The 129,225-nt window shown below is 37.5% G+C and overlaps 1 protein-coding gene across 2 annotated transcripts; it reads right to left on the bottom strand.

The window, feature by feature from the left end:
- Nucleotides 1–27,496: 27,496 nt before the first annotated feature.
- On the bottom strand, nt 27,497–128,612 carry TASP1 (taspase 1). 2 transcript variants are annotated; one of them, XM_067292701.1, is made up of 14 exons: nt 128,582–128,612; nt 124,286–124,503; nt 122,366–122,433; nt 120,758–120,826; nt 112,984–113,104; nt 111,567–111,651; nt 105,234–105,313; nt 93,950–94,056; nt 85,662–85,781; nt 84,647–84,725; nt 60,367–60,477; nt 47,182–47,292; nt 41,505–41,578; nt 27,497–28,976 (listed from the first exon to the last, which is right to left on the bottom strand). In XM_067292701.1, the coding sequence occupies exons 2-14, from the start codon at nt 124,428–124,430 to the stop codon at nt 28,884–28,886; spliced, it is 1,263 nt and encodes a 420-aa protein (XP_067148802.1). In that variant the 5' UTR covers nt 124,431–124,503; nt 128,582–128,612; the 3' UTR covers nt 27,497–28,883. The 2 variants fall into 2 exon arrangements, with proteins under 2 accessions (XP_067148802.1, XP_013815579.1); XM_013960125.2 differs by lacking the exon at nt 128,582–128,612 and adding an exon at nt 128,160–128,186.
- Between the last annotated feature and the right edge of the window lie 613 nt (nt 128,613–129,225).

Raw genomic sequence — 129,225 nt, 5'->3', positions numbered from 1 at the left:
TAACTATACCCATATAGTAAAGCTCGTACAACTCCTTTCTGGGAGCATTCTTCCACCACTGGCATAATTTCCAGACAAAATGGGGAAGAAGCTGCAGACTTTCTATGAGCACAGCCTTGCTCATGTGAGCAGTGTTAAAAACAAAAACAATAATCAGCCAGTGTTTCTCATAACCAATACATTCAGTCCATACATGCCTTCAGGTGGGACAGGTGGCTCAGGCAGCAGTATCGTAACCATTTGCAGTAGTCTGCAGTGCTCCCAGTGCTCAGCACATTAATATACCACACTGCAAATCTACTCTAAGTCCAGCTCGGGAGTCTCAGTTACTTCAAATATTCATGAGTTTAATTCCACCACAGCCTTAAAGCGGGGAAATTAATATTATCCTCCTTATCTTCACTCATTTATTATCCTCACAGTGTTTAGGGAAAATCATGGTGTCAAGAGAAACCAACCTGGCCAAAGTCGGACAGAAAGGACTATGGCAAAACTGGAAACTGACTCCTTACCACTTTTCTTATAGAACCCTGTCTTTCCTCTGAAGGTATAAGCAGTACTATGGAAGATCATTGGAACATGCATGTTTTTAATGCTGATATTTTCTCTGATTTCAGTGGTGTGTCTCATTTCCACCATCAGTTTAGACAGACACTGAGAAGCAATCAGGTTGTGCGAGATACAAGCCCATGTATGCATTAAATACTCTCTGCGCCTCAAAGCAGCACCTGTATAAATCAACTGAACCTTGAACAGTGCAAAAATCAGCATGTAAACAGTCTGCGAAGACATTTATTGTAGGAGCCTCTCAAGAATGCACCCGATCGCGGAGCGGCTTGATGATATGCAGTCCCTGCATCCAGGAGAGCTTTGTTCTCTGCGGGACCAAACCTCAGCTTTCATTTCATTAAATGTAATCGTAGAAGCCAAAAAAGATGACTCACAAAGACAGTTGTGTAAGCATGCATAGGATGAAAGCACCAAGAACACACATTTTCTTCACAGACATTTCCCTGGGTCTATCGAAGCCCTCCTGTGCAGCTGGCTCTGTCGCAATGCAGCACGGCCTGCCATGATCTACTTGCTCCCCATGACGGCTTAAAATCATCTCCATTATTCTGCCTTTGCTCCCGCCTCGAGGGTTTCCACCCTGCAGACGATAGCTCCTTGGACATTATAGACAGAACCTCTGAAAGGCACCCTAGGGTCATGTGTGCTTTGCTCGCCTGAGTCCAGACAGTCCCTCTTCCTTGACCCCCTGCCTCCACGCAGCTGCGTGCATTGCCTCTCGCCTGCCAGCACTTGCATTCACACTGCTCTTAATTCAGGAATTCAATTCAGGAAGCTGATCCAGCTGAAATCCTCAGCAAGGAAAAAAAAAAGTTTCCAACCAGAATGCAAGCACTGCCTTTGAAAACAAAAACCTTCTAATTTGTTAAAAAAAAACAACAACAAAAAGAAATCAACTGAAGAATTTTCAAAAAAAAATCTCCTTTTAAGTTGAAAAAAGTGCCACAAAATTACTGACCTTGTAACACCAAAGGAGATTGGTCTTTACCAAAGAGACATCAGACTATATGGAATTCATCATTGGTTTACTGCTTTCAGTTGGCAAAGTTACTGCGTGACCTACTTTAATTCATTGTCTTGAAACTTGACTACCATTTCATGTTCAATCCCAAAGCCTGTAAAAGGAGGTGAAGAAAAATGCAGGCACTATATCCAAACCCCTGTGTCGAGAAGCCATCCACTTTTCGTAGCTACAAAAGGAATCACTACAGCAGTCGCTGACTGTAGCAGAGGACACCAGGCTGCAGCAGATCTTCAAAAGGAGTCTAGTCCATCCTCCTGCCTTAAAGCATGTCAAACACAGCATTTCTGGCAGAGATTTGGTCCACATATTTTTAGAAGCTTCTGCTAGTGGAGGTTTTGCTCCACACCTGAGCAAACCATCTCCATCACCAGGAGACTTTGGCTGAGTCTTCTGCTTTGGAGGCAGCACACCCTTCTCTGCTGACAGGGGACACGGAGAGCAACGTGTTTCCTCCCTCCTTGCAGCCCTCTTTTATGTAACTGCAGATTGCCACTGCATCAAGCCCTTATTCGTGTCTCTCCTAGACTTTCATCTTCTCACTTGCATTCTGCTGACTCCCTCATTTCTTCTCATTTTCCTTAAAATGTGGTGCCCACCCCCAGGCATGCAACACATGCATGCACTGTTGAGCCAGATCCTTCGTCCCACCACCATAGCAGTTCGTACCTGCTGGCACGATCTTTCCTGCTGTGCTCATATGTGGGCACAGCAGCACAGCACTGACCACACTCATGTTTACAGTAACTCCGACACGATGCTCCTCACCCTGCATTTGTGTGGCTGATCATTTCTGCACAAACACACACTTTGTGTTTTGTCTGCAGTCCTACAGCTACCCGCTGTGCACACCAGCCCCAAATTCCTTAATTTGGTTACTGGTTACTACAATGTTTACTACTGACTGCTGTTTACTACTGACTGCTACTACTACTACTGCCAACTTGCCCCTTTGAAAACTTTGAGTAAATAGGTGTATGCTTCTGTTTTTTTATTATTTTCATACCCTCAAATTATATAGGCTGCCACATCCAAAATGAAAATTCAGTAACAACACTATACAGCTCCATCACTAATCTAAAGTTTTTTTCTCTCTTTCCCAGGTGAGAAGCTGAAAAAAACTCTGCTGGCACCACCAGAAGTTTAACACTGCAAAAGAACAGAATGCGACCTAGTGGTTACAGAAACCCAGAGATTTGGCAATAGCACCTTGATGTTTTAATTAAAAATCTTTGATTGGTTTAGAGGTGTTTTTTATGTGGGAGAGAAATTGATTATATCTACCTATATGCATTTATAGCAGTTTAATCTTCTTAGAGTTTTCATTTTTTTCTTTGATTTGATAAGATGGTGGCCCTTTAATAAGTTGAAGTATTCAGATACTTATGACAATCTGGCACTCGAATTGTTTACTTTAGCATTGCAGATTGCACAAGAGACATGAAAGGTTTCAGCGTAGCTGGAAAGTCACTTTTGATGAAATCACACATAGCTCCAGGGGCTGCATTCTTTAGAATTTGTGCATACTGATGATATGTGTCTTCAGATACATTTTGGCAACCTTGTGCCATTTTCAGAAATCCATCTGGGATTCAGGAACAAAGCAAACACACAAGAACATGAGGAAGGCAGAACTGGCACAGCTACCAGCTGGAATTTCTTTAAGGAAGCTAAGTAGCATGTTCATTTTGCTGGCAAAAAAAGATAGGAAAATGACTGTTCCTGTTCTCAATGAACTTTGCGATATTGTTAAGTTCTTCAGACAACATATAATTCATGACAAAATTGTGGCAGAATTCCTTTGCACTTATCCATTGTGTGGCTCTCCCCTGAAACACAGATCTCTGCATTCATTTCATATATGAAAAAATTGCACAGATGAACAATGGCTCTAACTTTAGAGAAGAAAAATCAGGTTGCTTCAACCCTGCCAAAATTTACTATGACTCTACTGGCTGCATAGAGTTTTCTTGAAGAAAAGCAAAACAAAACAAAACAACCCACGCAGATTCCAAGATGTGATATGGATTGGCAGGTGGCTTCTTAGGAGACTTTGCCAGGTGATGCTTTCAGGTTTGCAACTTGACCCCTAAAGCAGACTACAGAAATGCTATGACTGCTTGGCAGTGCATGTGGGCATCAACCACGCAGCGGGAGCAGGAGCCCCATGCACGACACCTCCTCCAAGGCTGCCGCTGCTGGTAGCACCACACGGAGGTGGGACGATGGAATGTGCTTTAACTTTGACCACCAGCACCAGCCTAAACCAGCTTCATCAGTGCCAGTGTACACGTGAATTGCAGCAGCCAAGGATTTAGCCCAGGATTACCAAGTGTAATTAATATCAATCCCAGCCTTGCATTTCTATTGGAAAAGAGCAGTGAATCATTGAAGCGGAGGCTTGCAGAGGAAATCCTTGGCCACAACAAAAAGATTTTGTGCTTTATCTCCCTCCTCTAAAGTATTTTACCAGACAGACAGAGGATTTTCCTCACAGTGACAACAATAACTACATTCATTGAAGAAAAATATGTGGAACAGGAAGACCTGCATTCCTTGTGTGAAAAATAAGAGCAGTCTGTGCCAGCTGCATTTTTCAAGAACAACTCATCCACATGAAGAAATGGCTGCTACAGTACTGTCAGGATCCATGAGGTCTATGGTAATGCACTACGTAACTGACAGACAGGGAAACTAAAGAAATGTGGCCTGGTCTTTGTTTCTTCCAAAGTTTCCATTATTATTAAGCTTCTTTGACTCACATTGGAATGACTCATGTCTTCCCTGCTCCTTGCTCCCACTACTTTGTATTGCAATTGCACTTTATTTCTAATAGTACGAATCCAAAACATTAGTTATTTGTGTTGAAGAGACCCCCCCCAAAATACATCTCAAGGTCTTGGGCTCTTCAGGGCAAGGATCAAAAAAGCTTGTCCTGCAATCATTTATGCACACACTTAACTTCCTATGTAGGTCCTAAATGACCTAAGCTTATGAAGTGATACAGGTTAAACACAATTCTGTAGTCTTGACAGCAATACAATATCTACTGTATTCTATTATGAATTATTACTATTTTTGAAAGAGAACTCAGGGAGAAAAGAACTGAGAATATTTTCTAACCTTTTCTTAAAGGGGAAAAAAGTGACAAAGATACCAGCCTCACATATTAAGTAAGGAAGTGCTCACATTTTACCTGGTTAGGAAGTTAAAAAGCAAGAATGACAAGTTTCCCACCTTCTACTTGACCATCGTAATTTCAGAGAAGAGACACGTAGATGCTTCCTGGGTGCAGCCATTCCCAAACTTTCAGAAGTCTTCCTGTTTCTTGTGGTATAGGCATGAACTTTGCTCAAATTGCCATAAACTCCCTATAATGACACTGTATCATTTAAATGAGAGTGCCATGACATCCTCCTCCTTCGTTTACATTGCACAGGACCCCAAGATATGTAGGGCAAAAATCAAAGGCAGAATAGAGCTGTTAGTGTATGAACTGGAACTAACAATTTTGGAAAATAATTCAGGAGCTGCAGAACAGCGAGGCGTTTGTTCATCAAGGCTGAGCACATCAGTTCCACTGTTCCTCATGCTCCCGAGCACTGGGCTCACTTCTCCACATTAGTCCAGCAAAGCAGAAGAGGGTATTCAGCACAGTTCAAAAAAGCAGAGACCGAGCTGTGCCAGTCTCTTAATATAAAAACACTCAGCTCCCTCTCACCCATTAAAATGAATGAAGAGCAAGACATGTTTGGATAAACATCAGCCAAAAGAAACCTTGGAGGTAGTTGGAAGACTACTGCTTCATACAATATAGACCATGTTTCCAAATACAAATATTACCCTTGGCAAAGACGGTCCTTTGCTTCATGAGTTATGTTGCATTTTTTGTTATGTTTAAGTTTGTGCAAGAGGTATAAATAGCTGGGCTGGTATTAAATGAGCTTTTCATTTTCTGCAAAATATCGAAATGGTCCCAACTCATGGAACAAACACACACTTTATTCTTGTGCCTGAGTTTTTGTTGCTAATTACAGAAAGTACCATGTAACTGAAAAACAATGTTCAAGAGGCAGGCATGAAAAATACAGCTTTCCTATATGAAGTCCTTTTCAGAAAGCTGTCTGGAGAATAACATCTGGTTCACCATATAATTTACATGCGTGCATACATATCTATTTACCTCACAGGATAGTAATTAGTTTCCGCTTGCAATACTGTAGGACATGAAAAGCATCATGTACAAGCTGAGGAAGAGTGCACAAGACAAAGGTACCTAGCTTTGGTCATTGGTCTTAATTGCCCTGACTGCCTGCTATGCCACTCTGGTGCACCACAAGAGAGGTGTGGGATTTCCACACATAACTCCTTCGTGTGCCATCAAGGCAGAACAGAGGCAGAATGGTTGGACTGCACACCTAGCTTGGGTCACAAACTGCCCAAAGCAGTGTTAATAGGCAGTCCTGATTAAGGACTTAGAGATGAGACTATTCTTTCTACCACATACAACTAGTCCCCCTATACAGACACAAAACAGAGCGACCATCCCTGCCTCGCAATCTGATTATAAGATATTACAAGCAACAATCCGGACGTCCAGAAAGCCACAATAAACCTGTTAACTTTGACAGTAGTACACTTGAGTTTGGAGAGGAAGTTTTTCTTCAGTGAGATGATGCAAGCTGCTTTAGGTGCTTATTCAACCCAAACTCAACACAATGAAATAGCAATCACCAGAACACCCTGTAGACCAGATGGCACTTTTATTTCTTTTGAGGTAAATCTGGGTTTACATAAGTATGAGAGCCCAGTAGTGCCCTAACTAGCCTTATTCCAAGCTAGAAAGGGTCCAGCCATGGCCAAGACATAACAGTGCTTTTGTGTGAGCATGATCATAATTTCTGTCTAGTTTAACCTATTCATATCTGAATGAATAAGCAAGTTACTTTTAAAGATGGATACAATTTGAACTATCCAACAGTGATGCAACACTAAATGACTGTCTTTGACAAACCACAGTCAAGAGTTCAAATACACAGTTAGTTTATCTTCCAAAGGACTTCCAAGTTCAAACAACATAAACGGCTGTCTATTCCCATTGAAAGTCAATATTTACCTTACATTAAAAAAAAAAAAAGTATTTTAAAAGTGTTACAAGACCACCATATCAATAGAACAGACATCAACTGAAAATATAGAACTGAAATTCATCCTTCTGAAGCCCTGCAGTTCCATAGCAAATACATACCTTATACTATTTATTTACAGAAAGAAAGGGGCAGGGGATGCACACAAAATCCTACACTAAATCAAAGAGCTTTTGCTTTTGAATTGAAGCAACAAATGCCTACAGTGGAAAGACAATTCTTTAACATGCTCCACACAATCCTTCCGTCCATCCTTCTAACTTCAGCATCAACAGAAGAACCAGAAAAGTCTGGCCAGTCTGAGTAAAAATGCTCCAGATCTTTGAGACTTGAATGCTGGACATATTGCTCAAGGGGACAGAAGGAAAGACATTAGGTCAGATGCCACAAATTACCAGGAACTGGAGAAATGGGACACCTTTCAGCAATAGGTCTTTTACAGTAAAGCCCCAATCAAAATGTAGCTGCTTAGCTAAGTACAAAATTAAATTAAAAAATTTTTTTTCTCCCCTTATTCCTCACACTTTTGCTGATAGCCAGAGTCTGTCATCAGAAGCAGATGAGTAGTAGGGCTTATAAATAGCTTGTTCACTGTTCTGCTGGTTACTTCCCCTTGTACCAATGTAAGGAAAAATATTGACCACCACTGATACAGTGGCTGATGGAAGAGAATAAGAAGGGCTTTTAAAAACCTCACAGAAATGCTAGTAATTTTAGCTCCTGACACCACTGTATGGGAGTTGTTGAGCATTTCAGGAAGTGTCTGACCGGTAATAACTATCCTATGACAGTGTGGCCAATCTTAATTGACAGGCCTCCATGCATCTTGTAATCAAAGTTTCTTGACCTCACTTTGAGTTCACATCTTTGGCTGTGAGAAATTGCCTGTTTTTCAGCCAGCATGATAATCCCCAGAAAACATACTTAGAAAGAGTTGAGTTAGCCTTACCCAGCTTTGTACTCATTTTACATGAAAACAGCAACTTCCAAAACAAAGGTGTGGGAGAAAGAAAACACTCTGTAAATTAGAGAAGAATCATACTCTGCGTATGCTTACTGTTGTTCCCCATTTGGAAAACCTTATATTTTTAACACTGCTCAATTAGTACAGGGTGGTGAGCTGTAAGCTGTCATTAGAGGTTGCCAAATGAGCCAATGTCTCTTGTGTAAGTAAGTAAATAGGGGTATAAGAGTGTTGAACAAACAAAAAAACAGAGCTTGCAGGGGTGTCTTTTGGCTTCCAGAGTAGCATTGGTCAGCAGAGTGGGAGTTGAAAGAAACTTATTTTCTACCTGCTTTTGCACCAGACATCAGTACTATTTCAGCAGGGGTGCCTCAGTTCCCTATGCAGACTAGTGAGATTGGTTCAGTTACCTGTTTCATCACGGTTAAACACACTGAAAGATGATCCTGCTGCTAGAATAGTCTCTTGCAGTAATATCCAAGAAACACAACAAGAAGGAAACTCAGCCTCCAGATGAATTATTCTAGTTAGTGAAACTCCTATATATTTCAGGCAAACACTGGTCCACGCAAAGTTGAGAGTCATATAAGCAAAGCTCAGGTGAGTAAGCAGACAACCAACCAGAGCAGGAGAGAAGAAGAAACATACAGGAGTTTTAGCTGTGGTCAGATAGTGGGGGGAAGGGGTCCTCATGTTATAAGAGGTGACATTTGGGTATGTGACCAATAGATATTAAAAATATATTAGCAAGTTTGCTGATGATACAAAACTGGGAGCCAAAACTGGCTGATACCCCAGAGGGCTGTGCTGCCATTCAGAGGGACCTCCACAGGCTGGAGAGACAGGCAGAGGGGAACCTCATGAAGTTCAACACAGGCAAGTGCAGGGTCCTGCACCTGGGGAAGAATAACCCCATGCACCAGTCCAGGCTGGGGGCTGACCTGATGGAAAGCAGCTCTGCAGAGAAGGACCTGGGAGTGCTAGTGGACACCAGGTTAAGCATGAGCCAGCAATGTGCCCTTGTGACCAAGAAGGCCAATGGTGTCCTGGGCTGCATTAGGAGCAGCATTGCCAGCAGGTTGAGGGAGGTAATTCTCCCCCTTACTCAGCCCTGGTGAGGCTGCATCTGGAGTAGTGGGTCCAGTTCTGGGCTCTGCAGTGCAAGAGAGACACAGAGCTACTGGAGTGAGCCCAGCAAAGGACCACTAAGATGATGAAGGGACTGGAGCATCTCTCATATCAGGAAAGGCTGAAAGAGCTGGGACAGTTCAGCCTGGAGAAGAGAAGGCTCAGGGGGGGATCTTATCGATGTGTATAAACATCTGAAGGGAGGGTGCAAAGAGGGCAGGGCCAGGCTCTTCTCAGTGGTCCAGGAAGGTCCATCTGACTCTAAGGAGAAACTTTTTTACTGTGAGGGTGACTGAGCACTGGAGCAGGTTGCCCAGAGAGGTTGTAGAGTTTCCATCCTTGGAGATATTAAAAGGCTGTCTGGACACAGTCCTGGGCAGCCCATTCTAGGTCACCCTGCTTGAGCAGAGGGATTGGACTAGATGATTGCTGAAGGTCCTTTCCAACCTCAACTATTTCATGCATGTGACATCAACAGGCAGGGTACCCCCCTGTTGATGTCACCTCTTATCACTGTTCTTGACCATTACCCTGCAGTCATATTTGGTCCTTTCCAGGTCTGCCCTGGTAGTATCATTAGTGCCCACTTGCAAGAGCAGCAGGGGGTAGTATTCAGAGGGCCCAGCCAGTCTTGGCAGCCTCTCCTCAACACCCTGAATGCTAGACCCCAGCAAGCATCAAACCTCCTTTGACAGCAAGGGAGGTCAGCAGATAGAGACCTCTGCTCTCTGCAGCAAGGGGTTTCCCACTACTAATACTCACCCTTTCCACTCACCCAGCTCCAGAAGCTGCAGAGTCTCAGAGAGGATCCAGTCAATACCTTTCTCATGCTGCTCTGCCTGCTGACCTCCTCCCACAAAGCTCCTTGACCTGGCAGCACGCTTCCTGCAGGCAGAGAGACCATCAGCCCCAGCGAGAGGCCCCAGACACTCCCTGTAGCCTGAGACCTGTGAAGCTGTGTCTCCTCCTTCTGAAGCTCCACCTAAGTTGAAGCCTCTGGTGCTGCCAGGACAGTCACTCCAATGGCTGTGATATGTGGTGTATAGCTGAGGACAGAAGTCAATGGTATTGATATCAAGAGGTATCAATGCCTACCATGATCAAAATTAATCTCAAAACTGATAAGTATGCCTCAATAAGTATTAGTCCCTATAGATAGGCACCAATACCTTTCAATCTCAACAGGCAGTTACACCTATTGGTCTCTAGACTGTTTTTGATATTGGTATCAACATTGATGCTTATCGATTTCCATATATATTGATAGATAATGATATCAGTAGGTATTAATACCTATAAGTAATTATGGATATTGATACCTATTGATAGGCATTGATACTTTTCAATCTCAACATCTATATGTATATATACATGTATATATGTGAATGTATACATATATAGGTATTTATATACATACATGTTCATGATATCAGCGGTTTAGAAGCAAACACACGTATACGTTTAGTATGGTCAATTCGTGGGTTCAAGACTATGAATGTGGGGATGACAGTTCTGCCAGCATAGGTAACAGGGTGGATTACAGGTGTGCGAGTTTTTCCTAGCAGATTTGGAAAGAGTGAGGGTACAAGGACAGCAAAAGCTTGCAGGAGTATGGGTTGGGTGGTCTGGATTGTTACGACTTGTTTAAAAAATTATTTTTCTTTTTTTTTTTAAATAGTGTAATTGTTTTACTTGTGCAAACTGTACAAGTTCCTGGCCAGCCCATGCACACTGACTTCAAATACCCAATCCTCAATGAAGCCCTGGAAGGCTAAATGAAAACCAGACTTGCAACACCTGCTGGATGGTGGCCATCACCAGCTGAGCTCAGATAAACTTCCCAGCACTTGTACACAGAAACAAAAATACCCAGTCCTCCCTCATTCCCCTCCTCCAAACTGCCCACAAAAGCCTACCAGAATTTCTTCTAAAAGTAAAATCTTACTCAAGCACAAAGAGGGGGGAAAAAGATGCTTAAGAAAGTACACAACACTATGATGTATACAGTCTTGACAAGTACTTGTTTCTGTGTGGGCAGTAGGACAGCTCAGCCAGGGGTATGTTCCTTGCTGGTCTCTGGGCACTCTTACAGCTGTATTTATGGTAGCTGAGTCTGCTGAAAAATTCACCCCAAAAGCTTTCCCATTCATGTAGCCTTCCCCACCTTTTTGCCTGATCTTCACCCCAAATCTGAAAAGGTCAACTTACTTTTAAGTTTGGTCACAAGCTCTCCTTGACTGAGATAGTTCTGTTAAGAAAGAGAAACCTTAAATATTGAATTCTGAATATTTTAATTTTATGTTCACTATGGAGTGAAGAGAGAATATTAAAGCTTTCTCTTTCTTCTCACTTTTTTAAGTATAAAAGCATTATTACATCAAACATCTGTCAAAAGAAATACTGCTTTCATTAGCATATTGTTACCATAAAATCTCTCTTAATGACCTACAGAACGTCTTACTGTGATTCTTATATGGCTGCAAGGGCAAAGAATATAAGAGATGTACAGGAATTTTTTTTAAGTCATGATCTAAAAGCAGAAATAAAGTAACAAACTATACATCCTCTAATGAAATTCTCACCACTGCACCCTACTCTAAGAGACTCATGCCTCAGAAGATGGACTACTGTGAGATTTTTCCCCCCCTGAATGAGGCAGCCACTTCTCCATGTAAAATAAATAGGCTCCTTCTAGCACAAAGTGGATCCTCAGGCAAGAACTGGATATAGGACTTGTGTTCCCTCCTGTTTGCAGAGGCTGTAGCCTTTCGGAGGTGAGATGTTTACTTTCCATGGGGAGGAAGTTTCCCACCCCGCATGCAGACATTCATCAGGCCATCAGGCTGCGTAAGCAACAGCCCTGCAGGCCATTGTGCACCTCCTGTGTCTTTGGCACCCCTCATGACTGTTGCAAATTACGCACAACCCGAGGATGATTTGGAGGTTTTGCCTGGTGCAACTGTGAAATAGTTTACTGCATAGCTCTGCTGACTGGCCCAGGCGGGCATGGGCTTTGCCACACAGCAAGGAGTCCAGTTTGGAAGGAGTTTCACTGCATGACTCAAAGGCATCATTCAAACAAAATTAAACACTCACCCTCTCTATCTTCCTGAAAACTCTTCATGCTTCTGCACCAGGGACACGCTTTCATTTAGGTAACCCAGGTTTCGCTTCTTGTCAATAAGCTCCCAAAGGTTTTGTGTTTCACAGAGGAAGCTGGTGCAATTAAAATACAGGAGCTGTACAGCCAAGTGATGGGTGGGTGGGTGTTGCCCCCTGGGGACACCTGATAGCCCCTCACGTTTCCTGCTCTTTTCTCCATCCCATGAGGGCACGCAGCTCCATACTTCAACATGTTCACGAGTTAGTGACATTTCTACGGGAAAGCCTACAAAGCAATAGGCAGCCATGGTTTAGCTGGTGAGGAAGTAATGATTTATAATAACATTTGAAACAGGTCATTAAATATGACCTCCTCATTGCAAGCTCCATGCTGAGCAAGAAATTTTCTTGTAAAAGATTTACCAGTGAGCTTTTCATACACCTGCCTAGTAGCTTTTCCATAACCAGTCAGACTCGCTCACAGTTCCCAAGCCCCTTGTAGTGTTTTTTCTTCAAAATGTGAAGACATTTTAACACTGCTGAAAATTGGTTTGAGCAGCTAAGCAAAAAGGCAGGAATTGGGGGTTGTTTGTTTTGATTTACTCTAGAAGCAAACAAAGGACACAAATGACAAGAGTTTCTCTGATCTGGACTTCACTTGATTAGAAATACATGTCCAAAGCTTCTGAAGTGGAAGCAACTCAGTTTTAGTTTTCCTCATCTACAAGATGCTCCATTAAATTCATCTCCTCATTCTTCTCAAGTTGCCAGCACAGCCCCATCCAAGTACTTTCTAGAAATACACCCATTGATCTGGCTGACGTTTGTCTCCTCACATTTCCCAGGTTCTTTTAGAAGTGTTAGTCCTGATCCATATAGCCACAGCCACCTCCAGCTGCAGAAGAGCAGAGGATCCTGCAGGAGGCTAGAAATTACACAGCAGCATTAGCCAGCTGTAAAACCATCCAGCAAACCCCCTGCAGTTAAAACATCAGGAAGTAGAACACCTTCCACATCGGAGAGGCTGTGGTGAGGACCAGGGCAAGCGACTTCCCTGGTCCCCTCCTTTCCTTTGATTCTCAGAAGTCCTGCTCCAACAGAGACAAAATCATTAGGCTGCCACCTTAGTAAGTACTGATGAGTCTGCTGTTGTGTATTGCCAAACTCAGGATTGCTCCAGTGCTGTGACAACTGATATCTGGAAAAAAAGAGTTTGCTCTTTGGGAATTCGTTTCCCTTCTACGTCATTTTTTCTCTCTGACCATTGTTAAACAATCTGAATCTCTAACTCCCCTCTGCCACAGGGGTGATATTGTTCTTCTCCTAACTTTCTTCTGTAGGGTCAGCAGATTGCTGATGCTGCAGGGTGGGCCCTGTGCCTGCATGGACGGCCTCCAGCTTTAGTGGCAGCATCACGTCCATGATGCTCTAACACTTCTGAGGAGCAAGCCGCACAAGGCAGATTTCTGCTGAGGCTGGCCTTCCTCATGGGGTGTTGGGAATTGTGACTGAGGCTGTCTGAAATGAAGCAATGCAAGCCACACTAAAGAATAAGAACAGGGCTCCCCCAGTGGGTTTGCGCTCGCAAGGAAACCTCAGGTGCAGATGGCTTCTCCTCCTCTGGAATAAACCTTCTCTAAAATTGTCCATATTTTGCATATCAAGGTAGAGACACTCTTCCTGTACCAGTGAACAGAGAGCTCTTTCAACCTTTTTGTCCCCAGTCATCCTGTCAAACTCTGGCCAATAAAAGAGAAGAAGTTTAGCACAGTGAAGATAAACAGCATATCTCCTCCATGTACCAGTTTTTGAAGGCTGAGGTCCATACCATGCAGGATACCAGCGTCACTGCTCTTATTTTGGACCCTAAGCATTCCTCTCAGTACCTGCTGCCAGTGGGTCCCACTTATGCCCATGGAGAGCCATCGCTCCCCTGCTGCAGTTCCCTTAATCCCTCGGATATTCTGCTTCTGTGTGACTGGGCTGTATTAACAAAGTCTCACAACAGCGAGACATGACTATAATCAGCTGGAATTTGCAGAAGAGAAAAAGAAGCTTTAGGTTTTTTGGCTAGGTGAAAAAGTAAGTTCATCTGTACATCATTTAGTAATGCTATGAGCATTTGAAAGGCCAATAACTCTAATTCTATTTTGGTGATGAGCATGATATTCATACTATGATAGGAAGCTATCTAAGTATTTAGGTGTTTTAAAAAATTATCCATAAAGTATAACTCAGCAGTTTGGTTTCTCAGTCAACAGAAGGAGGTATTTCTGAAGATAAAGAAATAGTTTAGAAACTTCATGAGTTATTATTAGTTTTTTGTATTCCACTTTTTCCATTGTAAAGCCTACATCATAAATAAGTTTTACTTAAGCCTGTTTTAGAGGCACTTACAGTTTTACAACATCATATAGACCAATCCAAACTCTTGATTAAGTCAATGGAAGCAATCTATTTTGAGTTATGTGAGCTCTGGGACAGTCCATATCCTCCAAAGGACAAATAAAACTGGAGATAAGCAAACAAACTACACAGTTCTGTTTTGCTTTGTTTTTAAAGTATCATTTTTTTTATCTGTGTAACTAGAACTGTTCCTTCACAAATGAGGCTAGATCATATTACATGCTGCATCTGATAGCACAAAAAACAAAATATTTGCATTTATTTATTTAGTAGAGTTCCTTTGCCTTTTCACCTTTTATGAAGGCAGAAAGAAAGCCTCTGTCAAAAATCAGAAAATTAACTCTCATCATAAAGAGATGTCAGATGTCCCTTAGGGAAGAGGACTTTTAAAGAACAAAGAATAAGCATGTACAAAAAGTACAGCCTCATTCTTGCTTTAGGAGCAAGCCACAAATGAAAGGTATCAATACCGAAGCATCCAATATTTGATATCAAATACCGGATATTCTCTAAGCCTGTTCATGCCTACACCAAAACAGCAGCTGGAATAAGACAACATTTTCAAGAAGGTAGATAATTATTTCTTTGAAGCAGAACCTAGCATAAACTGTACAAGGGAAAAGTATTTGCTTGTAAGCATGTTTGTAATCTTAATTTTTTTTACTGGGTCCAAAACAGAATAGTTATAGGCAACTGAAGCTGCCATTGTTGATGCCAACCTTATTCATGAGTAATGAAAGCCATGCTGCTACTCAAATACAGCTACAAATTTGAGCCCAAGACATCAGGGAAATGACTGAATTTACTGGTGCTCAGTATTAGGCTCTCATTCAGGCTTTGCCCAGAACTTTAGATAAATATCTCTAAAGTTGATCCAAACTCAAATGATACACAATTGTGTCACAAATAAAAAAGTAGTCTCCTTTTTTTTCTTAAAAAAAAGAAGTTTGTATTGAATTCTAACCTCCCCATGAAATATAGTATTTGCAAAGAACACTTTACCATCAGCATTTCCCATGCTTTGTAGCTAGCCAAGCTCCTTTATGAAGCCAGGTAAGGAGGCAGCCCTGCTTTCCACACAGGGAACATGCACAGCTGTCCCAGATCTTTTTTAACACGCCAAGCAGAACATAAAGGCCTTATTCTGAAGCTGCATTCCAGCATCCCAGGAGAGAAAACATAACCAGTCTTTATGCACTAAGGCACAGCAGACATGCTCTGCCCAGCTCGTACATAAGCCTTGCTTGCACCTTCACACACAAGCACACTTGTGACAGAGAGGCAGGAAGGGAATACAGAGTAGCAAGATGTGATGTTACCAGATGACTCAGTTCCAAATATTGAAAGCTTGTCAAAATGGCTGTGTCACTGTCTGTGGTACCCCCCTGTGGCCAGGTCGGATATAGCAATCGCTGTGCTGCCCAAGGCACTTCATCCTTAGTGATATCCTTGCCGCCTATGACACTTCTTCCTCTATACCAATACCCTTGCTGCCCATGACACTTCATCCATAGCAGTCTCTGTGCTGCCCATGACACTTCTTCATCCGTAGCAATCTCCATGTTGCCCATTGCACTATAGCAATCTCCCTGCCACCTGCAGCACTTCTTCATGCATAACAATCTCCACGCCACCCATAGTGCTTCATCTGTAGCAATATCCTTGCCACCCATGACACTTCATCCATAGCAACCTCCATGTCAGGTGCAGCACTTCTTGATCCATAGCAATATCCTTGCCACCCATGACTCTTCTTCATTCATAGCAATCTCCATGCTGCCTGAGACACTTCTCCATCCACAGCAATCTCCATGCCATGCACGGCTCTTCTTTATCCCTAGCAATCTCCATGCCACCAGCAGCACATCACCACCATGGTTTCTGAGCACTTCCCTCAGAGGAGCACAGAGCTTCCCTCACACTGTAGGGCCCCTGGAGTTACCCACCAGGGCCAGACCTTTGCCAGTGCAGGCCACAGCAGCCCTTGGCTCCTCTGCTTCGCACTGGAGATGGCTCACTGGAACCGGGGCTGCCCTTGCTGCCAGCTCCCAGTCTGGCAGACCAGTAGGGACAGGTTCTGCCTGTCCTAGCATCTCCCTGGCTGCTCCAGCAGCTCCTCTCCAGCCCTCCCTGCACAGTGGGCAGGGCCCACAGGCCCTCCTCAGCTGCCCCACAAGGCTGTGGCAGCTGTTTCCAAGGAGTCACTTTCTCACAGGTAGGGTAAATGAGCAAAACCCCTATTAGCCCTTTGCAGGTTGCTCCTGCCTGCACACAGTATGGCAAGTCTGTGCTGTGAAACAAGAGGGAGCTATATGAGGACACAAGATACCTTGGATTTCCCTTGCAGTTTCTGCCCAGATGTGAGCAGCAGGGCATGCAGTGCACTCAACAGACACTTGGCACTTCCAGCTTTGAAGAACCCTGAAGACATTGGTGAGCTCTGGGGTGGGAGAGATTTAGCCAGTGGTCTTCAGAAGAGGGCAGCTGGTGCACCAAGACCCATGCCAAATGCATCACTTCTCTTCATAGTCCAAGTAGAAAGTCTCATTGCTCTTATTGCTGCTTCTGGATTTTGTGGGGGGATTTTTAATGTTTTTTTTTTTTAGTATGGCAACATGATGCCAACAGAGGGAGCTGTTCAGAAAATAGATCACTCACTTTGGCACAGCAGTGAGGCAAGCAGAGGAAAAGCATGTAATTTTAATTATTAAACAAAATGAAAGATGAATCATCTCCAGTCAGGAGACATTGTCTATTTACTATACTAAAGTGAAAAATAAGTCTGTCAGCAAAGCTATATCCCAGAACAGGGGAATCCCAGGGTTTCTCCTTCTCTGCGTGTAAGAATGTTCTGTCCCAGAAAAGAAGAGCAAACCAGTTCCCTTCAACAGCACTTTAAGCACAGTAGGTTGGAGTATCACAGGCTGTATTAACACTGTTGTCAGTGCGACTGTGCCTAAGAAGTACCACTGTTGGGTTACCCCACCCTATCCCAAAGGTGCCCATGACACTTCCCGACTAACCAGCTACATTCATAACGTGCTCAGCACATGGCACATTTCAGCATGAGACCAAATCTCAAACCTCCATCTCACTGATGATACAAAACTGGGAGCCAAAACTGGCTGATACCCCAGAGGGCTGTGCTGCCATTCAGAGGGACCTCCACAGGCTGGAGAGACAGGCAGAGGGGAACCTCATGAAGTTCAACACAGGCAAGTGCAGGGTCCTGCACCTGGGGAAGAATAACCCCATGCACCAGTCCAGGCTGGGGGCTGACCTGATGGAAAGCAGCTCTGCAGAGAAGGACCTGGGAGTGCTAGTGGACACCAGGTTAAGCATGAGCCAGCAATGTGCCCTTGTGACCAAGAAGGCCAATGGTGTCCTGGGCTGCATTAGGAGCAGCATTGCCAGCAGGTTGAGGGAGGTAATTCTCCCCCTTACTCAGCCCTGGTGAGGCTGCATCTGGAGTAGTGGGTCCAGTTCTGGGCTCTGCAGTGCAAGAGAGACACAGAGCTACTGGAGTGAGCCCAGCAAAGGACCACTAAGATGATGAAGGGACTGGAGCATCTCTCATATCAGGAAAGGCTGAAAGAGCTGGGACAGTTCAGCCTGGAGAAGAGAAGGCTCAGGGGGGGATCTTATCGATGTGTATAAACATCTGAAGGGAGGGTGCAAAGAGGGCAGGGCCAGGCTCTTCTCAGTGGTCCAGGAAGGTCCATCTGACTCTAAGGAGAAACTTTTTTACTGTGAGGGTGACTGAGCACTGGAGCAGGTTGCCCAGAGAGGTTGTAGAGTTTCCATCCTTGGAGATATTAAAAGGCTGTCTGGACACAGTCCTGGGCAGCCCATTCTAGGTCACCCTGCTTGAGCAGAGGGATTGGACTAGATGATTGCTGAAGGTCCTTTCCAACCTCATCAGTAGTAGAGCCAAGATTATCTCTGAATTGCAAAAGCACTGAATAACCAAAAGTATTGAATGGCCAGAGGGAAGAAGTGGATGCCCCAAGAATAAGAAGGTAGAGAGACGTGCAGACTTTAAGGACACTTGAAGTTGTGTTTTTTTGAAAATTAGGCTCTACATGCTTTAGTTTCTTGATAGCAGGGTAGAAGGTGCCTGATACGAATATGTAAGAATGGCTTACTGAGATTTCTAAGTGGGCAGAAGTGGTCTAATTAAGATGAGGTTTTATGTTCAAGTTAGGGCAGAGGTTCACAAGAGCCAGGATTTACTACTGGATTATGGAAGTTCCATGTGCAAATCCTAAGTACTTACAGATATGGTTATGGTTACAGGGTAGGGTAGAGCACTGAAAATATATAAATGAAGGACTAGAATTTGAACTAGGCTGAAGACAATAAAATGGATTTACTTTAGTGGTTGAAAGCCCACTCCATTTCCTCAAACAGATGCACTTGGGTGCCACATACCTGCAGGATTAGTCTGTATCTACCACCTTATCTGGGCTTGTCATCTCTACAGAAATGAAAGAGTCTTCATTTTACATGAGTTTACACGACTTTAGAGATACTTAAAGTGAAAATAAGTTTTATACTAGCAAGACAAAAAAATTACATCTTAATTTCAAAACTGAAAACAAATACAAAAGAAAATGATTAAAAGGAGAGAACAGCATTAGATCGTACCTGAACTTCAAAATCTGTCTGCATCACGATTTGGTCAACACGACAATTCAGTTACCTTCTGTCCCTTGCATATTGCTTTTAACAGCAAACCTCATCCTTGGTTTCTGTTTGTCATTTGTAGTTGGGGGTTCCTTATTTTTGAGTTCTCTTCTAATTTAGGTAACTTTTTTATGTTGACCAAGATTCTTGACACTTATGTGAGAATAACTCCTCTTTGATAGGTAAAAAAGGACACTCAAAATTGTATGTTTCCTATCCATTCTTCTTCCTTTTCTCTGAGGAATCAACTGGATTGCAGTTCTAAACTTCAGTTGTAATATTTTGCAAATCATATATCATAAGGCATTTTCTACTGTGCCATGGCACTGTTTGTCTTTTGGTTTGCTAATTTTCTTTCATAGAAACTACATGACATGTTAATACAATAAACATGCATTATGAAACAATTTCCCTCCTCTCCTCAAACACAGTACTAGTTTCAAAGGCCATCATGTCATAGTGTTGACCAATAATTACCTCAAACCTCAGCATGCTTTTATCTCCCTAGAGGCATTCACAGCCTTTTGAAAGGACTAGCCTCCAAACTTTAGAAACTATTTCTTCATCATATTGACAACTGCACATAACTAGACTTTATTCCTGTAAAATTAAACACAATGATATTTTATAACTGTGTCAAATTTTCCTCAAAAAAATTCACCATGCATTGTAGAAGTTACTTCCAAAGACGGATTGGAACAGAATAAGAGCAATATAAAAAAAGAATAATCACAGTGAGCACAATGAGGGTGCAGTTTCATTTTATACCAAATCTGATTTAACTGCGGGCATCAGCCAAAAGGGGTTATCCCATTCTCTCCCTTCTTCTTTCAGCCATGTGCTCCCATGTTTCCTTTATGTTAGATCTAACAATCATGCAGCTGCAGGGCTCAAAAATTTGGTTTGCTGATCCAAGAGAAAACTAACCTACCACAAAAAGAATTTTCTCTCTGCAAAATTTTACTTTCGGATTTAGTCTTGAAGATAGTTCTAGGTGCAATTGTGATTCATACAAGAGACAAGAGAGCTTGCTTTTAGCCACGGAAGGTAAAGAAGTATCATTTTTCAAATATCGACAATTTGAATTCAACTTTATATTTAATCTCCTTTGGTCTATGGGCAGCGTGCCCCAGAGAGTTCTGATATGGTATCATAGTATCTAGCTGTACAGGTAGAAGGATACAGTAAGCATTTTAAAGAAACCATTCTAAAAATTTTAGCAATCCAAAATTCATGCTAACATTTGTACTACACAACATAGTGTATCCCATATAATTTAAATACATATATTCAAAGTGAAACAATAGCTGTATAAATAAATCATCACCTTCAGGAAAATTATTTAAATTATAAAGATATGTTGATAGTCCTTGGCTAGTGCAGAGCTCATTTTAGAACAAAATCAAAGCCTGTTTTCATCAAATTATTTCCACAAAATATTATTTAGTTTGAATCTTCCATTTGAATCTTCAGTCCCTTTCTATCCCCTAGATATTTCTGAAAGTAAGCTAGTCAGTACCAATGCACAATAGAGAACTCACCATTTTGAGTGACACACTCCTTGAAATGTCTTATTCAAACAGAAATCATACCACTGTAATACTATAGAATCAACCAAGTCTCCAGTACCTTTTCTTGTAAATCCGAAAATAACTGTTAGTCATCAAAACATCTTGCACAATCTATTTCAGAAGTCTCCACTGTTGACTTTAAGGGACTAGTAATGTTTGACTCTCTTAAGATAAATACCTTAAACAGTGATGTGCTGACTCCACTGAACCTGATGGCTGAGCTCCCAGCAATTTCAGTATCTCACTTGAAACATTTGCCTTGATACAATGCTTTCTGAAAACTGCATTTTCATTACCTTGAAAGACTTTTTGTTTTGGAAAGATCAGTTCAGTAGTCTTTTTCTCTATGTGTATGTGCATATTTATACCAGTGTAAATTAGGATAATAAATTGGGTAACTTTAGTCTAAAAGATCTATTACAATGTACTCTAGCTAATAGGCTGCAAGAGGGATCTTGAGATAACTTATGGGGGCTCCTACTCTGCCAGTCCCCCTGGAAGTCTGGTGGAAGGGAGCACACCTGGGTAGCTTGCCCAGTACCAGCCACGCATATGTACTGGTGCAGTCTAACACCTACAACACCTATCGTTCTTAGAAGACTCTTACACACTACAGTGTGAGAACTGACACTGTAACTTCACAGCTATCTTGTCCCCAGCTGATCATAACAGAGCAGGTTGGAGCCCACCAGCCTTGCTGCTATTACAGCCCTCAATGCCAGCACAGGCACACCTGGAGTGCTTCACAAACACAGCTCTCGGTTGGAGCTGGTTAGAGCCATGTGCTCGAGCCTCTCAGTTGCTGTTTAAGAAGCAAGGAAAAGCAGCTGGTTCAAGCTGTTTCTAGTCTGGTTCCCGAAGGAAACCTTGCTTACACACTCATGGTGTCCACCTGTACAGTTTTTAGAATTTCTGAGTCCACTGACCAACTTCTGCAAACCTGAAGAGGTTTAGAGATCTGAAAGGTACTCAGTTCCTACAGGAGGCTTGCACGACATACAGCCTGGGGGATAAGGCAGACCTTGAAGCCAGAAGGCAAGAGGTAGGAGCTATTCACCCAGTCAACACACACGTACACTGTCTGCTGTGCAACAGATGTGTGTGGACACAGGAGACACAAGAGCTGGCTAATGGTGGAGACAGAGGAGATGGGGTGGCAACGCTTCGGTGCTGGGATAGGGAATGCAGGAAGGAGAGCTGGATATTACCTTGCACTACCGGGAACTTGCTACTGAAGAAGTGTAGGACATTAACAACTTAAAAGTATTGCATGGTGGTCGCACAAGAGACTTCTGAGGCAACCAAGGGTATTGTGGTTAAGACACAAAGCCACAGGAAAGCAGACTTCACCGTATCTATTGCTCATGTGTTTGCTAACGTATTTTATTTAGTTTGTTAGACACACAGAAGTGGGTAACAAGGCAGACATTTATGATGTTCAAATCACCGTTAAGTGATCCTGAACATCTTTAAGGGACTTATTCCCTAGGATACGTGGAAGATAAATGCTGAGTCACTCTAGGACCTTACACAATGCAACTCACTGACGAAGCCCTCCTACACTGTGGCTTGAACGATCAATAGCATGGCTGTTAGAGCAGCACAACCTACTACAACAATTCCTGTAAAAGATGAGCAGAAGGAAACAGGTATGTTTTTATTAATCAGTAGTGCTATCTTCAGACCCACTTCAGGAGTCCTTTACCGTGAGCTATCAGTGATGTGCGCTTCCATGGAAAAACTTGACACAATTTCCTGCAATCCATAGGCTCTCAGCATCTCTGGGATTTTGATCCTTAGCTCAGGTTTGGACTTGACTGAATTTCTTGGTGGATCTGGACTCGGAAATGAGGCAATGACACTTTTGTAACTCACCTGCAAACCTTCTACCAAAGCATCTGCTGTGTCTGTCTCCTTCCTAAATGCTGGAGAAATTCTATTTTTGGCCTGACTTTCAAGTGCACAGCTTAGTAAACCAAAATTGGTCTTTCACATAAAAATCCTGGCCAGGTAGAAGATAACACTTTATATTCCTTTTGTCTCTTCAAACATTCCTTGGAAGATAAGCTTTATTCATACTGTAAATTATACACCAATTCTTAGCCAGATTTCTTTGAAGTTCTTCCAAAAATTTCTTTCTTTCTATTCTTTCCTTACAGACCATTTGGTTTCACCTCTACCCGCTCTACTTTGATAGAGATTCTCCCTTGATAGAAATTTTCTTTGTTTACTCTGCTTTCTAAAAGGAGCCTTTATTTCCTTACCTAGACACATTATAAACTTTCCCTTCAACTCTCCCATTCCCTTCTAGGCCTCCACCTGCCAATCAAGCTGACCTAAAAACCAGATTATTTCCTCAGTTATATTTTACTTTGAAAAGTGCCTCTCTACTGAATTAGAGGATGGGATTGCAGCCCTCTACATAGGTTCAAATACTGTTAGACAAACCTTTTGGGAGTCAAGAGACCTTTTCCAAACAGGGCTGCATATAGACTGTAGATGGTGTCCATTTGTTTTCAAACATAACAGCAAGAAAGCTTTCCATATATTTCAGTGAATTTCAACAAGTTAATCCTACTAGCACCAAATAACTAGATCTCTTAACTTATTTTGTTGACTCAAGATAAATGACTAGTGACCAGAAGAAACAGAAATTATGGTGAAAATCAAGTTTTAATTTTTTTTAATATGTATGTACATACACACACTTTTACACCATATTCCAATAGAGATTCACAAATAAAATGTTTTCACTACTTAGGCTTATAAAAATTTATGAACTGATGCCAGTTTTCTGCTTTATTTATTACTTACACTGGAGATGATCTGATAAATTGAGAAGTGGTATATATGACGTGAGTATATCTAAACAAAAGTGAACAGTTAATATGTACACCTCAAAACTCAACTGCATAAATGCTGATTGCCTGTTTTCTGTATTTGACAGTAATGACTGAAAACATTAAGAATTACTGAAGCCTTTTTCTCCTGCAAAACAGAACATACACAAGGTGCTTTCAAGAACCCCTAATCACACACACTCCCCCCAACTATAGAAACTATAGTTTGGAAAAGCTTTGGGGTATGGTTAAGAACTTGAAAAAAAGTTGCATAAAGAGTAACCTATTTGGACATTACAGCAGTTAATCTAGAAATTGGAACACTAGGAGCATATTGGAAACAACTCCCTAGTTTGACAAATGAATTCCATAGTGCCTGGGGATATTTACCTTACGCTAAGTTTCTTTTTCTACATTGTCTGTAACCACTGCTGTCAAGCTGCTGCCAATTGCTACTCCTGAGAAAGCACAGTGTTGTGACTAAACCCTAGGCATCTTTTAACTGGCTTTCTTCACTGTGGTTAAAGCTATGCAGCTATTCTCCCCTCCTAAAGTAACAATTCCAGTCATTTTTCCTTATAGTAGCTCTATATTTGGCCACAATGAACCACCTTTGGCTTGGCTTTAGCTTTCCTAGGTACTGTAAATATTGAATCCTTCCTTCTTTTGTAGACTTTACCAGCAAATGGTATTTTTTGCTCAACTCCTGCATGGGTATCCTTGGGGCCTTTCTGGCAAACCTCTGCAGTTTAATCGTATCCTTGAAAAAATCAAGAAACTATGTAAGTTACAAAATATAAAGAAGATTAAATAGCAAAGTTTGGCATACTCTACTGCTGCCTTTAAGCAGTTTATAAAGCCATATGCTCAGGCTATATGCATTTTTTGATTCTTTTTTAACTGGGAAATCTATACCTACAAAGTATATTCACCCTGTTAAAAGGCAGAGTTCTGCAACATTTCACAATCTGAAGGTTTTCCTCATTGCTGAAAGGTGATAGAAGCACCTTTTTCAAAAATGAAGGTTTAGAGGGGAAAAAAAGACAAAAAAAAAAAGTGGATCTCAGGATTACACTCTTACAGTGTATTACATACTGGCTACCTGTAAGGCCTTTATATTGTATTAAACCTGCTGCCACTGATTCCTCAGCATGTTGAGAATGGACTGTTTCATGTTGATAGAGAACACTCATCTCTGCTCCACAATTTCCCATCATTAATTCTGCATCATTTTGCTCAAAACTGAGGTATAAAAATTGTCTGACCGTACCATTATTACGCTCCACTGTGAAATATTGCACCTGTTTCACCTATAATACCATACTAAACAAAAGTTTTGGCTTCCCTTTCTACTATTACTCAGTCTTAACCTACATTTTAGGTAACAATAGCAGTTAACACAGCCTTGCTAATCCCCCCTGGATTTACTACCAGCTTTGCTTCCTCTTATGCTGCTTTCACAACATCTCCCGTATTGTCCTCTATGTGTAGAATGGCTTCAGTTTGAGTAAGTCAGGCCACCACTTCCTCCTCAAACTACTCATATTTCACAGTGTTTCCAGAGGTTAATTCACAAGCAGAGGAGCATTCCCTTTGGCCCTACAGAATACAGAGAACACAATTCTAAACTTTAAAGTATAACAAGCCTTCTCTGTGACTTGCTCAACTGCAGACCTCTAAAGTCACTCCTTTCAGAGCATACTTTTAAGGTAAAGGAACAAAGGAAGACAGGAAAGCGGCTCTAAGTTTCCTGCTACAACTGCCTGGCATACTCTGCTGTGTGCTAGCACAGTCTCCCCTTTCATAACATGCCTGCACAGAATGCAGCTTCCACTGTCTAGAGAGAATAATTTTCTCATCTTAAAAAAAAATTAAAAAATCATTCTGTGATTTAGCTTGGTTTCAGTCTTTCTCTGATGATTTCACCTACACCTCACCCACAAAAGCAGGTGTTTCATCAATTACAGATTACATATACACATAATTATATATAATTATGACTAGTATAGACCATTAATTATAGATTAAAATATTTTCTCCAAGAGATATATTATTTACTGTTAATGTTACATATTCTGAAGACTAGAAAAAGTATTTATTTGCCCATTTTTCAGAGAAGGACACAAGTATATAAAATGTGAAACTTGTAATACAAGACAAGAGGTGGAAATACAGACTATATTAAACTGCATGGACATGTGCAGTACTCCAACATGATTTTACAATATTATAAAATGTTAGCAGTGAAATATACTGTGGCAGAAGACTGGCTACACTGTCACCAACCTGTCTGCTACAAAATAACCTAGGCCATGTAATTATGTGTTTGAGTATAAAATCAACAGCATCCAAATTGTTCGTATTTGTATGCGTTTCATCTGGTTGCCCTTCCTTTACAGTTTTAGCCAGCTCTTGCTGTCAACTGTATAATTTCTTCTCAGACAGTATCAACTCACGCCAGGGGAAAAGGTTACTCATCATGTACAGGAGTTTACAGCTCCCTTCATTGCAAAGCATATCCATCTTCACCACTTTTGCTAAGCCCCTCAAGCCCAAAATAGAACCTGTAGCAGAATTAGACCCACCATTAAAGCAGTGTAAGATTTTTCGTTGGCTTAAGGGGGAGTATGATGATGGGAAGTTGTGATCTGCCAGTCTACATTACTGCTAGTGCAGAAATTCATGTATGCCAACACCATGTTCTTCTCAGAAGTACCCTAGGTAGAAGGTCAACTCTGTACTTCATTTGTGCTCTGTACCTTGCTTGTGATTCTCAGGACAATAAAGTAGTAAAGCTCCTTTTCTTTTTTTCCCCCACCCAGACAGGAGGAGGAGAAGTTGGACAATTAAAAGAGACACTGATCAAGTTCAAAAAGATGCAAAAAGCTTGGCTTCTTTAGGAAGCTATTTAGCAAGTAATTGAGCAGAGTATTATATAGACATGGAAACAAAGTAAAAGCAAAACACAGGATTTACTGTTTTATAATATAATGCAATATAAAAGTCATTTTGAGATAGTGTGGAAAGAATCCTATGCTGGAATCCAAATCTCCAAAAGGAGAGATTAAGCAAGGAAGAAGGAAAATTAAGGGAAAGGTGGGGGGAAGAAGCAAATCACCAATTAACACATCTTGCAGGCCATTCTGCCATGCTTATTCCATGAAAGAGTGAACTTATGCCAGTGTTTCTATGAAGCTTACACTGAAAAGCACTTTTAGAATGAAAGTAAGCTAACACTGTTATTTTAGGTTTTCAAAAAACAATGCCATTTTCAAATACTGGTATCTACAAACCCATTACCTTCAATTTTCTGAAGCACTCATGCAATCATTTAATGCTGTATGAAAGAGCAACTTTAATGATTCCGACAACTCGGCTTCTTTGTTAGATTTCTTAAGCATTGTACTCTGTACAGTCAAGTCCTGAGCTACTGTCAATCACTACAGTTCTCCTTCACTTCATCAGACCAGATTCTGGGTATAGCTGCTAAGGATCCTGCCTGATAACTGAACACAAACTATTTTAGACAGATGTTTTCTACTCTTTTTTGTTCTGCATCCTGAAAAGCCACTGTTATTGTTATCTACAGAAATTTATAGAAATATCTTTGATCACAGAACTGTCTTCAAACAAAAATTTTATCCTGAACACATCTCAAAACAAAAAAGGAATCTGGAAGTCTCCCATTGACTGCTCTGGCGTATCTAAGTTACAAAATTAATACTTTTTTAAAAAGACTATTTAAATGCTGAAGCTAGATTAAGATTTTAAGTGACCTTTCCTACTTAATCTATTTTTTAAAAAAGCACTGCAGTGTTATACAGCCTCCAAACTTCTAAGAACAGAAATTAAGCAAACTGCTATTTCAGATAATAACAGTACAAACTCAGCCCATACTTCAAAAAAATTCAAATGACTTCTGTACAGCTGCACAAGTCTTGGCTAGAAAATTTTTCTTTCAACATACAAGCTTGTACTGATGTCACAATTTGGAAAAAAAAAAAAACACACAAAGAAGACAACATCTTAATGTATGCTGTAACATAACAGTGAAAATGAACTCAGGATTTTAAAAAAATTTATTAAGATTTTTATCCATGGAAAATTGGTACTACAGCCAATGTAACCGTTTAATCAGTCAAGTATGTCTGTTATAAGCAGGCACAACATTACAAAAAAGGCAAGTACAATGCCCAGTTAAGTGAATACAGTCTGAATATCTATTCATCCACTACTTCTGAAAACAGAATTATCAAATATCCACCAGGAAAAAAGATGAACTATTTTAGTTTCTCTTTGGCATACTTATCAGAACAATGGATTAATTACAAAAGTCTTCTATTGCTGCCAATGTTGTGAAGAAAAAAAAGCACTGAATGGAAGATCGTATGTCCGAACACACTTTTAGGACTCAGGTGATCTAACATATCAGAACTGGTGACAAAAGACAGTTCAACTGCCAGTGTTTTACAAGGCAGAGAAGGATTACATTGTTTTATAATGCAGTTTTGTTGAAGGTATAAAAAGAATTACAGTAAATTTATGCACAGTACATATATATTACACACAGTTATATAAATACCCATGCTGTAGCTGGACTTTAGGAAGTTGCTTTATCAATAAGAAAGCTACTATCAGACCTCCCAACATCCATTTAATACACATTGCACTTCGCATCCAGTAATATGTTCATTTCTGTACCTCTCTCTTAAAAATAGATTTAAAACAGAAGCAAGGAATAATATCGAATCTTTCCATAAACATTTTCTTATTTACATTGTAATATTCCATTATACATAAAGACTACGTTACAATACATTATCTTCATATAGCTTTTTGTAATACATACAGCTTGAAGCTATTAACATCTTAGTTTGGGAACAGAGATATGACCTATAAGACTATTTAAAACAATTCTAGCTTTAATTTTGCTCTAGTTTGTTTCACTGAAACCATTCTTTGACAAAAAAAATTCCCCCTTATTGGGAGACAAAAAAGCAACCCATGTTTAAACCACCACTGTATTTCCTTAAACCATTGAGAAACTTAGAAACCATAATCATTTTTGCATAATTATATAGCCACTTCAAAGGCCTGTTACTTTTAAATTTAGAACATGAATGATAATTGCGACCACATCTTCAAATTAATTTTTTACAACCTTCAGATATTTTTCAAAAATAAAACAATGAATGCATAATCATTAACTATACATGATCTTTGCACAACTGGGAAGAGTTCCTATTTTATTGGGGAAAAAATGAACGTGCACACTCCCCCATTCACAGAGTGAGAACATAAACTACAGCAGCACTTGTCTCATGGTGCACATGGTTGCAATACGGGATATAAAACAAAGCAGAAATTCCAACATCTGTTAAAACACAAAAGGACTTATTGTACAAAAAGTCATTCACATTCTCTACAATGAAGCAAGGAATCAGCTGTTCAACTCTCTGGGCTTTCCAGACGGCAAACTCCTCCTTCTATTGCCACAGACTGTCCTGCCACGGCCCCGGGAGGAAGTCTTGAAATGTGAGTCTGTGGCAAAATTGAGAGTATTATCAAGTGAGAAGAGAGGCAAAATTATACAGGACACAAAGCAAGCTTGCAAGTATTGAACAATTAAGCTGGTCCACTACAGAAGTCTGAGAGTAAATTACAAAGCAACTTGAAAAGCTGCAAACGACTGGAAATCTTTTATTTTGTGCGCGTTAATGTTTAACACATGAAGAGAAGGGCCATGACAGATGTGTAGAAAAGATAAACTGGATGACCCAGTTCACTGAAACTAGATTAAAGGGATACTCAGTGTGAAAACAAAATCAAAATAACTGCAGAATTGCATGGTATATAAGGCCTGTCCATTAGAGAGATTCAAAAAAGTTTAGTACTCCAAACAGAAATATATACCCTGTAGAAACCCTACACAGAATAAAATACTTGACAGAGATGAACTTGCACCTTAAAGCATAAGGCAACCACTATGATGAGAATGCAAAGAAGAAATTTTGCTACATAGAATACCTAGTTGTCAACTTAAAAAATCCAAAGGTTTCCACTAAGGTATTTGTTGCCAACTGCCAAATAAATGGATACAAACAGCAACTGTATTTCTCTTAATAGGCTTCTTTTCCATGGAGGACTGAGCTGTAAAAAGTAATTTTTAAAAGCAAGCATTTGAGATGGCTCTGCAATATTTAAACCAGAAAATAAAAGCACGTGTGTGTGTGCATGCACACACATAGAAGTTCAGCTTGTTACTCTATTATACTCAGTGAAATAAAAAATCTGCAAAGAAATCCTTTATATTCTGTGGTATATTTAGTTACTGCTGGGCAGAAGCATTCACATATTAAAAGATATTTTGGCTTACTGTTAAAAGTAATGATTAAACTATCTTTTTTCCCTACATGCAGCATTTTTATACTGTGAAAGCTACTTATGTTTTCTTCTACACTGTTGATATGGAAATACTGCAGCGCCATTTACAGATACATTGACTGTTTTCATATAAAGCCAAGTGGCTAAAGCAGTGTTTAAACAGAACAACAAAAGGAGTGAGAAGCAAGTTTCCACAAACTGTTTCCAACTTTCAGAGCTGTTGAGTGGACTCTGGCAAAACTTTAAAAAGCTTTAAGGCTACTCTAAAATGCAATAGGGCTGATAGCTGCATTTCCAAGGCCTTAAGGCAGAAAGTGTCCGTGGCAGGGAATCACTAGCTCCAAGCTACACTCCAGCCACTCCTCCCACTGAAACAGGATGCTGTCCTTCACTCCCCCCACTAGTTACACACTTCATCAAGTGACTCATTAATGCTTAGACAATTTAATGATTAAACAATTATTAAATTAGAAACCAGGAGTGACTCCTACTATGATATAGAACTCACAACAGTTAAGTTGCCGGCATGAAAAAATTACAGCTTCCTCTAAGTGCAGCCAACTACATATTTAAGTTTTTGCATGTACATTATCCTATTTGTAAGATTTAAGTGCTGTAAAATGTATATCTTGCAATGAGTTGTGACAAAAACTGTGGATGTAAAAGTTCAGTAAGAATAGCTTGTACTAATTGAACAGAAAGTTATTTGATGCTGTAACAACAATTCACTGCATCGCACAGGCATTTTATATTTCAGAGAGACAGCTTCTTTTAATTCCTTTCTTGATAAGGGTATCCTTGTGTCTGCTCTTAGGTGGTCTTGTTTTCAGTTGAATTACAGAATGAAATTTAATTAAAAGCATTTAAAGGTTTTCATTCTACTGGTAGAACTTTGATCTTTAGCATTCCTGCTTGATATATGAACATCTTCCTACTTTTAGAACAATTTTGGTTACAATTGTGACTGACCACTTCAAGAAGAAAAGATTCCTTTCAAATCTGTTACAGTTTCTCTCAAATGTAGCTGACAATTTTTGGAGCTGTTATTTCATAGGTTTAAAAAAAAAAGAGAGAGAGAGAAACAAGTGGAAGGGTATTTTTGATTTTTAAGACCAGAAGTCCCAAGATATTTTTCCAGGCCTACGAAAAATTTGAAATGAAAAGTGGGATGGAATGACAGTGTAAAAGCATTGTTCAAAGGGCACAGTAACAACCTTTTCTCAATGGAAGAATGCCACTGACTGTTTAGTGAGATACCACAATCAAAGCAAATCAGTCTAATCTGAATCAGGCATCATTTATAAGCAGGATCAGTCAGGCTGAGTTATTAGCAGACCACAGTAGCAATACAATAAAAAGCACCGAAGCCCAAAGATTCCGCTTAGTAGCACAAGAGAGGAAACTTGTTACCAAAACCGAAGAAATCTTAGAACTATCATGATTAGCATGAATCTTATAATAAAATTTTTCATTATAACTACAACAGACCTGATTTGTGTAAATTAGTTTTCTGGCCCAAGTTATGAATTAACTTTTTACATAAGTTTGACTTATCCAACAACCAAGCAAAGTTAAATGCCTAGCACATCCTCAAATAATTGCAGGAGCAAAATATAAGGTGCTATTGAATCCACATTAAACTTAAAAACTGTTATTTTAAACACTAATTAAATATAATATCCTAATAAGATCTTGAGCAAGGAATGGAAAAAAAAATACAAGGAGGGGGTGAGGAGCTAGTCAAATATTTGTAATTTAAGCATAGCTTACTTGGCTATCTATCTATCTATGTATATCATATACACATTTATACATATATAAATAGTATGCAGATATACAAAGTATGCAGTATGAATACTTCTTTCAAAGAGCAAATACTGTTGCTGTTTTACATTGACTACTTGATATTACTTTCAGCAATAAGTGCCTTGTGTAGAACAAACCCCAGACAGATATATTTCAAATATCTGTTACATAACAGGTAATATGAAAAGATAAAATTGCCATGCCTTCAGATAAATTCCCAAGTGAATTCTTATGTCATCCTTATTCTTAGCCATAAGAATGAATTCTAGTAATTAATAAGAAAGAACATTTTCGGTTTTTAAATGCAACCACAGAACTTATTTGTACAGTTTGTTACATTTTTATATCTCAACATCACATTTTACATTAAGTCTAGATTGTTCAGTAGATTAGGTTTAGATTGAAAAAAATGAAAAACAAACAAGCAAAAAAGAACAACACTGGATGGCTTTTAATTGAATTTGATTAGTCCGTCAGCTTTACAAGTTGAATGGACCCACATATGGGGGAAATCATGCCTAGCAGCACAAAAACAGGAAAAGAAAAAAATTTCTTGAATTAATCATTCACTCAGTTCCATGGAACTTTTTGGCAAACTTTATACTTGGGCAAATTTTGTTCTTTTGGGGCAAACTGTATACTAAGTAAAGATAGATTGGGAATGACTGGGATGTTCAGATATCCTTAAAAATAAATTTTACCCATTCAGTCCCAAATACTGTCCCTGAAAAAATTTTGATTTGCTTTACTTTCCCAGAGAAATATGAAGTTGGTAAGGGCCCAGTAGAAGCACTGATCCTGATAGAATGGACTATGAAACAACCTCGTAACCCCAGATCTCTGCCTGTACATGAGAGGAGAAATCTCATGCCCAGTCTACAAGAGCAAAAAGATAAATGCTACAAGAAATACTTGATTTTTTTTTCTTTTTTTTTCCCTCTCTCCTTAAAAGCACAACCAAGTTAACCATCCCTCAGACACTGGTTCTTGCTCTATGTACCTGTCACCAGAAAGAAGCCCCAACCCTCCTTTCCCCCCTAACCAAATCAAAACCACACAACGACCCTACGCTACAGACATTGCCCATGCAGTCTCTTATGTGCCCTGGAAAGTTCCCCACCACCCTGCAAGTCCAAAACTAATAGGTCACGCTGCCCTGAAATAAGTGTTAACTACTACAGTGAAAACATATGATTTCATCTTTTCATCAGCTACATTTGATCAATTTTTTAAGCTACACATTTTCAGTATTACCTTCTTTTTAATATTTCAGGTTGTGCCAAGACTTACTTTATTTCATGTCTCATAGATAAAGATTCCCAAACAACGTTGAGGTAAACTAATAGCACGTATGAAGAACAACTTTTTTTTCCCCCCAGTCTGTAAAGAGCTAGCCTCCTCATTTTATTCATATAAGAACGTCACGAAAGCTTCGGGGTTTTTTTATTAAAAGCATAAATACAGTGTACAATGAATACCGTGTTTAAGCCAAAAGACAGACAGCGCTGCATGAGGAAATTGAAGTCAATCAACCACTGCCAAGAGGACAGAGTACAACTACCAGATGGCAGCACATTCAGTTCTTAAGCAAATCTAGGGAGTAATTCATGTGTTTCGGGTTTTTTTATTATTATTATTATTATTATTACATGCTCAAGATGTGCCTTGGACAGAATAATTTATAAAACAAACTTTTTCCATTCATTACACTATTGAGATGAAATATAATGAAACGGAGACAAAGGACATCATGTACTTAATTAAATTTGCTTTCTAGCACCTTACTTCTTAAAGAAAAAAGTACCATACACATATATTCTTTGTAAATTTGATATCACTCAGAAGCATACAAACTTTCTAGCTGGGTACATGCTCCCACCATAAGAACCATCTGTCCAACTATTCTCAACCTCTTTTCCAGGCAGCAATAGTCTGTTCTGGCAGCAATAGCCATCCTCTGCTGATCCCTCTCCTGGGAAGCTCTCCTCCATCACAGCTTTAATGAACACATGCCATAAGACAGGAGAAGGTGCCCCACAAAACAGCAGCAACTAGAGGCAGGCTTCTGCTATCGGAATAATTTACTCGACATGCAATTCACTTTTGGAGGAACTTTCAAAAAAAGAGAGGTGCCAGACTGATTGCCCTTGTGAGCAAAGGGCAGATGTGCACATGGAGCATATCCAGCTCACAGGCAGGGAGAATAAGGATTCTCAATACAAGTTTTTCAAAAAGCCAACAGTTTTCCAAGCTCAAATCCATTCTGTGGGTTAAATAAATTATTAAACACTACTTCTACATCTAAAAACAATAGTATAATGCATCAGAAAGAATCAAATTTTAAGAAAGTTGGAAACTAAAGCATTTTAATATAAATCATTCATACACATATTTAGGCACTCTAGAACAATGCACCAACCAATCATTTATTCAGCTCTCTACTCCAGGCTTTTGTAGGGGTATTCTAAAATACTGTCACATATTTTAAAATGTGATTTTTACTGTTCTGACTTGCAGATGTTAAGTCAGGTAGTCGCATTTACATTCATTTACCTAGATAAGCAATCTCATCTACTCTGTTCTATTCTAAGGTGTGGTAGTCAAATATGAGGAAAGTTCCAGAACTTTTGGTTTTATACAAGAACTCAGCCCAAAAACTTGAACTTGTTTTCCCATCTCAGAGCCCATAATTTCTGTGAAGATCTATGAGTCAAATATTTTAACTGGTATCTCAGCACCGAAGGTTATTTCCAAGTAGTATAAATACTATATTTTTTATGAGAGAACTCGACTGTATGCACAGAGTTCTTTCCAAGTAAGAATTTCTGAATGATTCCCCAATCTCCAGACAAGAGTGCAGATTAAAAAAAAAAAAAAAAAAAGTATGTGACATATACTTTTCCTGTCTCATGAACTTAAAAAGAGTGTCTCTGCAGTCTGAAATGAACAACTAAGTTATTTGACTTAGTGTTGCTGTTAACTAAAATGACTTAGTAAGTTTTTCCACTAATTTTCAAATTTTAGAATTAAGATCCTTCCAAGACATATTTCTTCACCCAATGAGCAACTGGATAGTTGCCCTTCTCCTGACAAGGGATTTTCAAAAACCTTTTTACTTACAAGGTGAAATACGAGAGCTTATTACCAGAAAACCCAACAATGATCACTGTAATCAGCGTTTGTCATATATATTACTTTAGACATAGAGGAAAGTAATTTTGCTATATTTTACAGTTAGTAAAGTCTATTAAAATCTGATTACAATACCTAACATCTCAACAGGAAGAGTGAATTGTAAAAGGCCTCACTGTCCACTATGTTTCTTAAAACTGGAAAATGAAATTTGTTTTGAAAGATAGTTTCTGTTTGCATCCACAGCACTTGGTGTAGACTGCAGTTGTCATTAATGGATGTCTCCAAACACAGCAATATGCAATACAACATGCTCCACTACTGTTTCCCCATATCCTGCAAAGCAACCTGAATTTGGTTCATTAAAAAATGGAAAGAATGGTATATTGAGTTTGCAATATTAAAACCTGCCATAAGATAAAGCTTAGTAATTCATGTTGTACGAACAGATCACAGGACCTGCCATAGAGACTTAAAATGGCAACTAAATCTGGACTGTATTCAATATTATAACTAGACTTTTAGAAATGATGGTTGTTTAGGTCATCTAGCTATTAGAAAAACTAAAATCTATAAAGCTGAACTACAACAATATCTCAAAAGGATTTGTTTTCTTGGGTTAGCAACACTTTAAACACACATTCCATTACTTTCCTGTTTAAAACAGTTTAGAAGTGCACTATTGATTTGGAAACTGCTTTTTTTTTTAAATCACATTTGATGAAAAAAATGTTACAGTTTCCAGGAGAAAAACTGTTATGAAACTAATTTCAATCTTTTACTGTAGTAAGTACTAAAGGAAAAGACGGCTAATTATGGTGAATTTTATTTACAACAGAAATCTTTAAAAAAAATTTCAGTTTAAGTTATAAATATATTTAGTACAACACTTGATATGTAAGAGTTGATCATTGGGTACAATAGCACTAATTCGCATCTAGTAAATATACTATGATACCTTTTTTTTTTAAGCACTGCTTCATAGTACACACATCTCTATAGAATTATGCCAGATTTATAAATGTACTAAGGCAACAAATATACATTAATTTAAATTGGAATTAAGCAGCTAAATACCTTGCAAAACCTTGTTGTAAAGCAAAAAGGACTTTGTCAGGGTTAAAAATAAATTATATCAAATAAAAAATTATTTTCTGGGGATCCCCACTTTAATTTAGTATTTGCTACAAGTTGCCATAATTGATACTTCACATTCCTGCCCCCATCCTAACTCAAACATGCAGTTACAACATACCACAAGTACGTCCTGCAGGTTCCCAATGGTTTTCATTTCTGTATTGCAGACTCGGTTGTTGCTGTTGGTGGGTTGTTTGGGGGGATTTTGCTTTTTATAACTTATTTTGTTTCAGCTTCATATTACATATGATAAAGAATACAGCATCCATGGAAGACAACATCAAACAAAAGACCAGAAACTGTGTGAACAACTGCAATGTCCAAGTACTTAACTGAGAGCACTAAAACAACAACTCAAACAAGCAGACTGTTTTCTCCCTACCAGTCTTTACCCAGCCTCCTCAAAAGCATATTTTTAAAACAAAATAAATAAATCTGCTGAGGAATACATGGAAGAGTGAAGCTGGTTATAAAAGCAGGAAGAACTAAGTTTTAATTGAGGTCATAAACTAAGTGGAGGAAAATTGCCAGCAGAAGTAAGAACCGTGAACTGTCTATCCAGAAATCTATTAGTGACTAAACTGGGCACAGTCAACATAACTTAGTAATAATTTAACTATTTTATTTTGGGAAAATATATATGCAAGTAAATCAAGAAAGCTGTACCAGGTACAACCAGAATATGTGTATGCTCACAAGTTAGCCTATGCAACTGCATTATATTTCCCTAAGTATACAGGAATTACATAGTAAATGTGAAAATACTGCCTTCATAAGAACCATACTGTGCTGAAAAATTATTTCAAATACATACAGATAATGCAGGACCAAAAATGCACAGTATTGATACTGAGTTTTGATTTTTTCACTTGGAAGGAAGCAATCAGACTTCAAAAACTACTGAAAACACACCTATTTTTACGGAAAAACATTATTCACCATCAACAATTCTATGTCACTAAGTTAATAGCAGGAACTTGGAGATTCAGGAAAAAAGAAGTCGTATGGCATGTCCTGCCAACTTATATTCAGTGCATAAAATCAGGGGCAAGGAGCGAGCAAATACTCTGCAGACACTGCTAGTGCTAAAAGGGCTCCAGCTTGAATGATCATGCACAGATACACAATGCTGAACAGGCACAAAAGCAACACTTCTCAAAGGAGGATTGCCTCTGTCCTTAGCCAGACCATTCAAGAGGTACAGTTCACACGTACACTCACACTGCAGGTGTACATTGCACTGTCATTTGAAAATGGAACTTCTCCTTTTAGCGCCTCAGAGGGGAAAAGCAGACAGGAAACAAGGAGATACGAGCACTAGGTAATTCAGAGGAGTCAAGTCACTTGTAACCTACCTGCTAACCTTTCCTTCCAGCTCTCCATCTACACCTAAAATCATAGTATGGGTGAATTCAAGGAGTCAGCTTTCCCCCTCCCAAATCATGTGGCAGAAGGTCTCAAAGCCCCTCATGCAAACTGACACTGTGAAACTTCCCTACCAAAATTCACACCAACCCACAAGAGCTCAAACATTGTACACCACCTGTGAAAGTATGGATGGAACTCCAGGAAGCTATACCACAGTTATCAGGATGGAGATCTTTTCCCAACAGTAACAACAAAATTACTTAGGCTCTCAAGGTGTGACCTAATCACAACAGGAGGCTCTGCTGTGTCCAGAGAAAATGGAGGCACCCTATGAACCATAATAGACATTCAGAAGATCTTAACACAGCTAAGAAACCTGGGCTCCTTCAGCTCAGGCAAATAGTTCAAGAAAATTGGAATTGATTAATTGAAAGTAGTCAAAATATCTTCAAACAGGGCAGAGCTCTGGTAACAGACTGACCTTCCTAGTTGATGATCTTAGCTAAGATCAGCTGCTGGATCTGTTATGGATCCATAAACAACATCTGGAAGGCTATTCTGTACCTCAGAAAAAGAAGAAAGTTTGGGCAGGAAATCTAAAAGGGCTAAGAACTTACCAAAGATCTTGGATTTGTATCACGTAATTTATGAGTCAACATCACAGTGAGACAAAGTAATAAACATACTTCCTCAGTTCATTAAGACATTTAACTTTCCAGTCCTTCAATCTAGAAAACTTAACCTTTGCTGACACAGCAGTTACCACTACAAGAGGAGAAGGATGAGTGCAGAGTAAGTCCAAAGAGCAATATTTTCTATTGATTTTCACAGCTGTAGGCAGAAACTTCCACAGAAGACTAGAATATTTAACAACTTCCCTACTGGCTAGAAATGCTTGCATGTCAGACTATGTGACAATTGCACCATCATATAGAAGGTAATGCAAGAGCTTGCTTCAGGGGATCTTGGGGGGGTCCATTCACCCTCCTAAAAAACAGGCCTAATGTTGAAACAATGTAGACTAGATACCTTTCTAGAAAGTATACTTTAAATCAAACAATTATTAGTCACAGTGCAAAACTGTCCTATGGCTCTTGCTGGCTCAGCCATTTTCTGCATTTAGGCTGGCAAGTGAGCTTTTGGGCAGTCTAATCTGGAGGTAAATGGCAGGCTGTAGAACCCAGTCTTCTCGCAGTGTCTCCTAAATCTGTATGAAATAAACCCTCATTGCAAGGCTGATTCCAAATCAGTACTTGGAGAGCTCACAGTACAAAAAGCCAGAAGCACCAGTAGGTCAGATGTACATACCATTTCAAGTCTCTGGTCCCACTTTCCTGTTTCCCTTTTCTTTTCTTTTTTTTTTTCAATGAGATGCTGATAGCTAATTCGTTGAATATGTTTCCACCTCTCAAGCATGCAGTTTTTCCAGGCAAGCTAGTGTCCAACTTGTAAGAGTCTAAGTGCGTGCCTTGTAAGAAAGGCCTCCAATATCGCCACAATCTCAGTGTGGGATTCAGGACCACCATTCACTATGTCCTATTTTGAAATGCATTAACCTCCAAAACACAAAGAATCACACTAAGATTATAAAGCAGGATCTTTTTGCACTTAGTGTGCATCTCTTTTTATAATTATGGTTCTAATATTAGAATGGTCTAATTCACAATACTACACACTTCAAAAGCTTCTCACTTTCTAGAAATCTTGCTGCAAATATATCTGCTATTTTCTTGCTTATTAATATTAACCAGCCCAAAATCAGCCACTGTGACAATCCCCTGGTTTAAGAATAAAACTTGAGTCCTGAACTGGTGAAAGAAACAAAAATTGAAACTCTTTACCAACCCAGAAGGAATAGGAAAACAAGATGCTTCCCTATAAGCTGCCTGACCATTTTGCTATATATGGCACCCATGTACAAGTGATATTTTATATTTTATGAATTCTTATACAATTATTCTTTCATGGCAAGTACTCAAAATTAACTCAAAACTGTTACTCTGAGGGTTGCTTTTTTTTTTTTTTTTTTGCTTGCAATACATTGTGTTCTATTTCAAGCCCAGTTTTCCATCTATAACTGAGCCCTAGTTGTAACAGAATAAAATTCCAGCTTTTATGACAGAAGACTTTTTTTGATCAATAGAAGTCAGCAGCAAAAGCATTTGTGGTTTTTCTCTGGAAAGCATTTGTGGCCACAGACTCAAAGGAGGAAGAAAGGGAGGAGGATTAACTCTTCAATGAAGGTCAAAAACATAATTTAAAAGTGAACCAAGTGGAGCAGCTGTTTCTGTCAGCGCAATCAAGATTACCAGCTGGAGAATTTACCAGCAGTAAGAAAACAATGTACACCAGATGTCAAATGTTGCAACCGTGAGTAGGAAAACATCTCTGGGCATGGCACTGTCATGCTAGTACTCATTACCAGACAGATTTCATATTTAGCATTTATTTATTAATTAGAGAGACACTATCAGAAAGAAACAATAATATTTCCTTAGAAACAGCTTTTGAGCCTTACCATACAAGCCAGAGGCAGGTGTACACGTTATAATCATTTAACATTTCACATTTTAATAATTCTCCCTATTTCACTGGAAACACAACATAATGAATTTTAAATTAACTAATGAAGATTAAAACATCTGCAGCAGAGCTTGCTATAGTTTCACTCAGGTCAATCTGAGCTTTTAGTCTGACTTTGGATCCTTTTCTAATAAAATCTAAATTAAATATTAAAAAAAAAAAGTAATAACACACCCTATTCCACAAATAATTAACTAGAAAGAACTTTCCATATGCCATGAAAGAGCACATCACTAATACCTCTACCAGCACTTCTTTTGCCAGCTGCTTTTTATCCTCCTCCTCCTTCTGAGGCATTCTTGTCTTTTTTTCTATCCATATTCACTCCTCAGATGAACTCAACAATTCCCAGTGCTTGGCCAGCATGTTATTCCGGTTTCAGTGTGTAAAATTATCTGATGTTGATTTCTTTCTTCTGTACATTTTCACTTATCTCACACACACCCTCTTTTATATTTGCCTCTCAAATGAAATCCAGCCAAAAAAAAAATAAAAACCACAAACCAAACCAAAACCCAAATCCTTCGCTTTCTTTTTCAGTCCTCTATCCCTCCCACTGCTAATGACTGAAACTTCTTTCTCAGTTGAGACACAAGCAGCCATTTCTGGAGACAGTCAGCAAATCCAGGTCCTCACCAAATTCTTTCCCTTTTCAGGCTTTAAAATTCACCCTTCTATAAATTCTACCATCAAAACACTGGAAGTCTTCATTACTCTTATCTGCCAGTATAAACTTCCTGGTTGTCATCTCCTCCTGTAGTCCATGCAAAGTATTCCTGTAAATCCCTCCTTCCCATTATTTTAACCTTATCAGTGAACCTTCCTCTTAATTAGTTCTTTCCCCATTTTTGTCACTTTCTGCAACAAGTTCTGACTGTTCACTCTCAGTCTTGAATATCCACAGCTATACATTTATAAATGTCTACAGAAATTATTCTCTGCTTGCATTTCAGCTTCTCCCATAATCTCTCATTCTTATTGTCCAAACACCTTCCCTGAATGCAACAGTTGCTACATCACAATACCTGCTTTTTTCTCCCTTCAGTGCTATACTCCTGAGAACAGATGGTTCCTCTCCTCCTTTTCAGTTAATCGCTACTATTTGATGTTAAGGATTTTTTCCAGTTTCCACTGCTAAACTTAGTTTTAACATTAAATTATTTCTCTCATTCCCCAAAAAATTTTAATTAAACCCCAAGAAAATGAAAACATGGATGTCAATATCCAATTTGTTTGTCATAGATGCTGTTCTAGGAACTACCCCAAAGTTTTTGTTTTATATCCTCTCCTTTCTTCCTTGTTAATGCAACTGCTTTATCCAAAAGAAGATATATCCACAGAGAAATACTATCACCCTAAATGGCCAATATAACTTAATCAAGCTGGATAAAGTTGACAGTAACTGTCAGGGAAGGCAGCAGAAATACATTTGTGTGTGGCACCTTTTCCTGATATATTACATATATTAGTGTAGGTTTATTAACTGCTACAATTGAAAAAATAGACAAGGCATTAGAAATGCTCTATCAATAGGTACAATTAATGGCTTATGCACTTTTTCCCTTCTCTTAAAAACAGGCATTTCAATATATATTACATCCTTATATATCCTTAGCTTCTGCACTAATTCTCCTGTATTACAACCTATTCAGGGCTTACCTTAGCTTTGCCATCCTGTGCAGACATATATCCTACACACATGCTCTCTGTTGTATGGCTCCACAGAAATTCCACTATAAAGAAAAATGTAACAAGTCACAAATAAATGCATTTGTTTCCAGTATAAGATGCAGTTTAACAAGATTGGAATCTTGAGAAACAACTTAAACTTGGCTTAAAATATAGTTTGGGAAAGAAAAAAAACCCCAAGAAGATCTTATAAGACTTAAGAAGAATTACTCACTAGCATAAATTAACCTCAAAAAGAAACAGTTATCAAACAATCAACAAATTTTTCCTGTACTGTTTGCAGTCACATACTGCAAAATTATTACTCAGAAAGTGAAAGTTACTTTAGTGATATTGAACCTTCAAGACGAGAAATATATAAACTGCAATTATAGCTAAAACGTAGAGCAGACATTTAAAGCAGAGGCCTTTTCCACCCATAAAGTAGAAGCATAAAGGAGAAGCAGATACAATCAGTATTTGCTTGCCTTGAACCCAGACATAAGCACACTACAATAGCATAACCACAGACTGTGTATAAGCCTGCTGTAACATTGTAACACTACCTACAGTATAACCAGTCACAAGCAATTTGTCACACAGCTAAATAAATATATATGTTATACATAAACACAATGGGGCAAAGGAAGATTTGTGGTATAGCTGCACAAATGGGGTAGAGGAAAACATACAGAAGTAGTAAAATCTGTAAGGTAAGACCCAAAGACCCAGAGCAGGCAGGAAAGAGGTCTGATAAAACCAAAATAATCCTGCAGAAGAAGCAGGAGAGTTATCTGATGGATCTAGAAAAATCCTGCACAATAAGCAAGAGAGATGTCTGGAAAAAACAGAGCAAGTCCTGATCCCAAAAATACGATAAATTACGTCAAGAGCAGATGTAATATCCCCCTTTCTTCTGGGGAGCAGAGGAGGAGCATGGAGCATGATTATTGCTAGCTATTAAAAGAAATACAGCAAAAAACTAAATTACGTAATTATTTCTCTGAACACATTTCATCAAATTTTATTTTTATATATATATATATTCCTGCAATAAAGACAGTTAGTTATTCTATATACAGCCAGACTCCTTCAGGACTACATAATTTATCTTCAGTCAAAATTACACAAATACTACATATGTTAAGTTATACTTTAACTCACTATATGCTATAAGACAGGAAATTTATGTGCTACATAAAAAAGAGCCTTTAAAAATAGCTATGCTGTAAGAATCTTACTTCAGTGGAAAGAAAACCAAAATCAACAGAAGACAAATAGTCTTTACTTAGAAATTCAATCAATGATATTCCATCAAATCGATGTACTGGGGTACTACATCACTAACATCACAATTATTCAATTCCTGAATGTAAAAATTGTAAATCAAACTTGCAGCATTCTCCGTATGCTTAGCAATCCCATTCCCTGACTCAGGAGTCAGCATCATCTATTGGACAGCCTTGGCTTTCAAACAGTTGAAAGAAAACACTAAGGTCAAAGGCTCCTAGAGGCAGTCAACTTCAAAAATATTCAGTCATCAATAAGCTAAACAGCATGAAATGCTCTCAATCCCACCTGTAGCAGCTTTTAAAGAAGAGTTATTGAAGTACTAACTCCAAAAATGTAACATACAAAAGATATTTCTATATCATTTTCCCATCCAAGCCTTCCAAAATCCCTGAGTCGTCCATCACTATTACCCTAGAACCATCAACAGAGGTGTAAGGATTCATGTCTCAAATCTCTAGTTCTTTGTAGCAAAATGAAAGAAACACTACAAAGATGATGTACTGCTCTAGCATAAGAAGAAAGGCATCTTTAGGCAAATTTAAAAAAATCATCTTTCTTTTACAGCTTGGCTCAACCAGATATGTGGTAGCTATAAAAGGCTGGAGGGGAACTATGGATCTACTCACAGCACATCACAAGGGATTCAAATTCTGTAGTAAGACTTCAATGAGTTATTATGTTCAGTTACAAATCAAAGTAGTGTAGCATGAAAACTCCTCCTCTGACACTTTACCATTTCAATGTAACTATCCTTTTCCTATCCAGGACTGACCATCACTTCAGGGAAGATCTTGGTAGTCTCGTTTTAGAATACACGTCACTCCCAACAACTTGCACAGGAACTATTTGTGGAGCAAGACATGAAACATCATGAATATTTAAATGTAGTCCTTTCCAGTAAAAGGCTTGCATAAAAAAAGTAATGGATAGTTTATACTAGCCTATATTTTATTTAGGCAGACTACTTAAAAACAAACAAACAAACAAAAAATCCTCTCCCACTCCACTTCCCACAGAAGACAATAGTGCGTTTCTACAGTTCTATTTTAAGAATTTTATCTTTCAAAACAATTTGTAGTTCATATTTGTGACAGGAAAAAAAGTAGGTAAAATAGTTTAATAAATAATAATAATAAATAGTTTAATTATAAAAATGTTCAAAAGGTAGCTAAATACTGATCTTGTCATCTTTAAGAGCTCCTATCTCCATAGTTACTTTAATCCAATCCATCTGATATGCCCTCAGAAATGTAGTATACTGTATAATAGAGACAACAGTATTAATATTTTTCCAAATGCCTAGTGCTAATAGAATTGTTTGGAATGTTAACCTAAAAAAACCCAAATTTTTCTTTATAAATTGTGATAAGATGCATTTTTTCCTTACTGTTTAATTAAAAGCATCATGCTTTGCATAAAAATATTTCTCACAACTCTTTGTTCTTTTTATGAGTAAAATAGCAATAATTTGCTTTCCTTGCTCCCTAATACAACAGGATTAACACATCTAGTTCTCTCTTCACCAAGAGGTGAAAATATTTTCCAAGTTAATGACAAGCCAATTTTCCAAAATTAAAGAATCTTAAATTTCTCAAGTGACCAGAATATGAATACCAAGAAGGTATAATGAGACATTAAAGCTAATTACTATAATAGGAAAATAATTTCTATTACAAAATAGGATACAGAAACAGAGCCTTACCAGCTAGATTTCTTTTAGATTTAATGTTTGCTATATATATGGAATATACCTAACAGATGATTTATTGTAATACATACATACTAATACATATTATTATATGTATTAGTAACTTTAAAATATTTTAAGTATTTTTAACTGTCAGTTCTGGTCTTTATATCATAACATTAAAGATTCCTAAAAACGTGTAATAATAGTGTTTATCTTGCATGAATTTATTGCAATAATTTCTTTGAAAATTATCCTATCAAACTTTTAATAAATACCTTAGAAAGAAACACATTACCTGACTTATTTGAAAGGTGTTTAACGCTCTTAGAAACACTTGTTCTATTCCTGAATTTCTTCTCTTATTCACATCACTTCCTAAGGAGTTTGACTTTCAGCACTCACAAATATTTTAGCACCTTTGAGTGCCAGATTTTTCTCAGGACTTTTTACATTTCATTTTACTGTACTTCAAATGATGCTCACAAGACAGAAACAGGATATAGCCTAACAGACATGAACACCTGAGGAGAATAAAGCTCAATCAACAAATAAAACTGATTCTAAAAATTAAACCCAAGGAATTTGATGGAAGAAACAAAGATGCCTTTGATCACAAAAATGCTACCACATGGTAGCAAAGATGCTACCAAAGAAAAGGGGGCAAACTGCCATAGTGCAGAGAAGTAGCAAAGACGTTTTCCTTTTTAAATGTTAGAGATGTAGGAAACAGGTATCTATTTTTGCCTAACCACAGCAGAGTCTTCTCTTCAACTGTGCTAGCCCCACATGTTATTAAGAGAATTTTAATAATAAAAAGTGTTTTCCTTCAGTTAGTATAGTCACAGTCTAGGTACTAAGTCCACTGTTTGTCACACATGGGAAGCATTAGTAAATCTCTATGAGGAGAATCCTAATTTTGTTAGGTCTTTATCATCATGTTTCATGCTACATGAAACCATTATGGAAGAGATACTGATCAAAAGCATAAAGCCCACATAAACTTGGATTGCTAGGTATAGAAACATTAATTTTATTAACTATATTAAGCAAAATTATTGGCTAGAGTAAATCACATGGTGGGGGAGGAATCAGACTCAAGTTGACAAACACAAAGTAGTACATGAAATTTAAAGATAATGCAAGCCAGCCAGGTGTAATATGGGAACAAAACCAAAAGATAACATATACCTTATCATGTGCAACTGTAATAATTTCACCCTAACCTCCTGGAAGTGACTGAACAGACAGGAATAAATACTGGAGTTTGTGTGGGTTAACTGATCATTAAGAATATATCTACTGGCTCATCTTTAGCACTCACTCAGCCTGCTACTCTAGGCTGGCTGTAAGCAGGCAAACTCTGATGACATAATGCTAGGATTTACTGGGACAAAAGCAGTAATGAATTAAGAAAAGATGAGATGTCTCTCTAAATAATAGCTCATAAATTCAAAAAAAATTATACAATTCAAGAATTACCAGGTAAAATTCTATAACCTGCCTTAATACACAGTCAAATTAGGTGATCAAATTTGCCATGTCAGATCTGAAAAAGATATGAAATCTACTACAAGTTAAATTAAAAGTTCATATGTCAAATCCATAATGTTGTTGGCAGCTATTCATGAAGCACTAGAGGAAACAATAATAGAACAGAGGCTTATACAAAGAAACAACATTTCTTACTGGCAGCATATAGAATTATATACATAATTCAGTTTCATGCAACCCAATAAATAAGCAGATAGCATTGACCAGACATGTATGACCACATCTGAAGAGCCCCACAGAAAAGGACATGGTACAAGTGGAATGTCAAAATAATTCACATGTCCCCAATCCTAATTCCCTGCCTTCAAAGAGAAGGGCTGTATTTCTACCCACCTCTGCTAGCAGCCTACAGAGCTCAGTTTCCTCACTGCTTGTCTACTAAGAAAAAACACATGCCAGTTTACTATAATATGCTTGTTCTGCTGTAAATCAATGAGGCTGATGATTACTTTTTTTTTCCTAGGACACAGACAGTGCTGAAGGGCTGTAAATCTCAAACCCTTTTTAACCGGTTAGCTATAGAGTTGAAAAGCTTTTTTTTTGGTGGTCTCAATATAAAGAAGTACTCTTGTGCATATATGCAAATAGAAACTGCAGCTTATCTGAACAGGTTTTCCTGGGCATAACAAAAATAACTTCTAACCATAAAACTACTTACTCTTCAAATTTCAAGTCTATCCCCCAAATATTCGCATTTTGTCCCTCAAAAATGAGGAACAAAAAACTTTAGATAGCATTTTGACACATAAACTCCTGAAAAGCAGTAAACAGTTGTATGCATTTTTCTTAGCTAAAAATGTGATTGTTTGTATGAAGAACATAACCCTCCCATCCCTCCCCACAAACAACCATTATTTCTACATCACGTTTTCAGAAAGATTCCACACATCCCTCCATATCACATTTCTGCTCAGAAATAGCAACTTAGAAGGAACGGTCTTTCCATAGTTTTAACAAACGAGGCTAATATTATTAGTTCACTTTCTAAAGTTTTATCATTTCAAACCTTTTAAATTTCTTTTTATTCTCTCCATGGCTTTTGAACAATGGTAAACACATACATACAATTTTTATTTCATCTTCTGCTTTGAGCTAGCATTTAGCCTAAAATAAAAATACATAAAAAATTCCTACCTAGTAAAGTTGGCTTTTCTTGTGATGAGTCAGGCTCTGCTGCACATCTGCACGACCGAAGAACTATCACACCTCCAAGTACACCATCTTCATTGGCTAGAAAAGGTGAACCTGGGAAAAATTATTAGAGACAGTTATTTGAAAAAAGAATAGTTTTGGGGGTATTTTTCTTATTTCACTTTCCTACCCTTCCCCTCTTGTCACTAAGGGTTGAAAAGACTGCCAGGTCATTTACAAAAATGTCAGCTTTACTTCCTTACTGTTTCTAATAAGTAATTTTCTAAAGAGATTTCATGGTTCATGAAAACTTAGACTTTCATTGTATAATTGGCAAAGATAACACTGAAAATTGCCAAGACAGCTTTAAAATGGAAGCTTGAATATTCATTATTTTATTCAAAATAGAAAGGAAAACACCAAACTAAAGCAGTAAAAATATTTAAACATAATGAGTGACGTAATGAGCTTTGCTCATCACTTTGTGATCACCTTCACATCTTCTCTAGGAAAATAATGCAAAGCTCTGAATTAGAAAAATTTTAGAAGCACATGACATGAACCTTCTGTGCTTCTATTGCTTTATTTCTGTGGACAACAGATATCTGAACATCTCAGACTTGAAACTCAGAATTCAGTCTGGATTTTAGCATGACTCAAATTCTCAGAACATTAATATCAGATCAAATATCGCTCACACAGTAGAAAATGGCAAAACCTGGCCAGATGGAATCATATGCACTCCGATCTGAGACTGCTCTAAGGAGATCTAGCAAACCTCAACAGGCCACACACTGGTGAAGCCCCCCCTTCCGAAACAGACAGTAGATAACCTGTATCAACATCATCCTTCAGGCAAACCAGTCTAATGCAGATTAGAATTTTTCGTGAAATTTTGCTTTAGCACAGACAGTTCAAGTGAAAATAAAGTACTTTTTTCATGCAATATTCACAGCAGTCTGTGACATTTAATAAAAATATTTGGAAATTAAATTTGTGAGTACATAACCATTTGTTATTGGATCAAGGAAGATATAATCATGAAAAGGGGACTGTCAAGTTAAAAAGAACAAGTGGCTCTTAATATTTATTTCTTCTGTATTATAATTAATATAAAGATGGTCACATATGGAAAAAATTAAGTAAATTTGGGTCACTTTAACAGTTTGCTTGTTTTTCCCAATGAGCGCTTTGTATAGAGAATGAGCAAACTGATATGACAGTCTTCCTTGCTGTTTTATGAATATTAACAGAAAAGCCAAAACACATCCTACTTCTTAAAAGTGGTTTTCTATCATTAATTTAAGACATATGATATAAAAAGTCTTCTACCAGAAGTTGGAAAATTTTTAAAGTTAGCTGAATCAAATCTAAGCATTCTTTTTCTGGTTTGTAATTGAAATGAGATTCCTATAGTCTTAAATATGGAAAGAATGGTATGATTTAAATATGACTTAAAATGTCTTGAGCCACAAAATTAAGTCTTGCACTTAAGTCCAAGTATATCCTAGCTGCACATTTGTAACAAAATGTAATTTAAAACTGAATATACAATTACAACAAGCATTTCATATATTTCTTTTCAATTATTTTCTTTTAAATAAATTAATACACTACACCTAACACACAGACACTGTGAAAGGCATTAATAGCCACAAGAAGTTTAAGGCATATTTACAGTACAGTCCCCCAAGAAGATTCCTTTGATCAGCCCACAGCTATTCCCATGATTCAAATTACTCCTTTAATACAAATTGTCACAACTAACAATAAAACTAACTTCAAGCCTTACTGTAAGAAAACTGCAAGTATACCACATTCTCTCTGAAGGTAAGAGCAGTCATGTTCAGAAGTGAAGCAAGGTGGTCGGTCATTACAATAGAAATCCATATTGCAGGAAGATTAGAAATGTAGCATGCTTAATAAACAATATTATCTTATTTGACCTAATACAAACAAAGATATCATCATTTAGGCACTATTTACTTTGCCCAAGAACTCTTACTAGGTGTTGATCACACCTGTTGTGTTACCACTCATCTACTGCAACCAAAGCCCTGTTAACCTAGAATACAGCCAATCATAACATACTAGATAATAAAATAGGAAAATAGGTACTATAGAAACAGAAATGCCAGGCTTGGGAAGTTGGAAAGTTTTACCATTCAAACCATTAGTTTTCTACTTCAGTCCTTCCAAGATGTTAAGTGTGTCTTTTGTACTTTTACTGCCTTAACCAAATGCCAGTTAAGTGTGAGTTCTGGTTTCCACGAGCAACTGAACAAAAAAAAAGTGTTTTCCTCAGTAGGAGACAGGCATCCTTTAATCTTTATTTCAGAAACTTAGGTCCTTAACCTGAACTTGGTCTGCAGACCTTATCTTATACTGAATTGCATAAATTATCCAGGCTACAAGCTATGCTATGGTGAAAAATCATTGTAGATAGACAAAAATGTTTTGTTTTTTTCTAAGCAGTATTTCTTCTCCTCTTTCTAGGGCTTGTTAATAATCATTTTATTGTTCTGACAAAAATACTAATAATCTCATAAATGAGAATGGTTAAAAACATTCTAATTCATAAGAACACAGCAAACAAACCATATTTGAGGCAGACAGCATATTTTAGGCCATACTCAAACACTAAGATTGTATTAATGTGCATAAAAACAGATAGCAACTACTGGATTATAGACTTCATGCCATTAACTTCTGGTTCAAGAAATGCTTATGTGGCCTTAATCATTTATTTTTTAGAGGTTTTCTTCCTTCTACACTCAGGAAAGAGTGCATGAAAGAAAAGTCTGTAAATAAACCAGTCACAAATCTCTTCATTTTCCTAATATTTTTGTCAACTATGTCTCACCAACAACTGACCAAATTTTCAGTAACCACAGTAACTTGCACATGCTATGCTGTCTCTATCTAAGCTTAAAGAGAGGATGTAGCTGTATACTTCTTGTGCTAAGAGAATGGCAAAACATTTAATGTTACATTTTTATTAAACTCCTTTCATTTTTAGAGCGATTTCTTTGCAGGAAATTAACTTGAATCCTTAGGCAGAGTTATAACACATTCTTCGATGCGATATACTTATCCTACACATGGGGGGGGGGAAGGGAAGAAATATTACATACTTCTTTTTCTAGAAAAGCCTGCCATAATCCCTAACTGTTTCCATTAGGTTGGCATTCCCCTATACTACTCTGATATGGTAACTTTGGCCCTTTGGTTTTCCTGGCCAGTTTGTGTCCAGAAACATTATTCGTCTATTTTTCAGGTTTAAAAGAGGAAGGAAAAACAAACAAAATATGTGTTATTTTCAGTCAAATTCAGAATGAGAAAACTAATCACTCAGATTATGTCCTTTATGAGCCTTTTAAAAAAAAGTTTTAAAAATAATTTAAAAACTGAGCTTCAAGCACAAAAGAGAAATTCTTAAGCTTACAATTTAATCCAAAGAGATGTACTACCTATACATGCACAACTAAGACCATGAAAACCCAAATTCTGCAAATATTTACAGCGTTTTGTACTTTAAATACATTTTCAGTCATATTGCCTTAAATATACACAACTGTTTGCTGAACCAAATTACTTCTTTAATGATTACGTTCTGTGGAAGCTTCACTACCAGTCTGCAAGATCCAAAGGCTTTGAATTCTGTGCTAAACACTCAATACCTAGAAAATTAACTGTATTAATTCAGCCTCTACTGAAACAAATTGTCACTCTAATGTCATTTCAACTAATTCAAAAACAGGATTAATTTAGTAGCAGTGTGCATAATAAAAGCATGGAAAAGTATACTTTTATCTTTAGCAGTCATAAAACACACCAGATAAGCAAAGCAGATTAGCGTCCTTGAGAATAACACAAGTTTGGCCCATCAGTTTGTTTGCTTGTTTTTAACTTATTGCAATAATGCACAGAACCCCAAACTAGAACAGGCCCTACCATACCAACTTTGTAAGGATCAAACATAACTGTAGCACTGGGCTGATACAGAAACAAGTAACACGGCTTAGAGTAACTAGCAGTGGTGGCAGTCTAAATGGTGGCAGTCAAAAACAGTTGCTTACAATAGTAGTACTACAGTCACTACAGTAAATTCAGAGACTGTTTCTCTTCCCTTAAAAATCAGCCTCTAAACCAAATCAAATACACGTTAAATGGCACATTCTTTAAAACAAGAGAAAGCTTTTTATTCACCCAATTAAAGCAATTAAAAAAATTAAAAGAGGGATTCTGATTTTTTAATGTTTTTTTTAAAACAAAGATTTGTCTGTCTATACCGAATTATTACTGGGGATTACAGTTATGCTAAAGAATGTATTTTAACACAGAATACAGGGTAAACAAATAGTTCTGTATTAAGCAGAATACTAGACAGCTGAATAGTATGCATTCATTATTAAACCTGTCAAAATAAAGGCACAAAAAATATTATGCTTCATTTCTAAACTAAATCCATGCAACGTACACAGGACCTCATTTGAGTATTCTCAAAATCTTGTGAATTCAAAGGTTAGGAATATATTTCATTAAATTTGTTCTAAAAATCCTTTTGTTATAGACAAGCCATCAAGAAGAAGGAAGAGTAGTACAGACTTCTATACAAAAATAACAATGTAAGTATTGGCATTTTTTCATATACATTATATTTAATTAGTATTCAAATGGAAAGAGAAAGGTGTACCTGAAATTTTGCTATGTATATTGAAGTCATATGGTTTCTCATTAGGAAAAGGAAAAAATAATTTGGCTCCCCTGCTCCTGCATCATTTCTGCATGCTCTGTCTTCTTAAAAGTGATCTTGCTATACAATTAAGAATTCAGTAAAAATTAAAATACACCTTCTAGTTGAAAATATATTTTTACTGCAATAAAATATAATTGCCAGACAAATCTTTGAGCTAACAGCTTGCTAATGACAAAAGTACAAAAACCTGGGCTTTTAATAATACTAGTTTAAGTCTCAGGAAACTCATTGTTCCTCCCTATTTACATAATATGGAAGAATCTGGCACGAAAAAAGCCAAACCTGAAGAACTACGGCATTAGCTAATCACGTTAGCACTGACTGTTGGTCCACACCAGGGAGAAGGGGGAGAAAAAAAAATCCCAAAGCTTTCAGTTTTAGTCCTCACCCCTCTCTAGTAACAAAGATTGTGTTTTACGAAACAAATTTGCTTTACAAACACATTTCCCTCTGTTATTGCTATCTGACATGTGGAAAGTATCATCAAGTTTTTATTTATGTATTTTGTACCTTATTAATCTATAATAATGGTGTCTTAAAAATAAGCAAACAGATCTTCCTGGCAATGCCACGTTCACTGATCTGATTGAATTCTGCAAGAGCAGCCATAACTGAGCACCACAACTCAGTTTCAGCCTCAGAGCAGGGACAGAGCATACAAATTTCACAAATGTTAAGGCAAATATTTGCCTCAAAATTCAGCCTTGTTCTGGAGGAACTTCACCTAAAGGAAAGAACAATTTTTGTTCTACATCTCTTCCAAGTTAAACTGCTCCCACAATTAAGATACCTTCCTCTAGAGCATGGGAGCATTACACATTGCTCATTTCTGATTCCCGTACTTTCTTCATTTGTAGCTACTGGATGGATCCAGCCTAGCACAGATTTGATACTAAACTGTAAAAGAAGTGTTTTATTTACACTTAAACAGCTAAAGGACTAACCAGCTGTTCATCAGATGTTTCACATTCATACTCTTCCAAAGCAGAGAAACCATTACCAGCTTCATTGTTTATATTCATTTTCAAAGTCTTCAGAACTTTGGTCTAAACATTTACTGTGGAGTGGTGTAAGCAATTAAGTGATTTACCAACTCCCAGCTTTAACAAAGTGCAACTAAACAGTCATAAATCTTTTTATGCTGTATTATGAGTGAAATTCATATCTTTTCTGTTCAATAATCTGTAGTTCACCAACGCCACTGAACTTTGTCAGCTTTCGTACAGAACACGTTTAAAGTGAAGCTGTTTGCCACACTCTGCTTCTGCTATGAATCAGGCTAAACTTCAAGCTAACATTTTAAATAAACATTAAAGGAATATATAAGCAATAAAAGAAGCCTGATTTTAATGTCATGCAACATTATTTGTTAATGTCTAAGCACAAGTGTCTGAAACCAGAGATCTTTATATTTTATGATAAATAAATGATTTGAAACATCTGTTCAGAGTAAGGTTGACTTTTAAAGAAGCTGTAAGAAAAACACCTGTACTTTCAAGCTTTACAGATAAAATTTTAAGAAATTAAACAACTGAGGACAGTGCTGCCCCCAAAAAACCCCAATGTTCTTGTAAAGAGAAGCACAGGCAGGACCTAGACACCCTGGTACAATATCAACATACTGTGTTATTTTTTCAGTTGGTTTTAAATCTACAAATAATGAAGAGGCCTGTTCAACTCTGTCTACCACTAAATACAAACTTTTGAAAACTTAAACAGGATGAAATAATGGTTTTATCAAATTCTTTCTTAAAGTAGATGAAATATATTCTGTGAAACTTCAGGATGACTTCATTCTTTTCTCAACTCTCTGTGTCCCAGAGAGAAGAGAGAATAATGCTTCCATAGCATGGTTCCCCCACCATCAAACCACCAAGGACATTACAAAACTTAGAGTTATACAGCACCTCAGCAGAGAAAGTAACAAACTGCGTAATGGCAGTCACTGGCAGTCTTAAAGCTGTTTAAGTATGAGGCCGCCAACCAGCATAACCCATAACTAGGAATTTCATGTTCTATGATTCCTAATTGTCCAGACTCCTTCTCCCAAGGTATTTGGCACGATATTTCTATAAGAGAATATTGCAGTTTTATCATTCTGTTACAAGCTATCCTTTTGCAACAATCTGCAGAAAGTGAAACCTCAGCTGAGGAAGTTACACAAAATTTGCTTTTCTTTCAAATGTCATAAAGAATAACTAAATAGCAGGAAATTTTCATTTGAGCTACGGGTTAAGTTACACTTGAAATGTTCAAAAAACATGGTTAAGTCTTTGCATTTGGCAAATTGCTAATAGCTACTATATTTCATGCTATTGACACAAAAATAATTACAAACAAAGAATTCCCACACAAATGTGTTTTAAGAACAACAAATATATTTGCTAGACTTATGTTTGCTAGTTTTTGATAGAAGCCAGAATAATACTTTGCTTATGGTGTTTTGTACTATGATCAATGAACTAATAACAAAGCACATTTCACATCTACTGTACAGAATAGATAGCCTTATGACTATGAGCTTGAATAAAAATATTTTTTCTAAGTTTGATTAGTAACTGTAAACAATATGACCATTAACACTATGAATATACTTTTAACCAGCATTCGTAAGAAAGAAAAATGGATTTCAAACATGACCGCCTATATGGTAAGCTATAAAAATTTTTTCTTTTTTCCCAAAGGTGCAAGACTTATATGTATGTATATTTATGCCCATGCACTTGTAGGTATGTGTGTAACACATGGTACTATAGAGACAGACAAATGGCTGTAAAGTTATTTCTGTGTAGCTTCTCACACACAGAGAAGGTACGTTAGCAAAAGAAAGGACAAAGAAATGCAATTTGCATTTTCAGCAATGTAATACAACTGATACTCTTGCACCATTCTTTCCTCCCAGCAAAGTTTTTTCTGGCACAGAATAACATCACCTTTTGGCTATATAAATTCCTAAGAATTAGAGTTAAACAGGTTCTTCATTTCAGAGTTTTAGGTCATTTTAGGCCAATCTTCCTCAAATTACAATATTTCTTGAAAATTAAGATCCTTCATGTACCCAATATCATACTCAAGGGACACAGGAAGCAGGGTTTGAGTGATTTCCTTCTACATTGGTTTCCTAGGGAAATTAAACTCCTGCAACTGCATTATCTGTCCACTAGGCAGGCTTCTCATCCCAGATAACCTTTTTAACCTATTGGCTGAACAACAATGTAGGGGGGAGGTTCAAAAATATCTAGACTCCTGCTTATTCTGTGAGAATTAGTAACTGGGTAGAGAAGAAAAATCCAACTTATTAAACCCACTGAAGGAAAGCAGGTAGCACACAGTTGTTACACATACTATCGGAAGCAGACAGCCGATCAATCAGCACACACTTCCTGGCAAGCCATGTAGGGCATAAATAGCATCGCAACACCGTTGTATCACAGCACTTGTCCAGTGTGACAGGACTCACTGGAGAAAGCCTGAGGCTTCTCAAGACATCTGTCTTCACAACGTTGGTATACAAGTCATTGCATGCTTCAGCATTTCTCTTTGCAATGATCATCCATGAACAACATTAGACCAAATAACTCATCTTAGCAGACTCTACTTCCAAAATCAGGTGGGTACGTCCCAGGAACTATAAAATATTTTTGGAACTACTCTCTCAACTACTGCCACATCTCTGAGAGGACAATATCATAACAAAATGCTAAGCAAAAAAAAAAAAAAAAAAAGGAAATAAGGAAATTAGGTCTTGAATATCTTCTTCACTGAGAGACTATCCATTGCTCTCTTCGATTCACTTTCTGGAAGAATCTAAATCTTGCAGGAACTTAAGACCTTGGGTTCAGCTTGAACCTGCCTTTAAATTTAGTTTTGTTTTCTACTGATTTCCCCAAAACTAACAGAAAATGGTTTTCTAGTAACAATAAGCAACAGCAGACCTTGTTCATATGTGAATTGAAGTACAATTGAAAAAAAAAAACAAAAACAGAATAGACAGAGATGTTAAAACATTTTTCTTCTAAAGGACAGAATATCAGATTCTGTCCATGTCTTTCAGATCCTTATTTTTAATACTTTATAAGAAATTTTAAACTACAATTCAAAACATGGCCATTGTTAATAGCCTAGATTTCCCGCCAGTGAGATGACTCAAACATTTACTCTAAGTCTACATTCCACAAACTTGGCCACATTTCAAAGGAACGATGAGCAGCAAAAATCCTCTGTTCTTTTGTATGAAAGGTGCTTGTGTTTACCAAATATCATTCTTGCACTGTGTACCAAGTCTTCAGCATTCTTCTTCTAAAGATATTAATCCCAATTTGCAGAAAGTCTAAATTTAATTTCTCTCACCTCCAGTTCAACCACCAATTGTGCATTATCCACAATAAATTGACTCTCAGAAAGAATGAGAAAAGCACATCTGCCATTAGTTTGTTCATCACCTGCTGTTTAAATAGCTCTCACTGTTTAAGCCAGGCATTCCTTAGCAGGAAGGATTTCCATGGCTCTGTGGAGACGTGAAGAGTTCTGTAAACACGAAGCACCAATCTCATGGCAAAAGCCATCAAAATCAGATGTTCACCCCTCCAATACAAGTAAGTCACACTTTGACTTCTGAGTAACCATTCAAGCTCTCCTTCATTAAAAATATTTTTTTTTGGCTTGGTCTATTCTAATTCTAGCAAAAATTTAACATGATCAAATTTAAGAAAGAGTATCAAGGAAATAATCCATACCATCAGCAAGCAGGCTGCTAGCCTGTGTTATCCAGTTGCTTCACAATGGCAAGAAGTCCTGCATTATACCATACATCCTAAGATATCAACTAACACATCAACTTTTATGAAAATTCACAGAAAAAAGCTACTTAGTATAAGCCTAACAGTGTAAGGCATTTTTCAACTCTTTGCTTATATTAGCAAGAATTAACTTTGCATTCTGTCTTCAGAATTTCCACGATCTCCCAAAATTACATTACTGGCTATAAAACTTTCTGGTAGCAAGTCACATGTAAACAGCAAGATTTATCTGGACTTTGAGGTTTCCTCAACCAGTCTTCATTCAAGGGCAACTGAGGACAAACTAGAGTTTATTCTTTCTAATCAAGACACAGAATTTAAGAAGTCCATTTACACAAAAAGGTGGGTGTATCTTTCCTCTTCCTTCACCACTGCCCCAAAGTACTACTGTGAGAAGGTAATAAATATTTCAACTGTTAGATATGAAAAACCTGCAGTAGTAAGTTTTTAAAAATATGAGTAAGATCCATCACTAACTAAAAAGTGAAATTATAAAAGGGAATTATAAAACAAATTTCTTCATATTTTCTTAACATTAAAACAACCATTTTGATACTCTCTCATCTCTTTTCACTTCTGTCTTTGCAAGTTTTGAAAGATCTTTAATGATTTCCAGTTTTCTCACTTATCCTCCACTGTCCTGCAATTGATAATTCCAGGTATAACACAAAAAGTTTAGCAATATTCAATATGTTCTTAAGTCCAATGCAAGCATTTTAAGTAAAGAAAACAAATTTTATATATATATATATACACACACACACACATATATATATATATGCCATATACTAGCAGCTAACATTTAAAATTAAAACATCTGCTATACCAACTTGTAGCAAAATATATTCAACAACAACAAAAAAAAGAAGAGTTAAAGCAGCTGGTTGATCACATTAAAAATATTCTTACCAGGAGGAACAGTAAGAGAACAATTGGACTTCTGCTAGCAGTTACTGAAAGAAAGAAAGAAAACACAAAAACCCTAGCAACTTTGAGGTATAAGTCTTCCCTACTCAATTACCTTAAATAGTTCTTGAACTTTTTTGTCTTTTACTAGCTAGTTTTTATGAAGTATTATTAAAGAATTATTTTGGCAGTAGCTTTCTCTTTTTTTGTCTGTCATGTTAACATGAAATCAGATGAGAATATGTACAATTTGTATTTTCTTTAGTATTCCTACAACAATAGGCTGTACTATAGATTTAGAGAGTATAGACTAAAAGAACTGATCTTCCTGAATGTAGGTCACATTCACACAACCTCAAAGTAGTACTACAAATCAGTGATGCTCTAACATGATACATCCTTCCTAAAGGCTCTTCTTGGGTATATAAGTCCCCAATGTTGTGCCACTATGCCCTGGAATAAGTGATTAAATATACAAAGTTACAATGATGCTACTTAGATTATAATCTCTTTGGGGAAGATACTGCAATTATTTGTTCTGCATTTATACAGCACCTAGAAATGACTGAAATACAGTAATTATCAAGTGCAGCCTTCTAACATGAAGGTGGCTTCACCTCAGTCAAATATAATGCTGTCAGAAACAGAGTAAGATGGATTCATCATTATAAATTGAAATAAATACATTGCAAAGTATTGGTTGCCAAGAGAGTGGTTCCTACATCAACGACCAAAAAAGCAAGCATATGTCCATCTCAGTTCTAATTAAAACACCATAAAAATGAAGTTTGACAAAACAGCAGGTGAGAAGTGTTTCTGTTGTCCACAAGAAATTTTGAAGGCTTTAGTGTCCACAGACACTTTTGACTTTGGGAAGAATGACCAAAATACCAACACATTTCCTGCTTCATCTGACTTTTGGGCACGCTGCAAGGTCCACCTTTTCTCTTATTCAAATAAGAAGAAAAGTATCTGAAGGGGTAAGCCTTGCCTTAGCAATGTTTATTAATGATTTTATTTTCATAGTTAAAATACACCCTCACAGTTAAGAGTGCACACATAACATTTTTCAGAATGAAAGCACTATTCTAAGTAATTTGTGGTGAAACACACATGTACCTCTCGAAATAACAGCTTTACAAATCAGCGAACAAATAATGTGAAAATGGTACTAATTTTTTAACTGAAGTCATTTTAGCTCATTTTTTTCCACTAGGATTGTTCTAAATATTTAGTTAACATTCCAGAACATTTCAGTCATGATTTGAAGCAATTCTACTACTTTTCTCCTTTCAAAAAAAGTCATTAGATAGCATAAAAAATTAGTTTCATTTCAACAATTCCGTAACAACTGCCGATGATCTGGTTAAATATGAAGTTTCAAGAGATGATACATAAATCTAAGAGTCTACATGAACCATGATTTAGCTTTCAGTACTTGTTCATTACACATTCTCACAACATCTCATTTACAATTTTTCTTAACTTTGTATGACTTCACTTGAAATTGCAAAACCTGTTGCATTGCAAAAGGAGAAAAAGATCACAAAGTATCCTGTGATGAAGCACAAGATTCATTAGTTTATTTTCACCTATTTAAACAAGAAACCCAAACTATACTCTTTATTACCCTAATTTCAGTTTGTCTACATTTAAGAAAGCTGATTACTGCATGCTTTCCTGTAGTGCTGGTTTCTTCTAGTGGTAGTTAGCTATAGGTCTGGTCCCAGACAGATTAGCTAATTTATCAGTTTTTCCAGCACCCTCTACAACGTTAAACTCCTAGACAGAACACACATCTCCACAGAATCTTATTGTCAAGTGTTACTAGGCTGAGATGTAGATAGGCAGTTTATTATAATTAAGAAGTTTTTTAAAACAGCACTTTCAGAGTCTATATCACAAAGAAGCAACAAACACAAAGACATAGTCACAGCAAAATGCATATTCACGCTACACTCCATTGAGTGAAAGCTTTAAACTGTGCTTCAAAAATGTTAGACATTTTTGTCCAACAAGTCAATGCAAGTCAACATATATGCCAGAAATCTCATTGGAATCTATGCTTCCAAACTTTATATTTATACAGGTATTATAAAACTTCATATTCACATTTTGATTATAACTTGAAGGAAGAAACAAAAAACTATATTTACAAAAAATTAAATAGGCATAATGGGAATATAAGCAGTCATGTGTAATCCTTTCAAATTAAGAAAAAAATTCCAGTCTCTTGTAATAGTCTTCAATGAAGACTACATCAATTTTCAAGACATTAATTTCATCACATAAATAGCAATTCAGAATCTGTCTGTCCAAAGCACTCTAGAATATAAAGTGGGTTAAGATGTCTATTATATTTTAAATGGTTACATGATGAATAACTTTTGTTAATGCTTCTAAACCACCAATTCCAAACCATGCAACTGTATAGCACAGCCAGTGATTCAGCCAGGAAATTCTTCCTTCAAACCTCTCTCAGTATTCTATGACTCACATATCAAGTGAGAGAGTTTCATGGGTTTTCCTTTAGATTTCTTACAATATTCCTCTGTAGTTTGATTTAACACTACCTCGATGTAACACAATACTTAATCCGACTCCAACTTACAACAAGGCTTTAACAGAAATCACAGAATTAAGTATCTTAATTTTATTTAAGATGGTTACTTGCATTTTAAATAATGTTATGTGCTGTTTAGGTAACTTGGATCATATACTTACCAATAAATTTGTTTTGCATAGTCTCTAGGAGAGCTTGATGGGCATCTTCCATTTGCAAAGCACATGAACATTCTCTGGCCAGTATGGTTCGTACAAGGTGCTCTCCACAACCTAGAGAAATATTAAGATCAGGAATAATCAAAATATAGATATCACTATGAAGATAGTAATTATTTTGCAACATCACAGGTAAAAAAAAAAAAAAAAAAGCTGTATATGACAGATGTATGCAATATCTTTTAAGAGAGCAATATTGAATCACCAGAAAGTTCAACTATGCCAGCAGTTTCTCTCACAGCTTTGCTGAAAGTTCTACTGCACAGTCATAAACCAAAAAGGATTAAGTAAAGAGAGATGAAACAGAGCAAAAGAGTAAGAAGAAACAGTAAGCCTGTCTCTGACTTGTAATCTTTATCCAGACCCTGCAATTTTCTCTCCGATAATCCACTTACTAGTCATTCTCACAGGAATGATCCTTGGATGGACTTTTTAATTATTAGCTCATAAAGCACATGACCAATGTATACATTCACGGTTCATTATATAAAATACCATATCTTTTTAACAGCTTAATCTTATAAAAATCATATCTTTAAACCAAGAATATCTAGAGATAATACCCCAGTAACTCCTTTGCATGATGTCATCTTCTATTTAATCCACCTGATTTAGCCTTTCATCAACAAAGGAGTAAGTGAATTTACCTACAACTATGCTTTTTTGACAGGGTGCCTGCTCTTGGGATTCCTGATAAAAATTCCCATAATTTTTAAAAGTTTGTCTTTAAGAAATCAAAAAACTCCAGCAAACAACTACTTACTGCCTCAGTGCTTTCTGTAACTATCCCCTGACACTTGTCAATGAGCAAGACAAACAAGTCACCAGTTTTTTAGTGTTCTACTCTGTAGGAATGCCTTTACACCTGCCGTTTTTCTCCTGCACTCTTTTCCATTCCCACAGCATTCTTTGGGACATACAGCTGTGGTAAAACAGTATGGTGCATGTTTATCTGCTCAAAGTTTTCTTGGATAGGAAAACACATTGGTGATACCTTCTGGATGTATACAAAAGTCATTATGCTACTGTCTTCCATTTGTTGATGTTTTTCCTCAATTGCAAATAAGCAATGAACCAGGTAGAAGAGGTCTAACCAAGCACCAGTTTAGCTGAAATGCATTATCTAGTTAGGAAATACAAAAAACTGAACAATGATTTTAATCATCTACATTTAGGGGACTGCAGTTTGGTCAGACTTGTAACTTAAGAATTTATCAGGGCCCAGAACTGCCTTAGACTCCAGAATACACAGATAAAAGTCATATATCATCAACTCCCAATTATCTAGATATTTCTCATTAACCATGACAAAGATGCAAGCACTGTGCTGGCTCCATACAGAAATCAGTTATAATCCAGTTGAATTTAGCTCAAGTGTAGAGCTGCATAAACACATCTTTGCAGCTTCCAGAGACAATTTACGACTGGAAATGCTCTAGCTGCTTTAATATGGCAAAGAGCTGGAGTTAGTAAGACATCAGACCTAAGCTGGCTTCAGACAAAGCTGTCCCCATGGATAACTTTCACTTTACTGGAATTACTTGCAAGCCAGAACAGAGAAAACTGAGTGACTCTGGATGAAGCACAGAGAAAGAACTATTAAATAAATCCAACCCAAACTGGCTCCAGTGTAGCTTGCTGTGTGTCTCTTCTCAGTGCTTCCCAATATTCTGAGTTTAGAGAACTTATTGGTTTGGGCACAAAATCACACAAACACATGCAGGCAACTCAGGTCTAGTACTGTTTTTGAGCTCATCACAGACTTGCTTCTTGTTCTTGCCACCACTTTTAAGTCCTAATTAATACAGAAACCTACTCCAATAATTTATTTTCTGATTACTCATTACACAGTGATACCCCTCCCCTTAAAGGCAAGATGATTTTACAAACACTGTTCTTCCAAGACTGCTAAAACATCAGAAAAAGAGATTCTCTTCAACCTCCCCACCCCATTTCTATGATTAAAAAACAACAAAAAAACCTCTGCAGCATTATGCATGCATTAGAAGAATAAGTCCAAGAATCAGACTACTGAAAAATTGTGTACACTTGTCCCAAAAGCTTGCTATCTTCAATCACCAAAATTACACCTTAGTCTTCAGTTATGCACTCCTTCTAAGGGGCATTAATACAATTCAGTTAAACTGAAGCATTTGAAGCAGGCTACTTTAGCACTGAATCTACGTACTGTTGGCATGACAGAAAGACAAAAAAATTCCTTTGAGAACACAAGAAAAAGTGGTTTTGTAGAGATTGTCAACCTCTCAAACTGTTGAGAGGTCTCCTGGTTAGAAGGATATTATCTTCTATAAGATCATGCAATACAGTGCCCTCAACAGCTGCTTGCAGGAAGGTCTATTTTTTGCCTCATTGCTTCCATGCTAGAAAGCTTTTTCTGCAATGTAATTGAGAGATGTCTAATATTTATACAAGACAAAATAATGCAAAAAAACATGCAAAAACCGCAAAGACTGCAAGATGCAGTTTGCCCATAGACCACAACATGGCTATCACTTTTTTACTAAGAGAATTTCATCATTATGAAATTTAGTTATAAAGAACAAAGCTAAAAAAAAGAATATGCTCCAGTAAAAAATTAAGAAGTTGATCTGTTCTGGAACAAAACCTGTAACTTCTTTAAAGGTAAAATTTATACTCTATGTGAGGTAAGAAGCACTGAGTTTAGAATGCAAGACAAGCAAATGAGTAACAAAAATCAGAGTGAGCCTATGCATCTCTCAGTTGTAATAAAAACAGATGTTGCTAGTTCAGAATTTTTAAGTAATTCCTAAATTGGCATCAAAAAGACAATAGCCATTTTTTAGCATGATGTATAATCTTATTTTCTCCCTAGAGAATGACTTTATTGAAAAGTTCCCATAAAATCAAGTCTGCTACAAAAAAAATTTTTTTTTGAGAGAGAAAACTTAAAATGGGTTAAGAACAGCTGCAGCTCACTGATGTGATCCAGGATCAACCACAAGGAAAGCAGCCTTCAATTCTACTAACACATCACACATCTCTACATCCCCACAGACAAAGTGACTTCTTTTTGTCATATTTATGTCAACCTATAAGACAGTAAACTTACTGACTGCTGCTGGCAGTGCATGTAAAAATCTTTCAGCACATCACATGCCAGCAATCTGCAGGGACAGATAACTAATAAAAATAATCTCCTCCTCATTTTGAACAGAAAAATTTGTTACTTCAGTTTTCAATGTATGAATATGTATTTTTCAACAAGAAAAATAACTATGCAATGTTTCACATCCTTTGACCAGATAATGGCTAGAGAAAAGAATTACCATAATTATTGCAATAGCATTTACTATTATCTCAAGTTAGAACCAAATCCAAAAGTGTAAATTGTCTGCAGGCTTAGCTATGGTCTCTATAGTCTCAAGTTGGGAAAATACTGTAAATAATACTAGGGCTAGACAAAAAATAAGTGCATACAGAATTACAGTAATCTAAACCTGATTTATAACTTACAATATAAAGTTATGGGTTCAAATTTACAGTTCCATTCACTTGTAACCTAACCACCAGCATTAGCCAACCTCTGAAAAATCTGAATTAACATGAATGAAAACAGTAACAACAATCAAAGCTACTTTAACAGATTTCCAAATCATGTACATAAGCTAGTGAAAATGTAAATCCCATTCATTTGTTCAACTGCCTCACATTATGCTCCATTTAGCTATATGTGTTATGATACTTTGCAGTTTTCACTGTATAACAGTTAAACTAAACCAAAGGGGACTCCTAGTAAGAATTCTCAATTCTACAAGTAAAGTCCAACTAAAGTTGTTTTAGTAACCTTACTGTAAACAGAGTTTAAATCATTTTATTTTCCTTTCCCAGTTAGGATGACGATTTCTTCAGTAACCTGAAGTTTGTTATATCTCAGAGACAAAGACTGTGCAGTGACAGACCAAAAGTTCCATAAATCTTCCCACAACAGTGAGCCAAATGGAGATGACTATCTGGGAACAGAAAAATTTCCTGGGTTAACCTAATGCTTCTTACTGAGTAAGCTGTTTCATATAGTAACAAAATTATTTTCCTAGCACAGTAACATTGTGCAACATAGTCTTGCCTACTCAAAACCCACCATCTGACAAAAATATTATAGTTGTAACTTCTGTTGCCCAAGTCTGCAGGAGCAAGTGATCCTTATTTAGGATCACTACTGGCAAAGTGAGCAATGTTTCTACGGGAAAAGGATATTCTATTTTGATAAATGAAAAAAAAAAATAAATCAAAAGACAGATTCAGACTAAGTATTTTGATGCAAGTTTAGAATATTTTTCTAAGGAAAAGAGAGAAGGAGAAGAGAACAGGAAAAGGGGAAGGGGGGTGAAAAGGGGAAGGGGGGTGAAAAGGGGAAGGGGGGTGAAAAGGGGAAGGGGGGTGAAAAGGGGAAGGGGGGTGAAAAGGGGAAGGGGGGTGAAAAGGGGAAGGGGGGTGAAAAGGGGAAGGGGGGTGAAAAGGGGAAGGGGGGGAAAAGGGAAGGGAATAAGCTTAAAAAACAGATTCCTAAAGGCTCCAGAGGCACATGGCAGGAAGAGGATCCTATGACAAGGGAAGTCAACAAGGATGAGGCTCAACAGTCACTAATAAAGTTATACTTTCTTCAACCAGAAGTTTCTTATCCTGCCTGAAAACCACTTTATTCCTGCAGATCATATAGAAAGCATCAAAACTGATTTCAGAGACACAAATCATCTTGGATCACGCCATAATACCACTTCTAATATAGCATTTCTTTCAAAATGTAAAGCTGACCAACAGTGAAATACGACTTCCCCCTTCTATGGGCATTCAAACACGTAATTCCTGAGAATGATACCACTTTTTCTATTCCAAGCTCTGACAATCCTCCTTGATTCAAACACGGTCCCCACAATAACTATCTGGGAAGCTACAACCTCCTTTTTTGTAGTCTCTTTTTCTTCTGTTACCCTATTATAACTTAACGTTTATGTACATATGAGTAGACCTCTCAAGCTACCTCTTCATCAAAAAACAGCACAGAGAAGCACAAAGCCCCACAACAGATATTTTTAAGTTTTGAGCGCAGCACAGTGGTCCCTCCTCCACTCCATGCCTCATGCACCAGATACTGTTCATCAGTGAAACACAGAGCAGGCAAAGCAGAAGTACCTGTTAGATAGTACAGTGCTGTAACAAGTGAGATCCACAGAATCACAGAATGGTTGAGGTTGGAAGGGACCTCTGGAGATCATCTAGTCCAACCCCCCTGCTCAAGCAGGGTCAACTAGAGCACATTGCACAGGATTGCATCCAGGAGGGTTTTGAATATCTCCAGAGAAGGAGACTCCACAACCTCTCTGGGCAACCTGTTCCAGTGCTCTGTCATTCTCAGAGTAAGAAGTTTTTCCTCATATTCAGATGGAACTTCCTGTGTTTCAGTTTGTGCCTGTTGCCTCGCATCCTGTCGCTGGGCACCACTGAAAAGAGTCTGGCCCCATCCTCTTGACACCCTCCCTTAAGATATTTGGAGACAATAATAAGATCCCCTCTCAGCCTTCTCTTCTCCAGGCTAAACAGGCCCAGCTCTCTCAGCCTTTCCTCATAAGAGAGACGCTCCAGTCCCCTAATCATCTTTGTAGCCCTTCGCTGGACTTGCTCCAGTAGTGCCATGTCTCTCTTGTACTGGGGAGCCCAGGGCTGGACACAGCACTCCCGGGGTGCCCTCACCAGGGCTGAGTAGAGGAGGAGGATCACCTCCCTCGACCTGCTGGCAATGCTGCTCCTAATGCACCCCAGGACACCATTGGCCTTCTTGGCCACAAGGGCACATTGCTGCCTCATGGTCAACTTGGTGTACACCAGCACTCCCAGGTCCTTCTCCGCAGAGCTGCTTTCCAGCACGTCAGCCCCCAGCCTGGACTGGTGCCTGGGGTTATTCCTCCCCAGCTGCAGGACCCTGCACTTGCCTGTGTTGAACTTCATGAGGTTCCTCTCCACCCAGCTCTCCAGCCTGTCCACTTCTCTCTGAATGGCAGCACAGCCTTCTGGGGTATTGGCCACTCCTCCCAGTTTTGTATCGTCAGCAAACTTGCTGAGGGTGCACTCTGTCCCTTCATCCAGGTCATTGATGAAGAAGTTGAACAAGACTGCACCCACTACTGACCCCTGGGGGACACCGCTAGCTACAGGCCTCCAGCTAGACTCTGTGCCACTGATCACAACCCTCGGAGCTCTGCCATTCAGCCACTTCTCAATCCACCTCACTGTCCACTCATCTAACCCACACTTCCTGAGCTTGTCTATGAGGATGTTATGGGAGACAGTGCCGAAAGCCTTGCTGAAGTCGAGGGAGACAACATCCACGGCTCTCCCCTCACCTACCCAGCCAGTCATCCCATCAGAGAAGGTTATCAGATTGGTTAAGCATGATTTCCCCTTGGTGAAGCCATGCTGACTCCTCCTGATCACCTTCTTTTCCTCCACATGCTTGGAGATGGCCTCCAGGATGAGCTGCTCCATCACCTTTCCAGGGATGCAGGTGAGGCTGACTGGCCTGTAGTTTCCTGGGTCCTCCTTCTTGCCCTTTTTGAAGACTGGGGTGACATTGGCTTTCTTCCAGTCCTCAGGCACCTCTCCTGTCCTCCATGACCTTTCAAAGAAGATGGAGAGTGGCTTAGCAATAATGTCCGCCAGCTCCCTCAGCACTCGTGGGTGCATCCCATCAGGGCCCATGGATTTGTGGGTGTCAAGTTTGCTTAAATGATCTCTAACCCACTCCTCCTCCACCAAGGGAAAGTCTTCCTTCCTCCAGACTTTCTCTCTTGCCTCCGGGGCTTGGGATTCCTGAGGTGGGCCTGAACAGTAAAGACTGAAGCAAAGAAGGCATTCAGTAACTCTGCCTTCTCTGCATCCTTCATCACCAGGGCACCCACCTCATTCAGCAATGGGCCCACATTTTCCCTAATCTTCCTTTTGCTACTGATGTATTTGAAGAAGCCCTTCTTGTTGTCCTTGACATCTCTTGCCAGATTTAATTCCAAATGGGCCTTAGCCTTCCTCATCGCATCCCTGCATACTCTGACAAAGTTCCTCTATTCCTCCCAAGTGGCCTGTCCCCCTTTCCACATTCTGTATACCTCCTTCTTCTGGTTCAGTTTTGCCAGGAGCTCCTTGCTCATCCAGGCAGGTCTCCTGCCTCCTTTGCTTGACTTCCTACTCATAGGGATGCACCGCTCTGGAGCCTGGAGGAAGTGATGTTTGAATATTAACCAGCTCTCTTGGGCCTCCCCTTCCTTCAAGGGCCGTAACCCCTGGGATTCCTCCAAGTAGGTCCCTGAAGAGGCCAAAGTTTGCTCTCCTCAAGTCCAGGGTTGCAATCCTACTTATTGCCCTGCTTCCTCCTCGCAGGATCCTCAACTCCACCATCTCATGGTCACTGCAGCCAAGGCTGCCCCCAACCTTCACATCTTCAACCAGTTCTTCTTTGTTTGTTAGTACCAGGTCCAGCAGCACACCTCTCCTTGTTGGCTCCTCCACCACCTGTGTCAAGAAGTGATCATCAGTGCTCTGCAGGAACCTCCTGGACTGTTCGAGCTTAGCTGTGTTGTCTTTCCAGCAGATATCAGGGTGGTTGAAGTCCCCCATGAGAACCAGGGCCTGTGATCGTGAGGCTACTTCCATTCATGCCTTACTGCACAGTTACAAAAGAGAGGAATCAATCACAGCAACCTGCTTCTATGCTGACAAATGAAAATAATTTTCCCACTGTCATTCATAATTCCAATATTGGGCAGACATTCTATAAAGCAACTCTTTTGTACATGAATGTCAATATATGCACAAGATGTATATCAAGGCTGCAAATGATTACCTTAGCAGACATAAATTTGAACTGTGCACCTTACCTATCCATTTAAATTTTTAAGAATTTTTTTGTTATAGTCCATAAAGCTACCTAAGTACATACTCTGATTCACATTTTTAGCATTTTCTGCATATCATATTAGTAATGAATAAAGCTTAGAAAAGTCAGCTTTTATGAGCATATGAACTACTAGTAGAGCCAGGCCAACTCTTTGCACTTCAAGTACTATTTAACTGCATGCATACAATGTTTTTTAACCTTACAGTCTTTTTGAAAGTTTTGTTCTGTTTCACTTGTCAGCAAGTGAAACCAGTGTAATTCTATAGCATACCAAGGGATAGGTACATACTGGAACACAGTAGCTATGGAGAACAATCCCCATGCTACTTGTGGAAATGTCAGTTGCTGAGCTGAGAAAACAGACAAATCAGTAACATGAAAGCTAGAGCTTCAAAATTTGTATTTTTGCTTCCTCATTGTTCTTTTATAGTTAACAGCTATATTATTCTGTAGCAAGTCATTTACTAGTTAGCCTATACCCAACTTTCACATAACCCAATCATTAGTTTTCAAGATTTTAATGCCTTTGATTTTCAGCTATTAAATTGGATACTATTTTACACTGCATACCTGAAAAGTTAGAAACCTGAGCTATAATACTTAAATTTGAATAACCAACTTTCTGTATCAAAGAGTAACTGATATTCTACTTAGTTCATAGGTTATATAAACCTTAACTCGCTATAGACTTTGGTCCTCAATTTGAGCTTCACGTAAGAAACTAAGGACTATATCAGTGTCTTTTCCTCAACATAGTGACTTTTCTAGTAGATTTTTAAGGCTTAAAACAACCACAATAAGAGGGGAAAGAACCCAGCACAATATAAACCGAACATCCCATACAATGTGTGCTCTGCATCTTATAATGTTCTACCAATGGAACCAAGATGGCAAACGAAAGGAAGGCCTTCTGCAAAGCAAGGGCCTCTGAGCAGCGTGTCCGAAAGAAATTGTTTTTCTGCTTCTTTTGATGGGAGATGCTTTCAAGTCAGGAAATTAGAAACAGGTGCGCCAGAGGGCACACACACATCCACGCACCACACTGAAAAACACGCGTTTTCAATTTTCAGACATGAAAGAAACTCCTGTTGAATGGAAGGAGAAATGAAAATCTAGCTTTCTTTCTGCAAGCCATAAGTGGAGAGCTTATGGGGTTTTGACAAGCTGCCGGAGCCTGTCTAGCTATTGAAATGTACGGTACCTCAACACAAAGTGTTGGAACTTGTTTTAAAGTAGTACGAAATGGAAACTTGTATTACTCACATTCATTCGAGAATGGAAAAATTAATCTAGTTTACTCCACTGCCAAAGTATGACTCTTCTTTTTTCAGAAGCTAAAGATAGAAATTACAGGTTATCTGTATTTCATTATCTATTTCATACAGCAAAGTCTGAACCTGGCCATGTTAAGTTGTTTTGATTCTGATATTACTTTCAGTTGAATACAAGTACCTAGAAAAGAATTATCAACTAACAAATTACAAGACCGTAACATTTCTGCTTTGTTTCCTCAAGTAGCTTCTAGTTTTGCTTAATGGAAACAGAATGAAAGCCTGTATTTTAGTAAGCTCTGGTTGTCATTACCAGCATCTCTAGAAAGAGCTGACTAAAAACAAACAAGTCAATGATATTAAAAAATAAGGTAAAATAAAAATATTTGGCTGGTGAGATACTGATACAGTTAGTTACATATTAGAGTAAATATTTAAAGAACATTTCTGGTTGTAAATTCTACTATTGAAAAGACACAAAATGCTGAAGCTTAGCATAATGCACTACAGTACTGAATGAAAGTTGCGTAATTTTTAGCTTTTTGTACTCCTATCAGCTGCTGTTCTTCCCTTTACCTTGCCTACAAGCCAGCAGTAGAAATTTTTAATCTACTGACCTGCTACCAGGAAGAATGCCTGCAAATAAGTCCTGTAAAATTCATAAAGAGGGATCGACAAAGCATTCTTGTTGTGGACAGAAAATTCTTAGCTGATTTAACTTTCAGACTGACAAATACCTCCTAAGAATATGCAAACTAAAATTTTTCAAAAGGTCATAACTTCAGTAAATTTGGGTAGGTTTCACAAAGACAACAAAAGATATATTCAACATCAGGACAAACTCTGTACAAACCATCTTCTCTGAGGAAACATGGGAAAACAGCTTCTCTGCCAAACAGCTTTAAATATTTAATATGGGCAAAATAAACTAACATCACTCTGAAGAGCAACAGGTCCAGCATTTCTACAATTTTACAGACAGAAAAAAGATTAAATAGTTAAAATTTGACATATCACTGAATCCAAATAATGAGAAATGTCAGATAAATTCAACTATTGAAAAAGCTATTTGTATCTATAATCATGAACATGAATTTAAGATGTGACTCTACGAGAAAATAGTCAGAATAAAGAAAAACTGAAGTTCCATTAAAAATGGATGTTTGTACTTTACATTCTTCTTCATATTTAGTGTATTTTGAAAAATTAACATTGGTTAAATGTCAAAGGGGAAAAAACAAACAACTTCTTTTACCTAGGCCTTCAGCAAAAGTTTTGTTGCTATTGATTACACCTTTCCAAAGTATATCACTTGCTATATAAAATTTACAAAATTAGGGAAATTAGAAGGCAGCTTATGTACTAGCTAACTAAATGTATACAACCATTTTCTCCCAACCACAGACAAATGTTTAAGACATTCAGTTTGCCACAGTTCAGTTCAGTTTGCTACAATCTTGATTTCATTTTACACTTTTGCACCCAGTTAAAGTAATTTGGGCAAGGTATTACAAAAGGGGTGGGACTAACTATTCAGAGAAGGAGACAGCAGTGCATTTTCTCCTAGCATGGTTGGCTAGTGCACCAGGTTATGAACACACAGCTGTGTGAGCAGTGTGCCTTATGCAGTAAAATATCAATTTTAAAAAGTCTATGCAGCTTCATGCTCACAATAGCATTCTTTGATTATTGGCATCCAGTTCTGCTTCAGAACAATCCTTCCGAAGGCAACTCAAACAAGCATACTGATTTTTTTGCACTTAAGCCCTCAGCTTTGAACACTGTTGTACTTACTTAATTGACTGCTTTCCACAGTTCTTAGCGCTACCAGTCCTGCAAATCATCCCTGCCTGTTGCTTCCTCTCTTCACTCAGTCTTGTGATGATAGTAAGTTCAGACACCACATGCTACAGCACTGAAGCCTTCAAAAAGCATCTGGACCCAGAACCTGAATTCTCAGCAGCATTTGCTTCAGAGGTAAACACTCATCTGTCTGGAGATGGACATCTTTCTTCCTCTACTCTCTAGGTTCACTGTAACAATGACATAAGTCTTTTCCACAGGCAGCTGCTTCATCTGTGATATCTTAACTTACCTATTAATTCCCAAATCCAAGGAACAGACTGCTTTTGATGGCTAATACATATTTCTACAAAGAGATTAACTGTATCATAATATATATCTCATATAATTTAGCTCAAACAATCTATGCAGGATACAAGATTTGCCTGTGAAATTACTGTAGACCTTTGGAACACGCAGCCAGACTGCAGCAAGCAAGACAGCCTCATTGTGCATCTGCCCAGATACCAATAGTTACTGGATTCCAGCACAGCCACTACTGCCCTCCATGCATGGGGATCACAAAAACAGGGTCCTATACCACAAGGCAATTTACTGGGATTAAAGCTTCCTTGAGAAACAGTTACTCCACAGATTTGGAAATCATTGTAGTTATTGCTGAAAATTTATTTTCAAGTAGGAGTCTATGGTCCAGAAACATCCATAAGAACACAAAGGAATGCTGGCTGATGGCGCAACTCAACAATCAATTTAACAACCACAAGCTTCTTAAAGGTATCATATCTTAGGTGTCATTTCCAGCCCACATTACTTGTTTCATTTTGCCAGCAAAAGCATCCATGAGGTACACACAATGGACTGGAAAGAAGAAAAGATCTGAAAAAAAAAGTGAAAGTTGGAGGGGAAAAAGGCATGGGAAGGAAGAGTAAACACACTCATTTCCTTATTAATAAGCATTTTGAAAACATAACAGAAAACACAGACAACAGTAACTGCTATGAACAAAGGCCCAGAAGGTCAGATTTCATTAACTTAATCTATCAAATAAATTTTATTTATCCAAGAGAAATTCCACAATCTGACTGAAAACCAAGTCATACCTGTCCCTCATCAGGAAAAAGGAAAGAGGATTAGTTTGCAAGACTCGCTACACAGCCATACAATCGTTAGTGCTGGCAAAGGAAGGGCCTGGAACACATGCCAGGTCAATCCCAACCCATTGTGAAACAACTCTTCTAATTTCTTATTTTTTACAATGTTACAGTAAAGACTTTCACATGGACAACTACAAAACATCAACACGAGGATTCTCCACAATATTAAGTTTGCTGTTTTTCACTTCATGGAATAGATGTATCAGAAGTGTATCCAACACATCTTTTCAAGAGTGTTAATATAATCACTAAAATGCCTTCATTATAACAGAGGCTCCTGTTTTTGACCACAGAGCTTAGTAATCCTTTAGGGTCTCGGTGAATTCATCAGCACAAGAAATTGGTAATGGAGTCAGGCATATTCTCTTTATTTACACTTATTTTGTCAAGATTTTCCTAAAACATTACTGTTATCTGTATCTGATTTTCACTCAGTCAGGAATAGCTGTGAGGTGAAGGGGGTAGAAAGAAAAAATGAAGAGCAAGAGATCATCGAAAGACTTCTCACTGACCAACTCCTCACCTACCTCTCACTTTGAACCCAGAAATCTGACATGCCTGCTACCTTCTCAGCAAAACACATAACTGTGGACTCAGGCCTGGAGCTCAACTGTATTCTATAACATGCTTAATTTTTCTGAAAGAAGTCAACATATTTAAAGATTCTACTTCTCTTGCTTTAGGATTATAAACCCTAACTTTAAATTCTCCTTATGACATTATATCACTGTACTTTTCTTGTATCAAACGCTATCCTCAAATGTATTCTGGCAAAAGCTGGAGATTTTTTAGCTTTTCATTTGAGAATTTCTGCATTTTCTAAATAATCCAAAATTTTCTATCTTCAGAAATGCAGTATAACAAGGTTTGCTGGTTTCATTAGCTCATACATATACATGAAGCACAATAGCCATGCATGGAGAATGTGTAAGTATGCTTTCCACTAGCTACTGCTGTAGAAAAGAAAGACAGACATTAAAAAGGAACAAGACACATTATTCTCAGTCTCTTCATTTCTATTCAAAATGACAACCTGCTGAATTCCTAAACACAATTGAAAATTTTCTGCTATTCCATCAGATATTGTACACACACAAATAGTGCAAGTGTAGTAGATTTCCAGAATCAGGCAATTACTGAAATACTTCATGGTTTATATGCAAAACAGTTAATTATTGTTAAAATTATTCAGAAACTCTGATACTACCACAACTTAAGCAAATATTGATTAGTAGGCTATCCGAGAGGCTATTTTCTTTCCCAAACAGGTAAAAGCTAACAATGACCATATTTTGCACTCTTCAGCTATATCAAAAATTTTCAAGCTGAAGTTCAGAGAGCTTACTAGCTCAAGCTCAGCAGTGTGTGAAGAGATAAGACTTGTAAAAGTCCTGGACACTGTGGGCATTGAGAGAACCTTAACTAAGTTCAGAATTAATTTCTTGAGCATGAAATGCAGGCAGTGCCAGCTCTATAGACAGCACTCCAGAAAAATTCCCTCACAAGTTTCCCTCACAAATCATACCCCCATTTTACTCCAAGAAGGTCTGCTGTTATCTTAGTCACTCATAGGTCATTTAAGTCCTTTACGTAAGTCAAAATTGCAAGTTTCCACTTACAGTCACATTCTCAAAGCCTCCTGCAGCAGCTGCTACTGTAAATTTTCCATTCATCTTGTAAGTTCTGTGAATCCAAAAAGAATTTGTACTTTTCTACTTATCTCCTAGCAAAAACAGAGCCTGCCTCTTACTCCAATAGTATTACTTGGCACAGTTGGTAGACCAATATTGCCGGTCATCATGGTTGTTCCAGCTGGGCAGAAGATTCAGTGACACACTTGAAATTACCTTGAATGAAAAGAATATACACAGTGTCTTTGATTCTTATTATGTTCAGGAAAAAATAGGAAACGGTTTCTCAAAGTACAGCCAAAAAACTGACTATTGTTTCTCCTGCAGTTAGGTTTTGTTCAAATACTCTCTTGCCAAACAATACCCATCCTCCTGTGTTTACATTCACAACCCAACAAAAATGATTTACTAAAACATTCTAACTGGGCTTGTGTGGGATTGGTTTGTTTTTTTTTCTGGTTGGGGGGATGAAGGGGGGCACACTTAAAGGGGAGGCATGATTGTTTTTGTGTGCATGTGCACACGTGTGTTTGTGCGTTGGCACGTGCATGTGTTTTTAATGACAAAAGTTTTGATTTCTACTGTTTTGATCCAAAAACCTGCTTAGCTGTTACTTATATTTAATGCCAAATAAAGACCAGTGGTAATGCCCATCTCATCTAACAAGCTTTCACTCAATCTCCATCACTCTTGCATGCTACGGTTCTTGCATTTTTTGTTAAATGTCACAGTTAAGGTTGCCTAGGTATCTTAGCTATGCCTATAACTGCAATATGTTAGATTTAAAATAAATCCATATTACCACCTCTGAATTTCTTTATTTTTTAATACTGGCTTTGTGAGAGTTAGAGCATTCCTGTAATGTTTATCCTTAAGTTGCCAATAAAGTTCCTCAGCCATATTTTTTTCAGAAGATCATTGCATTTTGATATAATTCAAAGTTCACACTTTAAAATGTCTCCAAGAAAACTAACACAAAAATAGGAAAGATTTTACTTGTTTACACAGAAACTGAATTTTAGACTAAGATAGTTACAGAATAAGTCTTGAAGTCTTTACATTCAAAGTCATTCCTAAGTTCCACTATCTCCCCCATCCTGTCTTTAGAAAGTCCTCATCTTTTGATTTCAGTTGTCCCTCCCCCATTAAACTGTTTTATATGTATACATAAAATTTGAGTTTTACGATATCCTGCATATTATAAATCATGAATTATTTTTTTGAAAAGCCAATAAATAAATAAATAAATAAAGCCAAAGACACTGTGGCTAAATGACAATGCCAAGAAACTGTTAGAGGCAAGAAAATATCTTTCAAAAAGTTGAAGTCATGCCCAAACAGAACAAGATTAGAAACACCGCTTTTGGCACATTCAATATAAAAATCACAATAGAAATACCAAAAAGTTTTGAGAAAGAGCTTGCTAAATGCATAAGAACTAACACCAAATCGTTTTTGAACATGTCAAAAGGAGGAAGCCTGCCTGCATCAACAGGGCCAACAGATGATCAAGATGTAAAAGCTAATCTTCAAATAAAACATGACCATTGAAAAAAAGCTAAATGAATTCAGAAGGATTTAAGGAAGTATTTCTGTGGCAACTCTTTTTTATGAGGAAGGCATTGAAAGATATGCCTCAAATTAAATCTTCAATAGAAGGATTTTAGGACAAAATTAATAAAAACTCAAGTATGAAACTACTGAATTATTAACTATTATAATTATTACTGAATTACAGCATTATAGGAATTCTGTAAGCCACACTTAAACTAACACTTCTTTTTACCAAAGAAAGCTTCAATAAAGGTGATACAAAGCTAAGTCATCACATAGTAAAAAAGATATTTCTCTCAAGGATTAAGTAACTGGGCTTCTAAATAGAAATAGAAATGAGATGATTTGTGAGAAAGTTGTCCTGAGCCATTAAAAACAAAGATATCTCCAGCTCAAGGTCCCTCAGTCCCAAATTGCTAGAAGCTTTTATAAGGCAGTGGAGATGCTTGTCCTATTCCTCTGCTCTTCCCTGGACACCTGCAACTGCCCACTACTTGAGACAGGACACCAGCCTCAGTGGAGCTCTGTCTTGACCCAGTTGTGTCCATTTTTACATTCCTACCAATTCTGCACAGATTTCAACATGCAGAATTTGTATCCTATATACTTTGAATTACTATTTTCTAACTCACTTTACCCCACATCTGAGGTTTTCCCCAACCTGTTCCATCTTTTCATTATCATAGCCTCCAAAACTCAAACATGAAAGCAATTTCATAAGTACGAGCTTAAAAATTTACAAAATCTAGCCCTTTAAAATTGCTAAGAGGAAACTGATGTCAAGTAACATCTTTTTTTCAGGATTGTATATAAGGCTTGATAAAACAAACTCTCAATGCTTGAATTTTTTCCTTAGCTATCACTAAAATAAGTTGCAAGTCTAAATCATCACAAATGTGAAACCTTTAATTTCCCAAAGAATAAAGTTACAATCATTGGGTTTAGTATATATTGATATTTAATAATTTACAGCATATTTTTGATAAAGCTTTCAGAGAAATATAGTTACACTCTTCTCTTCATTCAACAATTCTTTAAAAAAATTCCAAGGGCGATTTGATGAATCAGTTATTCTGTGAAGTCATACCACACTAAATAATAAAAGTCTATACATACACCACTAAACACACATAGCAATCAAAGCCTAATTTTCGTTTTTTGCATACAAGGGAGTTTGAGAAAAACATTAGAATAATTTACACTTAAATACAAAAAGACATGAAATGAAAAGAATAAAAGGTTATACTCTGATATGCTGAGCAAAGCCATAGAAATCTCTAAAAATTTTTGTTGTATCCAAATTTCAATTGTTTTATGCACACATTTTAAATGTTTTTATATGAAAGTCTTTATGTCTGTAAAGAAAAATGATATATATATCTACCCATATATGTAGATATCACTGAAGGTACATGTTTTTATTTATACATTATATGAGAGTATGTATTTTTAATACAAAAAAAAAAGAAAATACTTTGTACAATCCATGCTTGTGTTGACAAACAAACAAATAAATAAATAAAAATCAGGCCAGGATGAGATATGGGGAAGAGAATGGATGAAGCAGGTTTACGTGCAGTTTACCTGTGGCAAGGGCACGGCTTGACATGTCAGCAGAGCTCTGTCAAGAACATCATTTTTGAGGAAAAAACTTAGCAGGAGTCATCCCAGCTGCTCAGGGCTGATCGAGGAAACATTTTTCTCTTACCAATTTAGACACCCCACTGACCTAGCTGACTGTTCAACAGCCACATTCAAGTACTCTCTCAAAAACAGAAAATGACATACCACAGACTTAAAAATAAATAAAATAAAACCCACCACACTATTCAGCCCAACAGCACAATAAGAAACGTACAGTAGCTTCATTTCAGATGCTCAGAGCTAGAAATGACACACAGAAACAAGTCAGCTGTCAGAGCTGGTAGGTTTCTTTCCTAAATAACAAAACATCATGGGAATATTTATTGATTACAACATTCAGAACCAAGTAAGAACCTTTCTTCTTTAGGTCAGGCATCTGAGTCCAATTTAAGTATCCAACAAAAATAAATCAATAAGCTGTTGCCAGAATGATTCTTCAGTGACTGAAGTACAGTTACTCAGTCTCAAAGTGAAAAATCTTTTTCCCTGTAATTATGTATTTGTCAATCCACAACTAGATGAAGATCCTCTGGTTTCACCCACAGAATGGGAAAAGATCACAGATACAGACTTCTCCACCTTTGTGATCTGCTTCTAGACAGAAGGGTGTATGGCAGAACATATTCTCCATAAATTCAAATTTTAGCTTTCAGTGTTCATACTTGAAATAGAGATTATATTCAGGGTATTTACTTTCAGTTCTAAGTGATTTATCTAGTCTCATCTTTGGTATCCCAACAACCCATTATGTTCTTCCCTTCTTTCTTCCTCCCTCTCCCCATACCCCTCAAAAGAAAACTAGCTTCCCTGCATAACAATGTTTTGCTCTGACATATAATGTAGAAGTTTGGTGAGGAAAAATTCTTTCTAAACAAGATTTTGTTTTTTTCATTATTTAACAAAACTATGAACCTGAACGGTGAAAAGATGCATGTTTCTACATGATCAAAAAACATATAATTAGCTTAGTAAATGAATGTTCCCCATACAACTTAATGCACACAGTCACATGCAGGATGCCAATAGTCTTCCAAATACATCAGCACCACAATACAAAGCAAACAATTTGGCTTAACCCATATTGTTGTAAAATTTCATTTCTAGTACTGCCTTTTACACCGTTCAAAAACAGATTAGAAGAACTGAGTTGAATGAACTATTGAGGGAGAGTTGGACATTCCTATCAGTCAGGATCATTACTACAAACATAGTCTAGTCTAATGTTAGGTACATCAAATGACAACACATCTTCTCTTAAGAAGCACTGACAACCTTAGAGCTTCCTAGATCAAGGCATCTTCTGGAGTTTAGGCAGTATCTTTTTTTTTTTTTTTTTTTTATCCAACAATGATATATGTTAGCATGTTATTTTTTTCCTCAGCCTTGGCAACTTCACCTTTTGAATATTTGCAGATGTTTATGCCCCCATCCCCAATCCTGTTGTGGTCCAGCCAAACTATAAATTTCATTTTTTCAACCTTTCTTATAATTTAGTTTTTCCATCCTTCTACCCCTTAATTAACTGCATGGTTCACACTGTTGGATGCTCATATTTTAAACAAGTCAGGCATCAATATATTTTAAAACTGCACTAAACATAAATTACATTATAAAATAAAACATTATGAGCTTCTGAAAATGGAAAAAAGAATGGTATTGATTACAGAAGAGTTCTCACTTCCTGTAAACATTTCTATCTCTCTCTCCCCCTCACACACACACACTTTAAAGGAAAGCCAGAAACAAGAGTTTAATTAAACACCGCTAGTCTGAATTTCAAATAACCAAATAAACAGATGGCCATGCTTCATAGACTGCCAGCAGTCTATTTCAATTAACTAGGATTGGTATTAATGTAATGTCATGCAAGCTAGAAGATCTGAATGAAAGAAATATAAATATATATATATGATAGTTATAAATAGTATAACATTAAAGTATTTACCACTATACAAAATTGGTATCAGCAAACAGAAAGGAGATTTCTATTTGAGGCCATCATTAAATGCAGACATCTTTAAGTGCATCAGGATGCTTGTCTGTACTTGTATAGACTTCAAATCCTGCTGACTTTGTAAAGAACAGTTTGAGAAAATTGAATAAAGGTGTCCTCAACTCTTCAACAAGCAATCTCCAATATCAGGCTTATGCTTACTAATTATTAGAGCCCCTATACTGTAATACTTAAATATATTTGCTTATATGGATAAGCATTCATTAAACTAAAATCAATATGGTGCTCCTTGAGTAGAAAGATCTTCCAGTGGTTTTGCATTCAGCAAGACTTTCCTTTGCACAAATACTAAAAAAGACACTTGCTATTATTACCAAGGAACTTCTGGTGAATATCCACACAAATTTTCAACAGCACAAGACAGACTTAAAAATAGAGGAAAATAAAAAGGTACATGACTTGAAAAGCAGAATAGGAGATTTCTGATGCTCTTCAGTCTGTCAAGTTTTAGCTGCACACCCTGCTACATTCCTTCTCCCATTATTTCTATAACAGGGCTCTTTACTTCTGCAATATTTTGGGGATATAGCTTGCATTACCTATATCTCAACCCTGCAATATGAAGAAATGTTTTTTCCTCTCTTCCTATAGTGAATGTTGATAACTTTGACCATTCAATAGCATTCCAAATCATAAATTGACATAAGCATTGATGAAAAAAATGTTAAAAGTAGTTTTTCTGTTTGATACTGTTTCTAAGATTAGGAACAGGATAGGAAAAGGAGAGTGGGAGTGAGTGCCATTTCCATCTACCCTAAATCTGTTCTTAGTACTCTGGGCTCGTTCTAGCTGAATTAAGCCCATAGGGGTAGGAAATTGCGGAAGCTGGTAAGAAATGTGTGGAGATGGAAGGGAGCGGAAATAGAGTGAACTGGCAACAACTCCCTCCCAATTGATTGTGCACTCCTGCCATTTTGACTGCTAGGTTTGAGGTGCAGAAGGGTAAACAACATATTTACATAGAGATGATGTAAAATGACATCCAGTGTTCAGGGGAGTCTGATGGACCTGTAGTCTGACCTTATAGACTGAATTTTCCTTGAATGTGGAGTTTGCTTATCTGTTCTAACTTAACGGGTAATATAAAGCTGTCTACCAGTAATGTAGTTAAGATTTTCATCTGTATAATATGAAAGTTGCACAGCCTGCACCTGAGACTCTCAGTTGCTCTCATAGTTCGTTTCACGTTCTTGACAATTGTCAGACAAAGGGGTGCTATAAATTCTTACGCTTGCAGGTGTAACTGGAGCAATAAAAAATTAAAACCACTCAAATGTACTTACATCCAGGAATAGCCTACTTATTAAACACCATAATTTCTGTATAAATATATCCCAGAGCAAGTCTTTAGGCGAGTGATTTATGATCCTTTTATAACTGGTCCTCATTTGAGAATATTTCCAGTTGCACATCTCACTGATTAAGCACCTTCACTCTCCTTTTGGCAGTGTTTATACCAAGCAAGAAAGTCCAGTTGAATATTGCTGACATTTTTTCAGATGCATTTGTGTTTCTGCATCCAGGTCTCTAAAGGGTAGGAGTACAGCATAGATGCTGCAGAACTGCCATTGCATGGAGCTTCTACCTATCAGCTATGAGCCTGTGTCTCAACGATTGGAAGAAACTGTTTCTCTAGGTGTAAATATGTGTGTGCTATTAGCAAATATATTTATAATTTCAAACTATGCACAGAAAGAGAAAAACATACTTAAGAAAAGCACAGCAAGCTGAGGAACAAGATATTGGCAGAGTTCAGACTTATAAAGAAGTACTCTATCAAACTGCCAAAGTGTCAACATGGGTCTTGAAAAACGTTGCTCAGTTAAAATTTGTGTTCATATTGAAACCACAGCATGAAAATGCCTGTGGCACCTGATGCCACAAACTGACCTATCAGGTTATTTGTCTCCGTTTATCAGACTGGCATTATTGTTGACCTGTAGAAAATACATGTAATCTTAACTTCTAAATATGCTAGCTCTGCTATCTTTTTCTTGTGTAATGGATTTTGTGTAAGTAGTGCTCAAAAAAGATAACTCACAGACTGTTTGGTTACTTCTGGCCTTTTTTGTTTGGGTGGGGTCAGGGTGTGTGTGCGTGTGTGTTTTAGTTTTCCGTAGGGTCATCTTTGAAAATGCATTTTTTAGGAGTATGAGGAAGAGATTTGTCTGAGGTTGGTTTGTGAAAAAGGTATGATGTTTGCCATGAACATTAAGGTTTTTTATTTGGTTTTCTCATCTCCCTTTTGTTTTCTATTTTCATTACTTCCTTCCAGCTTCCTGCTCTCACAGTTATTTTCAACTGGTTCTGACTGCTCTTCATCTGCTTTGTCAAAAGGAAGACTAAAAGTTAAAAAGAAATGACTAATAAGTGTCTTGGAAACTTTGTATTTAGGAATTGTGAAAGTAACATAAATGAGGGTAGCTTCTGTTCCATTTTGAAACTGGAGGATTCTGGACACCTGAAGATGTTTTGATCATAGGATGTTTATCAGTCAGCTGTCGCACAGAATTGTTCTATTGGTTGGAATGCTGAGCATTGGAGATACCAATTGTAAAAATAAGTTTGTCAAGGGATCTACTAAATGTAACAGGACTGAAGAAATAGTTTTTAAAGGAAAAGAGATAAGAGCTAGGGTAAAAGCTTATACTGCTGTGTAGTACTTGAGAATGTAAGCTAGGATGTTTTTGATTTGTCAGGAACGGACATTGAAAAGATGTATTTTGGGTTAAATATTAGGTGAATATTGTAGAACACAAAAGCTTTAAGATAAAGTTACGATGGAGCTTCAAAGTAAAAACCTGTTGAAAGGACTGCATCTGATTCCACTGTTGTTCCTAATCTTAAAAACAGTATCAAACAGAAAAACTACTTTCAACATTTTTTTCATCAATGCTTATGTCAATTTATGATTTGGAGTACTGTTGAATGGTCAAAGTTATCAACATTCACTATAGGAAGAGAGGAAGAAACATCTCTTCATATTGCAGGGTTGAGATATAGGTAATGCAAGCTATATCCCCAAAATAGTTCCAGGCAACCCAACCAAGTTAGGCATAGTAAGTCCAAGAACAGCACAGAGCAGGAGAAAAAGAGAGACCAGATAGACTCCGCTTCAGGGAACTGGTGCTCCTAGCATTAATCTCCTTTTCCATCTGTCTCTCGCACACATATTCTTCATTTGGAGAGGAAGAGATGCTTAATGTTCCTCCTCAGTGTATGCAAGATGAGGATTAAGAGGAAGAAAAAAGGGAGAAAGTGAACCATGGGTACACCTTTCCACTTGTACAAACGCACAGGACAAGATGACATAAAGGTGAACTATGGAGGGAAACAGAAAACAGAGCATCAAAGCAAGATTTGTATCACTGATTAATCTCAGAGTCTGACATCTTTCCAAATCTCACAAGATGTATACAGTTAACTGTTCAATAAGAAGTAAAATTAAAACCATCAAATAATGTCATTATTTGACTTTCAGCTGTAAGTTCAACTTTTCATCCAGGTCATGGATGAAGAGACAGAGTGTACTCTCAGCAAGTTCACTAATGATACAAAACTGGGAGCCAAAACTGGCTGATACCCCAGAGGGCTGTGCTGCCATTCAGAGGGACCTCCACAGGCTGGAGAGACAGGCAGAGGGGAACCTCATGAAGTTCAACACAGGCAAGTGCAGGGTCCTGCAGCTGGGGAGGAATAACCCCAGGCACCAGTCCAGGCTGGGGGCTGACGTGCTGGAAAGCAGCTCTGCGGAGAAGGACCTGGGAGTGCTGGTGTACACCAAGTTGACCATGAGGCAGCAATGTGCCCTTGTGGCCAAGAAGGCCAATGGTGTCCTGGGGTGCATTAGGAGCAGCATTGCCAGCAGGTCGAGGGAGGTGATCCTCCTCCTCTACTCAGCCCTGGTGAGGGCACCCCGGGAGTGCTGTGTCCAGCTCTGGGCTCTGCAGGGTGAGAGAGAAACGGAGCTACTAGAGCAAGTCCAGCGAAGGGCTACTAAGATGATGAAGGGACTGGAGCATCTCTCACATCAGGAAAGGCTGAGAGAGCTGGACCTGTTCAGACTGGAGAATAGTAGGCTCACGGGGGATCTAATCAATGTGTATAAATACCTGAAGGGAGGGTGTAAAGATGATGGGGCCAGGCTCTTTTCAGTGATGCCCAGCGATAGAACGAGAGGCAATGGGCACAAAACGAAACAGAAGAAGATCCATCTGAACATAAGGAAAAACCTCTTTACTGGAAGGGTAACAGAGCACTGGAATAGGTTGCCTGGACAGGTTGTGGAGTCTCCGTCCTTGGAGATATTCAAAAGCTGTCTGGACATGGTCCTGGGCAATGCGCTCTAGGTGACCCTGCCTGAGCAAGGGGATTGGACTAGATGATCTCTAGAGGTCCCTTCCAACCTCAACCATTCTGTGTTTCTGTGTGATTCTGTGAGATAAATAGACCCAATTATTCCAAAACTTGTATTTTAATGTATATCAAAACTAACATATGAAGTTTAGAAGTTGCAAGAAAACGTTAAAAACAGAAACCAGAATATGAAAGGGTATGAGATTTGTGACAGGAAAGCATAGCAGATTACTACAAGAAAAGCTTAAACTGTACCTTTTAAAATTACAATAAAATAGTATCGTACTATTTCACTCAGTTACTTTAAGAGGAAAAGCCTGTATGTGTATGCCTGTACATATACATACACAAACACAAGCCAGTACTAGAAATAACAGGCAGGAATAAGTACTTAAAATATTTTGGAGGGTAAAAATGCAATTTGTAACAGTTTTGTATCCAAGGGATCCTCTTAACTTAAGGACCCTCTAATTATCTTAGCCCTCTATAAAAGGCTTCCAGTTGGACAGACATTCTGGGTTTAACACAGTATTAGACCTGTAACAGCTATTCTTTACAAGACAACAGATCCCTTAATACATAATAGATACAGTACATCCTTTCAGTGTAATAGAAGGTGTTATAAATGAGATAAAAGTTCACATGGCTGTTAATTCCGCTTTTTAAGTACAATTACCAAAGTAAGCAACCAATGGAGACGAATTCATGGATTTCAAGATAATATTCACACACACACAGATAAACATGTAATATACATAGCCTGGGAATATTTTAATTCACTATTCATAAAAATGCCCAACTTGGGATTTGTAAACTAATTACAGTAAAGGATAACAACATTTTGAAATATTTATAAAAGTAGCAAATACCTGAAGTACTCACAGCTGTGGAGTAAGGGTTATGAGCTCCTGTATTTTCAGCCCAGCAGCCACAACCATAAAGAGCCGCCTAAGGAAAGAAGTGTATCTTCCATAAATTTAAGTATCCAAAGTTCTTGGTTTGTTCTCTTTCCTTCCCCCTACTCTCCCCCACCAAAAAAATCAAATACATCAAATATAAGTTAAAAAAAAAATCAAAACAGTCCAAATAGCAATTCCTATTAATTTTGTTATATCTTCCAATAGTACTCTTCAGAACTGAGTGATTATCATAGAGGTAAGTTATTCTAACCTAACTTTACAGAAGATGAGGACTCAGTACTTCAACAGAAGCCAAAATAAACCCAGATACCAAAAAACAAAAATAATGCAACTATTCCCTATTTATATAAAGTCCTTTTTATTCTGCTATTGCAAAAAGAATTCTTAAATACATTCTGAGAGAGCGCTGCTTATAGGACAGTGGCAAAAATGGAAAAAAAAATGCAGCTCTATAGCAAAAGGGTAATGTAAGACATTTCTGACGCATCTCAAGATTCCTATGTTTAATAACGATGAAGGCGGCCTATATTTTATTTTTCTTTTAATATCTTTTTCACTTCACAGCCTTCTACCTGTACAGAATAGTACTTACAAATTAAATTATTAGTACAACTTACTTAAAAATCTCTTCTTTAGAGTGTTTTTAAATAAGATTTTCATAAATACTTAAGAGATTATTACAGAAGTATTTAATCCTGAGAAATTAAATATTAACAGCCCTGGCAAAAGGTAATTAACTGTGGAAGAACTTCTCACCTGTCCACGTTTTATAACACTGATGGAGGAGAACTAAAAACAAAACTTGCATTCCGATATGATGATAAAGCCTTCAGATTTTAATGGGAAGGAAGGGAAAACATCAGTTTGCTATCACAGCTCTAGCTTAATGTCCATTCAGACTGTTTTATACAGACAATCCATTGCAACACTAAATAGTTGTTCCCTGCTGAAAATGAATAATCACCTGACCAACTCTCCCAGGATGCTTTAATGCTAAACCTCCACTGGAGACAGCAGCAGCAACATTTCCTTCTTGGTCAACAACAACTGCACCAACTGTATCCAATGTTCCTGAGTCATTCTCCTGCAGGATACACAAACAGAAACAACAACTAAAATAGCATATCAAAGTCAGACTGCACTTTTTGGAGAGTCTGCAAACTAATGTTTACAAAACTAAGTAACAAGTCAATCAACAAAACACAGTACTTAGTTATCATGCATATTGTACTGACTCAGTGCTGCCATAAATCTTCCCAAAATGCTCTCTTGCCTAAGACAGGACCTCAAGAGAACTTCTCTGGAAACAAGAAGGTGATAAACATCTCGTAACTCATCCGATGCTTAGATTACCTGCTTTTACTCACAAAGGTGCCAAATAATGCTGTTATCTTAGTGGTGGATACTTGTCCACTAAGAAATGATTCATCAACTCATTCCGAAGATACCATATCACAAGACCTCTCCTAAAAGCTGTGAGGTGGATTTTTTTTTTTTTTTTTTTTTTTTTAAAGGTGAGGCATCACGGCAGAGACTTCTGATCTTTAAAGCTACATGTTATTAAAAAAACAATAATAAAACAAAAAAAGACAAAAAAAACCAAGAAGAGCTTACCCTGTAAAGAGAAAATTCAGATACGCTAAGCGAGACATAAGCACAAGTCTTGAAAAGAAATCTCTCCCCCATGCTGACATTGTCCTTAATAGGACAGATCCTTTCTCCCAGGCTTGTTTTCAGTTCAGTCATCTTTAGTGGGTTGAAACAAATTACACAGTGCCCTCAGGTTGTTGGACATGTCTCCTCCTCCTCCACTTCTGAAGCATATCTGCTTCACTAAGAGCGGCAATCTTTCAATACCAATTTCTGATGCAAGCTCTCTGCTTACTGCCTCACACATACTCCAGTTGTCTCACCTCTCATCCCTGATCTTTCCTTCCTTCCCCCACTGCCCTAACACAGCATGTTCAGTCACTCAAAGGGAAGAAGCAATTTTCCCCTCTCTCCCTAGGCTTGCCCCAGACCCCCTTCATAGCAGAACCCATGGCAGGGCACTCTGACCATGCCAGTTGAGGCACTCTGACCAGTTGAGGTTTGCTTGGTAACTCGAAAAGTCGCTTGTCAACCAGGATTCTTTTAAGTCTCAAACTGATGATACTCTGGCCACACTTCACTTACAAATATTAGATAATACTTGAGTTGATACTGTATCAGAATTGATACTGTACAAGTATTGACAGGAAAAACAGGCAACTCAGCACTACAGTGTTCTACAGCATATGTATTTTTCATGCAACTGGAACATCATTCCTCCACTTTTAATCCAGAGTAGCAGTAAGCTTCTTTCTTTCCTCTACATTTAGTTATTGCTGAACAAGTTTCTACCCTCATAAGCTTGCACTAATTATATTCAATATTAAAAACAGACTGATGGTCTAACAGTAAAGCAGAGGACCTGGTGAGAAGAAGAAAGGTGAAAAATCATACATCTAGAGTGTTAACTGGTGTGGGGAAGGAGACTGAATTGAAAAGTACAGAAAGGTAAAACAGAATCAGGGAAGGTTGGAGAAGCAAAAGGAATTTGGGGGAATGGAGCAAATGGGAAGAGAAAAGCACAAGTTCCCTTCCAAGTTGTAAAGAGAAAGGAAAATTAGGGAAACCATCCCTCCACTACCATCTACAAAACAAACAAACAAACCCCACCCCCCCACACACCTCACCACAAATATATTTCATATCTCCCAAGACTGCCAGCCACAACCTAATACAGATATTATTAGCCCATTAGGACAATATTATTCAGTGAATTCAAGAGATCTTGAAGATTAGTCAAGCAGTGGAGCAGGCTGCACAGAGAGGTTGTACAGTCTTCATCCTTGGAAGTTTTCAAGACCAGATGGGATAATATCCTTCCAACATGAATTTTCCTATGATCCTATGACTTCTATTTAGAGAAGAAACACAAGTATGATGCAGGTTTTGTTATCTATCCCATCCCCTTTTACCACAGGAAATTATATATGCAAAAAAACCCACTATATTAATAGACAATTACAGATGTGAAGATCAAGCCTGTCAAATTTAGGAAATGCCAGAATTAAGGCCACCTATGTAATTTTAAGACATATTAAATGGGATACTTGAGGTTCCCATGATGAACAGAAATAAATTTTAGGATGAGGCTCCACATACAGCAGTGTGTTTTCCATATCATCTGACAACAATGAAAAAATGGTTGCAGCCCTCTCTGCAGCATCTGGAAAATTACTGCTGCATCTGCCATGCAACTTCAGCTATAACTCTCACTTCCATGAGAAGTTTGCTTTCATGAGCTACATAAATCATCTTTTAAAAGATATTTTAATCAAAAAAATACAAGCATTTACAAGTACATGTTGCATGAAAGCATTCTTCACCATTATTTCCTTTAAAAGGTGCTCTATTTCTTATCAGTATTTGTTGTCAATCCAGTAATACAGTTTGCTTGCTTTCGTTTATTTTTTAGATGAGGCAATTTAGGAGGCTGGAAAGCCTTCCTAAGGGAAGCACTTTTTTAATCTGGCCAACATAACCTTATGAAGGAAATCCATGTCACTGAAGTACAGCAATTCCGTACCATCTTTCTCATTAATATCAACTTCTGATCATGAAAAAACAATCACCATTGATGCTGTGTGAATCAATAGAAATATGTTAAACACTACACACAGAATCACAGAATGGTTGAGGTTGGAAGGGACCTCTGGAGATCATCTAGTCCAACCCCCCTGCTCAAGCAGGGTCAACTAGAGCACATTGCACAGGATTGCATCCAGGAGGGTTTTGAATATCTCCAGAGAAGGAGACTCCACAACCTCTCTGGGCAACCTGTTCCAGTGCTCTGTCATTCTCAGAGTAAGAAGTTTTTCCTCATATTCAGATGGAACTTCCTGTGTTTCAGTTTGTGCCTGTTGCCTCGCATCCTGTCGCTGGGCACCACTGAAAAGAGTCTGGCCCCATCCTCTTGACACCCTCCCTTAAGATATTTGGAGACAATAATAAGATCCCCTCTCAGCCTTCTCTTCTCCAGGCTAAACAGGCCCAGCTCTCTCAGCCTTTCCTCATAAGAGAGACGCTCCAGTCCCCTAATCATCTTTGTAGCCCTTCGCTGGACTTGCTCCAGTAGTGCCATGTCTCTCTTGTACTGGGGAGCCCAGGGCTGGACACAGCACTCCCGGGGTGCCCTCACCAGGGCTGAGTAGAGGAGGAGGATCACCTCCCTCGACCTGCTGGCAATGCTGCTCCTAATGCACCCCAGGACACCATTGGCCTTCTTGGCCACAAGGGCACATTGCTGCCTCATGGTCAACTTGGTGTACACCAGCACTCCCAGGTCCTTCTCCGCAGAGCTGCTTTCCAGCACGTCAGCCCCCAGCCTGGACTGGTGCCTGGGGTTATTCCTCCCCAGCTGCAGGACCCTGCACTTGCCTGTGTTGAACTTCATGAGGTTCTTCTCCGCCCAGTTCTTCAGTCTGTCCAGGTCTCTCTGAATGGCAGCACAGCCTTCTGGGGTATTGGCCACTCCTCCCAGTTTTGTATCATCAGTGAACTTGCTGAGGGTGCACTCTGTCCCTTCATCCAGGTCATTGATGAAGAAGTTGAACAAGACTGCACCCACTACTGACCCCTGGGGGACACTGCTAGCTCCAGGCCTCCAACTACATTCTGCACCGCTGATCACAACCCTCGGAGCTCTGCCATTCAGCCACTTCTCAATCCACCTCACTGTCCACTCATCTAACCCACACTTCCTGAGCTTGTCTATGAGGATGTTATGGGAGACAGTGCCGAAAGCCTTGCTGAAGTCGAGGGAGACAACATCCACGGCTCTCCCCTCACCTACCCAGCCAGTCATCCCATCAGAGAAGGTTATCAGATTGGTTAAGCATGATTTCCCCTTGGTGAAGCCATGCTGACTCCTCCTGATCACCTTCTTGTCCTCCACATGCTTGGAGATGGCCTCCAGGATGAGCTGCTCCATCACCTTTCCAGGGACGCAGGTGAAGCTGACTGGCCTGTAGTTTCCTGGGTCCTCCTTCTTGCCCTTTCTGAAGACTGGGGTGACGCTGGCTTTCTTCCAGTCCTCAGGCACCTCTCCTGTTCTCCATGACCTTTCAAAGATGATGGAGAGTGGCCTAGCAATAACATCTGTCAGCTCCCTCAGCACTCGTGGGTGCATCCCATTGGTGTCCATGGATTACAATTCATGAAGTTCTTTAATTTTAAAATTAAAAAAAAAAAGTAGGCAAACTTAACAGACTGACAAAAACCCTAAGGAAATCCAACTCTAAATGGGTCCAGTACGGACTAAAAGATCCAGCTTACCCCCTTAGCTTTTTACATATTCAGCTTATGAATTTAACATCCTAGATTTCAAAATTCTGTAAGTTCCAAAGGAACAGATACATGGTCATATCTGTTAGCAAATTCCATATCTGACTTTAGCTAATAAGTCACATTAACAAGTCAATTGCAAAAGAAGGCTTTAAGTTTTAAAAATGCAGTACTACAATCTAAAACTGATCTATCATACAGTTAATATTTTACATGGAAATAGATTAAAGTCACTGTCAAAAATAAGACTTCATGTTACTTAACTAATTTGCATCTTGTGACAGCAAAGGAAGTTAATTTTGTGTAATCATGGACCAAACCTAACTAAGAATATGCACACAGAGCAGAAAGGTATTCATCCCCTCAAATACAGAGTTCGATCAAGTATTTCGGAAGTCCCATCCTTCCCCTCTTTTTCACATAAAATAAGAACATAAATAGTCATCATTTTACCTAACTCCTCAGAGCTCAGTTTAATAGCTGCTTGATATTTAAACAGACCACCTTGTCTGACCTTCCATGTTCAAGATGATGGAATTATTTCATAGTGTATTGCACAGATGAGATCTTTTAAAAAATGGAATGGATGAAAATAATTTCAGTTTCTTTTCTCATGTTAAATAGGATTTGAAATTTACTTTAAAACTCTAAAAAGTATTATTAACGTGGAGCATTTCAGCATGGATGTAGGGCAGAAAATGAATTTCTTCCTTAAGGAAAAGCTCCCTTTCATACTGCAAGAATAACTAAGACAGTAGAGTTGCTTACAGTTGACTGCTACACTTAATTATCTTCACAGAGCCATAAAAAATTTTATTCAAGGAAAAAAATTGACTAAATTCACTATTTATAATAGAAACAATGCATTTTGCTTTGCATTATTATTGTTGCTCACCCAAGGAGTACTGATAACAAGCAAGAACTGGCTAAAAGTTCACTTGGTACCTTCAAGATGATCAGTAACAAAAATTATAACCTACAAAATGCTTCCAAGAAAAGAATGTATTTCTGTGAAACTAAAACCACATACTTTTCTTCTCCAGAAATGTTCAGTGTTATTTTCTCAATGCAGTAACTGAAGAACGCGAAACTGAAACATGCCTTACATGTAATTCAAACTGGTGTGCACGTACTTGAGTACATACCTAAGACTAGACAAATGTCAAATCAGTTATAATAAACTCAAACTAAATGTTATTTAGGGCTTAAGATAACTATTTAATTGAAAATTCTTCTGCACTGGAAATTCTTAATGCCACTGTTATTCAAATTAAGGAGAGGGCAACTCCTCTTACAAGTAACTTCATCACAGTTGGAAAAAAAGTCTGTAAGAGCAGAAGACAAATTAAAAATAAGACTTTTAGCCAAACCCTAGTAGACTATTTTCAATGACACTTTTTCAAACTTGTGGAGGAAGGGTATCAGTAAAAGACAAGTAAACAGGGAGGAAAAGAACATTTACTTCTGATGTTTATTTATGCTTGAGACGAGAACTTCACAAAGGCATCTGGCTGAATTAATATATCATATCTAGAGTCCTATGAGTTTGTTCAGTTAATTCACACCCAAGCAAGAGCAATTTCTTAAACTGTGTAAATCAATATATAAATCACTACAACTTAAAAAATAATATTTCTCAATTTTCACGCCTTCAAAATTCAGTGAAGTTAAACAAACCTTTCTATGTGCCATTGCATAACCTTCTACAAATCCTACACTGGATAAACAATGAAAAAATACAGCAAAAAGAACATTCCATTTACTAGAATAAAACTCCCTTGGTAAGTTATATTGCCTAGTTTTCCCAAACAGTTTTTATTAAATGGAAATAGTATTTAATTCTTTTAAACTTGGTATAGTTTAATTTTTAATGAAAACTAATTTTTACCATCTAAAAAATAAATATACAGCTTTAAAATTTATCAACACCTGTAACTTCCAATTAATTTCAGCCTATCCTTTTTGGTCTGCAATACTGCCTTCTCACATTGGCCTTTCGATTATCATTGCCATTCAACTTTAACATTGTTAACATCCTTTCTACCTTGCTCTTCTCCCAACTTCTCAAATTTCAGTGACTAAAACTGACTAGAAATTGCAACAACTGTGCAGTACTGGGAACAGAGGCATATAGGCTATACTGCAGCATAGGGTTGCAGCAACTGAAAGGCTGAAACTGGACAAAAAAACCCCCAGCAAGTTCTGCTGAAAGGAACCGATCTGCAGCTCCAGTATTCAATAAATACAGTAAATTCAGTAAATACAGTAAATTCAGTAAAATTCATAAATTCAGTATTTATCAATTAAAACACAACCTTGACAAGAAGATTAATTATTAAAAGTTTTTAAATGATTATAAAATAATCATTTTAATCCTCTTATGATATCTCAACTGTTGAGAGTACAACTTCAGGGATCACAGTTAACATGCCTCTTCCTTGTTAAATGGCCTTTTTCTAACAGCTCAGAGAGAATTGCTCTTGTATTTTTCTCATAGAATTTGCTCTTGTAGAATCTGATTTTTCACTTCTATCACATTTTGAAGAATTAAAACTTCCCAAAAGACTGCAATTACCTTGTATAACACAAGCAGTCCACTCTGTCATCATTCTAGTGGTGGTATGGTTTGCTTGTTTGTTGTTCCCCCCTCCAAAGTTAGGCTGCACCAAGAATGTTGACAAAACCATTGTGTCACTGGCTTACTTACCGGTGAGTAGAGTTCTATTTGATCACCTCCTTTACCTACCATCTTTGGTCTTTGGGGGTCTCCCACAAGCGCTGCACATGACTCTGGAGCCCTTGAAATTTCAAATTGCAGGTCGGTAAGCTCATGCATTGGCATATGTTTCAAGCATTGACTTGCCCCTTATTACATGAATGTCAATACTGTACAAAGACCCCTCCTCCCTCAGTTACATTTTAACACCATAGAAGATGGAAGTTTCACAAGGAGGTGAAATCCTGTAAACAGGACAAGCTCCAAAACCAATAAATAACTTGCTTTTTCCCCCTCTATTCTTACTTTCTTTACAGATCTTACCTCTTTGCAAACTGAGAATTAGAACCCCGCTAGGCAGAAGTCCTGATCTACGAACACAGAAGAAATAAGCCTAATTTATCACTGGTTTGCACTTGCATGGACTACAGAGAATACAACCTTTTTTTGCCAGTTCTCTGTAGTTTATATATTATTTTTATAAATCTATGAAACTACATAGGCAGTGGACACTTAGGTTACCAGAGCTAAGAGAACTGGCTGATCCTAATGGCATAAGCCCCAAATAAAGCACAAATATTTAATTTATTAAGCTATAAATTGATATTTAACAATAAACACAAACACTGCAATGGACATTCTAAAATGATAACAAAGGCTCTAATTCAAACTAACAGAGTGAGGGGAATAGAAAGAATCCTAATAGTTTTGTAGCAAAGGAGAATGAGTAATATGGGCCAGGTCAATGCTAGATGCATGCACAGATGCACATGTTTACCTACCTGATATTTCAAATTTCACCAATTCCAGGTCCGTAATGCAGTGCACTCAGGAAACAATGAAAAGTGGGAAATATTGACAAAGATCCCAAGCTAAACAAAACATTTCAGTAAATATTTGTGTTTACATCTGTCACATTTCCCCTTCAACATGAAGAAAATACATTTTTGATAGCACAAACAAGATATAAAGTCAGAGTCTGGTTTTCAAATAGCAAGGCAGAAAGTCAATTGCACTAAGCAAGTTATCATTACATCATCCAGACATTAATGTAGTCGAGGAGAAGTGCCTTTTGATGCCACATTAGTCTCATCATAGATATGATATGAAATTTATTAATCAGCTCTACGTTTAGGATGACAACAATATTTGAAACATGAACTAACCTTTTCATTTGATTGTCTTCTTTTCTTTAGTTGAATGAGATCTGTTTCCACCTTTTCGGCCAACTCCAACTTCCTCTTGTTTCTCTTAAAAGCTGCTAAACTAAACCCTATAAAGATATTTCAAAAGGTAGTTAACTAACTAAAATTTACTTCATTTAAATGAATATTGATTAATTGTACATTTTGGAGGTCTCTTCCCCCACATGCTCAGCAAAAAGTATCAATAAAAATGCCTACAACAGAATATTTGAAGCATCAGTAAAAAATGTTTACATCTTTTTCTAAACGAAAAAGAAGTTATACTATTGTTCAGCTACAAGGATGGGTAAAATATCAAGTAGAAACAAGTTGCTGAACACATACGGAAGCTACATTCATCTAAATATCTCTCTGTTTGGCCAAGAAGCAGCACTATACAAAGGAGAAGAGAATAAGTGGCTTGTGTTAAAATTATTGTTTTTGACTGCTGACAAGTAAATAGATACCATGTGAGCTCACTCTGATATCCATAAAATTAGGCTACTACTTTACTACCTTAACTGCATATCTGTGCATTTACCCATATATTTAAAGCCACACAATAGTCAAGCAATATTTTTATGTTCCATAATGCAACACAGTCTAAAGACCACCTAGGTCTTGAAAAGACAAACATGTATTTTCCCCATCTAAGTCCCACATTCAGAAACAAAGTGTTCTCTAAAGTGGAATAACAAGATTGTTATGCTTAAGAGACCAAAATGATATGTTTCCATTTCAGAAGTTTCAGTTCATGAAAAAATTGCAGATATTGACATATTTTTAGTTTAAATCAGTTTTGACCTAACATTGTCCACAGATTGTCATAACACCCTCTTTGAGGTATACACAGATAAGTTACAAACCCAATGGAAGTTAAAAAGCACAAGTTTCCTATCTAAGCTATGAGAAGCTTTTTAAAACGTCATTTCAATTGAAATTCTGAGTAATAGTGATATAGCTATTTTCTGAAGACTGGAACAGCTGCAAGAACAGTCTGTGAATAAAATCAATATTGCAGAGCCAACAGAACACAAAACTTTCATTTACAAGTCTCACAAAGTATACAGACAGTGAGCATTTTACTTCTTTCAGACTTCCCCAGTGAGGTGCCAAAATCACCTAGTGAAATCTCCTGTAAATCAGTTTTAAAGTACATAAAACTGGAGCTAAACTACCACAGTTATTCAAGTGTATAACCTAAAAGTAATTGAGAAAACTGGCATTTTTCTCCAAAAACCTAATAAATACCAAACAGTTTCTTAAAACTATAAACACAAATTAATCTACCATCACCAAGAGAAGAACTCTTTCTATGATAGAGAGCTGATTAACACAGCTGCTTTGGACAACACATCTGATTAAAATTAGGTCCAAGAGGTAAAAACAAAATATTTGATAGAAGGGGAAGCAGGGAGAGAGAAACACTATAATTTAGGACTAATGAGGGGGGAGGGGGGAAACGACACAGATCAAGAACAGAATTTATTAAACAGAAGTTAACAAAGAACGCCCCAAAATAAACCAAAAATAAACCCAAAATAAACATTGCTTTTAACAGATTTTTTAAACAGGAAAATCTACAGGTTGACATGACTTCAATACAGCAAATACCTGTGGGCAGAGCCACAAGCTGGGTGAGTAAGATTGATGGCTGGCCTTGTTACTCATCAAAAGTAAGCATTACATGGGGATAAATACACCTCTGCTGCTGCCACTGGCTCCTGACAATTCAGATAAAGCACCTGTGTATCGAAGCAAGACATGTTTGAGGAGCCAGAAGACCATACATGAAAACCTGAGCAAAAGTGGGTTTCTTTGTACTCCAGAATATAATACTATAAACCCTCTGCAATATTTGCATGTCCACCAGGTCAAATGTGTGCAAGGATCACGGCAAAATTAGAGAACACATGGGCTAGTTCCCATCCTGCCCTGCAAGCTATACAAAGAGCTATTACATGGCAGAGTAAGGGCTTCTCAACTTCATCACCCCAACTACCCCTGCAATACAGCATGGGCCATCTCTTTATGAATGAATAATCTTCAAGGACCTACCTCACCATATCCTCCCAGTCCTCCACATTCTCCTTGCAACCCCACAAGGTAGCAGTCGGAATCATCCACACGTACTCCGCACTTACATGCACTGTGCTTTGGGTGCAACTCTGGTATACGGTTGAAGCACTGGATGGAATACTTGATCACAGCCCAATTGCATAAACTGAGAAAAGTAGAGAGGTTTTCCTGTGGGGTAGGCTAAGCAACCGAGCGCAAAACAGGTGGAAGCAGATCCTCCTCAACACCACTCACCTACATGAGAGGTTGGTATTAGTAGAGATGGTGTCAGAATAGCGGCCTAATAATATAATGCATTATCTATAAAGGCAGAAGAAAAATCCACAGGCACATCTTGCTCAGAACTGAGAACACTGTTCATCTCTCCATTTTCAAAAGGTTCCAGTTTTACTCTGCATACTGATAAGAAAGGATCACAAGATCTGCATTACATAATTCATTGGCACAAGATCTTCATCTTGTACGTACATTATCAGGGGTAGGTAATAAATGCAACTTTTATACGGGCTTTTTTCATCATTATTGCCATTTTACAGAAAGAGATAAACAAGTGATTTTCAGTACACAGGTCAGGGTATGAGAAAGAAACAAAACACCGGTCTCAGTCAGTTCAGAGATCTCATGCGCATGGCACTTGCTTGCCATAAAATCTCCAAGTCATTCACTCATCTCTTGTTCATTGCATAACATGGTGAAAGGAATTAGGGACATTATCAGACTGCCAGAGTGCCAACAGGATTAGTACAAGTAAAATCTATAACCCCACATCTTGACTGTTCCATTATGTAACGGTAAAGCACCTAAGTAAATAACAGAGGACTGTACTCCCCATACTGTATAACTCTTCAGTGATAATTCCTCCTCACCACTGAGCTAAATCATTAGCACTTAAAAGTTACTCCTTGCTGTACAACACTGCAAACTCTTCAGTAAACTAAAGTTCCATTTATAATATCCAATTAGTCCCCTAACACCACCTCAGTCAAGTCTCTTTTGATCACATGCATTCCAGCATATGCTCCAGAGCAGGGAACTGACAGCAATCCTTCCTTCTAGTCAGCTTCCATAGACCTCTATCTCCCTCTTTGCTCTACCTAGTTTACCTTTCTTACTCATAAAACCAAACTTCTTCAAAAACAATTTACTGTACTTCAGATGTACATGCGTACATTGACAAATTCTCAGTGGGACAGAAGTTACAAGCACTAGCTGGAATGAACACCAAGAAACTGAGATCATGTGGATACGGAGAAAGCTCATGATCTTATTGCTAGACCTGCACAAAAATTGAAATCTATCAGTCTTAAAATGGTGTTTCTTGACTGTTAAATTCAAGAAAAGCCAAATTTGGATTACTAGCTTTGAACTATGGTGCTCACAGTGAAAGAACAGGGCAAGGCAACCACAACCACGTACACTTGTGGACTTCAAACCATCTAGAGTGAACCTGCAAACAGAATGGGAGTTATCAAACTTAAAAGAAAAGCAAACTTGATAATTACAAAATGGGATATTGTACAACTGAGCAGCCAACTAGACTGAGACTTGGTAATCTCTAGGTTGACGGGCAACTTCTGGACTAGTAGCTTCCACCTATTTTCGATATCTAGACCTCTACAAATTTTACAGTAGAATTACAGATGTCCTGAGAAGTGTCGTATATACAGACACTACACAGAACTTTGTTTTTCTTAGTCACCCTTCACAGACCGATCAGGAACAGTCCATGGAACAGAGGTAACAGAAAAATTATTAAGGAGAAAATTAGAATTGTTGCATTCATGGACTCCTTGAAAACACCGAATCGTATATATGGAACAAAATGCAAGACTAAAGGCACTTCCACTTTTACTCTTTTTTTGAGAATGGCAAAATTCATACATATCTATTTGTTAATTTTAGTTCTGTGGACTTTAAACAGGCTGTCAACTACAGACCTAATTATTATAGTATACTAACATTTCTTGCCCAAAGTTAATGCAAAAAGTTTTTAGTAAAAAGTCCGTATTTCCACTTTTCCTAAAACCTCCCCTCCCCTTATAAGCTAAACCTATTCCCTTAAATATTTTCAGGCTACGTTAAAAATTCAGAAAATATTTAAGTGAACAATTAAGTTCTCATATAAGATTAACAAATACAAATTTCTAGCACTATTAAATCACAAATGAAGTTCAGGGCAATACTGAAATCTTCATATTTATGGTGGTGGAACAGCAAGCCAGAAATAAAAACACAAACATCACTCTATTAGAAGCATTACAAATTATTATGCAACAAAACATTATGCAACATATGCGTGCTCAGCAATCCTTGTGAACTGCAAACTGTGAATTGAAAATACTAAGAAAAGCCAAAGAATATTTTTCAATCTTTAGAGTACAGATCAAGCTCTGACCAATCATATAGCACCCCCTGGCAGGCATTTCATACAGTCAACTGAAATAACCAGACAGGAAAGTTTTCTACATTTTATCTTTTTATTCCATATTAAAAGAGAATGCAACTATTGGAGGAAAGAGAATTAAAAAGAAATATACTAGCAAATTAGTTAACCCACAGGAATTAAAACGATCTAGCGAAGAATTTTGTTGAGCAGTTGCTAAAATAAATGGCACAAATGAAAAGAGACAGATGAAAATAAATTTTGTTTTAACAAAGCTATTTTTAAATGACAAATTAACACCACTTATGCTTGTGTCAAGACTACTAGTGCTACTTCCCGCATTACCCTACTTTGACAGTGACAGCAACATGAAAGAAAAAAAAGAAAAAAAAACACTCAACATAAAAGTGTATTAGAAAATAACCTATCTTTTTTAGAGCACTACTCCATAGAGCTGTTCTTCATTGTAAGAACTCAGGGCAAACTGTTGCTGGACATACTTCCTACTAAGACGTATCATTTACTACTACTTCCTGGAAGAAATTCCTGTCTATTCCATCAAACGCCCTATCTTGCTCCTTGGAAGATTTTCATTCAAAGCATCTTCTGCATACTCTGGCCCAACTTTTTTCCTGGCTAATTTATAGCCACCATCTAGGCTGCACTTTGCTGTTCAGATTTCAGAATTGCAAGTGAACCTGCAGTATTATGTCCGCTTCCAAGGAGGATTTACATCATGACTGGGCTTTTTTTTCTGCCAGTGGAACTCATGCACTTAGCGGAGCAGAGCACATTTACTTGGCGTATTACTGAACAGAGGAAGCAACTTTTACTGTTAAAGTTAAGCATCTTCTATTTGAGAGACACTTCCTTTCAGTTTCCCAAAACCCAGGTACACTCAGATTCTCCAATACACAAGGCAGATAAACCCAACCAAATTCCCTAATCAGATCCCCCAAACTCCTGAGATTCTCTTCAGATCTTTCATTCTCACCCTAAACACAAAGAAACAAAACAAAGCCTAAGTGACAGCCCTGAGCTACTGACTGAAACTTATAGCACATTTCCAGCAGTATGGCAAATGTTATTCTTCCTGCAAGAATAGTGAAGCAGAGGAAGGAGAGGAGGGGTTGGGGGAGGCAGGAAACACAGTACTGGTGGATAGAGAGACATATGAGTCACCAAAAGTACGACAATCTGCATGATACTGATTTAGAAAAGGCTCTCCTTCATTAAAGAAACCAAGCAAGCCTACAGAAAAAAGGAAATATCTTGCATACAAAAGATTGATTTAAAAAACAAACAAAAAACACAGAAAACAAATTAGGAGTAAACAGTAGACAGTTCTCACAATAAATGTCACAAGTGGAATTCCAAATGCACCTACAGTAGCACTGCTCTGTTCAACAGGATGTTTACTGATGACACTAAGTTATTCAAGGTAATAAAGATGAGGACTGATTAAAGAACTGAAGAAGGATCCTGAGTCAGTGACTAAACACTAAAAAAAAGCAGATTTTATTCAGCAGGTCTCTTCTAATATGAAACTTAAGCTAGCATCTGACCAGTTCAAAATCAATAAAAAGAAGTAGTTCTTCATATAACCCATACTTAAGATGCAAGATTTTTGCAGGATGTTAGAAATTAACATGACAACTTCATGGCAAAAAAAGCCATTGGTTACCTCTACATATGCAGGAACTACCCTTGATTCAGAAGTTTAGAGTCAGTCATAGCAAGCGGAGTAGGGAAAGGGAAGTATGTATTTGCTCTGTTCTTATACTCTTCTTTAAGCATTCCTTTTGGCTGTTCTTGGATGCTGGTTACTGAGCTGGGTGGATCCAGGTAGCTGGAAGATAGTACTAAGCAGTATTAGCTGTGCATTAATTACTGGCTTTTGGCAACAAATGCTAGATTGTCTGCTACAGCTCCAGGTATAATGCTGGCAATTGAACTAAAGCGCTTTGTGATACCTCATTCAGAATTTATACGAGGTAACACAACCACTGTTTCTACAAACAAAACGTCTTAAGTCTGTTAGCCCTAATCTCCAGTTTGACACCTGCTGTTCCACAGAATTTAGAGGTCCTCAGTGTTTTAGAGCTGCAAGATTTTTTTTTAAACTCTCCCTTCCAAACATAATTGCTTTCAAAGTGCATCCACCTTCACTTTATAGGCATAGTATACTCCTTCCCATCCAGCCAGGGCTGATGGCATCAGCCATCAAAGTGGCATAACTGTAAGATGCTCTCTTACACCACGTTATCTTTGTCAAATCAACCACTTCACCCCTACTGTTGGCTGAAAAATTCAGACAAGAATTGTCCAGTTATTTCTAAAGGAGACACAGATAAAGACAGTTGAAGCTATCCCTCAAATTTATATTACCAATTTAGGGTGAAGTATACTCCTAACATTTGTAAGAGGTTACATAATATAGTAAACTAGCATTTCTAAAATGTAATTACACTCTTAAAACTTCGATCAGACATTCAAAGCAACTTCTCTCGCATAAGGTAACAAAGCTCTGTATGCTTTTTAGCAAATTAACCATATATACACAAACCTAAGTGTTTAGGACATATGGCATCATTCATGTTAGGAAGCTCTGGGACAAAAAGCCTCAAAACCTAATTCAATTCTGATCCTACTTTCAGAGAAATAATTTCACGTAGCTCACAAAAAGCAAATCTAATTTTCACATACCAATAACAATGGCAGCCAAGTCGCACTGTTGATCACTGTGAAACTTTAGCGAGCAACCCAGCAAATACTCGCAGTGTTCATTTGTTCTATTTATATCTGAAGCCAGAGAGCTGCTAGAGATAACACAACTTGATTTTCCAATGCATAGGCTTGTGCAAATATGTGGCTGTAAAAGGTCACATATCAAAACTGTGAACATTCGGCAGGCTTGGGAAAGCAACCTTCACAGTAAATGAAGAAGTAAGGGGGCTGAGCACATGTTTTCAAAGTTCAGTCACCGAACACTCTGCATGGTCACTCAAATCACTGGTAATGAAAGAGGTTTTACATCTAAGTATGCTTCTGCATTTCAGAGTCTAGAAAGACAACAGCTAGTCATCAACTGAATAATGGATAAAAGCATTTATTTGCAAATCACAAAGCTAAAAAACTGAAGGTATGCTTCATACTTCATTTGTATTATCAGATTATCTTTCTAGAAGATGATTATTTTCATGAACCCAATTACATGACCATAGCAAAATTTAAGTATCCTTGTTTTGCAAATCTGCAGTCAACTATCCACTTATGAAAAAGTGTCACCTGCATCTTTGCTTCATCACATTAAGGTGGGGAAAAATAATGAATTCAGGCTTCTTGCCATCTGTATGCAACAAGAGCAGACCAAATTTAATTTAAAAATATATATATACATACACACACACACACAGAGCACTGGAAAGTCACCACTACAAACAGTAGAAATCCCATTTTCTCACACACTTGGCAAACAGAAAAAAACAAAGCAGGTGAGTCTTGACATAACCTTGATGTAGTTCAAAAAGTAACATGGTTTAAAACATCATTTCAGTTGGTGCTCAGATATTTTGATAGTTCTCAGAAAATTATGGAGTGTGACCACAAAGGTGATCATGCAGCTTTCTTTGTAACTGATCATACAGAATGCTCCATCAGTGCAAAACCAACCACACAATCCCACAACCTTTTAGCATGTGCAAAATTTCTCTTGCCGTCTTAGGTCCAGGAAAAAGGAGACAGAATAATGCATCTTCAAGAATATTTTTTCCATGTGCAGTACAGAGAAGCCAAGACATGTGCACCCAGTTTTCCTTGCTAATATTTGTTGCAAGCACATGTCTAAGGTTTGGGTTAGGTTTTTTGTTTTGTAAATGACTAAATGCATTTTCCTGATGTTTGGCAACTACTTCAGTTCTTTATTTTACAGAGCTATTCAATAGCCACCTAACTTCAAGTTAATTTATCACCAATTCTTCATGCAAACTCTACCATAGGAATTGTAGCAAGCATAATCAAAAAGTTTCCCTTTTTTTTTGAGGTTCCTTACATTACATAGTGTAGTAGCTCACTTCAAATGAAATCATTTATTGTGCCTTGGAAACAACATTCTCTCTAATTGTTATTTCTGAAGAAAGTCTACCTTTCCCTCCCTTATTAACACTGGAAGAAACAATTCTGGCTTTCTTCTATGTCACCTGTGAGACAGTTTCCAATTGCTTTTCAGCTATAACAATTGCAGCTATAACAATTCCAAAAAAACAAAACAAAACAAAACAAAAAAACCACACCAGCTATAACATTGCAACACACAGTGCTAATGGTTACCTTCAAGCCTCACTGATCAAAGCCTGATCAAACTACCGCTCAAAAGACTAACTTTGCTAAGGACTGGTGTGGAAATCAACATAATATCATTACCTGAAACTGATTTTTCAGGGTTTTTTCTTCCCATTTTGTTGTTGTTTTATCAAGAAATAACAAATATACAAACTACCACTGATGATTATACTGCAAAATCAAGTGTACTCAAACATTAGAAAAATGACAACATTTAAGTTGATTGGGCAATTTTTTCCCAAGTGCCTCTTAAAATGGCTAATAATACAGTCCTTATGTAAGCTAGTATTTTTTTCCTATGTATCCATATTAGGCACTTAAATAGCAGACACTGCCATCTCATCTTTTTTGATAAAGAAACTGAAGCACAAGACAACAATATTCAGATACCTCTGTTTCACAGATCCAGTTAGGCACAGACTGCAGCTCAGTTGCTTGTCTTCAGAGTAAATTAGAAAACATCCGTGAAGAATTTGGTTTAAGTGATTTTGCTCAATATTGCAAAGGATCTCTGATTATCAGTCTCTGACACATATTTTTTCAAAGTATCCTTCAATTACCCTAATCTGAAACCATCCTTCCAGCAAAACCTTCACACAGTCTACACTTGAACACTAACAGCTACAGCCTGCTTCACGGCATTAGTTCACTCCCAGAGCAGGCCCATCCTGCACAATGATTCAAGCATACAAGCCTATACATGTGCACTATAAAGATGGGTAGGGGAGACAGAGGAGTTTTTTTGGCAACCGTAATACCACCATTTTTTCATTGACACCACAAGCAGAAATTGCATTTCTTCATTGACTTTGCAAAAGGATTGATTTCACAAACCTGTTGCTTTAATAAAATTTTTGCTAAATAGAAATACATTCTGGAAACTGAGGAGACAAATCACCATTGTTTTGGAGTAGGTTTGTGAAAATATATTGGCTGGAGTTATTTTTTCTGATGTTTCTCCAGTGCACCTTCATTTCTGGGCCAGTAAAACAAAGTAGCAGTGATCATCGATATTTTTAAGCCATATCACGTATATTTGCTTCAACCAGGGTACATTTTAATGACAAAGATACCATCTGGCAATTAATCTTATAATCTAATCATCTCCATCACAACAGAAACTCACTGGTACTAGAAATAGTGGAAATTTTTGTGTATGAGAACAAAACCAGTTGAGAAACCTTCTGAGTTATCTACTATACATAGGTAATGACTATTTTCTAAACAAGTCCTTTAAGTGTTTTTACTCTTTCTAAAGTCACAGAAATAAAGGTTTTTGGCTTAACTGAGGCCAAAAGTTGTTCTGCAAAAGCTGTCTTGGACAGCAGATGGACAGGACAAAAGTTTCAGTCATGTAGGACTAGATATCAAAACAGTCTGTTCAAAATGAAATGCATCATGAATATGTATGAAAGTTGGCATGATCAAGCATAATGGTGCCACTGCTTCAGAGTTTGTATTTGATCATTTGGTCTTAGCAACTTTGAACTGCTAACTTCTAGATGTTTACCTACATTTAGAGATAGATTCAATAAAAGTCTTAATGCAGCCCCAGGTTTCAACCCCTGGTTTAGGCGCTGCTCAGGTATTTTATGCAGTAATATTGTTTACTGTTAAATACAGAAACATTGTATAATCTTGTGTTCTCTTTCTTCCTTGGGCAAGGAATTCTGATTTCTTTCCTGCACAACTTCAACAGGAAGAGTGGGGTGTGCCCTCTTCCATAACAAGCTACAGACTACTAGTAAGGGCACTTTCCAAAGGGAAGGGACTAAGGAAGAAAAGAGGAAAACGCATCCTCCTTTGCATGGATGAGCACACTAATTTTTAGCCTAACTTACAGATGGTGCATCAATATACCATAATCACTTCTTTTATTCTGAAAAAAAAAAAAAAGTTTTTGTAACACACCTGACAAATGTAAATAGACAGTATATTCAGAGTCCACCTGTTGGATCAGGTTATTCCACCATCTTCGATAAAGCAGAGCCTAGCTAGGTTAAAAAATAAAGGCACAGGAAGGTGACAGTCTATTTAGACTGCAGCAATTCTGGACAGACAAATCAGAACTGGGCATAATACAGAATGTGAGAGTCAAACTGGCACCTACTGAATTTAGGTACATGGCTAGTTGGTGCTTTTAGGATACAAGATGGGTCACAATTTGAGACCTATAGAACTGAGTTATTAAAGAAACTACATTTTGATAACAAAGTCCTTCACTGGATTTAACAAATTCGCTTAAATTAGATGTTGCTAAAGTGCAGCTGAAGTAATAGCTTTTAGATTTTGCTATTTAGATACTTAACAGAAAACGATTAAACTTAAACCATTCTTATACACCACAATACCATAAACTAGCTGAAGGTTAAGAACAGTGAAGTGATGTACACCTCAAAATATGAGACGCCATTTTAAATTACTCTGTCCTGATCTTCCTACTCACACCACCAGTTTACTCACTTGTAGCCATGATACCTGGAGGACATGCTGGTATCCCGTGATCAACTGCCCATCTGTAAGCTCCTTCACCAACTAAAAAGCTAGGAGACACAGAAGAGGGAGTTTAAACAAAACCAAATAACAAATCCCCCTTTTCTTACAATTATTTTTCTATTTGGTTTGGTCATTTTAAAATTGTAAGCTGTCTACATGTCACAGAAATGTCAGCTATTATTATGGCTGGCAAGCTTATGTAGTTCCATTAAAAGACTATGCAGCTCTGACATTAAGTTTACTATTGAATAAAATCCATGTACTATTAAATCTGAAATCAATTACCAGATAGTACCAGCTTTTAATTGCAACTAGAACAGGACAAGCCACCTATAGTCTTCCCTACAGTCTATAATGACTGAGATTCTGAAGATCAGATTCTGAAGTAAGATTCTGAAGACCAATAATATGGGATGAATGAGGCGAGAATGATAAGACATTTCCACTAAAGTTGACCAATACCTTAGGAACACTGAGAAGTGCTTTGAGAAATATGACACAAGCTAAAAATAAATATTATTTAGAAGGTTAAACATCTATCTCATTGATTTTCATCATGCATTTGCAAATCTATGGAATTTTTAGAATATTTGCAAAAAACAACCCAAGAATTGTCTTGTAGTCAGTACTGAACATTCTGCAGTAGTGAGACAGTAAGCACTGCCACAACAATGAATGATAGCAAAAGCTACGTATAGACATGTAACTTTTAGGAAAAACAAAACAAAACTTTGATTATGCATACTGTTAATCCTCTTTCACTTTAAATAAATTAATCTGATTCCCTGAAAAAGGGAATGTGGTACTTCAAATTTATACATTTCTAAAAGCTGCTGCACAACAGTATCAACAACAGCAACACAGTCAAGGACATCTCTTTCCAATGTCTACTTTGTATCTCCCTTCTTAAACAAGAATAATACAACTGCCCCACAGACACAAGAAGTGAAGACGAAGAATTTACAGTGATTTCAAAAAGCTTTACAGAAATACCAGTATTATGAATATGAGGCTAAAGAAGTTACTTCAGCTACACAGAACTCCCCAGGGACCACATAATACTATCCATTTGTGACAGCATTATTGCTATAGCAAATTTGTTAGCATTATTGCTGTTTTAAGTTTTCTTGATACCATATATCTGATTTTAGTATGTAGTATTTTGAGGTGCTGCTTTCTAACTTCTCTCTGACTTAACCAATGCAACATGTATGTTCAGTTTTTCCTCACAAAAGTTCCCCTAAAAAAGCTCCCCTACATGAGAACTTGAATTATTAATTGCTTATATGTCTTATCATTGTTAATACAGCTCCAGATAAATATGGAGCATGTTGATACTGTAGAGTAAGTTACTGTGTACTTTGGGAGAACTCAAGTGTTTCCTATATTGCAAGCTAATGTTCAAGAAACAACCTGTTACTCATATATTAATATAAGAGACAAATGTAAACTTTCACAGTTGCCATAGCCAAATCTAATTAAGTAGTACTCTCCAATGACTAAAGAGTTAGGGGTTTTGTCTTAAAAAAGAAAGTTTTCCACCAACTATACATACGCAGGAAGTGAACAAGCACATCCTGTTCTACAAAACAATTTACACAGAGAAGAAGCATAGGAGGAGAAAATATTATGTCCAAATATTAGGAGCTGTATATGCAATAATTTGAGTAGTACAAGTCAGTCAAACACTACATTTTATTGACGTTTCCCAATTGCTTGTTTATACTTAAAAACACAGCAGTGGGGGTGCAAAAGAAGTACTCAAGAATGTTCAAGATGCATCAAAACTGAAGTAACAGCTCCAGCTTGTGTCCTCAATTCCTGGATTCCTCTCCCTCATACAAGATAGGCACAGAAAAAATATTTTACAGTTTTGATCCCTAAGAATAGATAGATTAGTTGAAGCAGACATCTCCTACTGATATCTAACTGAGGCCCCATACCACCACCGAGTTCATTCACTATTTTTAAAATTCTCACTTCCTGATATCTTGGATGGAGAGCATAATCAAAAAAAGCCAAAATATTAGTTTGTGAAAAAAATCAGCATGAAACCAGGTCTGCAGATAGCCAAGTATGCATTATCTAAATATAATTTAAACAGGACTAAGCAGTCTCCACTCAGCTGACAGGGTGGTGAGAGAGTGGGAACCAGCAGTGAGGTACTAGGGAACCACTTTAGTTGCCATGAGAAACATCCATGTACCCACATATAGAAAAGCTGCAGCAGGCCAGAATGAACAGGGCAATACTTCAAGGTGAAATAAAAACAAAACTACCCCTAAACAACTACTACAAAGCATGATGAACTAGGGGAGAGAGAAAATAGAGAATAAATCCAGTGGGCTATAGAAAGCAGCCAAAGTCCCACCAAGTCTCAAAAGCCTTTAGGCCAATTCAAAATACAACATCCCAAGGGGAGGGGGACAGCAGGGAGAGAGAAAAAAAAAGAAAAAAAGAAAAAAAGAAAGAGAAAGAGAGAATGAGAGTTTGTGCTCTGCTACTCTGCAAGTTGGTTCTGCAGAAACAAGATTTATTGTTCCTGCAACTGTATCAAATGAAGAGTACTCTGTAGTTGTTACAGGATCAGAACACACAGAAGATGAAAACCTCCTCATGACAAGGAGATGGTGCTTAGATGGGTTTTCCAATTCCAGGCAAACTAGATTATATTAACAGAAAAATGCAAGCAAAGGACTCTAAAAATGGTCTTTTTAAGCAGTTTTTCCACAAGAACATGGTTATCCTTGTGTTATTTACTCTGAACAGGACCGCTTAACATAAGCTATATAGAGATAGGCCACATTATGCTAAACAGAAGTGACAGAAGATGGCCAGGTCAATTAAAGATGGAATGCCAAGGTGATCCTGAATGCAACAAACTGACTTTGTAACATTACCATAAAATGCAGCAGTCACTCTGAAATCACTCTTACAAAGAATAAATTGTTCTGAAGAAATACAGAACAGAGATAAAGGTTGGTGCACATCTTAAATCTAGGCACCTTCTTGACTACCCGCTGCCCTACAAGTTACACAACACACATATGCCTTCAGTATTGTACATCCCAGAAGTAAAACATTTACAAAATTCTGTGCGTCGGGGGGGGGGGGGGGGGGGACACGACTCGGATGGAATATGGATTACTATTAATCCTGAAAAAGGGATACAAACATGAACTTGAAATCCATAGTACCAAGTAGATCTAAAAAAAGGAGCCATTCAGGACTATTTGCACCATCCTGCAACTCTTATGTATCTAAAGTTAATAGTAAACAGATGTAAGTAAGCTTTTTCCCTTAGGAAGCTCAGGTATCCCTTGTTTCAGCACAAAAAAATATAAAAGTTAAAAGCTATTACTACAAGGATCTAACCCATTATCTTGGGACCAGAGACCACTGTCAAAGATCCATCCAATATGTAATTGTGAAGTTACAATTGTTCTTTCTTTTGTAAAGTTATATAAATGATCAGGAATGTCTTATAGGATAATATGTAAAATTTAAAGAGTTCAGTATTTTCTCTTCTTGCTTACATAGGCAGAGAATATTCTGACTACATCAAGCTGAACATCATACGAAAGGTGTAAAGACCTTAGAGCAGTTTTTTTAAAAAAAATGCCCTCACACATTCAAGGGTTCTCTATTTTAAACTTTAAACTTTTAAACCTTAGTTCGGATAGCAAAATTCTGTGTTTTGAACAAGACAAGATACTAATCCAGAATCACCCCCTCCCCAGAGCAATTTACAGCAAAATTCATCCATCAGTTAGGACACTTGATCACTCTTTCCCAAAAAACTTACCATCTCAGAATAAGTTAACTCACACTCATTAGAATTTCTCCTACTGCAAGTTAGAAATATTCCATTTTGAATTGGTTTTAAACTGTCACTATACAAATGGGTACTGAACAACAGGGGTAAACAAGCCAAACTTTAACTGCTCCAAATGTTCTTTTATAGACAAGACTCTCCATAATGCTACTTTCACTAATCTTAGTTCCTGAATTTCTTGCATGTGGTCCTGTACCAAACATTCTGGCCAGAAAACATTAAGCTGTCTTAGATTGTGCTATAGGAAGAGTATCTACTGCGAGGTGTCTTAAGACAGGTTCTCAGACTGAGCAGTATCTGTAAGATTCCCCAATATACTATTTGCCCACTCAAAACAAGAAGAAACTTCCACATCATTACAAATAAAAATCACTTACTAGAAATTTAACACTTGGGAGGATGCCAAAAATACACTTGGTCTCTTGTTATTTGACTATATATATTCCCAGCTTGTGGAGGAATATATTTCATTCCCAGAACAAAAATGTGCCACACCAAACTCTGTCAGAAAGGCAAGGCATGAAGCTGTCAACACTCATCACCTATAATGAACGTGAGCTATCATTCAGAGAACTTGAGATATCCTGTGTGTAGGGGAGCATCTACCAAATCTAAAGCACTAAATCTAAATCATACTCCAATACTTCAGATTGTTCCCAGGGTAACTAATTTGTTCTGATAAAATACATGTTTGAAATCCAGAATGGGGAAGAGGAAATGAAAATACATAATAGGTAATGAAGGTTCACAACTTTTGCACAATAAATTATATGTGTTGGCTCTGAAGACAGCTCACCTCTAGCCTCCAGAGTTCGAACTTCCTTGCCATTAAAAACGTCAGTTAGCCAAGATTTGGCATGGCATTTGAAAGATTTAATTTTGTCCTTTGGGGAAAAGAGGATATAGTTTCTTTTCCACTCAGCTATTTTAAAAATAATAGCAACATAAACTAGGTCATGAAGTTACAGCAAACACACTAAAATAGGATATGGACTATTCTAAGTGCTCTGCCTTATAAAAATTAGAGAAAACACTGTGACTGTATAGACAAGATAAAAATCACAAATGCTTGCTCCTGGAGCTGACTTTAGAACTCTTAGTTCTGGAACACCAGAAAAAACCCACCTCATTTGACACTTTTTTTAATGTAACTCAGCTAAGCCCTGGCTTTCTCCTGACTTCAGGAGAAATGAACCAAAGTAATTGAAATTCAAGTTCCTATTTCTTAGTAAAATTCTCTTTTATTAAAGAAAAGAGTTTTAAATGCAAAACCTGTATGTTGGTGGGTTGTTTGGGGAGTTGCTTTTTTGTTGTTGTTGTTGTTTTATTTTATACATATAAAACCTACCTTTTTACCATTACAGAAAACTGAAACAGTGCTTTCCCTCACTCTTTAAACTGGAATACCACACCATCTAGATACAGACTGACTATTTGGGTAGTATTACAGGAAAAGTAATATAGCAAAGGAAGTAAAATTTGTGAATCTAAATATACATATTTTAAACTACGTAACTGTATTAATACATCTGAAAATACAGCAGCCTCTTACTTAACAAAGGGTGCCAAATTTCTGCAAAGGCTATATTAATTGAGGATAGCAGCCAGTTAATAAAAACAAGTCATTTTTAGGCAACATAGCCCAAGTGCAATACAAAATGAAAGTTAACCATTTAAGTTCAAGGTCTCTGCTTATCAAATTAAATCACTAATCACAATATGATTAGTTTAAGATCAAACAGTTATGACTTATTTCTAGTATTCTTTCCAAAATGATACAATAATATTCAAAGTTACTTAATAGTTTCCTCCTCTATCCTTATATCATACCAATCTCAACAAGAGGGTGCATCTTTTCACTGCTGTTGTAAATACTATCAGGTGTGTCTTTAAAATAAATTCCCTTTGGTCAACATGAGAGGAAGTTACTAAATACTGCAATTTTCCACATTACAGCTAGAAAATAAAGCTACCCACATGCACAGACAGTAAAGTAGGATTCTTTATCTATATTGTATATATACGATATATATGATTCTTTATATATATGTATATATTCTTTATACACTTTTCAAAAGTATGCAGGTTTTTTTAAAAAGGTAGAGGGAGGTAAAGGCAGTAGAATTTCATTTCAATCTTGATACGTTTACAGATTGTTCAAAACACAAGAGTTAAAAAAAAAAGGGGGGGGGGAGAGAGAATTCAGTAATAACATAACTGTGGAAATAGTCACACAGAAAAAGTTTTCACAACATAGTATCACCTTCTATCCACAATTCTTCACTCTACTCACAGCTGCATCAAGTGCCTAAGATGTTCCAAGATCAGAGAACAAAGCTAATCTCCTTTTTTAACGGCACGCTATTGCTGATATATAAAATGGCACCAGCCTTCTTTGGATAAGAACAACCTTCAAATATTGCATGCAGCAGAGACCAAAGACTAAAGCAGAACAAAGCAATTACCAAGGTGGAATTCTGCCAGCAGAGAGCTTTCCCTTCTGCCCTTCACACAATAATCTATTTGCAACTGAAACTGGATTCTTGATTCCTGAAAAGAAAAATTAGCAAAAAATGGAAACAAAACATTAAAATATTTTTCCACGTAGCATTGTAGCGTTCATTCTGGCAACGGAACTCAGCTTCCTTTAATTTCCATGACTTTGACAATTCATAAAGAGACAACTTGCGGTATTATGCTTTAATTTAATAACAACTTTATCAGTTTTTCCTTCACAAGTCCTATCGATGTTGCCAACACCTTCTAATTAACTCTTTCCTTTTTTAAAGAAAGAAGCATGTTAAAATATTAGGAATGCCTCCTTAACACAGAAATCTATGAATTAAAGCTTGGTATTCTACAGGCCAAAGAAGTTTTATGAGTATTTATTTTTCAAGGTAGAAAGAGCTTTCATTTAGATCTATTTGATCAGAACAGGGATTATGGGATTCAGGCTTAGCTTCCTCTTACTCCCTTGTTCCCTTCTTCCCCACCTTTGGAAGTATACATTTTGTAACAAGCAAGCCTTGAACACTTAATTTTAGTATTTATTTTAGATTTAAATCTACATGAGGAAATAATTTCCGCATTATGGAACTATTCTAGGATAAGGAACAAAGTTTGAAGTGTCAGAAAATCTATTCAATAGTAACATTAAGATGAAATAAGTCCCATAAGCAAATTCATCGAATCTTATAACATACCACAAAAAAATAAATCCACATATAATTTATTATGTGAGAGAAATTATAATAAGAAAAAAAAAATCTGTATTATGCAGAATTTTTTTGTCCTAAGCAAGAAGTTTGACTGATGAACAGCCGAGCCCATTCTCAAGAAGAATTCTCAAGTTTGGAGGCTGGTCACCCATATAGCCTTCTTAAACTGTAAAGAGAAACTCAGTACCTTAGGATACTAATTGAGCAACTTAACTAAGCAATCAGATATCAGGTAACATTATGATTGCATTATACAACAGTAAGTTCTTCATGGAGACAGATAATGAAAAAATATTAAAGCCTAATTCAAATGCTTTTATTATTATTATTATTTTTTTTTTACAAATGATTTGTATAATAAACTTAACATTCTACAGAGCCATCTGAGCAAACTCACTCCCACTGTGAACACTTTACAGCATCGCATGATTACTCTGGGTCACAGGATTATCTGTGAACTGATAAGACAGTATGTTAGGCGCAAAGCAAATTAACACAAAGCAGTACTTTAAAGAGTAGGAATGCGCCAGCCCTTAAAAAATAAATAAATAAATAAGGGGGGGGGTGCTTATAATCTCCCTGCCTTGATAACTTAACAAACAAGAACAAAATTGATCTTTGCACCTAAATTAGTAGTTAGCTTTATAACATAAAGTTAACATACCACTCAGTGCTCCAACTGCTCCAAAATTTAAAGACTTTCCATCCATTATACTGGCATCACATTCTATCTCACCCAGAAGGTTTAGGTTAGATCCCATTCCTGCATTTGTAAAAGGAGAATCCTAAAAATAAGAAGAAAACACAGTAAGACCATATCCATGACAGACTATATCAAAACTTTTGCATAATTGACCTTGATACAATGTACTTTCTGATTCTAGTAGTTTAATCTCCAATAACAAAAACAACAGCAATGTGCACGGGTCATCTTAAATTATTATAATAGATACTTTACAAACTACATTGTGGGTGTAATGTGCTAACATAAATAACAACCATGCAACAATTTTGGATGATCACTTACATGCAAGCAAAAGCCTTACAACACAAGTAAATTCTCTTCCTCCCTCCCACAAAATGCATACTTAATTTGGTCCCTAACCATTCAATCACTTTAATTAAAATCTAATAATCAGAGTCCAGCATAAAGAAAATTAAGTAGATAGGGTTTGAGAAATATTTATATATCAAGTGCAGAAGGATGGTGAACTATGTGTCGTAGTAACTCATATTTCTGTGCAAAGATAGACCACATGGGAAAGTGTCATTCACATTAGATGGGAAAGTGTCATTCACATTAGATGGTCACACCATTACAGTACATATAAGCTGAATCAATCCATTGGAAACAGCTCTAAGTTCAATCTTAAACGTTAAATAAACTGTTTTCTTTTTTGTACATGTAATTTATAATGAATACAAGGAAACAAAGAAAGAGGAAGCACACAGAAATGAAAAAAAAGTTTGTTAGTAATTCAGTGTTCTTTTGTTAACTTTTAAATGACTGGTGATGACTAAATTCCAAACTTATTTTTCAATATATTGATTACAATTTACAGAGATGAGACATTTAAAATGTTCTTAGTGTTCAGAAGAGTTATCATAAATGCATCTTTTCTAAAGTTTTAAGGTTAAAGATAACACTGAAGATTCATTAATGTATGAAACAGATGGTGATCCTTCCAACAGATTCATTTTATGCTACTCATCTTTATTTTTTGCTTTTTCCTCTGCATCTGAGAAATAGCACATAATTTTACATATAACTTATCCTACACCATAATAGATCTTGGAATTCACTGTTTGCATTTAACACTGAAAACTGTAAATCATAGCAAAAAAAAAAAAAAGAAAAAAGGAAGAAATTTTAGTATAATGAAACATTTGCAGCTTCCTGCATAGTGAAGAACTTTCCCTAGAAAAGGTGAAAGAAAAAAAAAAAAAAAAAAGAACAGCTACTGAGATGATGGCCTTGAAAAGGTAGAAGACTGCAGAGCAGCAGCTGGCTTAGCCAACTTCATTGTTCCCCAGGCAAATTCAGCCAGTGAAGTTCTAGAAAAAAAGGAGCAGAAGAGCAGCTGAAGGAAGGGATCTGAACAGGAATGGTGGAAAGTACACGGAGGGCAAAGAAAAACCAGAATGCATTAGGATGAACAATGCTTACTCCTAGAGATGTCCAAGTTCCTTGTTCATGAGTAATCAGAGTGCACAAACCTGAAAGCCAGGAGACATATTTCTAATGTTCTGTTCCAAAAACATTAATTCAATACATTATACTCAAAAGCATTAGCAAAGGGTAAATATTTTGTGATCTACAGGTCTGCCACAGCCACAAAGCAGAGATAGCTGATATCTTAAGAACAGATGTCATGGCCAAATAAATGAGTAGGAAGGACCCAACATCAGAACAGAAGTCTTAGTTACACTGTCCAGAATCCTTGTGCAAGCAAGACACAAAGCTCTCTATCACCTGATAATAAACAAGAGAGAATAGGAAAAAAAAGTTACAGGCAACAGAGTGGCACTAGTTCAGTTTATTGCTAAAAATCAAGATGTGAATGCTTTGAAGCTACACCTTCACAGCACTGGAGATGTACAAACAGATCACTTATTCAGAGGATCCCAGGACAAGGAATGCCACCTCAGTTTCTCCCTACAGAACAGGGGTAAAGAAGATTCCTAAACCAATAAAATTGTAAATGCCTCTTTGGTGGCATATCTCTTTCATTTTAGGATGGGGAAGGAATCTTACCAGTACAGTCAGTTCAACATCAATAAATTTTCCAGGCAAAAGAAATAAAGATCCAATTCCAAGCATGTGTTCAGAATGCCTGTTAAGCTTTACTTAGCTTTACAACCTCAGGCTGCAGCCAGTTGAGAAGATGGTCTCAGAACTGCCAAGAGAAAGATGGCCTGCTCTGACTTCACAGATATGACAGTTGATCTGATAACAACTTTAGACACTTCAGGAACTGGGTGTGAACAGCACGGAATTTCTGATACCTACCAGAGTTTCTTGGAGATGAGATATAAAGCCTTTGAAATGAGGCAGGAAAGAACCTTTATAACAAATGGAAACAGAAATTCACACCTACTTCTAGAAAAAGGCAAGGACATGAAACACACCACATAAACACATCTCTTTTTGAAAACATGAATCTCTGCAAAGTCTGACCAAAAGATTTGAAGACTCTGATAATAAATGGTGCAATGTAATTTAGGAAAATTAAGAAGAATTTTAAAATGAAAATGTAAAGCCTTTTAGGCATGCAGAAACATTATTAAAACAGAAATTCTGTATGCTTTCAAAGGGGAAAAAACAAGCTGAGCTAACTGAAGCAGTCTCTTTATATCCTGAACTACAGAAGCGTAGTACTGCATAAACAGCCATATGACTATCATGGGGCAAGGGGGAGCATAATCAAAGCATGCATCCAAGTAGGGGAGGAAGGGAAAGGAGAGAAAAGGTTATAATACAGAAGCATCTTTAAGAATTTCTTTTATTTAAAAGATGCAAGCAGAGATTAGCCTTTGTATTTCTAAGCAGACTGAAGGAGTGAGATAAGCAAGTAAAACAGGCCTGAGCTTTGCAGGTTAACAGCAAACCCTGCTACCATGTAAAAGTGAAAAAGAGGAGAGAAAAACAAGAGGCTATTCAAAGCATTCTAACAAAACAGAAGCTTTCAAATATGTGAAAAATACCGCACTACCTGGCAATTCCTCCATCACTGAAGGAGTACTCTAACTTACAACACAAATCTGTAGCAAAGGAGATAATGGAAAGCTTTAAGATGTGAAATAATGGTTTCATTTTCCAAAATTGTATCCCATCTTGTAAAAATTCTTAAGCTACTGAGGGTATCATTTTCATTTCTAGAATCCTTTTTACTTCAAGATGTATTTATAAATGCCCTGGCAGCAACTGCAGGCATGCTGAAGTTACTAGCTGTGGTCAAAGCTGGAATGCTTGAAGAAGTTACTCAACACTAATAGTGCCAAATTAGGTCTAGCCAAATAGTTACAATGGTCCACTTTCAACATTCCATCTATCTTTGATATAGTTTTGGCCAAGGTTTGTCTGCAACTTTTTAAAATGGATTCAAAGTCTACAAGCTTTCTTTTTACACACTGCAATTTTAAATTTTATTTTTCTGTGGGAACTTAGTGACAAGTAGTAGTAGTCTATAAGGATGAATCCCTTTCAATTAGATCAGCTAAAATGTTTTTGAAGAACATTTTTGTCACAGACTACTGCTAGTCACTTTACTACAATAACGCTGCTGGCGCTGTGCTTTTATCTTTAAAGAAAAGCCCTTGCGGCTAAGACTGTGTATTCCAAAATGGTCTTAATTACTATAAAATAATTTTTTTTAAAAAAATCAATAACCCAATTCAACAAGAAGCTAATTATTTCACTGCAAAACTTTATTGAAGGACACAAAAAGACACTGCTTGAATACATCAACAGGTTAAAAGTATCCTTTGTTTTCAACCACACACACAAAAAAAAGTAAATGGACCAATTTTAGTAGCAAGTAGATCAAAAAACAAAATGTGACATCCACTTCTCCAGTCGGTTTAAACTCAATTTAAATCATGTTCACAAGGAACATTCTACTGAAAGCAGATTTAAAAAACAAGCAACATACACACAGTAATAATAAACTTAGACTAACGAAAAAGTTTGAAATCTTAATCATTCTCTACAGTTGATGTTCTTGTTTCCAATACCTGAACAGTAGACTCTGAAGTTGTCTACACATATAAAAGCTTAAAATTGCACATTGTCCTCCCAGCCAGACATAAACGCAAATCAGCATGTGGTTTTGCTGAAAAATGCAGATTAAAAAAAAAAAAAAAAGCCCAAATCCCTTTCTGTTTCAAGAGAAATTCAGTCTTCATATGACAGCTGACAGCAAGAATGCAAAAATGAATGGTTCAGTGATGTCTCTGTACAGGCATACATTGTAAATAAGGAATCTTCTGAAGCACCTTGTCCATACCCTTCTATCATCAAAAACTGCAAAAGGTAGCATGTTCATTTGTTTCTCTACAATGACAGTTTCACAAACTGGAAAACATAACTCTCCTCTAATCAGCTTATCAAATACAACTGATGCTTACAAAGACCAGCACAGTTATTTCAGCAGTATTCTGGATTAGCTGCTCTTGTTAGTTTGCAAAAGTAATCTACCTTTTCTCTAATAACTATTAACCTTATATCTTAATCACAGAACACTATTTCACTTGAGATTCATAAAGTCCAACAAAGAATGGCTGTTCCTTCTCCATTTAGAAACTGCAAAAATAAAACAAAAAACAGACAGCATACCACAAGCAAACTGTCAGCCTGCTCATAAAAGATCAAGAGCAAGCTTTGAGCATCAACAAGTCTTTGAAGTGATGCCTCTTGGATTAGCTGAAATTCTGTGTAATAGGAGTTGTGTAATTGAGTGGAACTGAGGGGAAAAAAAATTCATCTTTTGTGACACTTCCATGAAAAGACATTTGTGTCTTGCAAAGACTACAGATTTTTGGAATACAGAATTAAAGAGTCTAGAGAACTTGAAAAGAGATTAAATATTTCAGATAAATTCACTGCAATGTGTTCTACAGCAACCAAAATATAAGTTAGAAGCAGTACTCCACATCAGAATCTCTTATTGCTGCTACTGCTGTTATCTGTCATGCTATAAAAAATTTTGTTATTTGTCAATCTGCATTACGGTGGCAGATGTAAAGAAGCAAGCTTAGTTTTCATACAAATTTTCACTATGCATTTGCCAATTCAAAAATAAGAAGAAAAAGTCAGTATTTTTCCTGCATAATGAAAAGGGGAAAGTGATAGCTCACTAGAGGGACAGTCAGTAAACAAACCTTTTTTACTTTACAAAGTTTGTAATTGATGAGAAAAATTATTCTGTTTGCTTTGTTGATCTGCCACACGCAATTTCTGTTTCTCACAGAGCAACAGAAAAATCATATTGGACATAGAACAGAAGATACAGCTCCAGAAATGACAGAGATCTCAGGAGATCGTGTTTAGAATGAGATACAAGCAGACACAAACCTTTCAACATTTTGAAAGCTGACAGTCTAACATTTTGGAGTTACTCATGCAGGATCCAAAAACTGTCACTGCAAACCACACCATTTTCTGTTTCAAGTATACCTTTGATTTTTCCTCAATGTAACTGCATACACAAGTATTTAAAAAGAAGCCCAAACCCAATATTCTTCATCCCAGGAACAAAGAGAATGACCCATAATTAAGAGGCTATATAGTTCACTTAATGAATAAATGAAAACCAATAATTACATTGATAACAGCAGTACAACAATCTGAACAAATCAGTATTTAATCTCAAAAACAGGAAAGAGGAAAAAAACATTTTAGATGATATACATAAAAATACCACCTGATACAACTACAAACAATAAAATGGAATGAAGAGAGGCATCATCAGAACAGCAGCAAGAGAGAAGGAGAAGAAGGTTGCCAATTGAAGTAATTTCATAAGTAGGTTTTAGTTTAATCTTAAAGCTATAACTTCTTCCACGGATAACATTTCAGAGTATTTAAATCTATTAAAGCAAAAGAAGAAAAGTCTCTTGGGGATCACAAACAGACAAAATATTTACCCTAGGCACAGCTGCAAGATGTATAGCTATTAAGTTAAACTTCTTAAAATATATTTTCCTATCTGTAGCTCTGGAACACAATAAAAATCATAAAACAAACTAGATTTTATTCTGCTGAGGAGGGAACTGGCTCAGAGAACAATCTTGTGATATAACAGTAGCTAGTAGTTAGTGTTCAGTAGCAACTAGTAGTTAGTTTATAAAAGTGCATTATAAATAATTCCATTATAGAGATACCATTTGTGTTCACCTAGACATATTTTAATGTGTAAGATAACACATGAAAGCATATTTAAACAGTTCAGTGAAGACCAAAAGTACTGTTTAATAGCAGTGAAGCTTGCCAACTTAAAGTACGACTGAAGTCTTGGCAGTAAGTCAGTATGTCTAGCACATACTAAAGTACGTACTGCCATCAATTATGTTAATTAACATTTTCTGAACACATATGTAAGTAAACCCACTGCTAATTCTCCGGGAATACTACAATAAATTCCAAAAACAGGATTTTTTTTTTTTCCAGCACAATACTTACTTTGTCTTCTTCCTCTACTAACCAAGGTGGAGAAGAAGAATCAATTACTACTTAGAGAAGAGGAATTCCTGTTTCAGTCATTACTACTATAAGAAAGTAGTGGACCTGGGACCAAACCTCCAAATTTAGATCTCAGAAATTCTTTTATCTTTCCTCTCTGTTACCTTATTTTATAGGCACCCTTCACTGAACATGGATGCTGTAAGATCTCACCACTCCAAAAAGACACCCTTTCAAATGCCTCACAAGCAACTGCTGGTCTCCTCATGATTATCAAGATGTTCTTAACACATACCATTCTGAAATACAAACAGCACTTATCCTATTCTTCTACAGAACTGGTCGTAAAAATCAGAAAAAGAGCATTATCTTCTACTGAAGTCAAATATCTCTGAACAGCCTGCTTCTAGACTCCTATCCTATCAGAGAACATACAGAAAACTAAGTAAAAACATAAGAAAAATAGCTTTTAAAAACTGCATTACATTAAGCACATAGCAAAAGTGTATTGTGAGATAAATAAAAACTTTACATTCATTATTTTCATACAATCCCTTAACTGGTACAAGAGACAAGCAGCCTTATGTTTAGGCAATCACTTTTCTAGAATTATGCTGAAGAATTGAAAAAGATATGAATAATATAATCCAAGACAGCATACTCAGAAACAGTTACATCAATATAACTATTACACAAGAGTGTTAACAGAATTATTAGAGACTAAATATAACTAATTTGTTTGGCTCATAATTTCAAGAAATGAAACATAACTCAGTGTGAGATATTAGTACAAACAAAGGATTGAACACATCATAGAATTTCTAGTTAACATATGTGACCAGTAGCATAATTTTTTTTCCCCATCTAAGAAGTGAAGCTATTGCAGTCTACCCATAGATTGGCAAGTCAGAAAGAAATTAATAAAGTATGTTCCATACAGAGTGTTAGATAAACATTTAATAACTGTTATTCTTGTAGATTAAAGACTAAGACATACCTAAGATACAACAGAATTGCACCAAGTAGACAATTTTTATTTAGTTTATATTTTTAGACATTCTTTAGGTACATTTACTCCAAACCACCATGAAAAAGCAAAAGATAAATTACAGAATAGCTTCCATATCCACACAGATACTAAATTTAAGACACAAAAAGGGAAAACTCAGTACATTTCCCATACAAATTAGTATCTTCCTACAGAAAAATCTGGCAACATACCTGAGAGATGTATTTAATGTTAGTCAGAAATTCATACCTCTAATTCTATAAGTGCTGCAGTCACTGCATCTGTCGCAAGAGCACCAGCCTGTAGCTTTTCAATTGCCTGTAAAACAGAATTTTTGCTTGATGATCAGGAAATTCTAATATTATATTGCTAAGCCCTACATTTACCTGAGGACAGGATCTTCACCAAATTAGTTTAAAATGACATAAAAACAAGAGGCACTGGCAATAGTAGGTAAACACTAGGTAAGGGGACAGAGGGAACTGAAAGCATGATTTTATTACTCAGTCATTCTGACATTGCATTTAATAGCAGGTTCCTGCACGATCAAATTTATAGCAATATAAATTCTTACACCTGGTGTCCCCAAACACTCACTGTTTCAGTCAAAAAATTATTATTTTTCCTTCCAAGATTCAACAAGAATTCCTAGTACTGTACAGGGCAATTGTCATCAAATTGAACTGAATCGATAAGCAAGCTTATCTAAAAGCCAATACATGAAAACAAAATCAAATAAGACAATATTATCTTTAAATTATACACACACAAAAAGCAATTTCTCAGATCCATACTGGACAAAACCTTATAGCCAAGTTCTCTCAGGGAACCCCAAGAAAACAGCTATGGCTGTGTTGTTGCAAGACAAGCCTGGTATTGTTTGTTTTTGATACAAGATATTTATGTTGGCTACCTAGCTTAAGGAACCAAATGGAATCTTAAATTAGACTTAAATTCAACAGCAACAACCTCTTTTACCACATAATTATCTGGAAAATGAGTACCAACAGGGCCAATACTCAACTTTAATGAAACTGATGTTGAGTTTGGATGATTTGAGGCTGCTGATTACCAAATTAGATTGGTATTAGGATTGAGCAACAGAACTGTAAAATGAAGTGTTAATTATCAAAGGCCAAGTCTGAGACTCTTCTAAAAAGCCAGTCAGGCTCCCCAGCTCCTCCCTGGAGAAAGCAAAGGCATTACAAATTTTGGAGATCAGTCTTCCAGCTTCTCAACTGACACTTAGTAGATGATCTCCTCCAGAAACTTTGTAGCTGGCAAGTTTCAAAAATTTAATTTCAAGAGAAATTAAAGTCTTGCTATTTTTCCCTTTTCAGATTTGGAAAGAGTTTTTTTGTTGTTGTTTCTACCTCCTCTGCCATTAAGAAGTTAGAGCTACCAAGAAGAAAGGAATTCTGGAAACCCTTGTATTCACAGGGCACTCTGGATGCTATAGCTTAAGTAAGTTCCAAAAAAAAGTGGACACAGATGAAGAAAAAATCCAAAGACACCACGTAAAGCTCCAGAAAGCCCACAGCCACAGGAACAGAATAGGAAGCCTTCTGTGAAGGTCACACTGTGAACCCGCCCTGTTCTCCCATTGTTCCTTTGGTGTCTGCTATTTGCCCCTACTGAAAACAGAACACTGTTGCACCTTATGGGCCTGCACTCTATTGACTCAGCATGGCCATTATGTTAACTGCTGCTGTTGCATTTTCCCTATAGAAATTCATATAGTCTTAGTAGCTACAACCAGATATGCCTATTCGTACTGAAGGGAGAGTGCTACTGAATCTCTGGAAGAAATATATTTCTTATATACCCACTGTAAGACTGTGGAACTGGAAGACATACCTTCTGACAGGCTCTTTTGCACACATGCTTGTATTCTTTAGCTTTGGATTCAGAATGATAACCTGCACCTACAATTAAGGCAAAAGGAAAAGAGATTACACTACCTATCAAACTGGGGCCTTTAGTTCACATCAACAACACAGGCAGACAAAACCCACACTTATCCTGGATAACACTGGCATTTCTTTTTTTTTTTTTTTTTAATCAAAGATTTACACCTTTATGCATTCCAACATTATTTCAAAAACACGTAGTAACATATCGAACACACAGCACACATGTAGAAGCATACAGATATAAATCTCAGCATCACACAATCTGTTCATATAAACACTCTCCAGAAGACTCGAGTTTTGCTCATTCCTGCAGAAATTGCAGCATAGTTATTTCATTTATCTTCTGCAATCTGGGGAAAAAAAGGGGTCCCTGGTTTTAAGTCAAACACTGATTTCCCTTTTTACCTCTGAACTGCAAGTTGACCAATTACCATTCTGTTAATTTTTTCATGTTTATACTAAGCTACTAGAGCTCAATGCTTCCGCTTCAAAACCAGAAAAGTTCCTTGAAGTAGAGATCATACCGTTTGTTTCATCTCTTTCTCCCATTTTCAGTCACAATAACTGTCCTGCTGCATTTAACCATTTTCTGTCTTTTTTTTTTTAAGCTGCTGCGCCCTATTTCCATATCTGAAAAAGTTTTCAACAACCACTAGATGACTAAATAAAAATAACAAACATGGTAAGAACACTGATATTTAAGTTCAATTCAAAAATTAATTTTTTTTTAATTGGGAAATATACTTTTATTATACCTCAGGTTCCCTTTCTCCATCTATCATAATATTAGTCTTGAGAAATTCTAACAAAATCAGTTCTAACACTAATGAACAAAAAAAGGAAATTTAAAAAGAGCAAAGTCATCCAATAAAGAGCAATGTATTGATGAACTCAACTTGCTCTTAAAATACCAGGATCTTCGTATATCAACCTTGTTCTTTGAAGACTTTTTTGCCTCAGGGTTTTGTGTTTTGTGTTTTTGTTTGTTTGCTTGCTTTTATTTTTTAAACCAAGGAGCATGTTGGCTTTTCAAATGCTTTAGGTATCACCAGGCTACTTTGCTCAATTTCATGTCATGCCATCAAATAGACGATAAAACCAAATATACAGTCAGATACAAGCATTGCTAATATTTTCAAGATTAAAACCATTCAAGAAGGTGCCTATTACTAATGAATCCTAAGAATACAACATATATAACAAATCATTTTTACTTTACATATGACTAGATGACCATTTCTCCATTACATGCAGAAAGGATAAATAATAACCAGCTTAAATAAGAACAAGAAGAAAAAAGCTAGACTTGGAGGAAAACTTTCAAAGGATAAAAATCATGAAGTTCTGCAACAAATCAGCAGATTTCAAGAGGTCTCAGCTAGACTGTCCTCAAGGACAAACTAGATAAGGAATTGTCAGGAATGAAAGAGCTATATTTGATCCTGCAAAGGATCCTGCAAAGGATCAAAGGGTAAGGAAATAGACCGGAAGACCTCTCACATCTTGTAGGGCTTCTAACCTTAGCAGAAATAACTGCAGAATTTAACATTTTAAACTGTTTAACTAACAGATTTTTTGTGTGGTTTTTTTTTCCAAGGAGAAAAAAAAAAAAAAAAAAAAAAAGTACCTTTCAGAACACCAACACAATCCAGTAAAGTTAACTATATTTTTATTACCAGCTTCCAAGATCCTCCAGCCAGTGCTGGAATTAAACTCTCCACTCCCACATTTACATCCAAAGCTCATGCCACTTCATTAATGTACTAGTAGCTCCAAACCCAATATGAAATTTTAGTTGATATTTAAGTCTTTAAGTCTGCATACGCGGTGTTTCTGTTCCAGCAGTTACGCTTCTGCATCTTACCTGCATGGACAAGCACAAATCCCACTCGTTTCCCTCTTTGGGTTTGCTTTGTTTCGGACTCTTTGACCACCACTTTTACAGCTGTAACCTGAGATGATTTGGAAGGTAACACTTCTACCGAACTTATCCCCTTCTCCATGATCATACATTAAGATCACCATCTTCTACTGGAAAAGAGCATGCTTCCATTCAAAAATAAACTCTGCAGAGGAATCATCCTAAAACCAAATCACATGCATACGTTAGATACTGATTCCAAGAGATGTATTTCACATAAATCAACTTTAGAAAGAACATTATGACAAGAGGTTTGAAGCAAGGGGAGTATTTCTGTCGAAAGAAGGGTTTCTAAGTTCTGCCTCTTCCATAGCTAACAATACTAACATGACCTAAGATAATCAATTCAGTTGGAAAAGTCTATGTTGCAAGTTGGAAATCAGCCTTCAGGCTCCTTTGAAGAGACTTAACTTGAACCTAATAACTTCTCCAGACATTTTAAGGAATTGCTGACCTAAGACTTGTCTGAAAGAAAGCTGCTTTCCATGATCTTTTTTTATTTGACAGTATTACATACTTCTGCACTCATGCCTGGCTAGTTTGCAACATGATGATGCTCCACAGTCAAAATCTTAACTTCCTAAAAGAGGTGTTCCCTATTGGCATGGCAAGTTCTAAGCAGCCTTATGACAATGCTGGCAAAAGCAGAGACAATATACATGCCTGCATGGCAGAAACTCCTGTGCTCAAATCACATGCTGGCATCTGTCTGCATGACTTTGTGTGGATGTTTCATGTATGCCTTAAAACAAATTCAACTGCCATAAAAGAAGTTAGGAAAATGTGCTCCAGAGAACGGTAGCATATAAAACACACTTAATAATGCCATACCTTTTTCTTTCTTTTGCTAAGCTACTATTTCTTAGAAATAACCGTTTAAGAACCTGTAACGAATTCTCCTCCATACCCTTTCACCCCCTACCCTTATTATTCTCCATCAGTCTTCAGGGAAAAAAGAAAAAAAAAAAGTAACTTCTCTTATTGCAAAGTATTTCTAAAACAAATAAAATGCCAAATAAGTCCAAGAAAGTCAGAGGAAGCCTATCTAGAGAAATGAATAGCTACCATGATTAATAATGAACAACAGCATGTCTAAGTTGAATTCAAATAATTTGGTAACCCCTTTCATTTTAGCTAGCTTTTTGATCTTAATCCTTAGGAATAGAAAAACATTATTTATTGGAAATTTATGAAAAAATTGACATTATTTTCCAGTACATACAACGCAAAATAAAAGTTCTCAAATGAAAGCACAGAAAGATGCATTTTCAGGAGTTAGAAAACAAATTCTCCATATTTACTGCTTCTCTTACTACAGCCTAATGCACATTAATCCTGACACAATACTGTTTCTCTAGTTCAACATGTAAAATTCAAAACAGAGACAATCAACATGTTGAAATATTTCAAGAAGTAAACAGACATGTAGCTTTGCCACATGAATGGAGAAAACCTCTCTAACATATTAGGATATTCCAATACAGCGCATATCGGTCCTACCCACCTTGAAAGTGACTATTTGTGACCTAAAAATATTAGAAAGTGAAAAGAAGTGAAAAAAGCAGCTGTTTATGTATATGTAGGATTTAAATCACCAAATTTGCAAATGTTATATTGCTCATTCCAAAAACTAACTACTACTACATTTGAACCACTAAAACAATGCAAAGGATGTTTGGCAAGATTCTTCATTGGTATAAAACAGGCAAATTTACTGGTTCACCAGAATTGTCTATTCAGTAATGGGAACTTGGCCAGCTTTTTAGAAAGTTATTTATTTCCAATTTTTTTCCAGAAAATATATATTATAATGTTACATAATATTACAATTATAAAAGTAAATATAATAAAATTATAAGTATATGAATATAATAAATATATATGTATATAAAATGAAAGACAACTAAAATACACATAAAGTGAAAAAACATTAATGGACTACATCCAACTATAATGTTCTCTTCCATCAACTTGGAAGCTAAAAATAAAGTCATAATCACTACAGCTTACTTCCTTTTGGCAAATAACAATAATTAAGAAAGCTCCAACAGCCACTGGTAGAGGCAGTAATATATAGCATAAACTGAAATACAGAGACTGTTTGCTAGAAACCCCACTTCCCTGTATCTTGTTACACCACACACAATACATCACATCTATAGGGATATGACAAAGACTTAAGTAAAATGACAGAGAAGCAAATGTGGAACACATATTTTTGCAGAAATTGAAAAAAATAATATGGGGTAGGAAGAGTAACAAAGATGGTGGTGAAATTGTTTTTTTTTTTTAAAAAAAAGATACAGACGCTGCTTAAAATTTGACTAATGTAACGTTCAGCCTGAAAACTAAGTTACAGAAGTAGTTAGGCTTTACATACGCTTGGGTTTGACAATATGTTTATTTGTACCAGCAAGGCAATCATAGAATTTGCACACTGAAGTAAAAAGACAACATACATAATAACATCCTTCACTTCATAACACTTCCTTCACATCAAATCAATCTTGTCAAATACCTTCCATTTCAACCCTTTCTTCAAGTCCTTTCAAATGTCACTCACAAACTTGCTGCTTCCATTTCATAAGTTCCCATTGGACCTAACCCTTCCCTTTAGAGTTTATTTTAGGATTTATCTAATCCCTTTCCTGGCTGTCACATATCCATCAGTTCAGATCTCATCCCTCCTCCTCACACAGTTCAGTGTTGTACATCTGCACAGCTACAGAAACGGTGTGGGAATACACCTGAGTTAGATTTCTGAAGAACCCTTTTTAGGGGGTTACCTTACAGAAGCAGCCCAAAGTACTAATCACACTGAAAAAAGTAACAGCTGAAATCCTACACAGGCACTCAGAAAAAGTAAATAAATAGTGTCACATCCGACCTGGAAAGATTCACTGATCCTGTTATTCAGTGTGCTCCTTTGGCATAGGTACTACAGATACACTGTTAGCCAAGTAAGGGGTGACACTTGCCATTTCCCCGAACAATTTATAGCTCTGTGTAATTAATATCCATAGCATAGCAAGAAGCTCTACTGGGCAAACATGTGCAAATGCTACAGATTGATGACGGAAGAAAAAGATAAACTTAAGTGCACATATTGATAACTCTATCACAGTATTTCTACTTCCTACTGGCAGCAAGGGACAGTTCATTTTTAAGAGCTTTTCATTTTTACAACAATCATTTGCCAGCACAAAATGAGATTACTCAGAACATAGTAAAGACACAAGCACTTGTTTGTTTCTGTATTATCAGAGATAATTCTGTATAAACAGAGAAGCACTAAGCCTGGGATCAACACCATGTTGAAAGAGCACCTCAGTACTGAGGTGAGCGACCACTTGTGGAGGGCACAGGCTGCAAGGCCACAGGTGCCTGCTCTCAGTGTGCTGCAGAAATAAGAAGTCTGGGGAGGAATGATAAGGAGCAAATTGAACTGAATGGCAAGAAAGAACTGATTTCATGAGCAAGCATCTGAACAGCTGCAAGAAAATTACTAAAGAACTAAGGAGGAAACAGAAACAAGAAATCAGCAAGGAAATAAGTAACCAGTAGACACAAAAAAGTAGAAAAGAAACTTTTATTTGGAAAAGTTATCAGCAAAATTAAATAAGTATACTGACATAAGAAACACATTTGCTGTTATAAAAACATTAGTACTTCTGACAAAAGCTTTTTCAAAACTTTAGGGCTGCCCCTGCTGACAAGGCTTTAAAAGACCAAAAGCAAATGCACACATCTACTATTTAAGGAAAGAAGCCAAAACAGCTGAATCTTAGCAAAGAAATTAAGCTTTGAGCATAATTACCCCCACAAACTAAGCTTATCCCTTCAGCGAGGTAAGGCCACACAACCGCCCCCCCGCGCCAGGCCGCCGGGGCCCCGCAGCGCCCCACTCCCTCGCACCTCCCCCTCCCCTCCCCCATCAGCCCGCGCCATCGCCATCACCATGACGACTGCCGGGTTACGCCCCCTAGGAGGCGGAACCGCTGCGGCGGGGTGACGTCACCCTGACGCCACGGGGGAGGCCCCCAAAGCCGCCGCTGGCGGCGCGCGGACAACTGGAGCGCTCACGCCAAGCTCGACCCTTTACACCCCGCCGCCGCCCGGCCAGGCCCGAAGGGGGATGAGCGAGTCCGGGCCCGGGAAGGCGGGGCAGAACGGGACGGGGAGAGCCCAGGATTGGCTGGCTAAGGTGGGGCAGGGCGGAACTAGGCACGCAGCACTCACCCGCCACAACCGTCAGCCTCGCGCACACCCGGAACCGTTCGCCCGCCGGTTGCCTCGGTGAGGATGAGGCATCCCGCCTACCGGCCCTCCCCTATTGGGCAGAACGAGCCAGGCGACCGGAAATGGCGTGGCAGCACCAGCGCGCCGATTGGCGGCCCGGACGCGAATGCCGCGCGAGCGGCCGCCGGCGCGCCAATCACAGCGTGGGAGGGCAGCGGCCGTAGCTCAGCGGCGGGGCGAGCGGGTGGCATTAAAGGGCCAGGCGCCCTCAGTCGTTTCCCCCCTCCCCCCCAGCTGGGGCCGGGCGGGGCGGGCTCGCTGTCCCCCAGCGCGGGGGCGGGTACAGGCACCTTGGGGACATTTTTGCTGCGCATTTCACGATTTACTCCTAACCAGCGCAAGACAGCGTAATATTTCTGCTAGCAATGGCAGCCGGGAAGAAAACGCTCTTTTTCTCCCCTGTAGCACTGGAGACTGGTCAGTGTGTAAAACGGATAAAGACAGCGGCGCCTTTTTTAGCAGCCTCCGTTGTTACTGTTACCTTGCCCCAGGTGGGAGCACAGCTCTCCTGACACTTACCTGGAATGAAATGTAATTCACTGTTAACAAATACATATTTTCATATTAGTTCTGTCAGGAAACTT

Source organism: Apteryx mantelli, chromosome 3 (genome assembly GCF_036417845.1).
Source record: "Apteryx mantelli isolate bAptMan1 chromosome 3, bAptMan1.hap1, whole genome shotgun sequence".
Taxonomy (NCBI): Eukaryota; Metazoa; Chordata; class Aves; order Apterygiformes; family Apterygidae; genus Apteryx; species Apteryx mantelli.
The sequence above is the reverse complement of the archived record's forward strand: the minus strand, read 5'-3'. Positions and strand labels throughout refer to the sequence as shown.

Bases quoted from the DNA above. Each gene is read 5' to 3' on its own strand.
- TASP1 (XM_067292701.1), bottom strand. From the start codon at position 124,430: ATGATCATGGAGAAGGGGATAAGTTCGGTAGAAGTGTTACCTTCCAAA. The intron at 85,782-93,949 runs GTTAGTTCATGT...TGTATCCTGCAG, and splicing joins GAAGACAATCAAATGAAAAG to GAGAATGACTCAGGAACATT. The intron at 84,726-85,661 runs GTGATTATTCAT...TTCTTTCCTTAG, and splicing joins ATCCTGGGAGAGTTGGTCAG to GCGGCTCTTTATGGTTGTGG.